Source organism: Artemia sp. Qi Xiang Cuo, chromosome 7 (genome assembly GCF_049724085.1).
Source record: "Artemia sp. Qi Xiang Cuo chromosome 7, ASM4972408v1, whole genome shotgun sequence".
Lineage (NCBI taxonomy): Eukaryota > Metazoa > Arthropoda > Branchiopoda > Anostraca > Artemiidae > Artemia > Artemia sp. Qi Xiang Cuo.
Window position 1 is genome coordinate 80546995 of NC_142800.1, and position 144179 is coordinate 80691173.

Here is a 144179-nt window from a genome sequence, read left to right on the forward strand (position 1 = left end):
ATTTTCCTTTTAGATGTTATAACGTTTAGTGCTTGTGACCGTTAGTCGAAACGGTAGTACCCCGACTGGGGATGGATTTTCTTCCGAACCACAGAGTACACTACTATAGAATAGCTGTTATTCAATACTTACCTAAATGCCTATTTTTAGTAAAAGTATACCATTAAAATTTTCAGATTTATTCAACTATGCTTGGTCGGCGATGTCACAGCTTACCCCTACCACTATAGACGTAATCGGTGATACGTTAAATGGTCTACGTGGAGCAGCAGATTTGGTGAACAGAAACGTGACTAAGTGGCTTCACGACGAATGGCTTGACAGGGCTACCATTGTGGCAATGGATTTCTTTTTGGGTAGTAATGTTGTTGACGTTTGCATTTTTGGAAATAAAATAAGATACGGTTATCTGGTTTGCCAAAGCTGAAACTGTCAAATTGGGTACTTGGGTCTGCCTAAAGGGTCATGGAAAATAGAAATTAAAAGCATAATTTGAAAGCAACCGCTAAATAATACAGAATGGCTGCACCAAACGAGCAAAACTTTTTGAGAACTACCAATGTCACCTTTCTGTCGAAGGTGGTTATACTTAATGCTGCTGCACCATCGGTGCAAGATGAAGATGTTGATCTTAATATAAGTGTAAATCCTTTGATACTCTTTCATAAAGATTACTTATTGGCACGATAAAAAAAAACTTATTGCTTTTTCTAGCTAATGTGTATTCTTGTTCAGGCTAACAAAGGGAGAAATAACTAGGATGTAGGATTCTTGTTTCCTACCTCTGAAGGGGGGGGGGGGTTAAAGCTATTGCCCTATCCTAAGAAATGGTCCATTCTTTTAAAGCTTCGAAGGGCTTTCGTTATGATTTAACGCTAAAAACTAAATTTTTATGCGAGATAAACTTCTCCGTCTACCGGAATATTTTGCTATTGACCTATCCTGAAAATAATCCATTCCTTTCAGGCTTCGAATAATCTTTTTCGTTAGTTTTGAAAGGATTGGAACATAAGTAGTCCTAAAGGACACTGTGTTTTACTCTTCAAGGGTCCTAATAAGGAGAAATATATGAGGGGAATAGGGCATTCTCTTCAGGAAAACAAACTAAAATCTTGTCTTGAAAATGTTTCGAATATGAATTTTTGACTCTATAGACCAATTAGTTCCACCTGCCCCCCCTGTTAGTTTTGAAGGCTTTTCAATATAATAGCGGTAACCTGGTGCCCTGTTAGAGCAATAGTTTGATGGAATATGCCACATCCTAAGAGAGAAATAGATACATAAGACATTCTTTTCAGGAAATAGCCAGAACCTTGTGTAGATTTTTTTTTGGGGGGGGGGGTGAGGTTAATAATGGGTCACCAGGCCCCATTAGTTTTGAAGGCTTTTCAATATAATAACGGATCCCCTGTCGTTAGATTAATATCCCTTTCACTGCTAAAAGTAATAAAAAAGTAAGTAAAAAGTAATTCTATTTTTCAAGTCGACATTATAATTGATGGTTACCTCACTAACCTCCTAGGAGCTTCGTTGGCTGACGACGACACCAATTATGAAGTACTGGCATGGGCCGAGAATTTGCTCAAGATCTGGCCAGACACAATCCCCCCCCCCTCGTTAAGACCTTTTTATAAACATAAGCTTTAAAGTTCTTCCAGCTCTTAACTGCTAGTAGTATGGACCCTCCAAGGTGTAAGCTCTCAATACATCCATAGGAGAGCGTTTTAGAAGTCCATTAGAATTATAGCCAGTAGTATGGGTCCAAATGGGTCTATATATATAAATAAAAAAAAACAAGTTTTTTTAACTGAAAGTAAGGAGCGACATTAAAACTTAAAACCAACAGAAATTATTCCGTATATGGAAGGGGATGTACCCTCCTCAACGCCTCGCTCTTTACGCTAAAGTTTTTTATTGTTTTAAAAAATAAAGTTATGACCCAGAGTCAAACTTTAGCGTAAAGAGCAAGGCGTTGAGGAAGGGACAGCCCCTTTCATATACGGAATAATTTCTGTTCGTTTTAAGTTTTAATGTCGCTCCTTACTTTCAGCTAAAAAAACTTGTTTTTTTATTTAATTTTTGAATAAATACAGGTTTTGATCTTGGCTCACCATACATGAATAATTAAAACAAAATTTGCATATTAATTTACTTTTATTTGGTTAAATGGCTTTCTCGAAACTTGTTTAATTTTATTTACGAACGTTTTTATTAGTAATAAATATACGTAACTTACGAATTAACTTACGTAACGAACTTCTATATTCATATATTTTTAATACGTATATTAGGGGGTTCGCCCCCTAGTCAATACCTTGATCTTTAAGTGAAAGTTCGAATTTTGTTCCAATTCTTTAAAAATGACCGCTTAATCACAAAAGCCGTTAATTAGAATAAATATAGTCTTATGAAAGTACTAAAAAAATCTTGGGCTTAAAGAGCGAGGTATTGACTAGGAGGTGAACCCAATCATATATGTAATAATTTCTGTTCGTTTAAAGTTTTGATGTTGCTGCTATTGCAGTTAAAAAACTTGTTTTTATATTTAATTTCTGATCTTTTTTAAATAATGCTGGGAAGTCCGGCGTCCTCTTCATAGCAATGTCCCTTCCCCCATGAAAACTTCCTTCGTGGAAAGATCCTTCCATATAACCCCCGACCCCCCCCCACCCCACTACCAGGAAAATCTCCCCTGAAATCGTCTGTATACTTCCCAATAACCAATACTATATGTTAATATTGGGTAAAGTTCATAACTTTCAGCCCTCCCCCCGGGAACTTCGGGGGATTAAGGCATCCTAATTTTTGCGTCACTATATTCATTTGCGTCACTAGTATCTCTATCAGTTGGTTTTACAGGGGCATATACTACTATAACTGATACCCTGAACTATTCAGTTATAAAATGAGCAATTAGTATTCTATTTGTTGGAACCCTTGGTCCCAGTTTAATCAGATAAATGTCCCTCCCAGATTCATTTCTTTGGTCCCCTTCATTATTTTCCTTCCTTAAGCAATAAATGTTAATTTTCCTATCATTTTTTGACGCCATTTTTGGGTCCTCTTAACTGCGTACGTGTTTAATTGACCACGAGGGAAAAAGTACGCAGTTAGGGAGATTGGCCAGTATATTAGGAGCCCTGGGATTGGCTGGAAAGAGTTTTTACCACCCCTAGTAACCCCACCACGTGCTGCAGTTAGCGGGCTGAGAAGAAAAGTCTATTTTTTAGTCAGTTCTTTTTATACAGCGTGAGTGTCAATACAGTAAGCCTTTTTTATGTACACTTTTAACTTTTCAGCTTAGGTCGAATCGAAAAGAGTTAATTAGAAATCTTATCGGTAAACTTTGGCTTTAAATGTGGCCATAGACCATCCGATCGCGTTAGTATAAAGGAGCCGTTGGAGTAACCGCGGAAATCCCACTAATTTGGGGCCAAAGAGGGATCTCCCCCACCAGTAATTATTATATTAACTCTTTGCGACTTTTTCGCCTTCAATAGTAGTGACCCATCACGAAAAGCCTCCAAAAAGTGATGGCAGCGAGATCAGGTCATATCAGTAAATCTGATAATTAAAAGAATTCCGCGTGTACTAAGAGACGATTAATTTGGCCTAGACAGTAGCCTATTGTGGTGGCATATAAAAAGACAACAATACGCAATCAATTAATAAGAAGGTCTATAATGGGCTATAGCCTTGTTAGACAAAAATAAAAAAGAATAACGTGAAATTAATGAGTTGAGTCTACAGTGGGGGAATCTCCGTATTTAAAAGAATTAGAGGGTTTAAGGACAGATGAGAGAACGTTGAAAGTTGGGTTATTATTTGAGTGAAGTGGAGGACTTAGATATAATCTTCAGTGACGAAGGTTATAAGAGCATTGAGGACGGCAAATCAGGAGGATTTGTCAGTTTGAGCGCATATTGGACAAGGAAGGTGGGAGGCACCTGTCCTATTGAGTAATCTGCCCAGGAGGAGATTATATTTGGAATACGAGTATCCAGGGAGGATACGTGATTTGTTTTACAGGGTAGTTCCCCTGTTTGAGTTTAGTCCAGCTAATTCACTAGTGAAATATTCGCGCGGTTTTTCTGATTATTTTCTTGTCCAACCCCCTGTTAATTATTTTTTCGGAGATATAATTCACTCGCGTAAAACTGCTTGTTGAGAAAGAAGTCGTTATTCCCTAATTAAGTCTAGACATTCCGGTTATGTGAAAAATTGCTGAATCTCATTACACGGAGCTGATAATTCACAATAGTAATTGCATATCATAATTTTTGCGTGACAGTTTTGAACTTACCAAGATTGCCTAATTGAATAAGAGATATTATAATCGGAAAGAAGTATACGCGATAAAATGAGGGGGCACGAAAAAAACTTAGGAAGGATATATGAAAAAACAAAACAAACTTAGCCCTCAGAGGCTGTGCCAAATGAAGGGGAATTACGAATAAAAGAAAATACGGATAGAGATAGGACAGATACAGAACAAATGAATTCAGAAAAGGAATTGAAAAGAAATAATGACAAATGGAATTTTGAAATAATGTTGGACAGAGATAAGATGAACTCAAGACCGAGAAGGGAGAGTGAAGCCGATAGAATAAAAAGAAAGAGAGATAGAAAAGAAAGGGAGAAAGATATGAGACAACGAATATTAAATTTGGAGCAAGAGAGAGAGAAAAACATGGAGAAAGAGAGGATAGCCAGAGAGGTAGCCGAAAGAAAGCACCTAGAGTATATGAAAAAAATTACAGGATGAGATAGATCAAATTGAAAAAGATAGTCAAGCCTATGAAATACTTCATCAGGCCCGTATGGACAAAATTGAAAAAGATAAACGAGAAAAAGAGAAAGATAGACAAGAAAGAGAGAAAGATAGAAAAGAAAGAGAGAAAGAGAGGGTAGATAGAGAACGAAAGGAAGAGGCTGATAGAATAGCCAGAGAACGAAAGAAAGAGGCTGAAAGAAAAGCCAGAGAGCAAAAAGAGGAAGAAGATAGGAAACAAAGAGAGAAAGAGAAAAGAGAAAAAGAGGAAGAAAGACAGGCCCGTAGGAAGGCCGATAAAAAATATTACCAGGATGTTGCAAAAACAATTGACAGACTAATAAAAACTCGTTGGGGAAATTCGCAAAGTGACGTTTTATCACAAGTTACTTGTAGGCTGTCAGATAGCCATAATAATTTGTCTAAGAATCAATCGCAAGAAAAAGAAAATTACCAGACATTAAACACTTTTACGGGAAAACATAATACGCTCTTGACTGCGGGGGGAGGTGGACCGGCCCATAAAACAAATGGGGAGGCAGTGCCGCCCTATCGGAAAGAAGAAACGATTGATAGTCAAAATGATGATAATCTGGTAAAAATTGATTTATCGGAGCCTTTTTCTAAAAATTGCCATAATAAAGAAAAGAAAGTAACCTATAAAAGATCTAATTGGGCTATAACACATAATCAAGGAAATATTGACGAGTTTGTGAAATCAAATAAAATAGAAGGAAAATTAAACGGAAAATTGACCGAAATGGTGATTGACTCAGGGAGTGAGCAAACTTTTGTGCGAATGGACCTAATTAAAAAGATGCAAATAGACCATAAAAATAATATCACAACATTATGTTATTATAGAGATAAGCACCAATGCCCGTCTGCTTGGTTAAGAATAGAAATTGCAAGGAACGACGGTACGGTCCAGAGAAAAACGTTAAAAGTAGGGTTAGTACCTATGCTAACAGTGGATGTTTTACTAGGAGGAGACTTTGGAGATATCTTTGCAGAAAATAGAAAACTTGAGAACACTTTTAATGAATATGAGACGATACTAAGTACAGGCCAAAATGAAACGCTGATTGTACCAGAGAATAAGGAGACGAAATTTATTGTACGCGCTTTTCCGCGTAAAAATCGAGAAATTTTAGTACAATATGAAAAACCAAATGTCGTAATTCAGTTCCCATTTGATAACGAACTATTTGTTTCTGCGGTAAAAATAAAGAAGACTAGAAGAGAGAAAAGAGATATTAAACGGAGCTACAATGAAGTAATACAGTCAAAGATAGTGGACACTGGAGTCGAAATCAGATTTAACGATGATTTATTATTTTGCGCGAATAACAGAATTGAGGAAAGTAAAGACGAAAAGAGGAAGGCAAAGAAGAGACAAAATTGGGAGATTCAGCCTGCAGTGGCGAAAAATAAAAAATTATCTGGGCCACGCCTAGCTAAATTAAATAATAGGGAGAAAAATTAAAAAATGTTGAATGGGCTTGGCCTTGAAAGCAAAAACATTAAGGGGGAAAAAGAGGTCAAAGACCCATGGGGAATAAAAGAAGATGGTTACAAAAGAGAGATGAATGACCTACAACGGGTTGGGGGAAAGTTGTGAGATATGAAATGTCAAGTCGGATTGAAAAAACTTGGAAAGGAATCTAATATTGGTCTGATCACCTCAAAAGAGGGTTTGTTCCTTTATGAGGGGGAGGAATCCCTTGGTAAAGATCCCCTGCAGTAAGTCGTGAAAGGTAGCCCTTTTCCGCGATGCACAACTTGCGGACATGTTGTGATACCTTTACTGAAGTCTTGTCTTTCCAGTCTTCAATATCATTTTCATCCCTCATCACCGAGCATTATTCATTCGATTATTTTAGGGGATGGAACCCAGAAAAAAGACGATTCATGGATCGCTCAAAATTTTACTTCATTCCGAGTACCCTTATCGTTTTCACAGGCCTGTGTATTTTCGGCCTTAGACTATTTGAAATTATGCCAAGGGGTAATTTACTTTTTTATCGAGATGTTGGGTTGTTTCCACAGATGGAAATTAAGAGGCTAGTGTAGCCAATTTTTCACGATGGCTGGCATCATCGAAAGTGCCAGAAACTGATTCTCTGCTCCTCTCAAATATAAATTCGTGAGAGCGAGAAAATTTTTTGTTTTTGATTTGTGCTGTGCACAATGAATTCCTACGAATCTTAGGGAATTGGATTTTCAAAATCAAATGCGCACATTAGACGATCTAGACCATGCTGGTCCTACAATGGAGACGTGTCGAAGACAACCGATCCAGAGCCAAGCAGAGGAAGCAGAGCCATTGGTAGAAGAGAAGATACAAGTCTAATGATTTTGAGTTCAGTGTTATGATACTGTGTTTGAATTTCAAGCCAATCCAATGGAGATGTGGGCGATTTATCTTAGGGGGGAGGTGTTGAAACCCTTGGTCCCAGTTTTGTCAGATAAATGTCCCTCCCCGCTTTATTTCCTTGGGCCCCATCATTATTTTCCTTTTTTAAGTAATAAATGTTAATTTTCCTATTATTTTTTGACGCCATTTTTGGGTCCTCTTAACTGTGTACGTGTTTAATTGACCACGAGGAGAAAAGTGCACAGTTAGGGAGATTGGCCAGTATATTAGGAGCCCTGGGATTGGCTGGAAAGAGTTTTTACCACCCCTAGTAATCCCACCGCGTGCTGCGGTTAGCGGGCTGAGAAGAAAAGTCCATTTTTTAGTCAGTTCTTTTTATACAGCGTGATTGTTAATACAGTAAGCCTTTTCTATGTACTCTTTTAACTTTTCAGCTTAGGTCGAATCTAAAAGAGTTAATTAGAAATCTTATCGGTAAACTTTGGCTTTAAATGTGGCCATAGACCATCCGATCACGTTAGTATAAAGGAACCGTTGGAGTAATCGCGGAAATCCAACTAATTTGGGGCCAAAGAGGGATTGTCCCCCTCCAGTAATTGGTATATCAACTCTTTGCGCCATTTTCGCCTTTAAAAGTGGTTACCCCTCACAAAAAGCCTCCAATAAGTGGTGGCAGCGAGTTAAGGTCCTATCAGTAAATCTGATAATTAAAAGAATTTCGCGCTGTCGAAGAGACAATTAATTTGGCCTAGACAGTAGCCTATTTTGGTGGCATATAAAAAGACAAAAATACGCAATTAATTAATAAGAAGGTCTATAATGGGCTATAGCCTTGTTAGACAAATATAAAAAAGAATAACGTGAAATTAATGAGTTGAGTCTACAGTGGGGGAATCTCCGTATTTAAAAGTATTACAGGGTTTAAGGACAGATGAGAGAACGTTGAAAGTTGGGTTATGATTTGAGTGAAGTGGCGGACTTAGATATAATCTTCAGTGACGAAGGTTATAAGAGCATTGAGGACGGCAAATCAGGAGGATTTGTCAGTCTGAGCGCATATTGGACAAGGAAGGTGGGAAGCACCTGTCCTATTGAGTAATCTGCCCAGGAGGAGATTATATTTGGAATACGAGTATCCAGGGAGGATACGTGATATATTTTGCAGGGTAGTTCCCCTGTTTGAGTTTAGTCCAGCTAGTTCACTAGTAAATATTCGCGCGGTTTTTCTGATTATTTTCTTGTCCAACCCCCTGTTAATTATTTTTTCGGAGATATAATTCACTCGCGTAAAACTGCTTGTTGAGAAAGAAGTCGTTATTCCCTAATTAAGTCTAGACATTCCGGTTATGTGAAAAATTGTTGAATCTCATTACACGGAGCTGATAATTCACAATAGTAATTGCATATCAGCATTTTTGCGTGACAGTTTTGAACTTACCAAGATTGCCTAATTGAATAAGAGATATTATAATCGGAAAGAAGTATACGCGATAAAATGAGGGGGCACGAAAAAAACTTAGGAAGGATATATGAAAAAACAAAACAAACTAACCCCTCAGAGGCTGTGCCAAATGAAGGGGAATTACAAATAAAAGAAAATACGGATAGAGATAGGACAGATATAGAACAAATGAATTCAGAAAAGGAATTGAAAAGAAATAATGACAAATGGAATTTTGAAGTAATGTCGGACAAAGATAAGATGAACTCAAGACCGAGAAGGGAGAGTGAAGCCGATAGAATAAAAAGAAAGAGAGATAGAAAAGAAACCTCCAATACTATTGTTAATACCTTCCCAGCCTAAACAAGACTTAGCATCTTCCTTATTCATCATGAGCCCTACTCCATGTCTATTTACCCCATCCTTTCTACCTGAGTAAACAAATTCTATATCACCTAATTTCATGCTTCCTACTCCTGGGATATGAGTTTCTGAAACTCCTTATAAGTCTAATTCGAATCGTCTGAATTCGTCAGTCAAAATGCTGATACGATGGTCATTTTTCAGTGTTGTAACATTCCAAATTCCAATTTTCATTTTCTTTAAATCATTGAGATTATTTTGGCTTCAAGAAAAGCAATGGTCCCGGATACCAGCGCAGGCCGGGGATCACATATCTTCTCAAGTCTACTCCGAAGTGCTTAAGCCGGCTTGGAACCGGGCAGCAAGAAGTCCCTGGGACTTCCATGAATGGAGGCTTTGTGCAATCCTTGGCTCATCTTGGACACAACATGGTTTGCAGCACTTGGCGATGCTCTTCTATCAACAAAATTCGAAATCCTGCACAGACAATCTCAAGCCATTTACCTCCGACTCATTGCATATTCATACCTACAAATATTATGCTACTACGGGGAGGCAGGCCCCCGTGGCTTAGAATCCCGTGTGAATGCTGTGTCGTTTACTAGGCTATAATTTCCTGGAGGGGCGCCACTCCTCAAGTGGGAAGAGAGTTGACCGCAAGGTCCCCAGTCTTGCAGGTACCCCAAAAGGGTCGAGGCAGCCTTTTGTAGAGGCCGTTGTCCATAGATTTGGACACGCCCTGCCACAGTTGTCCTCCTATAGAGGATCCTCCCACAATGGTGTTCTGCATCACCATGCAATTTAACCCATTACAAGGAGAAGGTTTGCAACTCATGGGACTTGTGGACACACTGGTGGGCCCTATTGAGTGTACATTTGAGGGGCATTCTTCCTCCTCCGCCTTTATTTATGACCCCGGGTGAGGGTGCCCCAATTTCTATTATGGACCCCCAAGGACAAGGTATTTTCATATATATATATATATATATATATATATATATATATATATATATATATATATATATATATATATATATATATAAAATATATATATATATATATATATATATATATATATATATATATATATATATATATATATATATATATATATATATATATATATATATATATATATATATATATATATATATATATATTACCTGTTACCACCTAAAACTGCATAACTTTCCATGGAGCTCTAGTTTTCTGGGTCCGCGATTCCCGCATTGAATTCCCAATTTCCCTTAAGATACTATGCAGTTGTGCGAGTTCCCATTTAGTATAACCAATTAAAAAAATCGGAATTCAGTTACACTGTCCTTGGTACTTCATTGAAAGTTTGACCCCTTATATTTTCCTTTTATTTTGTTTATAAATGGAAAGCCAGTGTGGTCTAACAAATTATTAAATAAAAAAACAAGTTTTTTTTAACTGAAAGTAAGGAGCGACATTAGAACTTAAACGAACAGAAATTATTCCGTATATGAAAGGGGCTGTCCCCTCCTCAATAGCTCGCTCTTTACGCTTAAGTTTTTTATTGTTTTAAAAAATGAAGTTGCGTGACTTTCAAACTATAGCGTAAAGAGCGAGGTATTGAGGAGGGGACAGTCCCTTTCATGTACGGAATAATTAGTAGAATGGCCCCTATTGACCCCATTGCCCACCCCTGCTGCCATCTAAAATTTAGTTTAATGCTGACGGGACATAATTTATTCAAAGATTATCGATCTAGTCTACTAGGGGTCAAAGTCAATCAACCTGTTGTTGTTTGGCCACGTTTAATGACATGAGGGGTGATTTACATAATCGATGGGGGACTTATTGATTCACGAAGGGGGAATTATGAAACAAACATGGTTTCATTGTTGTTTGGCTAGCCTAACCTGAGAAATTGATTTACATAATCGCTAGGGGAAATTATTGATTCACGAAGAGGGAATTAAGAAACAAACATGGCTTCATTGTTGTTTGACTAGCCTAACCTGAGAAATTGATTTACATAATCGCTAGGGGAAATTATTGATTCACGAATGGGGTAATTAAGAAACAAACATGGCTTCATTTTTGTTTGGCTAGCCTAACCTGAGAAATTGATTTACATAATCGCTAGGGGAAATTATTGATTTACGAAAGGGGGAATTAAGAAAGATTAAGGTTTCTTTAATCTTTAGGCCTGAGGGATTTATTTATTATTGTTGTTCTGGACAAGTGCATGCGAGGGATGAATATCAAGGTGTCCTGGAATAGGAAACAGGAAGTACATGCATCCTTCTCAGCGAATCAGCGAGTCGGATACATCCTCCTTTGCAGCCAATCAGAGAGCTGGTTACGTATGGTTTTCCCCCCGTTACATAACAATTCACCCTTAAAAGAACGTATGTCGTGACAGTACACCTAATATGGTCATAGAGTCCCTAGGGAGAAAGATTGCGTAATCGCTCAATGACCTCTTTTTCCAAGATCGATTTATTTGTTGTTTCTATGTGTAATAACTCTGGGGCGAAGGTAGCACATGCGCATTGAATTCTAACGGGAACAATGTTATTGATCTAGGACTCGAGGGGGAAGTGAATTTCCGAGAACTTGATTGCGGAATAAATCGAGAATTTTATTGATCCGGTAACGGAAAACACTTAGATCACGTGTTTCCTTCTCAGCCAATCAGCGAGTCGGATAAAAATCCCTTCTCAGCCCATCAGAGAGCTTGGTTACATATTAGCGGCGGAGGGAATATAAGGAAAGGATTTTTGCTAGAGTTTTATTAGTCTGTGAATAGAATTCAAAGGAGTGAGAAGAACAGTTTGACTTTACTCATTTGGATATATATTTGTGTGTTGATGATGACGAGTGGAATGTTTACCCTATTAGAACTTGATAGTGGAGTTGATGATAATAGTACAAGAGCACTAAACATTGCGGTGGAAATCACGAAAGGATCACGTCTTTGTCTGGAATGGGATGCAGTATATGCAAGATATGTGATATCCTTGAGCAAATTTAAAATGGAGGATCAATTATGTTTCGCCGCAAAAGTTGATATAGCACATGTGAATAGACTTCAATGTGCTTTAAGTGCATTAGTGAAACATATCGAAGACAATAAACTCTAACGCTAATTGTATATGCATAGTATTATTGATGTTATTGTAATTATTCAATAAAATTGTTTCGAAATCGAAAATGTTCCCTTTCTTTTCTGGTCAGGGCTAACGAATCAGGGTCAGTCTAGAGTGAATCCAAATGATTTACCAGCACTAGTGGTTCCCTTCAGATGCCTATACACAAAAGAAGAAGAAATCTAAAGTGAAGATTTAAAGACGTTATTGTAAATATATGCATTATATTAATAAACAAATTAACAAAAAAAACAATATTCAGTTATTTATTCTACTGTGATATTTACCACTGTTTTTATATATTCAATCTCAGGAGGTTCAATTATTTGAACATCCTCCTCCATAGGTATGATATCTATGAGCGAGGGTGTCTCCTCAGATTGAGACACCTCCGCATATAAATCGGTTCGCACTCTAAGTATAGGGTTCGGTGGTCGATCTGAAGACCCATGTCGCAATAGATCCTCTGTTCTACATGTACATAGGAGGAGCTCTTCCTCCTCCTCCGGTGTAATGACGATATCATCATTCTCATTACAAGCAGCTAGAAGCTCTTCCTCTTCCTCCAATGTAAGCCCCCACACATGCCACTTATCCTAAAAGAGATTGAGAACGCTATGGTGCAAATATAAATAAAAATTTAAACAATTTTGTGGGAGAATGGTTCTTGGAAATTTTCGGTTTGATTTTGAAATAAGAAATTTTTAAAAACATGAAATTTTTTGCAATTAAAAACGAACAAAGATTAATTAAAAAACTTTCCGAAAAATATGTTTTCAAAGAAAAGTAAAGGTCATTTTAAACTTAAGCTCAGCAGATACAAATACATTTTAAAATTTAAACTCGAAACGACCAGAAATTACTATTAAAGAATAAATGAAACCAAAACGAACAGAAATTAAATAAGCAATCATAGCAAAAAACAAACAACAAATAAAAAATAAATGCAAACAAACATACTATGGATATTAATGTAAATTAATAAATAAATCTTAAAACGAGTGAAACTTAAATTGAATATACAAATCAAGCTTGAAATTAACAAAAATCCCCTCAAACAAGTAAACTTGAACATCCCCCTCCCGTGGCCATAGAAGATAGAAAAGTTCAAGTTCTATTCTGAATTTTACCGAAGAACATAATTCAATTCTAATTTCTCCAGAGAAAATAAAAAGCTTCCACTTCAGGTTACAGATATCTATTTACAGATCCGGATATCTCGTAATGTCTAAGGATTGCTAAAAATATTTATTTTACTAGCAAAAAATATAGTTTATTCTAAACAAATGATACCCACAAATGGATGCGGGCTCGGGGGGTATGGGTCCCACATCTCTGATCGACCTAGACTTACGGTGTAATGAGAGAGAGAGAGAGAGACAAGGGAACCACAATTAAGATAGAGCGATGAAGCGGGGGGGGGATGATTTTTGAAATTACATAAATGTAATTTTAATTCTAACATAATTTTACGAGAAATTGTAAATTTTGCTCGAGTGTTACAAGTGTGTTTAAATTTTAGTTCCATAAAGCTAAATCCATTTAACACTTCCTTGGATTTGAAATAGAAAGCTAGAAACGTAAAGTGGGATTTTTGAAAATGCACAAATGTAATTTTTATTTTCTACGCCAAATTAGGAATTCTGATTGAATCTTATGATTATGCTTATACTTTAGTTCCATGAAGATAAAGCAAGTTGACAATTCCTTAGAGACGACATGTAAACCTAGACATAAAGTAGGATTTTCAGAAAATTACAAAATATAATTTTTATTTTTGACTTAATCTTTTAAGAAAAGTCCTAAATTTTCATCGAAAGCTACGACTGTGTTTATATTTTAGTTTCAAGAAGCTAAGGCAGGTGACACTTCCCTGGATTTGACTTATAAAGCTCGAAACGTAAAGTGGGATTTTTGAAAATGCACAAATGTAATTTTTATTTTCTACGACAAATTAGGAATTCTGATTGAATCTTACGATTATGTTTATACTTTAGTTCCATGAAGGTAAAGCAAGTTGACAATTCCTTAGAGACGACATGTAAACCTAGACATAAAGTAGGATCTTCAAAAAAAATACAAAATATAATTTTTATTTTTGACTTAATTTTTTAAGAAAAGTGCTAAATTTTCATCGAAAGCTACGACTGAGTTTATATTTTAGTTTCAAGAAGCTAAAGCAGTTAACACTTGCCTGGAAGCTCGAAAAGTAAAGTGAGATTTTGGAAAATGCAGAAATTTAATTTTTATTTTATATGACAAATTCGGAATTCTGATCGAACCTTACGATTATGCTTATACTTTAGCTCCATGAAGGTAAAGCAAGTTGACATTTCCTTTAGAGTCGTCATGTAAACCTAGACATAAAGCAGGATTTTGAAAAAATCACAAATGTAATTTTAATTTTTGACACAATTTTTGAAGAATATGACAAATTCGGAATTCTGATCGAACCTTACGATTATGCTTATACTTTAGCTCCATGAAGGTAAAGCAAGTTGATATTTCCTTTAGAGTCGTCATGTAAACCTAGACATAAAGCAGGATTTTAAAAAAATCACAAATGTAATTTTAATTTTTGACACAATTTTTGAAGAAAAGTCCTAAATTTTGGTCGAAAGCTATGTCTGAGTTTATATTTTAGTTTCAAGAAGCAAAAGTAGTTAATACTTCCATGGATTTGACTTATAAAGCTGGAAACGTAAAGTGAGATTTTTGAAAATGCACAAATGTAATTTTTATATTCTACGACAAATACGGAATTATGCTCGAATCTTACGATTATTCTTATTCTTTAGTTCCATGAAGAAAAAGCAAGTTGACATTTTCTTAGAATCGACATGTAAACCTAGACATAAAGCAGGATTTTGAAAAAATCACAAATGTAATTTTAATTTTTGACACAATTTTTGAAGAAAAGTCCTTAAGTTACAATTGCGTTTATATTTTAGTTCCAAGAAGCTATAGCCATTTAACACTTGCTTAAAGTGAACAGGTAAACCTAGAAGTTAAGTAAGATGTTTGAAAATGTACAAATATGATTTTTATTTTTGAAGAGACATTCTGAATTCTATTCGAGTCATGCGATTGTGTTCAAAGAGTTCGTGTTAACGAATTGTAAGTAAGGAGCGACCCGGCTCAATGGTAACCGAAATTCTAGAAAACGGGTTTTTGATACCAATAGATACATCAAAAGAATCAGATTTCAATGCTTATTTTAAATATATAGTTTAGTCCTACCCATCAAAAGTTACGCGCCTGAGAAAATTTGGTTGATTTTCGGAAAATGGGAGAAATACCCCCCCCCCCTAAAAGTTATAAAACCCTAATGAAAATCACACCATCATATTCAGCGTAACACAGAACCCTACTATAGAGGTTTCAAGCTCCTATCTACAAAAATGTGGAATTTTGCTTTTTTTTACCAGAAGAAAGATCACGGATGCGTGTTTATTTTTATTTATTTATTTTTTTTTTGTTCCAGGGGTTTTCGTATCGACCCAGTGGTCCTATAATATCGTTGGAGGACTTATTGAAACGGAAATTAAAAGTTCTAGGTCCCTTTTTAAGTGACCAAAAAATGAAGGGCAACTAGGCCCCCTCCCACGCTCATTTTTTTTCCAAAAGTCACCTGATCAAAATTTTGAGAGATCCATTTTGTTCAGCAGGGTTGAAACTATGATAACTATGTCCTTTAGGATGACTTAATTCCCCGAAGTCCCCGGGGGGAGGGCTGAAATTTGTGAACTGAAATTTGTGAACTTTACCCAATGTTAACAAATCGTATCGGTTATTAGGAAGAAAACCGCCGTTTTCCGGGGGGATTACTGCTGGTAGTGCGGGAGGGGGGGGAGCGGGGGTTATGTGGAAGGATCTGTCCATGAAGGAAGATTTCATGGGGGAAGGGACATTGCTATGAAGGGGGGGCCAGATTTCACAGCAATATTTTAAAAACAGATCAGAAATTAAATATAATAAACAATCAAGTTTTCCAACTGAAAATAAGGAGTAACATCCAAACTTAAAACGAACAGAAAATATTTCGTGTATGATTGGGTTCACCCCCTAGTCCATACCTCGTAAAATTAATATGCAAATTTCGTTTGAATTATTCATGTACGGTGAGCCAAAATCAAAACTTGCATTAATTCAAAAACGTTCAGAAATTAAATAAAAAAAACAAGTTTTTTTAACTGAAAGTAAGAAGCGACGTATAGCATGAAACGATAAGAAATTAGTCCATATTTGAAAGGGGTTTTCCCCTTCTCAATACCTCGCTCTTTTACTTAATTTTGACTTTCTCACAACTCTTATTTTTTTGTAACAATAAACAACATTCGTGTAAAGAGCGAGGCACTTAGGAGTGGACAGTCCCATTTGTTAATGCATTACTTTTTATAAACAGCAAGTCTAAAATCATTTAATTATTTAGGTGTTTGAAAACCAAGTTCAAAACTAACTTGAGTGTTTAAAAAAATTATGTCAAACACTTCGACATTGCTTGATAGAATTAAATGCTGGGAGATTTTATCTTAGTTTTTGTTAGTAGTCTCTTGTTTTTGTATAGTTTAATCTAAATAAATGGCATACAAAAATGAATTTATAGACACATAATTTTCAGGGCCGAGTATTTCTAGCAAAAAATATAGTTAATTCTAATTAATGGTACGCAAAATGTGGTTTACAGATACCTAATTTACAGATCTGGATATTCCAAATCGTCACGTTTTTGTAAGAAAAATATAGAAATAAAATATATTTCTATGGTTCAAATATGTAAAATCCATAGGGGAAAATATAAATTAAAATTTAAACGTACATTAACCATCGAAGAACCGGTGACTTCATTTTGACTATTCAGTACTTTATATATATATATATATCTTTATTTCAATATGCACTGAGGTTGATGTCATCAAAACACTAAATAATATGAGGTAATAACGGTATATTTCCTTTCCTTAATCAAATTAATAAATGTTGACCTATAGGATCATGGAAAACAAGTTCATTTTATGTCTTCTTTTCATTTGCATAAGACCCCCAATGACATAAGCCATTCTATGACTTGTTTTTCAGAAATAAAGTTATTTCTATGTGAACAAAGTAACTTCTTATATTTGAAAGTTCTCGTCATAATGGTAATATTTTTCCAAAATCGTTTAATCAATTTTTAGATGGATTTTTTCTTCAACATAATTAAAAGCCACAATAACTCTGTCTTTAGAGATAAAATGGACTCTTCAGCATTGGGGGGATAGGCTTTTAAGTTATGAAATTTATACATAAACCAATAAAAGTTGGGGGTTGAAAAGATTTGTACTCCAACTCGAAACACAACAGTCGAGAGAGGGATCATTCTAATTGAAAAAGATTCTAGTGATCCTTTTAAGTAACAAAAATAATTGGAAGGGCAACTAGCTTCCCCCTCCCGCATCACCTTTTTCCAAAATCGTCTAATGGGAGCCACGGAGCCGAAGGCTGACCACGGACGGGCACCACACCACCCGGGATCACAGACTGAAGGCCCACCGCAGGTGGGATCCCCCCACCCCCCGGACTCATAAGCTAAAGGTCCACCGATGGTGGGACCCCCCCCCCCCACACTCGAAGTCACAGACCACAGGCCAACCATGGAACTGGATCCTCCAGGGGTCACAGGCCGAAGGCCAACTGCAAACGCTCGGAGAACCTGTGGGACACTCCCACCCCACCACTCAAAGACTTCCGGTCCCCCGCGGGTGGGACCCCCCCCCCCACACCCTCGGGGGCCCCGGCCCAAGTTCACCCCTGGAACGAGATCCTCCCGGGGGCACAGGCCGAAGGTGGGCTGCAAAACGATCGGAGCCCACACATCCCCAGGTTAGATTAGGTTAACTAACATTTCTAGGGTTAGCAACTTAGGTTAGGTTACATTAGGTTAAGTGAGGCAGGCCTCACTTATTGTTTTATTGTTTTAATGTTTGGTGCTCTTGTATTATTATCATCAACTCCACTATCAACTTCTAATAGGGTAAACATTCCACTCGTCATCATCAACACACAAATATATATCCAAATGAGTAAAGTCAAACTGTTCTTCTCACTCCTTTGAATTCTATTCACATACTAATAAAACTCTCGCAAAAATCCTTTCCTCATATTCACTCCGCCGCTACTATGTAAACAAAGCCCTCTGATTGGCTGATAAAGGATATGTAACCGACTCGCTGATTGGCTGAGAAGGAAACATGTGATCTAACTGTTTCCCGTTATCGGATCAATAAAATTCCCAATCGATTACGCAATCAAGTTCTCGGAAATTCACTTCCCCCTCGAGTCCTAGATCAATAACATTGTTCCCGTTAGAATTCAATGCGCATGTGCAACCTTCGTCCCGGAGTTATTACACATAGAAACAACAAATAAATCGATCTTGGAAAAAGAGCTCATTGAGCGATTACGCAATCTTTCTCCCTAGGGACTCTATGACCATATTAGGTGTACTGTCACGAGATACGTTCTTTTAAGGGTGAATTGTTATGTAACGGGGGGAAAACCATACGTAACCAGCTCTCTGATTGGCCGAAAAGGAGGATGTATCCGACTCGCTGATTGGCTAAGAAGGATGCATGTACTTCTGGTTTTCTATTCCAGGACACCATGACATTCATCCCTAGAATGCACTTGTCCAAAACAACAATAATAAATAAATCCCTCAGGCCTAAAGATTAAAGAAACCATAATGTTTCTTAATTCCCCCTTTCGTGAATCAATAATTCCCCCTAGCGATTATGTAAATCAATTTCTCAGGTTAAGCTAGCCAAACAACAATGAAGCCATGTTTGTTTCTTAATTCCCCCTTTCGTGAATCAATACATTCTCCCCCACCGATTATGTAAATCAATTTCTCAGGTTAGGCTAGCCAAACAACAATGAAGCCATGTTTGTTTCTTAATTCCCCTTCGTGAATCAATAATTTCCCCTAGCGATTATGAAAATCAATTTCTCAAGTTAGGCTAGCCAAACAACAATGAAGCCTTGTTTGTTTCTTAATTCCCTCCTCGTGAATCAATAATTTCCCCATCGATTATGTAAATAACCCCTCATGTCATTACACGTGGCCAAACAACAACAGATCGATCGACCTTGACCCCCATTAGACTCGATCGATAATCCTTGAATAAATTATGTCCCGTCAGCATTAAACTAAATTGTAGATGGCAGCAGGGGTGAGCAATGGGGTCAATAGGGGCCATTCTACTATAATTTCTGTTCGTGTTAAGTTTTAATGCCGCTCCTTACTTTCAGTTAAAAAAACTTGTTTTTTTTATTTAATTTCTTAACGTCTTTGAGCTAATGCTTTTGGCTCACTGTGCATGAATAATTAAAATAAAATTTCCATATTAATTTTACTTTTTTGGCTAAATGGCTTTCTCGAAATTTTGTTCTGACTTAACTTACAAATTAACTTACGTAACGAACTTCTATATTCGTATGTTTTATTACATATATTAGGGAGTTTGCCCCCTAGTCGATACCTTGCTCTTTACTCTAAAGTTCGAATTTTGTTCCAATCACAAACCCCTGAATCACAAAGGCTGGTTAATTAGAATAGATAGCTTTTTTGAAACAAAAAAAACTTTAGCGAAAAGGGCGAGGTATTGACTAGGGGACGAACCCCCTCTTATACGTAATAATTTCTGTTTGTTTTAAGTTTTAATGTTGCTCCTTACTTTCAGTTGAAAAAACTACTTTGTTTTATTTAATTTCTGATCGTTTTTCAAATTATGCTGGGAAATCCAGCGCCCCCTTCCTATAAATGTCCCTTCCCCCAAGGAAACATCTTCCATGGAAGTGTCCTCCCCCGTTACCCCTCCTCCAACACTCCCCCCCAATCAGAAAGAATCCCTCCTGAAACGTCTTTATACTTCCCATTAACCAATACTATATGTAAACAATGGCCAAAGTTCATAACTTCCAGCCCTTCCCCCGGGAACTGTGGGGGATTAAGTCATCCTCAAAGACATATGTATTAGATTTTCGACTATGCTAAACACAATGGCTATCTAAAAATTTTGATTGGGTGACCTTGGGGAAAAAATGAGCGTGGGAGGGGGTAAAGTTGCCCTCCAGTTTTTTTGGTCACTTAAAAAAGGCACTAGAACTTTTAATTTCCGTTTAAATGAGCCCTCTTACGATATTCTAGGACTACTGGATCGATACGATCACCCCTGGGAAAAAAAAACAAAAAAAAACAAAAAAACAAATAAACACGCATCCATGATCTTTCTTCTGGCAAAAAATACTAAATTCCACATTTTTGACGATAGGAGCTTGAAACTTCCTCAGTAGGGTTCTCTAATACACCGAATACGATAGTTTGGTTTTCATTAAAGTTCTATGACTTTTAGAGGGTGTTTCCCTCTTTTTTCGAAATTAAGGCAATTTTTCTTAGGCGTGTGACTTTTGATAGGTAAAACTAAACTTAATGAAACTTATATATTTTAAATCAGCATAAAAATGTGATTCTATTGTTGTATCTATGGGTATCAAATTTCGGTTTTTAGATTTTCGGTTATTATTGAGCCGGGTCGCTCCTTACTTACAGTTCGTTACCACGAACTGTTTGATTTAATAAGAATAAGCACTTGTGTGTGGCGACTTAAGCAGAGAAATGTCCGACCTAGTGAAAAGTGCAAATGAGGCAGTGGTGATAGTGAACTCTAATTTGGAACAGTCAACCATATCACGACGATGACTCTGCTGCAGAGTCAGAGGTTGAGAATGATACAAATGATGATGATACTTATTCTGCCGTTTTAGATGATGAATTCCCAGCACAGGATGATAAAGAACCTTCATTGGAGGCAGCGTTTGATAATGATATGATAGCCAATGATTCAAATAATGGAAGATCATTTCCAAAGAAAAAAGAAGACTTCAAATCTCTTCAGCTACAAATTTGTTCAACCACGGGGACAGGTGAAGCTTCTTCTACTTCATGAAGAGGCCCAAATCCAAAATTAAAGATATTATAGCACACCAAAGAACAAGAGAATATCTGTCAGTAACCTTTGAGCATGCTAAGTCTCTTGTTAGCAACTCACCCATGTTGTACAACTTACTAGCAGTCATACTTCACAACATTGATAAACCCACAAATGACCTGTGTACACTCTATGGTGTAAGCGAAGAAGAGGATAGAACTATTGTTAACTTGGCCCAAAACCTGTTGTTTCTAATATGTATTTTTTGCTTTCTATTTCAGTTTTATTTTCAACCTTGACTCTCTTATAAGCTTAAAAAAATTGAGGGGGAAATAGTAGTAAACCTAAAAGTAATATTTTTGCTAGTTTTAGCTAGTTTTGCCAAGCATTATCAGTAATTGTGATTCTAAGTGTGCAATAATTTGATCCACTGCCATTTTCACCATTTTTGGTTTTAAATTTGTTCTCAAGGTTAAAATTTAGGACGAGGGTCGCTCTTACCAGGCTGTCGTTGCTGTGACAGTTCAGACAAAAAACTAAAAGTTTTAGCTTGCAGCATGGTTTATATAAAAAGAGTTCCAATAGGGGCGCTCATGCTAGCTCATAACAAAGTATTTTAGTCCCCGAAAAGCAAACCCCAATTAGCATTTGCATCGATATCAGCCTGTTGTAAATTCAAACGGCAGATTCCAACATGTATCTAACTTAGGCTTTGATCGCACCTTCTTACTGTCCCAATTACAGTACGCCCCGTGGCATTAGCAGAGATGAAACCAGCAGAATTCGGTGAGCAGCTCATATGTCAGATCATTGTGAACGTTGAAGATTTACAATAGCTTTGCCTCTGCCAATGCCGCAGGACTTACTAGAGTCAAAAAGGAAGAAGGTCCGAACTCAGCCTAAGCTAGCGGTTTGCTTGTATTGTATTCAATATAATTAATTCAACCTTTTTTGCTTTAATTTTCTGTCCCTCTTCTTCCTATCTATGGCCTCCCATATCCAGATTTTTTTTTAGCACTTGTTGATTGAGTGTTATCTTTCTTTATTCGCAGGGAAAGTTGACACTCCAAAACACATTAGTCTTGGGTTGCATTTTACCACAAAACTAGAAGTAAAACAGTTATATCTATCCTTAACAAGCTTTGGATGACGATAAGTCCAGCCACAGTCCATCGCATACTAACTTCAGAGGTGATGAAAGTGGAACAAATGATTGCTGATAACGGGGTCCACGTTCCAAAAGGGATCACCAAAGACCAATTTGCTCATTTTGTGATGGATAATCTTGATTTTGAGGTGAGAATCCATGAGCACTGACCTGTTGTAGATGATTGATCATCTGCAAGTAAGGCCGTATCCAGAAGGAAGGGTTACCAGATGTGAACCCCTGTCCATCTCCAAAAAAAAATATTTCCTCGACTTTTCAAATTGGTCTGAAAACTCGAGGGCTGAGGCCGTTAGAAAAAGTTCATTGAAGGATTTTTTTGGTTGTCCCCCCCCCCTCGAAAAAAAAATCCTCAATACGACTCTGTCTGTAAGAGCAATTTCAGGTGTGCTTTCAGAAGATATTGTTGCATAGTGGTAGAAATGAGAAGGTGGAGTTTCGGTTGAAAAAATAATTAAAATCAGGCTTTGCCTGAAAATCAAAATGACTTGGATCTGAGAATACCGAGCGATAGATAAAAGCGTTCAGTTGCCAATTCAAGCGTGAAGTCAGTCTGAAGCAAGACAATAAAAAATTATTTCAAATCGGGAGTAACTTAATTACAGGAATGCCTATATTTTACTACTATCGGCAATTCGTTCAAATCTGAATTTCTTATGAGTTTGTTATAGTTCATTCTAGTAACAGTGCTTAATTCTTGCTGCATAGTATACCTTTATCGAGATGTTCGTCTTTTATTCTACTACTTCTGAATAATTCACTATTTTCTTAACATACGAGGATCTATAAAAAAAAATCCTCTTATTTTAAAAAATGCAACTTCAAAAAGAGGTCCAGGTAACCTGTACCTTAAGCTAGCAAGGATAGGAGCCATGAGAGGGTCAAATTGAAAACCTGAAATCAAATTCTTTCTAATGTTACAATATTTTTTTCCATTTAGGGGCTTTCTTTCACTCACTAGCTTACATTTTATTATCCCACCATAGAGCCTTTTTTGGGGTTCTACCATATGCAGATTTTGATTTTATTTGATCTACAAGTCTAGTATATAAGAAAAAAAAATCATAGCCTATCATGGTTATTTATATCTCCAGCAGCAATGGTACTCATTCTAAATGCCCTTTGTTGCTTTCAGTTACTGAACCTAAAGTTACGGTTTTTGTGTAGGAATCTGGTGGAAGTCCTATTGATTATATATTTTTACTTTAGATTTTTAGTTTTACATTATACATTTTTACGAAAGAAAAATGCAATATTTTTCTTTTTTTACAGGAAAACACACAAGACGGAAGGTCATTTCGTGTCACAACAATGATAGTGATCCAGCCGGAATCTGCGACAGCGACTGAAAACAAAAACCAACCGACGGTTAGCCACTCTCGCTTAAGGAGCCGATCGCTCCCATTTTCTGCCTTAACCCCTGAGTCCATAAGGAAAGTCTACTTGGAAAGAAAGAGAATCTTTCCACCTTCCGATTCCCGCTCACTCAAATTCGTGGAACCGGTGAAGTACCGGCAGCAAACCTTTTTCTTAGCTGGGTTTTATGTCAACATGTACCGACGAAACTGATTGATGTGTCCATCTCTAATGACTTAAGAGTATTCGATATGAAAGACTTTTACGATAGGAACAGAAGTCGAGAAATTCCACTGGCATCGTCTGGTCATTATAAGTATGCTGAGTGTTTGATGATATACTTAAAAGAAATGCAAGCCATTCCAAAAGGAACACTTGCAAATCTTTTGTCCAGCTCTTTTAATGCCAAGCGAAGGAAGGTTTGATGAACCTTGTGCCACCTGATCATGCCCTTGAATCCAGCCTAAACCTAGAAGCTAAACAATAAAGTGGCATTAAGGTTTATAACTCTAAGCCCGTTACCGGTTTCAGTATCGTTTTGTGCGGAAGTTTTAAAGGCCCTGTGCCAACTGGCCGGAATTGAAGGGCAAAGTCATTTTGATAGAATTTCTAGTTGAGAAGACTATGACTGTCATTGAAGACAATTTAAATCCATTCAGACATGATGAAGAAACCTTGACTAACATAACGACATATGAAGTGGCTGATGAAGAGGTCGGAAAGGAACTTTTAGCTGCAGAAGACACGAGCCTCAACGCTATCGAAGGATTTTTGAATAGGAAAATGTCTAGTATCTGAAAGATAAAATTTAAAACCACGGACACTGAAAAAACTGGTTCCTGCAGTCAAAAGGGTAGCTGCCACAGCATCACAGGAATGCATCACAGCATCATATGAAATTCTGTCACGATGACAGAATTTCATAAGTAAAAGGAAAAAGGAAAATGACGGGCAGAAGTAGTTGAGTTGAGCTTAGTTAAGTTAAAGCTGTATGACTCTTCTGTTGAGGTCATTCCAAAGCCAATCATTTTACCTAAGCCTGAGAGAGGGGGTTGAACAATCTTAAGAAATTTACTTGCCTGAAAAAAAAAGGCTTACACTTGTAAGCTAATACTCTGCAGTAATTGGAAATACATGCGAAAAATTTGGACCGTAATTGATTCCAAAGGCAAAAATTTTGTAAACTCCATCCATTTTTGGTACTTTGGTAAAAAATAGTCTTAAATCCACTGTACGCAAGTACATTAAAAAAAAATCAACTAATTTCCTGTTTTTCTTTAAAGTCTAAGAATCTACAATATCTGGAAATGAACACGTACAATGGAAACTGTAATTAGTTCTGTGAACAAAATCCGTATGAATATATCATTTTAAAATCTTTTGGTAGGAAAAATGCTTCTCTTTGTTTTGAAGACTAGTAGCACGTATAAATTCATCTAAATATTTAAATGCAAGTAGCAAGCATAAATTCACCTAAAAATAGGCATATACAAAAATGCATATGTATAAAAATTACCTAACAGATATGGACCTATTCGGCATACTAAGATGTTTCACAGTCAATTCACCTTTTTGTGATTTATTCCAAGAGAAAATGGTGATTTTTTTTTACGTTCAGTAGCAACCCTGCCTGCAAGACTGGGGACCTTCCGGTCAACTCTATCCTCACTTGAGGAGTGGCACCCCTCGAGGACATTATAGCCTAGTAAACAAAACAGCATTTGCTCGGGTTCTGACTAATGGATACTTTTTCTGGACTTGGTCTGTTTTGGTGGGCGTTGTCGGGCTGAAAAACCTCTTCCTAGTTAATTTATGGGATGCCTCCCTGTAGCAGCATAATATTCGTAGGTATGAATATAAAATGAGTCGGAGGTAATAGGGTTGAGACTGTCTGTGCAGGATTTCGACTCCTGTTTATAGAAGAGCATCGCCAAGTGCAGAAAACCAAGTTGTGACCAAGATGGGCCTAGGATCGCACGAAGTCTCCATTCATACTGGAGTGCCCAGGGACTTCTTGCTGTCCGGTTCTAAGCCGGCTTAAGCGCATCGGTGTAAAATTGGGAAGATGTGTTAGTCTCTGTCCTGAACTGGTAGTCTCTTTCTCTGTCCTGACCATTGCTTTTCCTGAGGCCAAAATAATGTCAATGATTTAAAGAATATGAAAGTTGGAAGTTGGAATGTTATGACGTTAAAAAATAACGATCGTATCGACAGTTTGACTGACGAATTCAGACGATTCGAACTGGTCTTATTAGGGGTTTCAGAAACCCACATCCTAGAGATAGGAAGTATAACATTACGTGATATAGAATGTATTTACTCAGGCAGGAAGGATGGGGTACATAGACAAGGAGTAGGGCTCATGATGAATAAAGAAGCTGCTATGTTTTTTTGGGAATGTATTAATAATAGAACACTAATCGCTCATTTTATGACTAAAAAGTTCAGGGTTTCAGCTGTAGTAGTATATGCCCCTGTAGTACCGACTGACGAAGATACTAATGACTCAGATGAATTTTACTTACAGTAGCAGGAGCAAATAGACAGGGTCTCAAGTACAAATTGTATGTTTTTATTAGAAGATTTTTAACGCCAAGGTGGGTCGAAATAGGGATAGATGGTATCCTAGCCTAGGTAAATTTGGTGTAGGAAAAGAAATCAGTAATGGCTACAGACTGCTGCAATTTTGTAGTTATAACAATCTAGTTATAATCAATACTGTGTTTGGTCATAAAATGGCCCATAAGTTAACATGGTATTAACGTGATGGAAAGACAACAAACCTTACTGATTATGTTATTGTAAACCAAGACTGGCAGGATCAATACAAGATACTAGGATATATATTAGTGCTGTTATGGGTGTTAAAAGTAAAGATTGCCATCTAGTATTGTCTAGGGTTAATTTAAAGCTAAAATTTCGAAAGGGCAACTAACTGCCGGGAAGTTATGATATTGGTAGACTGCAGGATGAAAATTTGAGAGAAGCTTTCCAGGAGCAGTTGAATGCTAAACTCGAGAGTTTAAAACTTGGCAACGTGGAAAATGGATGGAATAATTTTAGGAAAGCAATTTCTGAAGTTTCTGGTGGTGTATTAGGGAAGAAAGTTAGGAGCACAGCCAGGAATATTAGTGAAAAAGCTTTATGTGTAATAGACAGAAGGGAAGTGACTTGTGCAAGAATTATCTGAGTGATAGATCATATGAAAACAAAAGAAATGTAAAGAAAGTGGAGAAAGCATTAAAATATGAACTAACGAGGTGTGAAGTGCAGGTTATGGATAAAATTACCAAGGATCTGGAAGATGCAGCTAGACGGCTTAATAGTAAAATATTGTACTGGCATGTTAATAAATTGAGGTAGTAGTCAATCCGGACTTGTCCCAGTTAAAGATAGGAACGGGGCCACAATTAGTGACAAGGAAACAGTTAAAGAGAGATGGGCAGAACATTTCAAGTTTTTGCCCAACCAAGATAGAGTTACAGCAAAAGATAGAGAGGAAATTGAAAAAATTTGCGATACCTTGGAAGTGAAGGAAGATTTCTTTTGTGAGGAAGATCTAGCGACAGTACTAAAAGGATTAAAAAATAATAAGGCTCCAGGTGCTGATACTGTGGTAAATAAGTTTCTTAAATATGGTGGCTCCGAGGTTAAAAATAAGCTACTGTAGATTATGAATATGATTTTTGAAAAGGGGGAAGTACCTAGCGATTTAGGGAAAACCTTAATTAAACCATTGTATAAGAAAGATGGTAAGAGTGAGTGTGATAATTATCGAAGCACTAGCCTAATATCTGTAGGTAGAAAATTACTTAGTAATATGATACTTTTCAGACTGAGAGATGCCGTAGACAAAGTTATAAGAGGAGAACAGTGCGGTTTCAGAAAAGCTAGAGGATATGTCGAACAAATTTGTACTCTTAGATTAATAATTGAGAAGTGCCTGAGTTTTCAAACATCTTTGGTCCTCAGTTTTATAGATTATGAGCAAGCGTTCGCTTCTGTTGATAGAAGAGCTTGAGCGAAGATCTTATCCTTATATATTATACCAGACAAATACATTAAAGTGATTAATGCTATGTACAAGAATAACACCGCTGCGGTTAAGGTAGGATATGAGATTTGCAGCTGTTTTCGTATTGAATCAGGAGTTAAGCAGGGTTGTGTTCTATCCCCTTTTTTAAGGACCACTTTGATGGATTTTTTCTTAAGGAGCACGGGAAAGGCACCGGCACCGGGAGACTACGGAATCAAATGGGGAGGAAAAACACTGCTGGACTTAGATTATGCTGATGATTTAAGCATCCTAGATGAAAGTGTGAGCAAAATGAATGGATTTTTAGATGTTTTGCGAGTTCAGGGAGCTAGAATAGGTTTAAAAGTTAATGTTAAGAAGACTAAGTCACTAAAGCTAGGAATAAGTGAAGATGAGAAGGTGACGTTGGATAACGAAAAGATTAACCAGGTTGACAGCTTCACTTACCTTGGTAGTATTATTAGTAAAGATGGTGGGTTGGAGCAGTGAAGATGTTAAAAATAGTATAGCCATGGACCAGGGTGTTTTTTTTCACAGTTAAAAAAAAGTTCAAAAGAATAGGAAGATAAGTCTGCAAACCAAGATTAGAATTTTGGAAGCTACAGTGATGACAGTGTACAAAAATGCCTCTGAAGCATGGACGCTCCGAAAGCGGATGAAGATTTGCTAGACGTTTTCCAGAAAAATTACCTACGGATTATTCTGGGTACCCGGCTGACTGACCGCATTTCAAACAGTAGTCTGTACAAAAAAGTGCGGTTCAATCTTGCTTTCTACGGCTATAATGAGAGAAAGGTTGAGATGGCTAGGGCACGTTTTGCGGATGAAGCAAGACAGATTGCGCTTTTCGGCCAACCGTCTAGGGCTAAACGAAAAGCAGGTCGTCCGTGGCTAGGGTGGGAGGATGTCATAAAGAAAGATTTACAGGAAATGGGAACTTCCTAGGAGGGTGTAGAGGGAAGCTTTGAACAGATTGGGATGAAGGAAGAGCATGCGTAGCTGTGTTAGCCTCAGACGGCTTGGTGCTGCGATGAGTTGTTAGTAGTAGTAGTAGTTTTGCCACGGAATTAATAATGGAGAAAGTAACCTTTATTTTCCTCTTCGCCTTAGAGAGAGGGAAGTTGCAAAAACATGTGAATTTAAGTGAGGGTCTTAAATTACGTCCATTTGCAATTTTGAGCAGGCATGTACGGAAGAATTTTCTCGGGGAAGGGGAGGGAAATAAAAAAAAAAGTATTTGCTTATTTCAATAATACCAGGAATTCATTAAAATTTAGGTTTTAGGGGGGAGGGTAGCCTCCCTTCCCTCTACTGCACGCGTCCCTTATTTGTCGTTAATCATCTTTTATGCTACTGATTTCAGCCTTAATCTTCAGAGCTTGAGGTTCAAGTTATGGCGAATACTACACAATGAGACACTGAAAAGGCAGTAAACACTAAAAATCAGAAAAATTTCGGGTGTACGGAATAATTTTTAGGACATGATTCTGTAGTCTTTCTTTCATTTTCCACTTCCACATTTCCACTTTTTAAGGATTTTAAAAAAGAGCTTACAGACAGAAATACAATAGCTAATTGTATTTTCCTATGCTCTTTGAATTCTCATTGACTTATGACTGCAAGCACTTATAGGCGGATACATTACAATTATTGCGCACTGTGATAGTAGGCTGCAGTGACGAAGTTTCTAGAGATTTTCGACAGTATTCTTCATTTTAAATGATGAAAATGATGGTACGTTGAACGATAGACATCAATTTTTTTACCACTAAACATGATGGAGTAAAATATAAAGTATAAAACTGTATCCATATTTAGTCATTATATTTAAATATGACATATTTGGATACATTCCAAAACCTAGCATTCAATAAAGCTGATTAATTACAATTACAATAACAAAAACCGTATATAATTTAGATGGCGTCAATATCAACATCTTCTCCTTCATCTTGCTTTTCTTCTTGTCTTTTCGCCTCCGCTTTAGCCTCTTCAGCTTTACGACGCATTTCTGCTTCTTGCGTTTGTATATCCCTGGCTCTATCGTTATATTCAATCTAAAAGAAAGAGCATCCATGAGCAATATTATTTTAAAACAGCACAATATTAGTAAAGGTAATCGAGTGGTACAACCCTGGCAATGCCAACATAATCATATACTTGGTGAAAAAAATGTTTGTCAGTACATTTAATTTCACATTTCTAGATAATTTAGATAGTTTTTGTTTAGATAAATCAGTAGCTTTTCGCAAAAGCTGTAAAAAGTTAAGTTCTGACAGAAGACAGAAAGTTTTATCGGATGGAAAACAAAGGCAAGGTTGTCACGTAAAATTCGGCTAATCCATTTGATCAGAAACTAAATTCTCTATAATCTTCCTGTATCAAAAATATTTTAGTACTTAATCAAAAATATTTTATTCATTTCGCGCACGATTTTCCCAGTCATAGAAATAAATTCTACGACCCTGATCTGAAAAGGAAACTAGCAGAATTTCCGCCCATATGACAACATTCTTTCGTCAAGAGGACGTGAAATCTGGCAGCCGAAGCGAACATTCTAAACCTTTAAGATTAAGGCTAAGATTTCCTGCTTATGATAAATATTAAGGAAATATTCGTTAATATTTATTAAACAAAACGAATCAGCGAGAAGCTCTTCAATCCACAATCTAAAGCCTAAAAAACAGTGCAGGAACAATTAAAAAGAAGAAAAATGTGACAACATCAAATACGACAAAAACGATAAACAAATAAAAATCAAGCATACAGGACGCTGAATTGACAAGGAAGCAAATAAATATGGCAGTAAATACGACAAAACCAACTTGACGTCACAAAAGAGCAAAAATAAACGAAACAAGTTAAAAACAAGAAGCAATATAAATTTTTAAGATATAAATACATAACAGAAAAATTCAGGGTCTTTTACTAGCGAATAGCCAATGGGCGTAAATTTTAAAATTAAAAAACATAATTGACACTTTCACTGCAAAAAAATCTTTCTTTTGAAAATTGTCTCCCCTTAAATAAATTTATTGCGAACCATACCCATGTAATGCTTTCAAAGCAGACATTTTTTTTTATTTTAGACTCGAAAAGCTTGGCAGTTCTATAGTTTTTTTTTTTTTATAACAACTGTTTTTCTCAAGAGGTGGAGAAAAATACTGGATTCCCAAAGTTTTCAACCGTTCAGCAAACCCTAAATAAGATTCATCTCTCAGCTTTTAATAAAGTATTCAAAAGTCTGAAGCCTCTTATCAGCATATTCCACTTTGTCACAAAACATGTTAATGTTTTGACACAAGTCTAATGCAAGCTCTAAAACAATCACACAAATATACACATCAGAATGGCAAGTTTGTGACCTTTGAGCAGCTCTTTAAAAGAACAAAAAGTTGACTATTATATCCCTTAAAGGGTCTAATATTCAGGCAGTGGATCGAACAAATAAATATGGCTAATCAATAACGATATATCTCCCAGCATAAAATCTGCAAGTTTCACCATTCTAGGTAATACTGAATATCGAATTTTTACTTGATATGTACTTTTGGCATATCCTTTTAACATATCCTTTTAACATACTGGTGTTGCTTTGCCGGGTCTGTGGAGTCCCGTATAGCCTGAGTTGAGCTGATTACAGGCGATAATTCTCGTCAGGTTGTTCCTTTCTTGTTTTTTATTGATCTGTTTTTTTTCCTTTTCTCCTGTTTTTCAGGCCATGAATCACGATGGGGGAGTGAGGGGGAAGGGGGAGTTAATATCTAATTTCACATTTTATTGATGTGAAAAATAACAGTGAAAAAACAAGCTTTTTCTTGAGTTGCTTTTTCCTCCCCCCAAAATCACATGACATAGGATAAAAATTTAGAAACGGCCATTTTCCCAAACACAGTCCAAAAATGTGCCATCGAGATGACACGATAAGCGCAGCTTCACTGGCGATAATTTTAAATCGTACAACAAGACCATATAAACCGGAGATTTAAATTTTATAAGCCTAATTTAGGGAACCAACGAACAGTCTTCAGAGGAAATTCTGCTTAGAAAAAAATGAAACAAAATGTCTTACTTCCAAGTCAGATTCTTCTTCTGATGATGATTCACTTTCCAGCCAATGAATAAGGGGTTTGGCTTTTTCTAGAATCGCGGCGTTTATTTCTTTTGATAAAAATTTCTTGGAGGGCTTGTTACCCCAATCAAAAAGGACAATTTCTTACACGATGTCTTCGTCATAGAGTGCCTATATCAAATACAAATTAGTCTTGTTATTAAATATGAGAAAAAAAATTATGGACCTATATTACATTACTTATTCTAATAGAAAACATTCAATGCTGTTCAAGCATTGAACAGCATTGAATATTCAATACTATTTAATGTGTTACAAACAAATTCTGGTAGCATATGTATAGTTTTTACATAGCCAAAGGAGTGGCATCCTTGAGCAAATTCAGAGAGGTTAATAATAACCATTCTAGTGAGTAAAATACGCCTGCCTCTTCATATTATATAAAATTATTATTTTCCGCTTCTTCTTCAAGGTTTCATTAACTTCTGTTACATACTACGAGATACTCGACCAAGGTCGTATCCAAAAAAAAAAAATTTTTAAAAACACATCACAAATTTGTTTATATTCATTTTTGTTAGGTTTTTAGTAGTCGGACAAGCATTTTGGGGAGGGGGGACAAACCCCCTAGATACAGCCTTGTACTCGACTAATAGGCGAGGGGTGTCCCTACTTCGCACCAAAAAAAAAAATCATTTTCTTTGCATTCTTTATGTAGCCTTGAGTCTAGGAAAATTGTGAAAAAAAGGGGTCAGCCTCAAACAATTTCCTATACAAATGATTCTTTCACAACCCGACCCAAAAATATATGCTGATTCTGAATCCAAAAGGTTTACCACTCTACCTCTTTCCCAAATTAGAGTTTTTTTAGGTTGAGGCAAAAAATGTTAATTGAGTAAATGCCAGCAAATGTGATTAGATATGGCATTTCTACGCTCTTTTTTGCTGATGAACATTAAACTAAATTTTTAAAGTCAAAAGAATTGTTTGGGGCATAAAGCTTTGAGAGAGAGTAAGGCTGGGGAAGAGGTTCTAGGAAAATTGTGAAAAAAGGGGTCAACCTCAAACAAATTGCTATACAAATTATTCTTTTACTACCCTGTCAAAAACTATGTGGTGACTCTAAATCCGAAGATTTTTTTAGTCTAACTATTTCAAAATTTTGAGTTTTTTAGTTGAATTTGAGGTTGAGCCAAAACTGTTGATTGAGTAAATACCAGCAATGTGATTAGATATGTCATTTCTACGCTCTTTTTTTTGCTGATGAACACGAAACTAAATGTTTGAAGTCAAAAGAATTGTTTGGGGCTTAAAGCTTTCAGACAGTGTGAGGTTAGGGGAGAGGTTCAGCCTGCAGATGTATATTAAACTTGGCCTATCACAAAACATTTGCAGCGTCACGCCTTGGTAACAACCAAGACTGGGTCCAGGTAAAGTCCAGTATGCTTGGAACCTCATTTTTGTCAAAGTGAGTAAGAATGGGGAGGAGGGGAAGTTGAGACACAAACTTGGTAATGACAAAAAAAATTTGTCTAAGAGCTTCCCTTAGCTGAGACAAAACACTAGTTCCAAAAAAGAGATCAATATACTCGGATATAATGCAACACAGAGATCAATTAAATAAGGCAGATAAAAATCACAGTAACACAGAGATTCATTGGATAGTGGCAAAGCTATTCAAAAATTTGAATCGTCTTCTTCTTCGCTACCATCGTCTTCAAGGTTTCCGGCATCGACTGTTTCGCAGTTAGAACAGCTTCTTCCTTTGAAATTACCACACGTCCCTGTACATTTTAAGCCATGCTTTTTGCAAGAACATCGCAGCGTCGAACACTCGCTCTTACAACTACATTGAAACACTTAGAGAAGAGAAGGCGGTACCAGCGATCTATCTAAATGCACAGATCGTAATTCGTCTTGTCGCCCAATCCAGCCAAACTTCAAAGAATTCAGTTGACACTCGACATTTTTCTACGCTTTCACTTGGAAGCAGGCTCGATGCGAATGATACTTAGAAACATTGTTTGTTGATACGGGCGTTTTTGCCTCAGCCTATTTCTAAGAGTCTCCCACGCTTTCTAGAACTTTCTCGTAGCGGACATTATCAAGACTTGTTTCTTTTTCTGCAACCTTAAATAAGATAAGCATGACCTTCTGTCCACCGTTTCTAATGTCGTCTTTTGTAGACTGAACCTAAGAATAGTCCGGCGATATCCTGGAAGTCTTTCGTCTCTTTTGCGTGATTCAAGGGTTAAGATTTTCCTATGCCATAAATTCGCGAAGTCAAATCGTATCCGAGAAACGTATGAAGGAAAAGAATTTGGTCGCAAAGGGTGGCACCAAGTTTCAGTTTAGCTGCCAATATGTCTCACAGACGGCCTCCAGTTTTCTGTGACTTTGACTCGGAATGGAAAAATATCGGTTTGCAGTCTCGCTTCGTGTGGTAAATACATTTACCACACGTGTGGTACAGTAAAAGGACTAGTAAGTCCGTATCTTCTCCTATTAAGACAGTGGGCTGGCTTTCTGACAACTCGACTGCATTCATCACAAGCGGTAGGTGAATATTGGCTGGTGACTGGTACAATTCACATCCTGTTTCATCAAGGTAGCCTGACAGCAGGCTGATGAACCCCTGCTTGTTTTCTGTGCTGCTGAGGAAATCATCTTTTTTTACTAAATAAGGCATCTGCAGCTGAATGCTGTTCTTAGGACAGCCTTATCAGCAACGTGATTACAGAACTTGCCTTGTAACTCCTGTATTTCGATGTTTTGCAGACACTGAAGCATTTCGCTCAAATAAACTGATATCGTAGTAAGATGAATAGAAGCCCTTAGTGATGAGAGTATCAAATAGACTGCAGCTTCCTTCATGATGATGAACCTTCACTGCGAGTCCTACTTGAAGAGGAGGTTTAATGGCCCTAGGTCGAGTGGTTTGCATGATGCTTTAGCAGCCGTTTTCAGTTTAGTATCTTTGCCCACGAATAAGTTCTCCAGGAAGAACTTCAGAGTCTGTGGCAGATATTTTATTCGATATTTTCAGGTCGTACGTCTTAACATACTCAGTCATATCTTGAGCAATACATTTTATGTCGCTCTTCAAAAACTCAGCAGCCGCACTAATAATGTTCGTTTTCTTTTGGTTTATTTATTTTAGCAGTTTACATAATAACCTTAGCGATTCAGTTAAAATTGTCAGGAATTATTCTAGTTTCAATTGACAAATCAGATTTTTTGTTCATTCTTGAACCTCACATCTACTTCTTTATTTACCGCAAACCTTTAACAGCATTACTTAGAAAGTAGAATTTTCAGACTAAGAATTGAAGCCGCGAAGATTCTTCGATACTCGCGAACGATGACGATTTTCGAAAAAGTCAGACTTTCACGTACCTCAGATTTGCCACGGAGATTACCCCACCCTCTCCATCTTCAATCCAAGTTGCTATAATGTTCTGATGTATTAGGGATGTTAAATCAAACCCATAAACCACTTCCTTAATTCGGAATTGTCTTTTCAGGACGGCGTTCTTTAAATTAAAAAATTCAGCCTCAACCTCAACCTAAAAAACTCAAATTTGTGAAAGAGGTAGAGCGGCCAACTTTTTATATTTAGAATCAGCACATTTTTTTTAGTCGGATAGTGAAAGAATCATTTGTATAGCAATTTGTTTGAGGTTGGCCCCTTTTTTACAATTTTCCTAGACAACCCCCCCCCCCCCAACCTCACTCTCCCTCAAAGGTTTAAGCCCCAAACAATTCTTTGGACTTTAAATGTTTAGTTTTATGTTCATCAGCCAAAAAAAAAGAGCTGAAACCTAATTAGCGTCCCGAACAAGACACATGAACATATATGAATAAACATATGATTTAGCCACATTCAGGCGCATACACAGAATTTTATTTTGGGGGGAGGGGCATTTCTAAGAGGAACAAAAATTCAAAGCAAGACTAAAAATGGCAAACTGAGTGTAAAACAAGAAATTATAGGGGAAATTTCAATATTTCCCTGGGTCTGAGGCCATCGAATATTTGCCGGGAGATCACCCTTTGTGGGAAATTAAAATCTGCATAATGACTTTACGTGAAGATGGTCGAAAGACGTGAAGAGAGACTATTCCTCTGAATCCTCCTGTTACCCAAACTAATGAACACAAAAATTACACGAGTTACTGATTATAAACAAGATTCCGGATATGTCCAAGAAAGCATTTCTGTGTAATTAATTGGTTAACTCCAAGAAACAAGATTAAATTAGATTAATATCAGGGGCGTCGTGGTGGCAAGAGGGGGCAGTTGCCCCCCCCCCCCGAAAAATGCGGATAAAAAATATTATACATCCCATGCCCTTGAGTATCCAGATATGTACCCCTCTTGCCACCCCCCCCCCCCCAATAAAAATGCTGGACATTCGCTACTTATTAATATAATGATAGTTTGCCCAAAACGAAACTTCCATATAAACAAGAATTGCTTTAAAAAATAAGCAACTACCAGAACCGCAGATGGAATATCTCTTTCCAGAGACATTCACATTGATAGTAAATTTGCCAAGTCAACAAATGACTTGAACACGTGACATGCACCTGTTTTAGGAAACGCAATTTGAAGGTGAGGTCTTGAAAAAAAAAAAAAACACTGGCATCTTTTCCAAATTTGAGTTCCGTTAGAGTGTCCTCTAAATATGAAAATATACCATAATCATGAAATATATCTTTCCAATACTTCCTCGCTATTAAGGGAACAAGTAACCTAAAATGGCAAATAAATTTTATACATTTTTGGGTCAGATTTCCATGCTAATTGAGCAGACAACTCACTTTAAATGACACTCAAGTTAAACACATTTATGGGGTGATTCTTATACCAGCTTATACACATTTATGTGGGTATGATCTTTATACTGAATGGATTGGTGAAGTCAATTTGTAAATATTTCTTCATTTCTTTAACTGCCAAAAAAAAAAAAAAAAAAAAAAAAAAAACCTTCAACCCTACGTACTTTTTACCCCTGTTTTCTTTTCCAGCATTTTTAAAGGCATAATACAGGCATAAAAAATGAATACTTTCCATCGGCTAAGTTGAAAGATCTGGCATCAAAATTAATACACAAATCGTCCGATGAAAAGGTATCCACCCCCACTCTCCATTATAAGCTCCACTATAGCAATATGGTTAAGCATAATCCAGCATGAATTTTGTCAATATGGCTTCAAATTTTTTGCTCTAATCATGGAATGGAATAATTTTTAATTTGGTATTTTATGTTATTATTTCTAATTTTCAGAAAATATCATTATGAATACGGACTAATATATATGCAAATAATGATTGTATACATACTTGCACTAGGAAAGAGGAGGGAGAAAGGCTCCACTAAAATTTGAGGCAAAAGTGCTTAGAACTGTTTGAGGTAAGAGAGGTGGGTTTAACCACATAAAGCAGAGGCCCTAACAAAGATATGCTGAAAGTTTACAGAGGTAACATGGAAGGGTAATTTTCGAAAAAAGCTATGCAGTGAAGAACCAACAACTTAAGAACAAATAATTCAACTGCAACCAGCATATGAAAAGAAAAAAAAAGGTTACTGTCCTATAATTCTGTATTAAACATGTGCGTTAATTCCATTGGTTTATTTCTGTGATGTATCACATTATTCGTAGAGAAAAATAGTCCTGCCTATTTGAAATCGAATTAACTATTGCTTATAGTTAGCTGTAGCTGAGCGACAAATATAAAAAGATAAGTAAAGATAATTTCTTGAGAGATAACGCCTTTTAAAAACCTAACATGAAAAAAAATTAGGCCAGGAGAAAGGACGAAAAGCTTATGAGTTATGACAAAAAAATCCCTCTTTCTCTGTTCCAATGGGATAAAAATCATATCCTTAGATATGGGCGTACCAGTAGCCCGTAAAATTCAAAAAAAAAAAAACGCTGGACACTCTAAATCAACAAAAAATTACTATGAATTTTGGGTCAATTCTTTGGGGAAAGCGAACGCCAAAGTTTCGCACAAGCTGGGACGGAGAATAGGCGCTGGCAGGGGCGTTCCGAGGCTCATTTTATTGAAGGGGGGATCTTCGTAAATTTTACCGAATCGCTACTTGATTTATGCTGAATTTTCTGCAGAAATCACGAATTTTGCTAATTTTCGGCCGATTTTGCAAAATTACTGCCGAAATTTTCGCCATCGGCGAAAATTTTACCGAATACGAAAAAAGTTGGAGGAGCGGCTCGCTCCACCCCGCCCCCACCTTGGGACGCCCCTGGGCGCTGGTCCATGGTTTGGCAACTTAACAACTTGACAAGCAGTTTGTACTAGCAGTAGTAGAATGGACCAAGTAGACTTTGGGCGATGACAAATGTTGCTAATTTTTCCAAGATTTAATTACAATTTCACGAAAAACCAGAAGGTAACAGCTCCCCCCCCCAAAAAAATATGTCTTCTCTGAAAAAGAAATTCACTACGAAACTTAAATTCTTATTCATCCTCCATCGGAAAATCAACTGTGAGTAATGAGGCATTATTTATTCAAATGCTCGTTTTATTTTTCGTTTATAACCATTTCAGATTTATCTGTAAACATCTAAATAGAGTGAAAACATGATTTTCTTTTGTCATGCCCCCCCCCCCCCAAAAAAAATAAATAAATCATCAAAACTCTCACAAACAAAACCAAACAGCAAAGGTCGGTAAAAATGACCAGTCTGCCAGAAAACATTAGAGCCCTATTAGGCCACGATTCTATAATTCGTCTGGGAGAACGCTTCGGGCCAATCACAAGGAGGAATTTAACACGTATTGGCCCTTTCTTTCCTGTTCATAGCTACCCAACGGCTCCCCACCCTACGCACATGCCAGTCCAACGCTTACGGATCTAATGCTCGTCACTCGCGATCACCTTATAATCCTTACTTTTGCCCGAAACTTTAAAGTTAATTTGACGCTCGTCTACTCCCGAACTTCGTATAGGAGTGTGTCGTTTCGGTACCATCTTTTGATATTTTTGTATTTAATTTTATCTCTTTGATAGAAATGCTGTACCTTTATTATTCTATATATTTAAGATACAACAAAAGTTAAAATAAAATGTCGGTCTTCTTGAGAAGTTGTCTTTTTGAACTGTGTAGTCTTCAAAACACGTATGGTACAAATAAAGCTGATAATTAAATCAGACAGAATCTTTACCAAAAGCGTACTGATCCGTTTTTGTTTTCTTTTTTTTTGGGGGGGGGGGGGAGGGAGGGGGGAGACAGCTTACTCGAGACCTTTAGTCTGCTACACCTCTAGACCCAGATTGATAAGCCTGTTTTTAACAACCTGAAAGAATGGCTTCTATCAAATCCGCCCTTTTACATAACTGGACTAAAGAATAATTTCACCAACATCTGATGACATCTTAAATTTGGTATAGATTTGTACCTTTAATATGTGTGGAACCTTTGGAAGGAGTGCTGAATAATGTACTTCGATCAGATGTTCAATTCCACCAAGCAAGGATCTCTGAGCCTTTTCTGAATCCATGGTAAAGCGCATGAACAGTTTCTTGAAAGTTTTTAGCTAAAAAAATGAAGTTAATTAATATAAAAGCACACTACATAATGAAAAAAAAATTATGGCATTTAATTAAAAGCAAAAAAATAATTATGGACTGATGACCCACATAGAGATTTACACTAATTGATGGCCGCTATGGTCGCCAAGCAGTTGACAAAAAATAATCGGCTAGAGTTTCCCTCAGTTTTCTAGACTACCTTTAAGCATTATTGCTTGATGTTTCAGCTGCATCCTTGGACGCATCTTCTGAAGTAGGAGCTGCAGAATCTACTGCAGTGTTAGGAGTACCGTAAGCAGTAACAAGCTAGTTGTGAAGGAAAAGGAAACGTTCTAATTTTTTCAATAAGTTCTCTGGCTGCATGATTATTTGATGTTGCACAAAAACTCCATAATTGTTCTCAATGAACCTACAAACTGAGGAAGATCTATGTCCTTATTTCTTCTGCAGTCCAAAAGGGGCATTGTTATACAACCCTCCAGTGGAAAGGTTTCAACCATCGAGGAAAAATTCTGTTTTTTTAGAAGGAGGAATTCAAAAGTATTATCAACCAATAAACTTCCCAGACTCCGACCTAGGAATCACACTACAATCACTTTGTGATCTATAGGCAATAACACTGTAAAAAAAACTTGTAGCGTGCATCAAAGGTCGCAAGCAGTATAATATGAAAACAATTCTTAATGTTCAAGAGCTGAGAACCAGATTTATATGGGCACTAAAGCCTCACGTGCTTACCAGCAGTAGTAACTACAGTGTTTGACATTTCTTACCGAGTAAAAATGTGCACGACTGTTACTACTAATGACAACTTACTGTAGCAGCAAGCTGCCTGAAGCCAGCATACCTACGCACCTTCATTCTACATCCCAATTTATTCATATCCTCCCTCGAATTTTTTTTTTTTTTTTTTTTAAGGGGGAAGAAAAGAATTTTTATGGACGCTACTTTCTCAAGGGAAAGTAGATTGGTCTGCGTTAAATTTTAAAGTAGTAAATTTCTACTTTTTGGTCTGAAAGTCCCTTAACACTTGTTTAATTGTTACCGCTACCGTTTTATCACGACTACCGTTCATAGTTTTCAGTCCAGCGAAATCATGGTTGACCATTAAAGAATATTGGCACAAGTGTTGTGATAATAATATTAACACAGCCGACTTGAGCGCCTCTTATGCCTAATTAGATTATTGGATATGTAAAAAATATGACAGTTGGTTCTTTATTTAACCGTGGAGATTTTTGGATCGCGCTAAATCAATAAGAACAATTACGGTTGCTGTTAACACTATTTTTTGCTACAACTAAATCATGCCACACATAAAGGAAAGATTGGAAATATACGTCATATAATACGACAACACCTGACATGAGCACCTTAATTAATCTAATTGCGGCTTATTGGATTAAAGAACAAAAAAAAAATATGAGAAATCGCCCTTGTTTAACCCAAGAGATTTAACATTTTACTAAATCCAAAGAGACATTTTTGATCATCGAAACTACAACTGTACCCCTGAGACCATAAGCCTTTTGACTGGTAAATTACTTAAACAATTTTTGACCAAATCAAAAGTCCATACAGTATTGATTCAATCATAGACAAACAGAAAGCTTAGATATAAAAATGCTGTGACACAAAACTTTACTGGCTAAAAAAAAAACACAAAAAAGAACCAATCAGATGCTAAGATTTTTTTTTATCGGCTTAAAATACCATTAGACTTGATAATCAGCCAATTTGATATGGAGAGGCATGTCTTTAAAAAGACGGCAGTATTAATCGCTCCAAAGAGAAAAAGAATGATGTGATTGATAAAAACGCGTCACAGAAACAAGCAAATTAGAGAACACTTGCAACACCAATGTAAAGTATAACCATTTCTCTTGGGTTGCAGTGATCAAGAGCACCCCGAGTAGCACCCCTTAACCAATACAAACGTCTTTTCTGTATCTAATCCATGTGAATATATATGAGAATGAAAAGCAGAAAGGACCTACCTCGGTCAATATGTTTGTAGAAAGGAGTACTTCAACAAGGACAAGGGGGGCTTTTTCTTTTAGCTCAAGTCTTTCAGCTTCAAGCAAAATGTCCTTACAGACATTAGCCTGATTCAAAACACCAGCTGCTTTTCTTTGCTTGACATAACTGTAGAAAATGTCCGCTCTTTCCTAATTAAACAAAGATAATCAGACTTAGTTTGTATCCCAATTTACAAATTTTGTTATATACTCTACATTTGTAAGTAGTAATAATAACTTACATATCTGACTTATTATACTATTTTATTACCAAACAAAATAATATATATACAGAGCACAAAACACGGATGTAAGTAAGCAAGTACAAAAAAAAGGTGCAAAAGACTATGGACCAGTATTTTTCCTGGGTCGATAAAGACCCCTGCCATTTGTTTTTTTCAAAATAAAGAGTATATCATAAGAAATGAGGGGGGGGGGAGACGCAATTAATATACACTCTTCTAAAACTGAGCATAAGACCAGTTCCAGGTTATTCCGATCCCATCCCTGCTGAAAATGTCTGCATACAAAAAAAAAAAAAAACTAGTTTACAATTTACCATTATAAGCCCCTATTCCAAACTGCTAGCAAATTGTTATGAACGATACGTAATATAAAATACATCGAGCCTGGGTGTCAAAATTAAATAAAAGAACTTAGACCAATATCTTAAATTTATCTTGCAACTAAATTTTTGCTCACAATGCTCCTAATTACGAGTTTATACTTTCTGATCACAGCAATATTAGTGATTTAGAGAATGTTTGTAACTTTGTAAATAATCATTTGTAGTATACTTATAAGATTTTCTTTTCAATTAAATGCGTTTAAATACGTCGTTACCCACACAATGTTCAGAACAGATTTTATAAATTCTTATGATTGACAAAAAATCCTAGTGAGGATTTGTCAATTTCAGTTAACAATAACAACTAATATGCAACTAGCATTTTACATATTCTGTTATAACTAATTGCATTTTACCAATTCATTAATATTTACCAATTAGTATTCATTCACAGTACAAGACAGCGTTCTTAGTATATTGAACTAGACAATATATACATCCTCTCATACACTAACTAACTTGGACTTAGTTCCTTCTACGCTGGATGGCACATCAGGAGACGCCGTTGCCACTACACAACGATCTCTGAAGAGCTTGTGGCCATGGGTCTTCCAATGATTTTTCCGCCAGTACTCGGTCAAGCGTAACTTTCTGCCGTCCAGGGCCTTCTAATACCAGTTAGGACCCAGCATCAGAAATCGTGGGGGAGCCTGCCATCATCGATACGGACCGTATGGTTCCAACACCGCCATCTACTACTCTGTATTTTTTGAAGAATCAATAGTTGCTTAAATCTTTCACCTACGGAGATATTCTTAACTCTCTCAGACTAAAGTATTCCCAGGATGCGTCGGGGGCAGATATTTCAAAAACCTTGTATTCGCTTTTCAACCTGTTTGTACCATTCCAGGTAGTTAATTTTCAATTTTAAGCAGTCTTTGTTTGACCAAAAGGTGAATATTTAAAAATAACAAACTGGTACTTTATAGCGGACGCAGAAGGGTTGGCCCTGGACAGGTAGGCAAAAGGGCTTGAGAATAATAGGCGCTACAAGTTGCCAGCTCAAGATCCATTTGAAGTGTACCACCTTTGATAATAGTAAGTATTAGACAATTCTCTGAAGAAATGTTTCCTCTTGAAAACTCTCACAATTGCACAGGCTAACCACACATACAACTCACCATTACACAATCGACGAGACAAGCGACATATTAATACGAGATTGATGAGACAACACATCTTGTAAAAAGAACATTTTCCACTTATTTTGTCCCTCCATACATTACATTATTAAGTTATCTATTTATTGAGTCCTTCATCATTAGATATTTTTTGATTATCAATAAAAAATGACATATTCTCGAGACACAAATTTGCATCACTCAAAGCACTATACGTTAAATAAGGAAGACGGGTAATTTAGCCATTTCACATGGAAGCAAATCTAGCAACTACACAAGATTGCAATACCCCTTGCTATTCCTCTGCTAGTAATTAGCAGCTCTACTGTAAAAGCATGGAATTCTAAAATTTAATAATTTGAAAACAGTATTTCTCAATTGAAAAGAATTGTTTCAGGTTCAGGTTCATACATTTTTATTAAAAAAAAAAAAACTCATTGTTAAAAAAAGGCGAACAAAACCAAGAATATGCTTGAAAAAGCGACCGGTTGGATATCATGCATGCCAAATCATCAAAACAATTAAAATGAAAAAAGGGGAAAACAATAATAATAACAGAAAATAATGATAAATATATAATGGCACAAAATATAAAAAAAAATAAAAATAAAATATCTACAAAACAAAAAAAAAAAAAAAAGCCTTCTCTCGAACCATTAACACTACCAAATTCCTGAAAAGAAAAGATTTTTAATACGTGTTTTAAGTTGCGGCACACTTTCAGCTTGACGAACTGAATCTGGGACCGAATTCTAAACTGACGGGCCCATGTGTCTGGTCACTTGGCTTGCTCTCGTTGAGTTCCGTGGCTCAGATGCAAGACTATCTTCACTCCTAGTCGAATAATCTTGATAAAACGAATTAGGCTTAAAAATATTCATAAAAAAATCCGGTGCAAAACCATTCAGACACTGAAATACAAAAACTCCAATTTGATAATCCCTTATTTCACCAACCTTTAAAATTTTAAACTTTCTAAAAAGTGATTCAGTGCTATAAACACCACGATCATACCTTCCAATCAACCTTATAGCCTTATTCTGCAGAACTTGAACTCTTCTAAAATTGCAACTAAAATTACTCGCCCAAATCAAACAACCATAATTTATATAATGCGCTATTATGGAAAAATACAATAAAAGCAGAATTATCAAAGGTAAAAAATTTTGAAAACGGTTCAGAACTCCAAGGCCTCGCGCCAGCTTGCATGCTATGATGTAGCAGTGTTTTCTCCAACTCAAGTTTCGATCCAGGATGAATCCCAGATATCGGATCTCTTCAACTTGTGATAGCGGTAGGCCATTGTAAATAATGACACCAGGGAGAGTGGGAGCAGAACCAGTCCTTGTAAACATCATAAAATTAGTTTTTGATGCATTGACGCTAAGTAGGCTAGCACAAACAAATTCATGTAGGCCATCCAGCGCCTTATTAGCCTTGAACAAGAGCTCTTGCAGCGACTTTGCTGCAATCACTAATGCCGTGTCGTCAGCAAAAGAAGTAACTGAAGCTCCGGGAATGTAGAATCTCATTGTGTCTACAAATATAAGGTACAGGAGAGGACCAAGAACTGAGCCCTGTGGAACACCACACTTTATGGGAAACGGCTGAGAAGATTTGTTACTCAAAGTCACTCGTAGCTTCCGTTCAATTAAATACGATTCAAACCAATTTAAAACACTACCCTTTATGCCTAAATAACACCGCCTTTCCAATAAAATCTTAAAAACAACCGTGTCGAAAGCCTTTCTAAAATCAATAAACACGCCCATGCACTGCTCGCCATTCTCAAGTGCTGAGTTAATATTTTCCAGAAGAAGCTGGACTGCCTGCGTCGTCTAATGTCCTTTCCGGAAGCCAAATTGACCATCATGTAAAGCACCAATTTTCATCAGATACTCGTAAAGCCGGTGATGAACAATCTTTTCATAAACTTTTGAATAAATCGGGAGAATCGATATTGGTCTCCAATTAGATATATCAGTTTTGACTCCACCTTTGTGCAACGGTACAACTTTAGCTATTTTAAGCGCACTCGGAAACATCCCCTTTTCCATAGAAATATTGATAAGGTATACGAGGTTTCTTTGCTTAGTTAGTAATGACAAATGCCTTAAAAAAAATTTAACTACTGACAATCATATTTCCACTTGAAAATGTAATAATTTACCAAATAAATTTACAGTGGCGAATAGGTGGTCAATTACCATGCTAAAATGGTAATTTCTTCAAAACGAATGTGTACTTTTAATATCAAATTTAATTTAAATATAATTTTTTAGTTTCAGATGAAAAGACATTTGTCATAGAAGCTAAATCCAACTTCTTAACTCCAGTAACTAGAGCCTCTTTTTCTGAAAAAATGTTAGAATAATTTTTTTTTCTAGTCTACCATATTAGATTCTCAGAGTTTTAGCGAATGATACTTCGAATCACTTTGATCTTCTGGCGAGCTGTTTAATATGTATAATGAAGAGAAAGTTTTTATTTTTACGACTATTTTTGAAGACATTGCTTTAGTGAAATACAAATCAGAGCTAGAACCAACTGTCTGGAGTAATTTGCAACCTAATAGCCGCAAAAAGGCGAAACTGCATAATAGTCGAAATCATAGCCGAAACTGCAATAATAGCCGAATTGCAGTTAGCACCGTGCTTATTTAACGCAATTAAAGTTTTGTGATAAAACACCTAAAATGAATCATTGCAGTTTCGGCTATTATGCAGTTTCGCAAATAGCCGAAATTCCCAATAGCCGAAACTGCAATGATTCATTTTAGGTGTTTTATCGTAAAATTTGAATTGCGTTAAATAAGCATGGCGCTACTTGTAGAGGCGATCGCAAGGCGTCTCCGATTAGACCTTGGATAAGGATTAACCCTCGAAGATCGATTAATAAATGAATTATTTATAGAAGTTTCTTTTTGGTCGGCCGTAGTTTTCGGGCTAACACTTTTTAGTCCTCGGGCCATCACAACCAGATCAAATTTTTCTTTTATTTACAAGGAGAGAGGGAGAGGGAAGGGGGATAAACCTTAGAATAATCAAACGATTAAACAAAAAATTATATAAGTTTGGCTAATTTTAAGAAAAAGGTTAGATACGTACTATATTCAAATCATGAGTTTTAGTTTTTATCAAGTTTCTTGGAGATTTAGTAGTTCGTTGTTTTTTGTGTATTTAAGATTAGGTTTACGCATGGAATGAAGTAAGGAGCTATCTCTCTTTCTCAATTTTTTTTCTTTCTTTTTTCAGCTATGTTAATTATCAGTTCTTGTCCCATGGACAAGCTCCGCTTCTTGGGTGGGTTATTTGTTATGTTGTATGATTACTTTAAATAAAGGATTTCTCTACAAAAACATCATCTTTTTTCTACTATAATTGCACGGCAAAACAGTATATCTGCCAACAGTTCTAAAGCATGATGCTTAAGAAAAAAAAGTTAAAAACGTACCTTTTCAGATTTTTCCGCATCTTCACAAACTGCAAGTGCTTTAACTCCAGCTGCCAGCTCCTCTTGCCGCTTTTTGACTGCATCTGCAGAAACATCCTCTGACCATTCAACATCTTCATCATCACCAAAATCATTTTCCTAAGGAAACATTATAGGATAAACTAAAAATAGGCATACATCTGAACATGCAAACATCTTATTACTGCTGAATATACAGATACAGTTTTGAGCATAGCTGAATTCTGCACCAATTTTGGCAAAACTTGAAAGATCTATGGATGTAAGCTAGCAAGGAGGGCTAGAGAAAGAGGAGATGAGAGAGGGGAATGAGGAAAAGAGCGAAAGAGGGGAGAAAATGATTTATCTAGTAGATTTTTATGAACTCGTTGCATTTCGCAGACGCATATTTATTTCACAGGCCCGCGGAATAAAAGAATTAAAAAAAAAGATTATCAATTATCCACTAATTTTTCGCATCCGGCAAATGCTTCAAATGCTAAAACACTTTTTACAAATGCGTACGTAACTATCTTAGTGACTGAATGGCTTCAAAATCGCATAAAAATAATGAGAAAAATAATCTCTATGCGGGTAAGAAGTTCCTTACCTTTGCTGTGGCATCTCCATTTTTGGCCCCACTATCTTCCTCTTTCTTTCCTTTTCTTCCGCCTTTCCTTTGAGATTCTGTGAGCGAAGCGCCTTGAACAGTCGGATCAACCTATCAAAAAATTATTGCGTGAAGAAAACTGAAGTTTAAAATGAGAAGGATCATAAAACTGGGAAACAGGCCAAACACCTTTTTATTGATCATTTTTTCTTTTCAGTCTCTAGATGAGATTTCCAAGAATGGACTACTTCAGTGCCAATATTTAAGGTAATGAAAGAAAAAACTCCATTAGAAAACATGGAAAAAGACAAATCTCATTAGAAGACAAATGGACTGCAACATTACCACACCGGAGATTGTGCATAGTGCCAACATTTTCAAAATACCAATCAAGAATCAATTTTTCTTTTCTAGAACTTCTCAAAGTAGTATATTTTTTAGGATCCGAATTTAGAGTTTAATAGTTTTTTGTATGCTTCCTATAATATTATAATCTAAATCCTGCATTTGGAGAAGGTCTTAATAATATTTTTTTAAACTAAATCCTGTCTTTTATAATGTTTTCCAGAGAGACATTGGACCTGTTTATATCAAAAGACATATCAAAGTCAAGTACATCCACTTGGAGAAACTTACTAAAAAACGATGCTGCCTCTATGCATTTTCTTCTTTTTTCTTCTTCAACCATTTCGTATAAAAGGAATGGCCGTAGGAATTTAGGGGAGGGCTCATTCGACTGAAAAGTGAAACTTTTAAATAAAGATAGGAGCAATAGGACCAAGGTGGCGCTATTGCCAATTATATCTAGTATTTTAAGGTTTTTCTATGAAACTATCTCTTCATAAGCTGCGTTTTCTCACACAAAAAAAAACTCTTTTAGAGCCAGTAGCAGTAAAAAAGCTTACCACGTTTCAGATATCAAGTCTGAAACACCAGTATTTGATGGCGTATTATGGATGATGGAAAATAATTATGACATTTTTTTCACGTCAGCAAGATATTCAGTTTGAACATTAAAATACCAGATGTCTTCGGCGGTGACGAAAAAACAAAGGATCAAAGATGACTTTTTTTCGGGGGGGGGGGGTGCATCAATACATTCAGATTACATAAATCAGGATCACAGGAAGGGAGAGGAATAATTAACTGAGAGCGAGAGAGAGAGCGAGCGAGAGAGAGAGAGAGAGAGAGAGAGAGAGAGAGAGAGAGAGAGAGAGAGAGAGAGAGAGAGAGAGAGAGAAAGAGACAGAGAGGGGGAGGAAGAGCAATAGAAAATACAAAAAGATAAATGTGTGGTGACTTTTCTAGCGTTGTCCTAGGTGAAATATCAAATAGAAACATAGGACAACAAGAAAAAAAAGGTTGCAACTCAACATGCAGAAATGACAAACCTCTGGCGGATTTTTAAGAATATATGTTGTCAGCTTGTGTCTAATTTCCAATAGGCCTTGATGACCACAGGCTTTGCAACTTTGACTAATTGTCTGCTTCTTAGCATTGCAAGAGAGGACTGTTTCAGGATTCTCACACTGTGGACACAATACAAAACGACTAATGAAACCATTCAACAGATCCTGAAGTTTAGAAGCATCGTGGGCACCATTCACAATGTATCTATCATTCTTTGGATCGAATTGAGTTTGAGCTCCGAGCTCGCAGCCAAAATATTTAGTTGGATCTGCAAAAAGTGGACTTTAGCTTTGAGTGCTCACTTAATGGCTTTTCACTCTCTATCCGTTTCCCTTTTCGTTTTCCGAAATAGAATTGAATTTTTACTCATTATTTGAAACCTTTATATTATGGTGATTTAACAAAGTCTCCAACAGTCCATTAACTGATACTGTTGTATTGTATGCTGGATTTATTGAAAGTAAAAGCGTACAGAGAACTGAATTACAATTTAATTTAATAAATTTTTAGTACTGTATTAATATCCTGAAATTGTTCATGGTTTCGAATCACGCACATTTTAGCTTTATTGATGAAATCATTTTATGATTACTAGTACAGATTCTTCTGTACTCTTAGAAGTACAGAAACTTCTAAAATGGCACCGCCCATGGAGAGAAAATTTTCACCAAAAAAGTTACAAAATCCCAAACGCCATCAGTGATCCTTTCAATTCGCCGACGTGCGCGGCTCAGGCACTCCACCGGATGGGAATAATTTTCTAGGGGGTAGAAATGATCGTATACGGTAATTCAAATGGCATTACGGAAAAGTTTTGTGAAGCTTACTTTTACATTTCAACTCGAAACTAAGTTAGCTCTATGATTGGTTCAATACATTTTCCCCTGCTTTCTTCGGTCCTTAAGATAAGTAGAAGTGCATGTTCTTTCCAAAATGTGTTACATTTACACACAGAAAATAGTTTTCAAAGGTATTATGTTGCCTAGAAAAACTTCCTTTTCAAAGCTTCTTATAAAAACATGGAGTTAATTAAAGTAAATAAACCAGGGTCGGATTTTTCAGTTCTGTCCGTCTTCTGTAAGATTTATATTTTACAACTGAAGGCTTTTTGAGTTTGCCGCATCCGCGTGAATATATTATGATGTTATATGATGTTCATCATGCATTATGATGGACCCGATGTTCAGACGTTCATGCACTTTAAGTATATTTTCAAGCTTATCCTCGATGTATGGAGGTTGTCTCAATAAGTCATATATTTAATTCACTATCTGGAAAAAAAAAACCGTAAAAATGAGAAGGGAAATTATGGCTTGGTTACTATAAAAATGACTGTAAAATATGAAAAAGACAAACTTGAGAAATTTCGCCATTTAAGCACAAAAAAGTCTGAAATAAACAACAAAATAAATCAGTATACATTTAAGCCTGGATTAACAGCAAGAATTACAGTAGCTTTGACTTTAACAAGCTTATTTTCAGGTGTCTCGAAAATGAAACAGTTATAAGAAAGAAGTAATGAAATATGAAAACAAAAACCAAATAAGAATATTGAAGGATTGTTCAGAAACATTATCAGCTTTATAATCAAAAAAAAAAGAATTCAAGCACAGAACACGTTTTTATACAAAAGCTGCGATATTTTTAAACAAAAGCTGCGATCTTTTGCTACAGTCCAGCATAGTCCTAAACAAAATGACTGTAAACATGACCGTAGTGCATCAGCTTAATGGCACCCTCTTCATGAAGTTGCGCTCCCAGAGGCTCAACCACATTGTTTGAAGTGAAAATGGTAGGAGTAGGAATAGACCCTCTTTTTCTGCCGGGGTGTTATCCCATTCAATATTCGCCTGGTTCTGGCACTAAGATGGTTCCTTTTTTTTTAGATATAAAGAAACATTCCACAGCAGTTCACAGCCTATTTTAAACCTAGATTTATAAATTGGATCATCCAGGCATCTCCAGCCCATGCCACCTGTTGCTTGGATACGAATAATTGTCAATACAATGGAGGCGAAAGATCAACAGCTCTAAGAATCCAACCGGCATACCACTGCTATCGCGATTTCCGAAGATTTTCGCAGGCTACACAATTGAAAGCAGCAACAAAATCTATAAACATGGTAAGTATAGGGTGGCTATAGTGCTTGCAGAGTTGGTGAATATGCGAAGATCACAAAGATCTTCATACAAAGAGTGAAGATCTTGTGAGTGCACCTTCTCCCTCTTCGAAATCTGCACTGGATTTCGTGTGTTCCTTCATCCCTTACTGCCTCAAGTCTTTTTAGCAGAATCATTGCGAACACTTTGATAGAAATACCCATGAGTGATATCCCTAGGTAATTGCAAGAATCAAAATTGTCTCCTTCTTGAATACTGGGATAATCACTGACACCTTCCAATTAGACGGGAAGGTCTCATTTCTGACATTAGTCCGAAGAGGAGTTCTGTTTGTTATGCTACAATATTTGGTATGACTTTCGTCACAGACATTATACGAGGTCATCATAACAGAAAAAATATTGTCAAATGTGAATACTTACTTAAGACGAGGCACAGGCTATTCAGCCCAATTCGGAACCAGGAAGCTATTGGACCGGATTCTGTCAAAGTGATGTGTCCTCTTTCTGCGGTCGAATGCGTTGAAGCCACGACTTGTCCCACTTGTAGCCATATTTTCAAAAACCGCTTAGTGGTTCGACGTCCTTCTTCACGACGTTATGCCATGACTTGATTTTGCCTCCCAGTTTTTCCTTCCAGGAGGAGGGAGGCACTGCAGTAAGGACCTACTGTTTTAGGGTCTCCACTGGGCCTCACATTACATGGCTAATCCACTTCAGTCGTCTTTTCTTGATTATGCATGACGTTGTAAGTTTTTGTCCGCACACTATGAACCCGCAGTTGCTGATTTGTTGCGACCGTCTCAAGATGCAAATAGCTCTTAGGCATAGAACGTCTAGTTGCCCCTTCTTCCTCTGCCTTTAGAGCCGAGGTCACAACTGTGTTGGGAGTATGGAGCGTACGCATACCGAGTACATTCTGAGTTTTGTTTTGAGCTCAATTTCTCGTTTCAACCACAGTGGTTTGCGCAGTTGCCCGAAAGTACACCAGGCTTCTGAAGGTACTGGAGTCATTATTTTGTTTCATAAACTATCGGGTAAACAGTCCAAAGAAAAAGCTTTTTTTGTTTTTTTGTGGCCTTATCATAATCTTATCAGACTCACCTCATAGCCATGGTCTTTGTTGTTATGCTTTTCTTGTTTCGTGTTGTTTTCTTTTTGCCACAATTTTGTCAATTTTCCCTACAGCTCCACCACAGCAGCGTCAAAAAAACAAAACAAAAAAAAACAGAAACTCGTATTTATTAGGGCTAATTTGAGGTCCTATTGAGCCGCAAGAGATAGCAATACGATTAACGCAAGCTGAAAGGCCAGGCTTGTTCTACTAATAACTAAAAGACCTTCCGTCAAAATTATATACGATACATCAGTAAGCCCTATAAACACAGCAAACAAAAAAACAAAAAAATATTTAAAATACACACACGCTATAACTATAAGGAGAAATGATTTACCAGAGACCACGTAATGAAAAAATTGGATGTGCAAAAAGTGCACTTTAGCTTTGAGTGCTTCGCTTTTTCGCTCTCTATTCGTTTCCTATTCATCGTTTTCCGAAATAGAACTGAAATTTTTACTCATTGATTATTTGAAACCTTTATATTATGGTGATTTAACAAAGTCGCCAACAGTCCATTAACTGATACTGTTGTATTGTATACTGGAATTATTGAAAGTAAAAGCGTATAGAGAACTGAATTACAATTTAATTTAATAAATTTTTAGTATTGTATCAATATCAATTGTGTCAAAATCATGCACATTTTAGCTTTATTGATGAAATCATTTTATGATTACTACTACAGATTCTTCTGTACTCTTAGTACAGTAACTTCTAAAATGGCACCGCCCATGGAGAGAAAATTTTCACCGAAAAACTTATAAAATCCCAAACGCCATCAGTGATCCTTTCAATTCGCCGACGTGCGCGGCTCAGGCACTCCACCGGATGGGAATAATTTTCTAGAGGGTAGAAATGATCGTATACGGTAATTCAAATGGCATTACGGAAAAGTTTTGTGAAGCCTACTGTTACATTTCAACTCGAAACTAAGTTAGCACTATCGATTGGTTCAGTACATTTTCCCCTATTTTCTTTGGTCCTTTCTTTTTTAGGTTTTCCCCTGCTTCCTTTGGTCCTTAAGATAAGTAGAAGTGCATGTTTTTTTCCAAAATGTGCTACATTTACACAGAAAATAGTTTTCAAAGCTATCATGTTTCCTAGAAAAGTTTCCTTTTCAAAGCTTCTTATAAAAAATGGAGTTAATTAAAGTAAATAAACCCAGGACGGACTTTTCAGTTCTGTCCGTTTTCTGTAAGATTTATATTTTGCAACTTAAGTCCTTTTGAGTTATACCGCATTCGCGTGAATATATTATGATGTTATATGATGTTCATCATGTATTATGATGGACCCGATGTTCAGACGTTCATGCACTTTAAGTGTATTTTTCAAGCTTATCCTCGATGTATGGAGGTTGTCTGAATAAATCATATATTTAATTCAGTATCTGAAAAAAAAACGTAAAAATGAGAAGGGAAATTATGGTTTGGTTACTATAAAAATGACTGTAAAATATGAAAACAACAAACTTGAGAAATTTCGCCATTTAAGCACATAAGTCTGAAATCAATAACAAAATAAATCAGTATACATTCAAGCCTGGATTAACAGCAAGAATTACAGTAGCTTTGACTTTAACAAGCTTATTTTCAGGTGTCTCGAAAATGAAACAGTTATGAGAAAGAAGTAATGAAATATGAAAACAAAAACCAAATAAGAATATTAAAGGATTGTTCAGAAACATTATCAGCTTTAGAATCAAAAAAAGAATTCAAGCACAGAACACGTTTTTATACAAAACATTAAAAAGCTGCGATCTTTTGCTACAGTCCAGTATAGTCCCAAAAAAAAGACTGTAAACATGACAGCAGTGCAACAGCTGAATGACACCCTTTTCATAAAGTTGCGCTCCCAGAGGCCCAACCCCATTGCATGGAAGTGGAAATGGTAGGAGTAGAAATAGAGCCTCTTTTTCTGCTGGGGTGTTATCCCATTCAATATTCGCCTAGTTCAGGGACCAAGATGGTTCCAATTTTTTTCGCTAGGATAAAAGAAACATTCCAAAGCAGTTCAAAGCCTATTTTAAACGTTGATTTATAAATTGGATCATCCAGGCATCTCCAGCCCATGCAGCCTATTGCTTGGATACAAAAAATTGTCAATAGAATGGAAGCGAAAGATCAACAGCACTACGAATCCAACCGGTATACCACTGCTATCGTGATTTCCGAAGATTTTCGCGGGCTACACAATTGAAAGCAGCAACAAAATCTATAAACATGGTAACTATGGGGAGGCTATAGTCCTTGCAGAGTTGGTGAATACGTGAAGATCACAAAGATCTTCCCACAAAGAGTGACGATCTTGTGAGTGCACCTTCTCCCTCTTCGAAATCAGTAGAAAGGGGGGTGTAACTCCCACGATGACCACGTGGTTTATGGTTTTCTCAGTGAGAATGAAAAAAACAGGAATTTTCTCACTTGAAAAAACATGAATTTTCTCACTTTGATGGATGTTTTCTTGGACGGTTATGTGTGTTGGTCAATTTATTTGATGTTTTTCATGGATGTCAACAGCAATTCATGTCTGTTTTATGGTTTTTGTCAGTGACAATGAAAAAACAGGAACTTTCTCACATTTATGGATTTCAACAGCAATTTATGTTCCTGTTTTATGGTTTTTGTCAGTGAGAATGAAAAAACAGGAATTTTCTCACTTTTATGGATGGTTATGGGTGTTGGTCAATTTATTTGATGTTTTTCATGGATGTCAACAACAATTTATGTCTGTTTTATGGTTCGTTGTCAGTGAGAATGAATAAACAGGAATTTTCTCACATTTATGGATGTCAACAGCAATTCATGTCTGTTTTATGGTTCGTTGTCAGTGAGATTGGAAAAACAGGAACTTTCTCACATTTATGGATGTCAACAGCAATTTATGGATGTCAACAGCAATTTATGTCTGTTTTATGGGTCGTTGTCAGTGAGAATGAAAAAACAGGAACTTTATCACTTTGATGGATGTCAACATCAATTTATGTCAGTGAGAATGGAAAAACAGGAATTTTCTCACTTTGATGGATGTTTCAAGGTCGATTTATTTGCTGTTGTTTGTCCAGGTGTAATGACATTGGGGTGATTAACATAATCGGTGGGGGAATTATTGGTTCACGAATGGGGAATTAAGAAACAAACATGGCTTCATTGTTGTTTGGCTAACCTAACCTGAGAAATTGATTTACATAATTGGCGGGGGAGAATGTATTGATTTACGAAAGGGGAATTACGAAACAAACATGGCTTCTTTGATCTTTAGGCTAACCTAACCTGAGAAATTGATTTACATAATCGCTAGGGGAATGTATTGATTCACGAAGGGGGAATTAAGAAACATTATGGTTTCTTTAATCTTAGGTCTGAGGGATAAACGTTCGTTAGGTCAGAGAGAAAAATTAATATTCTATTTTTAAATAGGGCTTCATTGATCTTTACTGTCAAGAATTAGAAATGACATCACTTGTTATCTTGGAATTATGCGGGAGTCTAAAGAGATAAAAATTCTATTTTTAAATACGGCTTCACTGAGCTTTAAGTCGGAGAGATAAATTGATATTCTAACGAAACCTTAATAGTCTAGCTAGGAACATTTATGAGATGAAGAGATTAACGTAGGAAAGGGTATCCTAGAAATTTGAAATGTGACAGCGCAGAGATGCCAAAAACAAAAGGAATACGCTGAAGTTACGATTAGGGATTATTTGGGCGAAAGCGTTTTAGGGAATTATTTCGGCGAAAAAGTTAGAGACATTTTAAAAGATGATTTAAAAGATGATTTTAGAAGAGGATTTGAGGGTGAAACTCTGTGGTCGTCATAATACACAAGTTCCATTTGCACAGTGTTGTGAGGTCCCCTACCACAACCCCAAAGAGTCCTCATACCCCACCCCAACCCCGAAGGGTCCTCATACCCCACCCCAACCCCGAAGGAAGCCCCCGGTCCTCAAAGGTCCACCGGGCTCCCAAAGGGCCACCCGGCCCTTAAGGGTCCCCCAGACCCCCAAAGGACCCCCCAGGCCCCAAAGGCCCCCAAAGGGCCCCCTCCCTCTCCCTCCCCCTCCTCACCTCACCTTCCCCTCCCCCATTTTGAATTGAAGTTATCAAGTATTTTACAATAGGTTGTATAGGTTGTGTCAAGACTGGGCTGGGTAACTGTAGGACAGAGAAAAGTCAAGACAGATAGTCCAAAGTAATTGAGAGGCAAATGTGTTGTGTATGTGTTGTCTGAAACCTATGATTTGGGATGGATGGTTTGCTATTTTTGACTTTTCTGAGCTGGATTTCTTAGCCTTTCATAGGTGTGTGTTGTCAGAAAATTATGATTTGGGATGTGTAGTTTGCTATTTGGACTTTTCAGAGCTAGGATTCTTAGTCTCTCATAGGTGTTTGTTGTCTGAAACTTCTGGTGTAAGTTTTTGTGTGTGTGTGTAAGTTTTTGTGTGTGTGAGTGTTTTTGTGTGTGCCCATATCAATTCTATTTTTCTAAAATAATATAAAATTTTCGTGTGCGTGTGTAATAAGTTTTTGTGTGTAAGTTTTTTTTGTGCGTGTGTAAGTTTTTGTGTGTGTGTAAGTTTTTTGTGTGTATGTAAGTTTTTTGTGTGTGTAAGGTTTTTGTGTGTATTTAAGTTTTTGTTTTTGTGTAAGTTTTTGTGTGTGTGTGTAAGTTTTTGTGTATGTGTATGTTTTTTTTGTTTGTCTTTATTTTTTTTTGTTTTTGTTAGTTTTTTTGTGTTTTTTTAATTTTTTGTAATCGTTTTATTTTTTTTGTTTGTGTTAGTTATTGTTTGTGTGTTAGTATTTATGTGTGTGTAAGTTTTCGTGTGTGTGTAAGTTTTTATGTGTGTGTAAGTTTTTGTGTGTGTGTAAGTGTGTGTGTAATAAGTTTTTGTGTGTGTGTAAGTTTTTGTGTGTGTTTAAGTTTTTGTGTGTGAGTTTTTTTGTGTGTGCCCATATCAATTCTATTTTCCTAAAATAATATATAATTGTCGTGTGTGTATGTGTGTGTAATAATTTTTTGTGAGTGTGTAAGTTTTTGTGTGTGTGTAAGTTTTTTGTGTGTGTGTAAGTTTTTTTTTTGTGTGTCTGTAATTTTGTGTGTGTATGTAAGTTTTTTGTTTGTATGTAAATTTTTTTTGTGTGTAAGGTTTTTGTGTGTATGTAAGTTTTTGTGTGTGTGTAAGTTTTTGTGTGTGTGTGTAAGTTTTTGTGTGTGTGTGTAAGTTTTTGTGTGTGTGTGTAAGTTTTTGTGTGTGTGCTAGTTTTTGTGTGTGTGTAAGTTTTTATGTGTGTGTAAGTTTTTATGTGTGTGTAATAAGTTTTTGTGTGTGTGTAAGTTTTTTTGTGTGTGTTTAATTTTTTTTGTGTGTGTAAGTATTTATGTGTGTGTAAGTTTTCGTGTGTGTGTAAGTTTTTATGTGTGTGTAAGTTTTTGTGTGTGTGTAAGTGTGTGTGTAATAAGTTTTTGTGTGTGTGTAAGTTTTTGTGTGTGTTTAAGTTTTTGTGTGTGTAAGTTTTTGTGTGTGTGTAAGTTTTTTTGTGCGTGTGTAAGTTTTTGTGTGTGTGTAAGTTTATTGTGTGTATGTAAGTTTTTTGTGTGTTTGTAAGTTTTTTGTGTGTATGTAAGTTTCTGTGTGTATGTAGTGTGTGTTTAAGTTTTTGTGTGTGTAAGTTTTTGTGTGTGTGTAAGTTTTTTTGTGCGTGTGTAAGTTTTGTGTGTGTGTAAGTTTTTTGTGTGTATGTAAGTTTTTGTGTGTGTGTAAGTTTTTTTGTGTCTGTAAGTTTTTGTGTGTGTAAGTTTTTTTTGTGTGTGTGTAAGTTTTTGTGTTTGTGTAAGTTTTTGTGTGTGTGTGTGTGTAATTTTTTGTGTGTGTGTTTAAGTTTGTTTGTGTGTTTTTGTTTTTTTGTGTGTGTAAGTTTTTTTGTGTTTGTAACTTTTTATGTTTGTTTAAGTTTTCGTGTTTGTGTAAGTTTGTGTTTGTGTGTAATTTTTTGTGTGTGTGTAAGTTTTTGTGTGTGTGTGTAAGTTTTTGTGTGTGTGTGTAAGTTTTTCTGTGTGTGTATAAGTTTTTGTGTGTGTGTAAGATTTTGTGTGTGTGTGTAAGTTTATGTGTGTGTGTGTGTGTGTGAAGTCATTGTGTGTGTGTAAGTTTATGTGTGTGTAAGTTTTTTTGTCTGTGTTAGTTTTTTTGTGTGTGTAAGTTTTTTTGTATGTGTGTAAGTTTTTGTGTGTGTGTGTAATTTTTTGTTTGTGTGTAAGTTTTTTTGTGTGTGAAAGATTTTGTGTGTGTGTAAGTTTGTGTGTGTGTAAATTTTTTTCTGTGTGTTTAAGTTTTTGTGTGTGTGTTAGTTTTTGTGTGTGTGTAATTTTATTGTTTTTTTGTAATTTTTTTTGTTTTTGTAAGTTTTTTTGTGTGGTTTATTTATTTTTTGTGGGTGTAAGTTTTTTTGTGTTTGTATAAGTTTTTGTGTGTGTGTAAGTTTTTGTGTGTGTGTGTAAGTTTATGTGTGTGTAAGTTTTTGTGTGTGTGTAAGTTTTTGTGTGTGTGTGTGTGTTAGATTTTGTGTGTTTAAGTTTTTTTTGTGTGTGTGTAAGTTTTTGTGTGTGTGTAAGTTTTTTTGTGTGGGTGTAAGTTTTTGTGTGTGTGTGTGTTTTAGTTTTTGTGTGTGTGTAATTTTTTGTTTGTGTGTATGTTTTTTTGTGTGTGTTATTTTTTGTGTGTGTGTAAGTTTTTGTGTGTGTGTATGTTTTTGTGTGTGTGTGTGTAAATTTATGTGTGTTAGTTATTTTGTGTGTTCTGGTTTGTTTGTGTGTGCGTGTAAGTTTTTGTTTTTTTTTAATATTTTGTGTGTGTGTAAGTTTTTTTGTGTGTGTAATTTTTTGTGTGTGTTTGTAAGCTTTTGTGTGTGTATGAGTTTTTGTGTGTACCCATATCAATTCTATTTTCCTAAAATAATATAAAAATTTCCACTTCAATTCAGATTTTTCTCAAACAGATGAAAGAATTTAAAATACTGTTCTAGATTTTTCATAGAAGATAGAAAAGTTCAAGTTCTCTTCTGAATTTTACCAAAGAACATAATTCAATTCTAATTTCTCCAGAGAAAATAAAAAGCTTCCACTTCAGTTTTAAGTTCACCAAGACATGAAAAATTTAAAGTTCAGTTCTAAATTTTTCCGTAGAAGATAAGAAAAGTAATACTATGAATGTGATTATTTTCTATGAAGATAAAAAGTTTCACTTTAATTCTAAATTTTCTTAAATTCAATTCCGACTTTTCTCAATGAGATGAAAAAATTTAAAGTTCTGTTCCAAATATTTTCCCGGAAGAAGAAAAGTTCAACTTCGATTCTGAATTTTCTCAATGAAAATGAAATAAGTTATTGATCAATTCTATTTTCCCAAAATAATATAAAAAGTTTCCACTTCAGTTCAGATTTTTCTCAAAGAGATGAAAAAATTTTAAATACTGTTCCAAATTTTTCATATAATATAGAAAAGTTCAAGTTCTCTTCTGAATTTTACCAAAGAACACAATTCAATTCTAATTTCTCCAGAGAAAATAAAAAGCTTCCACAGATTATTTTCCATGAAGATAAAAAAAATTTCCTTAGAAGATAGGAAAAGTTATACTATGATTGTGATTATTTTCTATGAAGAAATAAAAGTTTCACTTAAATTTTAAATTTTCTCAAAGAAGTGAAGAAAAGTTCAACTTCGATTCTGAATTTTTGCAATGAAAATGAAATAAGTTATTCATCAATTCTATTTCCCGAAAATAATATAAAAATTTTCCACTTCAGTTCAGATTTTTCTCAAACAGATGAAAAAATTTTAAATACAGTTCCAAATTTTTCATAGAAGATAGAAAAGTTCAAGTTCTCTTCTGAATTTTACCAAATAACATAATTCAATTCTAATTTCTCCAGAAAAAATAAAAAGCTTCCACGTCAGTTTTAAGTTCACCAAGACATAAAAAATCTAATGTTTAGTTCTAAATTTTTCCATAGAAGATAAGAAAAGTTATACTATGATTTTGATTATTTTCATGAAGATAAAAAGTTTCACTTTAATTCTAAATTTTCTTAAATTCAATTCCGACCTTTCTCAAAGAGATGAAAAAATGTAAAGTTCTGTTCCAAATATTTTTCCGGAAGACGAAAAGTTCAATTTCGATTCTGAATTTTCTCAATGAAAATGAAATAAGTTATTGATCAATTCTATTTTCCTATTAATATAAAATTTTCCACTTCAATTCAGATTTTTCTCAAAGAGATGAAAAAATTTAAAATATTGTTCCAAATTTTTCATAGAAAATAGGAAAAGTTATACTTTGATTGTGAATATTCTTCATGAAGATATGGAGCTCCACTTTAATTATGAGTTTTCTCGAAGAAGTGCAAAATGTACAAGTTCTCTTCTGAATTTTCTTAGAGAAGAGAAAAAAAAAGTTAGCTCAATTCTGAACTTTACCATTGAAAATGAAAAACCTGCCATTTCAGTTCCTAATTTCTCAAAGACATAAAAAATACAAAGTTCAATTCTAAATTTTTCCATAGAAGATAGGGATGGCTATACTATGATTGTGATTATTTACCATGAAGATAATAAATTTCACTTTATTTCTAATTTTTCTTAAATTCGGTTCATTCATCTAACCACCAAAAACAATAGGTTAGGTTAGGTATAAATAAATATTAATAAATAATCAGAAACATTTCTCCATGTTTAAGTTAGGTTAGGTTCGGTAAACTTATCACGAGCGCTCATGATAAGCTAACCTAACCTAACTTAAACATGGTAAAAAGATTAAATTAGGTTAGGTTAGGCTAGATTAAGTTAGGTTAGCCTACGTACGCGCGCGTACGTAGGCTAACCTAACCTAACTTAACCTAACCTAACTTAATCTAGCCTAACCTAATTTAATCTTTTTACCATGTTTAAGTTAGGTTAGGTTAGCTTATCATGAGTGCTCGTGATAAGTTTACCTAACCTAACCTAACTTAAACATGGAGAAATGTTTCTAATTATTTATTAATATTTATTTATACCTAACCTAACCTATTGTTTGTGGTGGTTAGATGAATGAACTGAATCTAAGAAAAATTAGAAATAAAGTGAAACTTTCTATCTTCATGGTAAATAATCACAATCATGGTATAGCCATTTCTATCTTCTAAGGAAAAATTTAGAATTGAACTTTAAATGTTTTATGTCTTTGAGAAATTAGGAACTGAAATGGAAGCTTTTTCATTTTAAATTGTAAATTTCAGAATTGATCTAACTTTTTTTTCTTTTCTCTAAGAAAATTCAGAAGAGAACTTGTACATTTTGCACTTCTTCAAGAAAACTCAGAATTAAATTGGAGCTCCATATCTTCATGACGTATATTCACAATCAAGGTACAACTTTTCATATCTTCTATGAAAAATTTTGAACAATATTTATAATTTTTTCATCTCTTTGAGAAAAATCTGAATTGAAGTGGAAAATTTTATATTATTTTAGGAAAATAGAATTGATCAATAACTTATTTAATTTTCATTGAGAAAATTCAGAACCGAAATTGAACTTTTCTTCTTCCGGAAAAATATTTGGAACGGAACTTTAAATTTTTTCATCTCTTTGAGAAAGGTCGGAATTGAATTTAAGAAAATTTAGAATTAAAGTGAAACTTTTTATCTTCATGAAAATAATCAAAATCATAGTATAACTTTTCCTATCTTCTATGGAAAAATTTAGAACTGAACTTTAAATTTTTCATGTCTTGGTGAACTTAAAACTGACGTGGAAGCTTTTTATTTTCTCTGGAGAAATTAGAATTGGAATATGTTCTTTGGTAAAATTCAGAAGAGAACTTGAACTTTTTATCTTCTATGAAAAAATTTGGAACAGCATTTAAAATTTTTTCATCTGTTTGAGAAAAATCTGAACTGAAGTGGAAAATTTTTATATTATTTTGGGGAAATGGAATTGATCAATAACTTATTTCATTTTCATTGAGAAAATTCAGAATCGAAGTTGAACTTTTCTTCACTTCTTTGAGAAAATTTAAAATTGAAGTGAAACTTTTTATCTTCATAGAAAATAATCACAATCATAGTATAACTTTTCCTATCTTCTAGGGAAAATTTTTTTTATCTTCATGGAAAATAATCTGTGGAAGCTTTTTATTTTCTCTGGAGAAATTAGAATTGAATTGTGTTCTTTGGTAAAATTCAGAAGAGAACTTGAACTTTTCTATCTTCTGTGAAAAATTTGGAACAGTATTTAAAATGTTTTCATCTCATTGAGAAAAATCTGAACTGAAGTGGAAACTTTTTATATTATTTTGGGAAAATAGAATTGATCAATAACTTATTTCATTTTCAGTGAGAAAATTCAGAATCGAAGTTGAACTTTTCTTCTTCCGGGAAAATATTTGGAACAGAACTTTAAATTTTTTCATCTCATTGAGAAAAGTCGGAATTGAATTTAAGGAACTTTAAAATTAAAGTGAAACTTTTTATCTTCATAGAAAATAATCACAATCATAGTATAACTTTTCCTATCTTCTACGGAAAAATTTAGAAGTGAACTTTAAATTTTTCATATCTTGGTGAAGTTAAAACTGAAGTGGAAGCTTTTCATTTTCTCTGGAGAAATTAGAATTGAATTATGTTCTTTGGTAAAATTCAGAAGAGAACTTGAATATTCAGGATCAAAGTATAACTTTTCCTATCTTCAATGAAAAATTTGGAACAGAACTTTAAATTTTTTCATCTCTATGTGAAAAGTCGGAACTGAATTTAAGAAAATTTAGAATTAAAGTGAAACTTTTCATCTTCACGGAAAATAATCAAAATAATAGTATAACTTTTCCTTTATTCTACGGAAAAATTTAGAACTGAACTTTAAATTTTTTATTTCTTGGTCAACTTAAAACTGAAGTAGAAGCTTTTTATTTTCTCTGGAGAAATTAGAATTGAATTATGTTCTTTGGTAAAATTCAAATGAGAACTTGAACTTTTCTATCTTGTAAGAAAAATTTGGAACAGTATTTAAAATTTTTTCATCTCTTTGAGAAAAATCTGAATTGAAGTGGAAAATTTTATATTATTTTAGGAAAATAGAATTGATTAATAACTTATTTCATTTTCATTGAAAAAATTCAGAATCGAAGTTGAACTTTTCTTCTTCCGGGAAAATATTTGGAACAGAACTTTAAATTTTTTCATCTCTTTGAGAAAGGTCGGAATTGAATTTAAGAAAAATTAGAATTAAAGTGAAACTTTTTATCTTCCTGGAAATAAATCACAATCATAGTATAACTTTTCCTATCTTCTACGGAAAAATTTAGAAGTGAACTTTAAATTTTTCATGTCTTGGTGAACTTAAAACTGAAGAGGAAGCTTTTTATTTTCTCTGGAGAAATTAGAATTGAATTTTGTTCTTTGGTAAAATTCAGAAGAGAACTTGAACTTTTCTATCTTATATGAAAAATTTAGAAAAGTATTTTAAATTTTTTCATCTGTTTGAGAAAAATCTGAATTGAAGTTGAAATTTTTATATTATTTTAGGAAAATAGAAATGATATCGGTGTACACACAAAATCTCACACACACACAAAAAAACTTACACACACACAAAAAAACTTACAAACACAAAAAAACTTACACACACACAAAAACTTACACACACAAAAACTTACACGCACACACAAACTTAAACACAAAAAAAATAATACACAAACAAATAAAATTACACACACACACAAAAACTAACAAACAAAAAAAAACTTACACAAACACAAAAAATTACACACACAAAAAAAATTAAACACAAACAAAAAATTTACACACACAAAACCTTACACACACAAAAAAACTTAACAAACAAACAACACTTAAAAAACAAAAAAATCTAATACACACACACAAAAACTTAAAAAAACAAAAAAAAAACTTACTCACACAAAACAGATTACACACACACAAAAACTTACACACACACAAAAAAATACACACACACACAAAATATTACACACACACACACACAAAAACTAAAACACAAAAATTATATTAAACACACACATAAACTTACACACACACACAAACAAATAAATACACAAACACACATACGCACAAAAACAAACTAACACACACACAAACTTAAACACACAACATACACACAAAAACTTACATACACACAAAAACCTTACACACACAAAAAACTTAAATACACAAAAAAAACTTAAACATACACAAAAAATAAAAAACGCAAAAAAAAAATTAAACAAAAAAATAATCATACACAAACAAATAATTAAAAACACAAAAAAACTTACACACACAAAAAAACTTATTAAACAAACACTTACACACAAACATAAACTTACACACACAAAAAAACTTACACACAAACGACAACTTACACAAACACAAAAACTTACACACACACAAAAACTTACACACTCACAAAAACTTACACACACACACAAACAAACTTACACACACACAAAAACTTACACACACACACAAAAAAAACTTACACACACAAAAACTTACACATACACAAAAACTTACATACACACAAAAACTTACATACACACAAAAACCTTACACACACAAAAAACTTAAATACACACAAAAAAATTACACACACACAAAAACTAACACACTCACAAAAAAAACTTACACACACACACAAACTTACACACACAAAAACTTACACACACACAAAAACTTATTACACACACACGCACACGAAAATTTTATATTATTTTAGGAAAATAGAATTGATATGGGCACACACAAAAAAACACACACACACAAAAAATTAAACAAACATAAAAACTTACACACACAAAAAAACTTACACACACATAAAAACTTAAAAGCACACAAAAACTGAAAAAAATAACAAAAATGACAAACAAACACAAAAACTTACACACACACACACACAAACTTACACAAACACAAAAAATTACAGACACACAAAAAAAAAACTTACACAAACAAAAACTTACACACACAAAAACTTACAGACACACAAAAACTTACATACACACAAAAAACTTACACACACAAAAAACTTACACACACACAAAAAACTTACACACACACAAAAACTTACACACACAAAAAAAAAACTTACACACACACAAAAACTTACACACACAAAAACTTACACACACACAAAAACTTATTACACACACACACGCACACGAAAATTTTATATTATTTTAGGAAAATAGAATTGATATGGGCACACACAAAAAAACTCACACACACACAAAACTTACACACACACACATAAAATTACACTAGAAGTTTCAGACAACAAACATCTATGAGAGACTAAGAATCCTAGCTCTGAAAAGTCCAAATAGCAAACTACACATCCCAAATCATAATTTTCTGACAACAAATACCTATGAAAGGGTAAGAAATCCAGCTCAGAAAAGTCAAAAATATCAAACCACCAATCCCAAATCATAGGTTTTTGACAATACACACCTATGAAAGACTAAGAAATCCAGCTCAGAAAAGTCAAAAATAGCAACCCATACACCCCAAATCATAGGTTTCAGACAACATACATCAACGAAAGACGGGGCCCAGGGAGGGCCTTCGAGGGTCTGGGGGGGGCCCATGAGGGCCGGGTGGTCCTTTGGGAGCTTGGGGGACCTTTGAGGACCTGGGGTTTCCTTCGGGTTGGGGGTAGGGGGATTGGAACCGTTTGGGGTTGGGGATAGAGGACCTCACGACACTGTTCAAATGGAACTTGTGTATTATAACGACCACAGAGTTTCACCCTCAAATCCTCTTCCAAAATCTCTTCAAAAATCATCTTTTAAAATGTCTCTAACTGTTTCGCCGAAATAATTCCCTAAAATAATAATATGTTCTGAAAAGATATAATAAAGCCTTAAAAACGTATTAAAATGGTGGCTCAGGAGCCTTTGGGGCGCCGGGGGCCCTTTAGGGGGGAGGGCGGGGGAGGGGGTCCTTCTGTGTCTCAATGCACAAAAAAAATATTAAAAAATGGGGGAGGGAAGGGGAGGGGAGGGGGAGGAAGGGAGGGGAGGAGGGGAGAAGGAGGAGGGGGTGGGGGAGGGGAAGGTGAGGAGGGAGGAGGAGAGGGAGGGAGGGGGAGGGGGCCCTTTGGGGGCATAGGGGGGGGCCTTTGGGGCCTGGGGGGTCCTTTGGGGGTCTGGGGGACCCTTGAGGGCCGGGTGGCCCTTTGGGAGCCCGGTGGACCTTTGAGGACCGGGGGCTTCCTTCGGGGTTGGGGTGGGGTATGAGGACCCTTCGGGGCTGGGGTGGGGTATGAGGACTCTTTGGGGTTGTGGTAGGGGACCTCACAACACTGTGCAAATGGAACTTGTGTATTATGACGACCACAGAGTTTCACCCTCAAATCCTCTTCTAAAATCATCTTTTAAATCATCTTTTAAAATGTCTCTAACTGTTTCGCCGAAATAATTACCTTAAACGGTTTCGCCCAAATAATCCCTAATCGTAACTTCAGCGTATTCCTTTTGTTTTTGGCATCTCTGCGCTGTCACATTTCAAATTTCTAGGAAACCCTTTCCTACGTTAATCTCTTCATCTCATAAATGTTCCTAGCTACACTATTAAGGTTTTGTTAGAATATCAATTTATCTCTCCGACTTAAAGCTCAGTGAAGCTGTATTTAAAAATAGAATTTCTATCTCTTTAGACTCCCGCATAATTCCAAGATAACAAGTGATGTCATTTCTAATTCCTGACAGTAAAGATCAATGAAGCCCTATTTAAAAATAGAATATTAATTTTTCTCTCTGACCTAAAGAACGTTTATCCCTCAGACCTAAAATTAAAGAAACCATAATGTTTCTTAATTCCCCCTTCGTGAATCAATACAGTCCCATAGCTACTATGTAAATCAAGTTCTCAGGTTAGGTTAGCCTAAAGATCAGAGAAGCCATATTTGTTTCTTAATTCCCCTTTCGTAAATCAATACATTCTCCCCGACCGATTATGTAAATCAATTTCTCAGGTTAGGTTAGCCAAACAACAATGAAGGGATGTCTGTTTCTTAATTCCCCATTTGTGAACCAATAATTCCCCCACCGATTATGTAAATCGCCCCAATGTCATTACACCTGGACAAACAACAGCAAATAAATCGACCTTGAAACATCCATCAAAGTGAGAAAATTCCTGTTTTTCCATTCTCACTGACAATGAACCATAAAACATCCATCAAAGTGAGAAAGTTCCTGTTTTTTCATTCTCACTGACAACGAACCATAAAACAGACATAAATTGCTGTTGACATCCATAAATGTGAGAAAGTTCCTGTTTTTTCATTCTCACTGACAAAAACCATCAAACAGACATGAATTGCTGTTGACATCCGTGAAAAACATCAAATAAATTGACCAACACACATAACCGTCAAAGAAAACATCCATAAAAGGGATAAAATTCCTGTTTTTTCATTCTCACTGAGAAAACCATAAACCACGTGGTCATCGTGGGAGTAGCACCCACCTTTCTACTGAAATCTGCACTGGTTTTCGTGTGTTCCTTCATCCCTTGCTGCCTCAAGTCTTTTGAGCAGAATCATTGCGAACATTTTGATAGCCATACCAATGAGTGATATCCCTAGGTAATTGCAAGAATCAAAATTGTCTCCTTCTTGAATACTGGGATTATCACTGACACCTACCGATTAGACGGGAAGGGTTTTTTTCCGACATTAGTCCGGAGAGGAGTTCTGTTTGTTATGCTACAATATGCGGTAAGACTTTCGTAACAGACATTATAGGAGGTCATCATAACAGGAAAATGATTGCCAAATGTCGATACTTACTTATTTAAGACAAGGCACAGGCTATTCAGTCCGATTCGGCACCAGGAAGCTATTGGACCGGGTTCTGTCAAAGTGATGTGTCCTCTTTCCGCGGTCGCATGAGTTGAAGCCACGAATTGTCCCACTTGTAGCCATATTTTCAGAACCCGCCTAGTGGTTCGACGTCCTTCTTTACGACGTTATGCCATGAATTGATCTGGCCTCCCAATTTTTTCCTTCCAGGAGGAGGGAGGCACTGCAGTAAGGACCTACTGTTTTAGGGTCTCCACTGGGCCTCACATTACATGGCTAATTCACTTCAATCGTCTTTTCTTGATTGTGCTTGACGTTGTACGTTTATGTCCGCACATCATGAAATCGCAGTTACTGATTTGTTGCGACCGTCTCATGATGCAAGTAGCTCTTAGGCATTTTAGCCGTTCTAGTTGCCGTTCTTTCTCTGCCTTTAAAGACGAGGTCACACAGCATGTGTTGGGAGTATGGAGCCTGCGTATACCAAGTATATTCTGAGTTTTGTTTTGAACAAAACTCAGAATATACTTGAACAAAACTATACAAAACTGGCTGGGAATTGAAGAATTTTTATAAAGTTACAAAAAAAATATGAAAGTTGCATTGTTAGGTTAATCTTTTTCAATTTGTGATCTTGGTAGGGATTCAGCGCATCGATATTACGGGGAATGCGCAAAGCCAAGAATATTTCCTGGGTGCTGTCTAAACTGGGCAGAATCAATATGGCAAGATATCTTACCTTGCCCATAGTGTACTCTAAGAAGCGCTGTCTAAATATCTAAACAGTTTATACACTCGGTTTGGCACATTTTATTTAATATTATCTAATCTATGCTGCATTAACGGAAACGATTGTTGTATTTCTTAATTTTCTGCAAAGGACCTAGCAAAGTAGTAACGATATCACTTGGTCATCATATGTAGGCTACTTGATCATCAAACATCGAATTTCTTACATTCTGACCACATCCGTTTCAACCACAGTGGTTTGCGCAGCTGCCCGAAAGTACACCAGGCTTCTGAAGATACTGGAGTCATTATTTTGTTTCATAAACTATCGGATAAACTGCCAAAGGAAAAGCTTTTTTGTTTTTTTAGGGCCTTATCATAATCTTATCAGACTCATCTCATAGCCGTGGTCTTTGTTGTTATGCTTTTCTTGTTTCAGGTTGTTTTTTCTTTTTGCCAAAAATTTTTTCCGTTTTCCCTACGGCTTCACTACAGCAGCGTCAAAAAAAACAGAAACTCGTATTTATTAGGGCTAATTTGAGGTCCTACAGAGCCGCAAGAGATAGCAATACGATTAACACAAGCTGAAAGGCCAGACTTAGCTCTATTAATAACTAAAATATCTTCCGTCAAAATTATATACGATACATCAGTAAGTCCTATAAAAAAAAGCAAACAAAAAAGCAAAAATATTTAAAATACACCACGCTAAAACTATAAGGTGAAATGATTTACCAGAGACCATGTAAGGAAAAAAAACTACTTACACATAGGAGGCCTTCCAAGCGCTTTTGCCACTTCGGGCATATTAACGAGAACCGTCTTGATTCCGTTGCCCTTGCCTTCAACCTTGGCCAGAATTTTGGGCATTTTGTACCGATAAAACGCATCAGTAACCCGACTATTTACGTTGACTGACATATTGGCTTATAAGAACTGGCGACTGATACTCTTAAAAGTATAAAAAACCGTGTTTCAGGATTGACTAAAACAACTAGCAATCTTCAATCTCCAATGTCGATTGCTTGAAAATTTTTCTGACCTAAGGATTAAAAAACCCATTAGAATAATATATGCTCACTGTTTTGTTTTCTCCCGCAAAAAAAAAAAAATCAAAGTAAGAGAGGAAGAAAACAAGACTGAAAAAGAAAATTCAGAACAGGCACGTATTTAAGGGGTTATTGGGGGTAGGGATGGAGAGTTGGAGTGCTCTGAGAAACAACAATGTGATAAACCCAAAATTAAGTGTGCCAAAGGGCAGAACATATCTCAAAGAAAGGACATTAAAGGAACGATCTTGATGTCGGGGGAGAGTCATACTTTCCATTGTTTATTTGCTCAAAACCACAGTATAAAGATATAGCAGTCAGTTTTTCTGGCTCTTCATTATCGGTGCAAACAAACAACTCCCCCCACTTATTCTTGCATTAGCGCGTACAAACAGCTCCTCTCATTTGATCTGCCATCAGCGGTCCAATTACCCTGGAACAGATATTTTGGCAGAAACTTTCTCAAAATACCTTTGAAACCAACTTGAGACTTCGAAGCCTACTTTTAATTCCTAAAAACATCTAATAATAACATTGCACTACTAATTACCGATTTTGATATATGTATTGGAATAAATTAATTTCAAATTAGTTTCTTCAAAATTTAGTGTTCCAACGTTGAAGCCAAGTTTCGCGTTCAAGAAAAATCTGACTTGTCTACCCGTGAAAAGATCTAATGTCGCTTATGTTTCTACGTTCTCTGGAGCACTCGCACCTCGGTCCGGGTTTTTATAATGGGTGAGATAGGGAAAGATCATACTTCCTATAATTCATATGCTGTGCTCGAAACAAACCACAGCATTGTAATGGCAATCACCCAAAGTATTAAACATGCATATTTTCATGAATTATAATAAAATTAATATAAACTGATATTAGCCCTTTCTGCAGCGATTGGTGACACTTGGAAAACTCCTGGCAGTCTCCTTTTGCCAAACTCGGATGCTAAAAAACAACACATTTGCTATTTTGATAGTTTTACTTACAAGGGATAAACCAAAAAGTTTCCATAGATACCATTATAAAAAAAGGCTTGCAATTATTATTTATTTTTAACATTACATCACAATATTACGTAATAAAAAAAATCTCCAAATCGATTGTGAAAGCCGTTTTGTCAGTATTCAAAATATAGTACGTACCAAAAATCGCTTTGCAAATCTAAGCTACCAACTTAAAACTTATAAAAAGTTTTATTAAACTATATTTATAATTGAAAGATGCACCAATAAATTTCTTTCATTGGAAATGAGCAGCATAAGACCAAGGATTTGGTTCCTATCATAAACATCCTCACTACTACTACTACTACTGACACTTCATCACAGCACCAAGCCTCATGAGGCCAGTACAGCTTTACACGTTCCTATTGCTCCACAACACTCACTTCGCACATTCAGCTTTATAGAGGCATATGTCCGTATGACTGATACCTTGAATTTGTAAGTCAAAAAGTGCACAAGACTCAAATTAATATTAACACGTTCCCAACAAACATCAGGACTTGACTCTTCCTTTTTCATCATGAGCCCTAATCTCTGCCTAAACACCCTAGCCTTCCTCTTTGAATAAATAAACTCTAGGTCAACTCAATTCCTGTTTCCTAACACAGAAGAGTGGGTTTCCACGGATCCTAAGAGGACCAGTTCGAAAGATCCAAATTCATCAGTCAAATTGTGAACACGGTAATTGTCTTTTAGCTTTGGAACATTCCAAGTCGCGATTTTGGCATGCTTCAAATAGACTTTGCAACCAGTTTGAAATATTTTTTTAGTAACTTCTGGCGAAACAATATTGCAGTTTAGCATGAAGTTATTGCTGCTAATATATTTGGTTTTCCTGGAGCCCGTGATAGATACGATTTAATTAAAACAGGTCATAGAGTCCCATCTCTTTTGATGGTTAAGAATTAATATGCGACACAAAACATAATCAAACTTAATATAGTACAAAAATAAAAACAAAAATGAGACAAGGCTTGAAGGAACAGACTAAGCAAATATTACAACTGCTGACAACTCGATGCAGCACCAAACCGCTTAGGGCCAGCATAACCCGGCAAGCTCCTCCTCTGTCCGCAATAGTTCAAATCTTCACTCTTCCTTCCCTCCCGTGAAGCTGGCTATTCTCTTTCCATCTTTTATTATAAACTCGACCAAACCCATTTGAGAAAGTCCTGTTTTACATTCAACCTTAGCTGGATTTCCAAAAATCAACGGACAAACAAGTATGTGTCCAATAAGAGTCATGCATACTCCTGCCATTTACCCGTGCCCCAGCCGTTTAAACATTTGCCTCTCAATTACTTGGACTATCTGTCTTGGCTTTTCTCTGTCTACAATTAGCCACGTCTTGATGCAACCTATGCAACCTAATGCAAAATACTTGATAAATTCAATTCAAAATCAACTTTGAATTGAATTGAATTTGATTTTGAATTGAAGTTATCAAGTATTTTGCAGTAGGTTGCATCAAGACATGGCTAATTGTAGACAGAGAAAAGCCAAGACAGATAGTCCAAGTAATTGAGAGGCAAATGTTTAAATGGCTGGGGCACGGGTAAATGGCAGGAGTACACATGACTCTTATTGGACACATACTTGTTTGTTAGTTTTTGGAAAGGCATGCCTGCCTGCCTAGAGTCTCAGGAACGCTGACCAAGAATTTTAAATTGACATAAGACCGTTAGATTGCCTGTAATGAGAGGTAAACACGGCACGCCCGCCTATGGTCTTAAGAAGGTTGACCACGAATTTAGAATTGACATAGGACCATAAATTTGCTTGAAATAACAGGCAAACAATCAAGGTTCTTAAGATAAGAGAAAACAATAGTGGGCACTGACATTACCAAGGAAGGCTCTTCTACAAAGAGAGAAAAAGAGATGAGGGTTGCCACCGTCAGTAGGATTTTACTAGATCTAGTAAAAAAAAATCTGGTAAATTTAGAAGATCTAGTAAATTTCCCGAAATCTAGTAAAAAGTCATGATATATAGTAAACAAAACTTTTTTTTTATTTTCCTTGAATTCAGGGGAAAAAATTATCGTAAACATATGACAATTTACAATTTTTGCTTGTCTGTTTTACAATTTACAATTTTGCCTGTCTGTCTCAGAGACAGACAAACAGTCACCTATTTTCATAAACAGACGCTTCCCTTCCGGCGTCTAAAGGTCGACAAAATCAGCTTTCTGTGTATCAAATCTTACCAACCAAAAATGAAGCTATGCTATAATGACACTTGGATTTGTGATGATTGGGAATCTATTGGAATCAAAACAAAAGCCAACCACCCAAGGGGATTTGGTGAATCTCCTCAGTTTGAAAATTTTTATTGAGGAAAAAGGAGCCTGTTGAGAGAAATTAAAAGTAATATATATATATATATATATATATATATATATATATATATATATATATATATATATATATATATATATATATATATATATATATATATATATATATATATAACAAAGGAAATTTGAACTTGTAGGTTTGCGAGATTTTCAATCATAATATGAAAACGAAAGAAAAGAGGAACAGACAGAGAAAAGAAGAAAAGAGGAAAAAAGAAGAAGAAAGGAAATAAGACTCTGAAAATCCTTTTGATTATTCTCCTATAGTAAAAGTCGATGCGTGATGGTGATGAAATTTTTTTTAGCATTTAGTAAAAACAGATGCGATCTAGAAAATGTTTCCTCTCCGATTTAGTAAATTCTTCCAGGTCAGGGTGGCAACCCTGAAAGAGATAGGCAAGTCCAATCTCAAAATATCAAGTCTAAAAGGAGCACCAACAGCGCAGCGGCTATTAGTGCTTAATTTTTTCTTTTTTGGGTATGGAGGCAATAGGCTTTTGTGACCTGAGGCTCGACTCAGTTATTTGAGTCTGTTCATAATGAAGCCCAAATCAATTGCGGCTATGGCCAAAGGAGTAAGGAACAATACTCCTACGTTAAAAAAAACACACTATTATTTTTACCAGTATTAAGAGAACACAATTATTCGACAAATCAAATTAAACTTAGATTATTTTCAAGTCAATTAAAAAAAAAACCATTCAAGTTGTAAGGTAAAACCTTGCATGTGTACAAGAAAGAATAATTAGAAGAAAAAAAAATCTAAGAAAATCTGCAATGGAAAAAATAAATGTTAATTGTAAGCAGACCGTTAAGTTACATACCTGTTATAGGGTGATCTAAAATTTGGCCAAAACGCTGACATACAACTGCCCAGATCAGGGGCTATAGGAAATATAGGTAGGGGGCAATTCGTGCTCCCAACAGTTTCCGTATTTCCTCCTGAAAAACAGTTTTATTAAAAGCAACTGAATCAAAATTTAGCTTTTTAAAACATATTACAGTTTAAAATGATATATGGAAGATTTAACGATTCAGTACTGATATTGTGTCAGTGATAAGACGCTTTAAATTCAGAAGCTTTAAAGGGGCTTTAAATTCTCCGTCATTTTTGACATTTCTTTCAATTTACAGTAAGTTAAAATAATTGTACAGGTTTCATATCTTGCTGAGACACAACAGAAATAGATGAACGAAATTATCAAACCTTTAAAGGTTTGATGCGAGCTACCTATGTGTAATAAAAAATGGAACTTTAAAGAACAAGAGTTTGATGACAACATAGACATCAAACGAATCTACTTTTTATGTCGATTCCAAATATGTAAAATTCATTATGTTTAATATTATCCATCAGAAGTTATGAGTACTATAAAATAAGTACAATTTTAGGAAAAGAATAGCGATAACCCTTAAATATCAAGTTTAACATCATAACCACATCATGAAATTCAAAAAAGTTCAGAGCCCTGTATCCGAGGTTCCAAGTCCATAAGTGCCTTACACGAAATTTTATGTTTTTCCCAACAAGGTTGGTCACGGATACGCATGTCTATTTTATTTATTCCCCCAGGGGTTGCCATATTAAGCCAGGATCCAGCTATTTGCAAAGCCTCACGTTTTTGGAAGATATCAATGCTATGTGGAGGAGGAGGGGTGTTCTCCCTCCCAAAAAAGGACCAAAATTAACAATTTCCGTCGAAAGAGCATCCTCCAGTGACCAAACACTTAAAAGTGTTTGGTAGACGGCAATTAGCCCCCTTCCCACGCCCCCTTTTTCCGATTGAAATTTCGTTTTAGGTATTTGGTTCAGCATAACTGAAAGGTCGGCTTCATTAAGTTGCCTCTGGGGATGATCAGACCCCTCCTCCCACAGCCCTTTGGGAAGGGCTATAAGTTTGGCAATTTTCCATTGTTTACACGTAGCATTTGTTGTTGGGAAACATGCGGACATTTTTCACGGGTAAGCTTTCTGGTGGGGAAAGGGGGGGGGGATATTTCCGAAGGGAGAAATTTGTCTGGGTTCATATACTGAATTTTTTATTGGTCTTTCTTTCTCTTTGGATGAACAATTTTACACATAATTTTTTTTTGAACGGAGGGATTGTCCGGGAGAATTTTTTAGCAGGAAGGGAATTTTCCGCGGGGGAGAGGAGCACCTAGCACCGCTATGTGGTAGCACATTTTTCCTAAACCAAACATTCAATCCATACAAAATGAACCATCATTTTACACAATGGGTTTCCATGAACACTAACAGTTACACAGTATTGCACGTATTATTATAATAAGTTAGTGGACCTTTTTGTAGGAGAGGGGGGATTTGAAGGCTCAAAAAGTGCATTCTTAGGTCTAATTTTGCAGAACATTCGTAAGAGGTATCCCAGATCAATACTTACCAACTAAACTCCCTTCATTTAAAAGAGTATGTTTGTACTTAAAGTACAATATGGGATCTGATAGGCTCCTCTCTTATTGCAAAAAAAAATTCTGAGTGAAATAAAAACCACATACTAACGTGTACAAAGGTGTAAGAAATGGAGGGCACGTCTTAAGAACAACGATTGTCAGATGCAAATACCCTAGTATAGTGCCATTTTGTGTTAAAAACATCACTTTTTATCCTAAGAGGGCCAGAATACACGGGAATTCAAATTCTAGGATACCAAATCCGATTTTCATGATCTAAATCCACAAAACAGTTTTTTAGTTTCCCATCTTGGAAACACGGAAAATCACTTTTGCATGGCTAGCAGTAATGTGTCTCCCTTTTTTTCTTTTTTTTTCACCAGAACTAGCAGGCTACCTCAAGATCGTAGAAAGATGTTTAATGGGTCACTTGAAAACTGCTCACATCTACGTGTTTTTACGGGCTTGTCTTGACAAATCCATTGTAAAATGCCATATGACACCAAAATGGCAATTTTTAGTGTCATTTATGGTATGTAAAGGATGGGTAGCGTGAAAAGGGTATCATTAGAAGCTCCATAGCCGAAAGTTTTAAACCGGAAGTTTAGAATCCCCTCTCTTGTGACGATATACCCCTCAGATTCTTTTTTCAAGTGACAAAGCTGAACATGTCTCGTTGGAAAACAGGAGATAAACTTATGTTCAATGCCCAACTTCAACTAAAACTCGCGTTGACTCCTAAATTGTATCGCCGAAGTTAAACAAAGACATAAATGTAAGGTCTATTGTGTAAATTTAAGAAAACCAAAAAATGAAAAAAATAAATTTTAAGAGACAAAATTATATATATATATATATATATATATATATATATATATATATATATATATATATATATATATCATGTGTGTGTATACATATACAAAAATAGAGCAATAAATAGCATTTCACAGACTCACTGTGAAAAGATCTAAAATACCTTCGGTAAGCCTTCAACATTTGTGAGCTTAAAAATGGCCTTCGAAAACTTTTTATTTTTTTCAAATGAACTTAGCCTTATCGTTTTGCATTTAGTTCCACTTAAACAAAATAGTTTTGCCAAGCTATAATTAAAATAAAATATTTGCGTGTTCTGTAGAACCTTTTCAAGCAGGGGCTCCATTTGGGGGGGGGGGCCATTGCCCACCGTAATTTTTCTGGGGGGCCCAAGCTTCCTCCCAAAAAGGCCTTTTTTTTCTTTTACAAAATATACAGGAACAAAATTACAATTAGCAATTAGTCAAAATTTTGAAACTGCTACATTTATATGTAGATTAACTTAGATAATAGTGAGATTAATAGTGCAACTGGGTCGTGCACAGGGTTGCCAACTGGACATATTTTATGTCCAAAGGACATATTTCTATGTGCCTGGACATAATGGGGCAAAAAATGGACACATTTGGGACATAAAGTGGACAATTTTCCAAAATTATTACGTAAAACAAATTACTTTCATAAAAAAAAAATGTCATTCATCACCAAATGAGTGTTAAGACTTATATCTACTTATTTTTTAAGCTCTGTATTTATTTTCCGGGGTTGCTTGCTCTTCCCTGAAGCAAACTTCCTGAAAGTGCCTTCAAAATTCTTTCACCTATACATGGTATTATTGCCCTGATTTTTACTCGGCACGGTCAAGATAAAGGACAAGCTGTCGCCTTTTTCATATAAACTTACTTCCGGCTTCCAAACGTCACACAAAAATCTCAATGAAAAGTTAACAAAATGAAACCTTTCGATTGTTGATGGTCTGAAATAAAAACTAAAGCCAAGTTGTCAAACACCCAGGTTAAACTCCTTCAGTTTGAAAATTTTTATCACGGGACAGGAGCTGAGAGAAACTTAAGTAAATACAAATTTAATGTTGGTGATATAGCTCAATTATATATATATATATATATCTATATACATAGTCTTGATCTAGAGCTTGTGGTGTAAAGAACTCTTTTTTGGATAAAACCCTGTTTTACATTGTGAGTAATTTCCCAGTGGACACTTATTTGAAGACTTTTTATAATCGGCTTATCTATGGCTTGGTTAGTTTTACCGCTGTGATTTCCCCTGGGAACAATTATTTCAGCTCAGTGTTGCCGATTGGAAGTTGCCAATAGAAGATTTTATTACGCAAATCTTATAAGCAATATTCAACCTTTTCTTAAGGTGCGTCGACAGTACCACGTTGTTTTCGTGACGTCGATGGAAATAGAGGTCAAATTATTCTTGAATGCTGTGTTGAATTTTGTAAGCTATAGCCTAGAAAGAAGAGAAAAACTAGAATGAAGAATTTCTACTGGTGTTAAATTTTTCACGGCTAAAGAATTCCTGAAAACCAAATAATTGTTATAAGCTACTGTAGTTTACTGCACGCTGTAAAATTAGATTAAAAGATGAAGGGACTCTTACAGAACCTGGCAGATGGATATACAAGGTTCCTGCCAAGAAAATCAAATTACCGATCTCTGTTATTGATTCTCCCGGCTCAGTCCCAGCTACTAGTGAAGCTACTGCAGCAACCGTAGCTATTAAGTTGAATGAATTGTCTCGAGTTATTAAAAACCATTTTGCTATTAATGCCAACAAACCCATCGAATGGCCAAGCGCTTCAAACCAGCCTGAAAAACCCCTCTATTCAATCGTTCTGAAAAATATGCCCGATTTTCTTGATACCCCACGTGCTAGAAAGAGATTCATAGATTCAGCATGTGTAGAAACTAGTGATATATATGGATTACGGAGAGTCAAATTAGACTAAAAACTAGTGTTTCAATCGAAAAACACAGCTTAAACCGTTGTTCAGTCAATCAAGCCCAAGCAGACGCAGATATCTTCTTCGTTAAAGAGCCCTAATTATATTGGTGTAGTGAAACGAGTCCCCTCTGACGCATCGGCGGATGAGCTAACTGTGCTGATCCCCAGAACTACGCAGTCTGAACTGCTTCACAGTTCCTGTATGTTCAATGTATTTTTCAGCTGTCGATCGGATTTGGATAAATTTCTTAAGGAATCTGTGAAGATCTATTACGAAAAACTACCCACTGAAGAATTCCTTTTCTTACCCCGTCATTGCTACTCATGCCACATCCAAGGTCACCTAGCTGCCGAGTGCTACAATAGCTGTCTGCTCCAGATGTGGCGCGTCTGACAACGTCTCCAAAAAGAACGATGCAGAAAAGTGTACTCGTGCTATGTTTTGCGTTTCCTGCAAGAAAGCGGGTCGTACCTGCTATATCGTAAAGTGTCCGAAAAACCAGCTAAAGGCAACTCATTAACATGATGAATAACGAAATCTAACATTTCACTAATTTCTTGGAATATAAACGGAAATTTTTCCGAGCAGTCACTTGTGGTTGACCAGTTTGTGAATAAATATAATACAATATGCCTGCAAGAATATTTCACCACAGAAGCAGGCATAAACCTGCTATATCTCTGGCCGTCTTACTTTGTGTTCTCCGTGCCTGCAAAACGTTCATCTCCGCGGGACCGTTCGTTTGGGGGTGCTGCCATCTTGTCTAGCAATCGTCTTACGTGACAAGTATACGACAACAGTGACAATTTTCTTGCAATTAGACTAGATAACCTGCTAGTTATAAATGTGTACCTTCCAACTGATTACCGTGACAACAAATCTGAGCGCTTTTGCTATAAGTGCTGCCAAACTAGCCCGCTGCCTTAAAAAAGCCAAACGCGAGTCCCTTGAGTGCATAATAGTGGGTGACTTTAACTGTAATTTAGAAGTTGATATAAGTGCCCAAAATAGTCGTTGTTGCATTCTAATAGGTATACTAGAGAACCGTTTTACTATTCACCGAAGAACCAGAACTTCTCGCATATCCACCAATCTGGCTCTACGTCCAATATAGACCATATAGTTAGCTTTAGTTCTTTTACAGTACGTGAGGTGCTTGTCCTTCAGAATAGTTTCACTTCGGATCATTTCCCAGTTCAGTGTATTATCAGTAGGCCTGCCTCGTTTTCCGCTGTGAATAATTCGTCAATATTCACTCAGAGGTGGCATGACGTTCCGGTTTGGCGTAAAATTGATAAAGAAAAGTTTCAAGGTTCTTGTGATCTTGTTCTGTATAAAATTCACGTACTGTTTGACATACTTATGAAATTCTCTCATCGTGATGAAAGAGATGCGCGGCTACGTCTTAATATTTATTACGCTGAACTGACCCATGCTCTTCTGTTTGCCGAATCTCAGGGAGTACCCAAGTCTCGTGACAGACAAAAAACTCAAGAAAAGGGATGGTCTTCTAACCCTTTGCTACAATTAGCATACAACCGAGCTACCTTCTGGTGCGGGATATGGAAAGAATGTGGTAGACCACACTCAGGAGTAGTTAAAGAGATTAGAGTTGCATCTAAGCGTAGGTTTGGGAAGGAAGTTGCTCGTCACTGTGTGCAGTTAAAATAAGAGCTTTCTGGGAAAGTCATTAAAAATCCTAATCTGCTTTGGAAAAATTTTGATAAGAAAGAGTCAGCGGATCTCGAGTTGGATATCCCATCTTTAAACATTGATAAACTATTTCTTCGGTGAGTTTTCAGCCCAAAAATATAATCTTAAAATTTCTGTTCAAGAAAAGGTTTCATCCCTCCTCTCATCAATTCCAGATACAGATTTCATAGTTACCCAATCACAGGTTGCGTCCACGGTCCGACGGTTGAAAAAGAAGAAGTCGGCTGGCATTGACCGTGTATCCGCCCTTCACCTTAGCCATTGCAGCCCAACTTTCATGGGGCACCTAACTCTTCTCTTTCAGATGATCTTCACTACTGGACTCGTACCATCGGCATTTAGTACTGGGTCGCTTAGGCCACTCCTGAAGAAAGGAAAAAGTACTTCGGAATGTGCTTCGTTCAGACCGATCACAGTAGCACCAACGCTTTGCAAAATCTTCGAACTTTTGGTCATTGATGAAATCCAGGGAAAATTCTGGACTCCCCCTTCCCAGTTTGGGTTCCAGAGGGGTCTTGGTTGCGGCCACGCCATTTCTGCTTTTGGCCTCAGTCTTGATTGACGCTGATGAATCAAAAGAGTTCATTGCTATAGGTCTGCATGACGTCTGCCGTGCCTACGACTCACTTCACCGTGACCAACTCATTCTGGATATGGGAAAGAGAGGTGTACAGAAGGACATCCTACTACCCATTAAAGATATGTACGACCACCTACAGGCTGAACTCCTACTTCCTGGCCATGGTCGATCCCTCACTGAATATACACCAGACGTGATGCTGTCCTACCGAGGGAATCCTGTGGTCCCAGTAAAAAAGGGTGCTCGACAAGGATCAGTCACATCTCCTTGTGCCTTTAATAATTGTATTATTGAACCACAGTCTACTATCGAGACAACATGCATAGCTCGTGGCATAGACGTTACAATGAAAGCTTACGCCGATGACATTCTGAACCCAACCCGCAGAGTTGCAGGTACAGAGACCACCTTCTTCACACTACAATCAAATTACAGTCGCATTGGTCTTGAATTCAACCCGCAGAAGTCGGATATTCTTCTGTTCAACTGGCGCCAAGAAGAGGTCTCGTCTCTGAGGCTGGGAGAACTGTCTGTAGCCCATGTCTCGAAAATTATTTACCTTGGTTTACCAATTGGAAAGGATCTAAAAACTACCCACTCCCTTCTTATTGATCATCTCCGTAAACGCCTGGCTTTTGTTTACAGTAGAGTAGTCTCATCTAAAATCCGTTTCAACCGTTTAATTCTGGCTCGACTTTATAACGCAGTGCCCCTTTCCCATTTCCTATATATAAGCCCGTTTTGGAGATTTTTTCCCGAGCCAGAGAAAAGAAAGCTCAGATCCACGTTTTTTAAGTATGCGAAGTTCTTGTTGCGGCTCCCGCCGTGGACAAGAAATTCCCGCCTTGTTATATATATATATATATATATATATATATATATATATATATATATATATATATATATATATATATATATATATATATATATATATATATATATATATATATATATATATATATATATATATATATATATATATATATATATATATATATATATATATATATATATATATATATATATATATATATATATATATATATATATATATATTTATGTATAGGTAAATTTTTCGCAAATCATATTATTGACTTACGAATAAAGTAAACATACCACTCGATGCCTTTTTCCAAAAGGCTACTCAACTGTCAGTCCTGGAATTAGAAAGGAGTGCTGCGACAAGGTGGTCATACTGGTATCGATCAATATCGAAGATAAGACTCCGATATTAATGTGTTCTGGTTGTACTGTCTGCAGTCAGCGAGGGAGCTGATAGTGAAGCTCGGGCAGAAGCAGCTGGGCTCCAGAGAAAAATGGAATCTTTCACAGTTATATTCCAGTTGCTCTATATGGAAGCAATTGTGAGGATGATAAACTTCTCTCCCGAGCAGCTTTAGATAATTGAGTTGATGATATCTAGGTCCCGTCCCTTAACTAAAGTAACAAGGAAGGAAATAGCTGAAATGCAGCACGCTGCTTCATTTACATCATTGTTAGAGAAAACACTATAGTTTGCTGAATGTTTTGAACTTGAAGTACTTAACGTGAATGAACCCGCGTCCGGATCTTCCTCTGTGGGTCAGAAGGGACGAACTAGAAGAACCCAAAAAATTATCAAACACCTGAAAGAATTCATGACCACTTCGACGTTAGGAAAAAACTTTGTTGAATCCGACAATAGAGCTCCAACTCTAGCGAAGAACTGAAAAGAAAATACCTGGAGACTGTAGATCGTCTGACTGAGGAATCAGACAGACGGCTTAGAGATGAACTCCAAGTGCTCAGTACACTCAAAGCTTGGGACCCCAGCTCTAACATGTTCTTGGATGCACGGCTCCTCAAGCAATTCTATGAACTCTATTTTGAAATTAACATGGACCAGATCCTTCTTGAGGCCCAAGCTGATATTGCCAAGCGGTTTTTGCTCGAGGAGGAGGCAAAGCCGAAGAACTTCATGGACGTCATTGATAATATTGAGACACTTCCAGTGGCCTATTCAGAAATTATCAAAGTTCTTCATATTTCTCCCAAACTTCCTGTCACGACAGCCATCAATCTACGCTTGTTTTCTGGACTTGAAATCGTGAAGAAATATCTGTGCCTGACCGCAGGAAACGATCGTTTTAGTCACCTGCTTCTGATCTTTGCAGAGAAGGATTTAGTTAAAAACTTGGATTTCGACCAGCTTGTTGACGACTTTGTGAAGATGAAACTACGACGGTTCCCCTTGTTGCCTTGAGTGTTCACTGATCTGTTTCAAAATTTTGTTGTATTTTTTGATTTTGTAAAATTACTTGATCGAGCAAAGTTTTGCATAGTTGTAGCATGACTCTAATTTTAAATAAAGCATTTACTGGAAACAGCGAACTGAAGAATCTGGCTAAGAAATATAGTAATGTCAAGGCATTATTTTCTACAGAGAATTGGCATCTGTCAAGTTACAGATTTGGACAAGCGAAAGACTCTCATATGGATGTTTTTTTAACATTGCACATACCGTTTCCGCTTTCTTCAGATATCTGGCCTTTTCCGAACCTATGGCATAAGAGCGAAAGAAGGAAAGGCAAAGCAATTGAGACAATCTTCTTAATTTTTACGGTAACTCTCACGGAAGACAGTTTTTTTTCGGATAAAGCTAGAGGTAATTTTTTTTTTATATACAAGCCTGCTTCGGGGCCCATGTCGATTGCTTGCCCACCCTAAGGTTTGGCTGAAATGGCACCTCTGTTTTCAAGGTATTCTTGGGGACGAGAGGAGGGGGGGGGGTTGTTTTTCAGCAGCTGTCCCCTCACTCTTCTCTGGGTAAATAATACAAATCGACATAATCAAGGGTCAATTTTTGTTTCGATTCTCATAAATAACTCACTTTAGAAGCGGTTTATTATTATCGAATGCGGTTACGGATATAGGAATTAACAAATTTGAATGTGTTGTTGTTATCGGCCGATTTCCGCCGTGCTAATAAAAACTTACTACAATCTTTACAAACGATTGAGGATTTTTAGCGTGATATTAAAACAAAAGTCAAACAATAGAAATGTCACTCGTAGATTTATTTATTTAGGAATGAACTATGGGAGACTTTCGTGGTTTAAGCTTAGTATTGTACTTTTACATTTATTTTCACCCTTGTTTACATGAGGGTTTCGTTTTCAAACTTCCAGTCCTATTAACACGTTCCACAAGCCAAGAGAACATCGTTGGTACGGTACCAAAATAACTATTGGGCCAGCAGAAGCAGGCCTAATATGATGAACAAGAAGATGGGGCTCAAACCTTAAAAATTCAGAAAATCGAAGACAAGTCAAACCACAAGCATGTGACTATATTGAAAATATGAGGATTCATAGCAGAAAATCATAAAAGTTATGTCATATCAGGGGGGTAGATCACGGGCACGAAAGCATCCCCCACGTACCTGCATGGAGCTGGTGATATTTCTTCCCTCCTTATTTTAGCTGTATCTCTCCTTCCCCCACAGTTATACCTTTACATACACTTGAGAGGCCAGGCCAGAATGGGTCGGTCGTTCCACCACCCGCTAACTTTTTTTTATCCCAATCTATCTAGGTTTATTTTCAATTAAGAAAAGGAACATTTCTCTTTTCAAATGGAAGTAACGAGTGGTATAAAAACTTAAAACGAACAGAAAGTAGTTTGTATATTATCCCCCCCCCCTCATTGAACCTACCGTTCTTTATACTAAACTTTGATTTCTGATTCCCCAAGACTTTATAAACGACAGCTCGAACACAAGGGAGCTGGAACAGCAAAAAAGAATTTTCAGTTTTTCAAGAAGGGAAGACCTTATTGTTGCGTATTTCCTCTCAAAAATAAATTTTCTGTTTAAGTTCTTTTAAAGGCAATTAGCAAATAAAGCCCTTACGACTACCAAAATAATTACATTTGTTACACTAATAAATGTTTTCAGTAAAACGCTATAAAATTTTGGCACAAAGAGTGGGGGGGGGGATTAATCAGGGGACAATCTCCTTCATACACAGAATAATTTTTGCTTGTTTTAAACTTATAAAAGCTCATTAAGAGCATACTTTTTGAAATAAAGCCTAATTTTCCTAATATATATATATATATATATATATATATATATATATATATATATATATATATATATATATATATAAATGGGCTTAAAACATGGGCTTAAAACACTTTTTGAGTTTTTACACCATACAATACGCCATTACCGTTAGTTTTATTAGATAAATAGTCTAGATTAACAGCTCATTTTTAAATGGTTACGAGGTACATTTAGGAACGAATGATATACAACATGACTATGCCTCTATAGTATGGCCTCTGAGACTAGGTATATGAACAGGCTTTCAATAATACTTGGAATTTTTTATCCATAACATTTATATTCGATTGCAGCACTTTCTCCCTTGGCGTGATCTCTTGTTACTTAGGACATTAGATCTAAAAACACTTTTTTATATAATTTATAATGATAGTTTGACATGATCACACCAGAAAAAAACCAAACGCGCTTGTATAATCATCCTTCTCCGGAAAAATGGAAAAAATTACGTTTTGCAGATAGTGGTTTAGGGTTCTCATACACTTTGGGTTTCATGACATAATTCCCATTTAGACTACGACAATTTTTAGGGCAGTTTAACCCCTATTTCTGAAATTATTACCCCCTATTTCTTATTTGTCTCATCAAGCCTCATTTGTCTTATAGATGTTTTTTTGTGGACTAGCTCCTTGTGGCAAGTTTTGGAAGAGTTCAGATTTTACAAAACAAAAGTTGTTCGTGTTTTATGATATTACGTGAGATTTGAAAATAGCACTTTCAGTTACTTTACTAAACTAAAATTTTTAATCGTTTATAAGTTAAGAAATTATCAAAAAGCTATTTTTGCTGGTCAATGTTTGAATCGTTTTCGCAAACAGTCTTAAATGAAAATACAGTTTGTTTTAAAACCCTACCACAAAATTCAAAAAAGGAGGACCTCCAACCTAAAGAGTCCAAAGGGTCTAATCCCCCCCCGTGACGTCAGGATGGCAGGAGGGAGTATTTACACCTAGACTTTGAAAATACCTTTTCTAGTATTTTCATTGAGAAATGTCTTTTTTGTTATTTTTATTGTAAAATGAAAAAATATTTTTTTAAATATATTTTGCCATCCCCAACCTATATCTCCGTGAATTGACAGCGCTGATCCACGCCCCCCCCCCTAAAAAAAAAATTCATATGTGTGTATCTATTTCCCGCCCTCATAAGACATTGACGACAAAAAGTGGGTAATGCATACCAACATCTATTTAAAGCAATTCAGTTGCAAGGCAAGTTTCTATTTTTTTTTTTTTTTTTCATTTGAAATTAAAGGCACTAGTTAACTAAAGTTTATAAGTTTCATAAGGTGAATATAAATATGTCCTGCCACAAGACAGGCCTTTCGTAATAAATTATGAAAGATACAGAATGTTATGAAATTTTTTTTTAAATAGAAACAAATTTGGCAAAAGCCATCCAAATTTGTTGTCCATAAAAATTGTGTTTCCAATGGCGATAAAATAGTCGGTCTTTTATCCTAGAATAATAGGGAAGAGTAACATCTATCTAAATAATTAGTTCCAATTTCAAGACACTGACAAGCAAGGGTCGAAGGCTTTACCGGCTAAATTAGGGAGGGTCTTGTGATAAACAGCACTAAACAAACTGAAAATCCCACGGGTTTGAACTAGTCTTGTAAAAATTACTGTAAAATAAAAACTCAGTAAGTAAAATTGGCAAAATAAGGTAAAATAAGGTAAAATTGGTAAAATAGAGTAAAATATGGTACTCCCTAGGAAATATAGGGCATAGACTTGTCCTGTAGCCACACGACCAGTAAAGCATTTCTTCTTAAGTATCACTTTCAGCTTTTAATGGAATTTTTTGATGATTCTGATTTTCCTGGGCTTAAAAAAAGGTAATGCCTCTTCATCTAGAGTTTATCAATTTAATTAACAGTCTAGTTTATTCCTTTGGTACTCTCGTACCCAGGGTATATCCTTGGCACTTGGACAGTATCTGATTCTGGACATCCATTTTGTGAAAAAAAATTTATTTGGGAGTAAAATCATATTAGCAATTTTTCTTTCTACATTTAAACCAAAGAAATGTTGTCCTAACAGCGTTGTATATTTATATATAGCCACATTCAACAACATTTCCCATATCATATACATGTTATTTTGTGTCTATTTATAAAAGCACCAAATACAAGTAAAACAGTGGTTTGTAACACTTTGATGACTTTGATTAACTAAGACTGGATCATAATAGCAGAATATTCAGTCATTAAGACCATCTTCAACAGGATCTACTGGCAAATGTAGTTCCTCTCCTTCAAATTCTGATTCAGGTGGCTGTGCCTGTCCTGAAGCCCCCCTCCCCCAAAATAGAAGTCCTGGATACAGCCCTGATGATTATATATCAATTTCTACCTCCAAACCCCCCGCGTCGGTCCCTTAGAACTAATTCTGTATTTATCTGACACTCGGGCCATTAAACCATAATAAGAATTTCTTAAAGACACTGTAGTCAGTAACATCTCATTTACTATCAAGATTTCTCTGGGATATGAAATTTAAAATAAAAATGAGGGCATTGATTCTGCTTTGGCCCTCCACATTGTTGAAAATCCAGATCATTTAGTTCTTTTTGATGAGGCAACTTTAATGTTTAAAGTAAATTGCTTCCCACATTCTTTTAGGAGGGCAATTGAAATTAAAAAATCCATCGAGACTTTGCTTTAAAAAGAGATACTGGAGATATTCCAATATACCCAATTTACAATTACTTAAAATTAAAGGTTTCTAATAATATTCATTCTTCAGTTTAAATTAAGATCTTCTGACCGCACTTTTAATGAAAATTAAGTGCGTAGACAAGCTAAGTCAATCACAAAGCAGAGAATTCTTGCCAAATCTAAGGAGTGAATAGTCTTTCATTTATTCTGGCTTGGTCTGTTGGATTCAGTCTTTCTTTTGCTCTGTTAAGACTTATTTAAAAAAGTTATTTTTGCTTTTTTCGAGCACTGAAGACTGCTCGGCAGAATTCCCAGACAAAATATCATTATGCTACCGAACTAATGAAACATACATACATTTTTTTTTTTATTTTTACTTGGAAGAGCAGCAGCTTAGTATCTGTTTTCTTTAAACCAGTAATACAAACAGCTAGTAAAACATGACATAAAAAAAATATATAAATAGAAAAAACTCACCAAAATAATTGAAAAAAGTCATAAAATTTTAATTTGCCCTCCTTATGGGCTAATACAATCTTCTTTCTATTGATGAAACTAGGCAATCTCTTATGATTAGACAAATGAAGAAATTCCAATTTACGTCAGATGAAAATTATGGCCAGAAATACTAATCTTTGGAAGCCTATAAATAAAACAAGATAGTTAAAACAATCGCCTAGATACGTATATTAATTTTAAGAATAAAAGATTAATCATAAGTAGCACAATAAAAATAAACTGACAGTTAGAAACAGGAATAGCATTTTATATTACTCTTGCAAAAATACAAAAAAAAGTAAATACATACACACCATTAGCTGATACTACATTTTGAGCAATCTCAGAGAAAATTCTGTTTGCTAGTTAAAATAAACTGTTCATATTATGATAAATATAATTGTCAATCTTGAGGGTTTTTTTTTGTCATGATAAATGTTGAAAAAATCACCAGCTTGCTGCTTTACACTGATGAATCTTTGAGCAATTTCTGCAACTTTAAACAATATGTTTTCTTTGCTTTTTTTGACAGATAGTGTAAATCAGTAAGCTCCCCTTCTCAAGAAATAGTGCAATTCAAGATTTCGTTTCTAATATATGTCAGATACTAACAATACTTGACTAAATTATTAGGTGCAACTTTCCAAGATATACAAAAGCCCCTCATCTAGAAATTATCCCCTCAGAGACAGGCAATGAAGACCATTCTCTTTCACCACAATTTAGCCAAAGGTGACCCAGCACAGACACCAAAACACACAAGAAAAGTCCAATAATAAGTAATATGGACAAGTGCATGTTCTGCAGTTTTGATCTAGATGAAGACTCAAGTGTGCTGAATTGTGACAAATGCAATAAATGGATTTGTTGTGGTTGCCTAATGTATCTGAAAATGATTAAGTTCTTCTAAACAAAATTGAATATAAAAGTGGTTTCAATTGGACATGTCTACATTGCAAAGTGGCTGTTCCTATAGTTATAACTTCTATCTATTCTACAGCTACTACTGAAGATATCCCACAGGTGATCTCACAAGCTATGACAAACCTTCAGGCAAGTCTTTCAATCTCATTTATCCAGTCCGAGACCGCACTTAGAGCAGAGCTTAGTACAGTCTAGGTAAAGGTGAACAGGTCAAAGACAGCTTTACCATCCAAGTGTAGCAGGCATTACTGATGCAAAAAAAAAATATTCAAGCAGAGGTCCAGGCTCTAAGTGTGAGCATACAGGAGTCCTTTAAGACAGAAGTGCATCAAATTTTCCATACTGAAAAGGCTCATGATGCATAAAAGAACAACCTAGTTGCCAATAATTCATAATATCTACTACATGTGATTATACCAATTGTGTCTGAAACTTCCTATTGAGCAAGTATGGGATTACATACAGTCCCTAAGGTAATGTTTGATGTTGAAGTGCACAGAGTGGCACAATCACTACAACTAGTACTCTTCTATCATTGGTGTGCACTGTTTCCCCTCTCCAAATCAAAAAGAAAAAAAATCTGAAAGAATCTTTTCTTAGTAAGTGAAATACTGAGTTATTCCATCACTGCTTCAAGTGCAACCATGAAAAGCATAAACAGCTTGTTTAAAAACTGAAAGAATGCATTGCTACAGGCAAGAAAAACCTTCTCACACTTAACTTGAAAATTGAGCCAAAAACCAGCCTCCTACTTGGTGCTTCCCAGTGCAGACATAAAATCACAAAAATTGGATAGTGTATATAGTTCAAATATAAGTTTTGCATCCATTGAAAGACAAATGACTGAATATAGTGATGGTTCATTGAACTATAAAAGAAATTTTGGAAGTTTTTGTGCTGTGAACTCTAGATCTACTGCAGACATTGCCTCACTTACATCAACATAGATGACCCCAACTGGCAGAACAAAAAAGACCAACAATGAGTAAGTCTAACTTTTCATACTGTCATCAATGATGCTGTTCAGTTTACTAAGAAACTGAAGGAGCCTAAAACCGTTTTATGCTCTAATAATTGGTATGGTTCCATTTGCTGAAGTTGAGTAGTAATAGGCTAGCTGAACTGAATATTAATTTCCCTATATATTTTGTTATCTAGAACTTATAGCCATTCAAATGCAAACATGGTATATTGGTGCACGTCAAAACACCCTACAGTGCCTATCAAGTTAGTTTATCAGTTGATTCAGTTTATGTTGGAGCTATATTGTTCTGACCTCCTTAATTATGATATCATGATACAAGTAGGCAGCATTTATAGAAGTCCCTCAGACCCAGACAAGCTTGAAACTCAATTACCAACTATTAGTATGTTTTACAAGGTACCTTTAAATTTCAACACCAATCAGTTGTTCACTGAAAATACAGAGCAACTACAAAGCATAAGTTACCCCCCCCCCCAGGGCAAAATTGACCATCTTGTCATTGAAGTCAATTTAGCTTTCCACAAGGTCACCAACAATTATACTAAGAAGACCTACACTGGGCAGGCAGCAATTAGAACAGTACTGAGCAGCTTGGACTAGGGATTGCTGCTTCTAGGGGATCCATTTTTCTGAAAAAGCTTGCAACACTTATAAAAAAGAAAATATCTATCAAATTTGTACTGAAGTCCAATACACTCCCCTACATCACCCCACAGGTATGTAGAAAGTACATAACATTTTTCTTTAAAAGTTTTTGATCAAGTCCTTTTGTTGTTGAAGAATTATCTGGCTGAAAAATATTTGGAATAAGCTTTTCATAGGTTGAGCAGATTGAATTTCATAATCATACCCTGCCCATTTACTGTTAGATACCCCAGATACCAGCCCTGTACATAGTGTACATAATGATCTAGAAGTGTTTATGTCACCAATTAGTGCCCATGAATTCACAGACTCATCATCCAACAAGTCCCTTACAAATGAAAGTTTTAATGCAGCTGATGATAGTAGATCTTCAAGTACTTTTCTATCCATTGTAGACAAGTCCATCCTCAACATGAACCACTGCCATAAGGAAGTACTCGACCAAAGAAAGCAGCAAGTAAATCAAGATTTCTTCACTCTTATAGCAAACGTTGACCAACTACCAAACAAAATTAATGAGCTGAAATCTTTGATATATGCAAATGATTATGGTGTAATACTTCTTACTGAGGTGTGCCCCAAGAATTCAAGAAACCAGCTTCTAGATTCACATGTCTACCATACAGTTGCAAGGCTATCATGAAGTATCCAACTTGTCATCCAATCATTGCCATTAGGGAACACTTGCACTGGTCAAAACCTCTTTTACCACCACCCCAATTAGCTACTCTACTGGATGCCCTAATACTGAAACCATTTTCTTCGATATTTCAGTTACTGAAAATAATAGCCATCCACCTGTCAGATTTGGCTGTGTATACAGAAGTCCATTTCCGCCATCACCAGAGGAAACTGGCAGAGCTCATCCACAAGATTACAGACAACCATGATGGGGACCTAATAATTGCAGGTGACTTGAACCTGCCTAACATAACCTGGAAAGACCAGTTTACCTGCATTCATTCTGGTCCTACAAGCACAATCATTAACATTGTTCATGATGTTCTTCTCCAACAAATTGTCATCCTGCCAACACGTTTTAGGTAGGGTCAGCAGCTAAGCCTTCTTGATTGGATATTTCTCCAAAGACCAGAGGCTCTGCTCTCCACCTCATACATGCCCCCAATTGGGAAGTGACCACAGGGCCATACATATTAAAAAAAACTTTCCTCAGAACAACAAATCACTACATCAAGAAGACCTTAATTAATTATGAGAAGATTTGAATGGATCTTGGCAGGATTGCATGGGATGACATCTTATCTGGCTCTCTAGAACAGCAATGGCAGAGCTTCAAAGAATTAATAATAAGTAAAGCAAACCTGTACACCTCAAGTAAACTTATCCCCAAACCAAAAACACTCCCATTAATGACAAAAGAGATGAAGAGGGAAATCAACTCTAAAAGCAGATATTTGAAGAAATATAAACAGTACTAATCACCTGATTACAGAGAGAAGTATTGCAATAGCCAGAACAAACTTAAAAACTTGATGTGGGCCTTGCATATGAATTTTGAATCTAAACTTGCTTATGAAACCAAGACTAACCCAAAAAAGTTTTGGCATTACATCTCTAGCCAAGACCACAAAAGACAATGCATTAAAAAACTGATAACTGAGCAAGATGGAGAAGTTACGGAGACTAATAAACTTGCTAATTTACTGAAACAACAATTTGTCTCAGTTTTCACCACTGAGCCTGGTGGCCCTTTACCTTCCCCAACAAACTATAATATATGAATCCCAATAGAGAGCACCACAGTATCATTTACAGAGATCCTTAAACATTTAAAAAAAATTGAATCCTAACAAGTCACCAGGACCTGATAATATACATCCTAGGCTACTAAAAGAAATTGCAGAAGTGATAGCAGATCCCCTGAAAAGAATCTTTTAGACATCACTTACCACTAGAGAGCTCCCAGCAGACTGGAAAGTAGCCAATATAACTCCAGCCTTCAAAATATGACCGCACCAAGCCTGAGAACTCTCGACCTATCAGCCTAACCTTAGTTGTAGTTAAGATGCTTTAACGCATAGTCAATGACTAATTGCTCGAATATTTAACCAAAAACAAGATCTTGTCACCCAACCTGCATGGATTCCAGTCAGCAAAATCAAACAAAACAAACTTGTTGGAATCAACTGAGATAATCACAAACCTGATTGACCAAGGGCATCCAGTCGACCTACTCCCACTAGACTTTGCTAAGGCCTTTGACAAAGTGCCCCATAGTCAAATGTTCTTGAAATTATTGGCTGCTGGTATCAATACATCCCTGATAGCCTGGCTGATGAATTTTCTCACTAACCACAAGCAGAAAGTCCATTTATTTGAGACAGGTAGCCAGCCAATCTACTCCGACAAGGCCATAGTAATAAGTGGGGTACTTCAGGGAACTATATTGGGTCCAACACTTCTCCTCATTTATATCAATGATATTTCCAATCATGTGGATAACAATATACATTTGTTTAATGATGATCCAAACTTTTTGGCATTGCTAATCCATACAAACTTCAACAAGATCTAGACATGCTACAGAATTGGACTCTAGACTGGTTTCTCAAATTCAATACAAGCAAATGCTGTATTTTGCACCTTGGACCTAATAACCAAATGGCTACATATTCAATTTTAAATCCAATCACTAATACAAAGGACCATCGAGTGAAAAGAGAAGAAGAAAAAGACCTTAGTGTGATTGCTGATCAAGGGTTGAGGTTCCACATGTCCAGCATGTTGTCTCCTGAGCAAATTCTATCCTTGGTTTTAGTTTTTATTTTTAGTGTACTCATTAATATTGTTGACTCCAAAGTCCAAATTCAGCCCTTTGTGGGCTTGTGATAGCGATTTTTTTTTAAAATAAATATCTTATCTTTTATCTCTCCTACCATCAGTAGCTGAGAGGCAACAATATTCATGAAACTTTTTAAGGCTCTTGTTGCAAATCAACTGTTAATACTTGTTGCAACTGCAAATCAACTTTAATATCAACTGTTAATGGCGTACCACAAACTTTTAAGGAGGTAATTGAGATAAAAAAATATATGAACCAAAATTTAGCAATAAATAGAGATACTGGAGATATTTCATTAAGCCCAATTTACGACAGTTTAATCTTGAAGGACTCAATCAATATTTTCACCCGAAAAAACTTAAAAGAACCTATTTGCATGTAGACCAGCCAAAATTAATGCAAGACGAAAGATCCTTACACAATCATCTTGTTAAATTTAATTTTAATTTTTTCCGACCTGTTTTTTTATTCATTGTCTTTTATTTATTTTTAAAGTAAAATTCGAAATTTTATAGTAAATTTTTTTGTTTTTTTTCGTCTCGTGTTTTTTTTTTTTTTTAAATTTGGAACAATTTGCGGATGTCCTTGTCGCACAATTTTATTATATTTTTTCTTCTTAATTGTTAGCTTGCTGACAAAATACTCGTTTTTTCACCCTTTTTGATTTTATTTTTCATTTTGTTACTTTCTCTATTCTCTGAGTTTCGTTTGTAAGGCTCTTGTTAGACCCCATCTTGATTTTGGCATGTGCTTGGCTGGTCCTTCTTACTGGCAAGATGTTAGGCTCATTGAAAATGTCCAGAGGTGAGCAACAAAGTGCATGAAAAGCCTAAAGCTGGCTTCATATGAGGAACGTCTCAAGCAGCTCAAGCTACCTACTGTTGTCTACAGACCCATGCGTAGTGATATGATGCTGACTTATAAACTCCAAAAGGAAAATTCTACCATCTTCAAAGGCAACCACAGTACCAGCCATCATCTCACAAGAGGACATTCAAAGAAGCTACCAAAATTAAGCTCCAGATTAAGAACCTGTCAAGTTTATTTTCCAAGAACAGTAATTAACCAGTCGAATGAATTAAAGGACTCTACTATCAGCACTCCTTCCATCCAGTCTTTCAAACATCAAGGAAGACTGAAGAAGCTTTCTTCAGTCTGTGGGAGAAGAAGCAGTGGAGGTTCAATTGGGAGCCATCAAATCAAGAGCACTACAGGTCCAGAGGACCTTAAAGCTCTCAAATGGATTAAGGTGATATCCTCTCTTTTGGCAATAAGCCTGTGTGGATGAATTCAATTTTCCAAGCCAAGAAGGGTAGGGGATATCACAGAGGCCTCTGATGCAATTAGTTGTGTTTCTCTGAACTGATTCTAGAATTCCTTGATGTTTTGTTAATTAGGATGGCAATGCACATACCAAACTCTAGCTTAGACCAAATTAAACCTTTAAAAAGCTTGAAAGCAGCTGAGGGGGAACAACTACTGAAAGTTCTCTTCATTAAATCAACAGTAGGCTAGCCTTTGCAGCACCAGTTTGAGCCTCGTTGTAAAATTACTGTAAAATAAAACCTCAGTAAGTAAAATTGGTAAAATAAGGTAAAATTGATAAAACATGGTATAATATGGTACTCCCTAGGAAATATAGTGCAAAATTAGCATTTTAGAGTTGCCCTGTAGCTACTAGACCAGTTGAGTATTTTTTTTAAGCATCACTTTCAGCTTTTACTTAAATATTTTAATGACTCTGACTTTCCTGGGCTTAAAAAAGGTAATGCCCCTTCATCTACATTCTCATCAATTTAATTAACAGTCTGTTTTATCCCTTTGGTAATCTGTTGCCTTGGGTAATACCTCAGCACTTGCACATTGCCTGATTTTGGACTTCTATTGTAATAAAAAAAAGATAAAAAACATTAACTTGGGAGTAAAATCATATTGGCAATTTTTTCTATATTTAAACCTAAGAAATGTTATCCTAACAGAATTGCATATTTAAATAGCTGCATTTCTCATATCATATTCACAGGGCCAAATACAGGATTTTTTTTGGGGGGTGGGGGGAATACAAAAAAAACTTTATAAAATGGATCAAAAATTTGTTTATATTCATTTTTGTTATGCTTTTAAAAGTCAGACTAACACTTTTTTTTGGGGGGGGGGGGGGTTATAAACCCCCTAACCACCTGGATATAGCCTTGCATATACATGTTGTTTTTCATTTATTTATAAAAGCAACAAATACAAGTAAAAAACACTTTCATGACTTTCATTAACTAAGCACTAAATCAAAATAGCAGAATATTCAGTCACTTTCAGTCATCAAGACTGTCTTCAATAGGATCTGCGGGCAAATTTAGCTCCTCTCCTTCTGGCTCAGATGACTGCCTTTTCTGAAGTCCCTCCCCCCCCCCAAAAGTCCTGGATACAACCCTGGGGATTATACTTCAATTTCTACCTCCACTCTCCCTTTATCTCTCCCTTAGAACTAATTCTGTGTCTATCTGAAGATTCTTTCAAAACAACTGCTGAAACAAAAGGGCTGTTAAACTAGAATAAGAATTTCTTAAAGACACTATAGTCAATAACAACACATTTGACAGTAATTGGTTGAAAAGCAGGCTAAATATTAAAAAAGAGCACCGGAACTTTTGATTTCCAGTTGACTGAGCCCACTCCAAAATTTATTCACCCACCCCTTCCATATGGTGACTCTGGGGAAAAATGAACTAATGTTAATACTTTGAACCCTTATGGGTCCTTACTATAGAAAATGCTATACAATTTAGTTAGGTACATAAGCGCTAGTTTCCAGAAGGCTTGTGCATTTTATAGTAAAAGCACAAAAATTGTCACAAATATGTAGAAAAATACAGAAAATCTGACAGGGGGCAGAACCACATTTTCTGAACTCGTTTTTCTGCACAGAAAATTGTAGAAAAATATGTAGAAACTTGGTCATCACTAATTCTAAAAATTTGCATTTTTTTTTTTTCTTCAAGTGGAAAAACACAAAGTAGTGCAGAACCATGGAGATAGATCTGAATTTGCAACTTAGTCAATTCTTCATATTTTCTGTAACATATTCACCAGTTTCTATGTGATTATAATGAAAAATACAAAGTCAGAAAGCAGAAATTACTCACTAGTGCATAGAGCATAGTGATGAAAATGATGATAACTCAGTAACCAGGAGTTGGACAAAAAAGTAAGCACATTTTTTGGATCAAGAGAGACAAATTAGTCAGAAAAGACCCTCTGATTAGAAAAATACCCCACTCTGAAAGTCAGCTATTTTTTTCAGTGTTGAAAAATGCAAACAAATGCAATAATTGCATTGGAAAATGTGGTTCTGGCCCCAGTCATTCTCCATATTTTTCTGCACATGTCTGCCAAATTTCATGCTTTTACCATAAAATGCACAAACCTGATGCTTATGTACCTAACTAATTGCCTCTGACTGAAACAGGAGAGTAGAAATTTCAATTCCCCTTCTAGCGAAGGTCTGGAAATTATCCCAAGAAAAAAATGGGGGAATTCTCCAGTGGGAAGGTAAATGTCAAATCCTGGGAGAATGACAGAATGCACATAGGATTTATCTGGGATGTGAAATTTAAAAATAAAAATGAGGATATTGATTCTGCTTTGGCTCTCCAAATTGTTGAAAATCCAGATCTTTTGATGAGGCAACTGTAATATCTGAAGCAAATGACTTCCCATACTTTTTTAGGAAGGCAACTGAAGTTTAAAAAAATCTGTGAGTTTTGATTTGTGAATCTGTCTTGATTGTGAGTTTGGAGGAGACACTTCTCCTGTGAATTATTTATAATCTGGATACCTGCAATTTTGCAACCTAACCTGTGAACAAAAATGGTATTAATTCACGTTTTTGATAAGACTTCTCTTGTGAATTACTTATAATCTGAATACCTGCAATTTTGCAACCTAACTTGTGAATAAAACGTGAATAATTTATGTCTTTGATAAGACTTGTGAATACTTTGACTTAAGGTGACCCACTAACCTATTCAACTTTGCTAAAATAGTGAATCTTTAAATTTCTTGGCAACTGAATAGTAGACATTAAACCAGATTACTGGTACTTTTCTTCGTTATTGTTGATTATTTTGAACTTATTGAGAAACAAATTCAAATTAGTGTTTGATTTTGTGATTTTGAATAGCTCAAATGTTTGGAAAAAGGAGCCTCCAAAACAACCTCCTGATAGGGATATGAGTAAGTCACCATTTCAACCATCTTCAAAAGCCCTTGCTAGAACCCCCCCCCTTACAATTGCGTCTGTACCATCGACGTCTCTGAAGAGTAGTCATACCCTAATCATGGATACCACCCAATGTCTATCACCCTTAACAAGTGATACTGAAAAAGATGAAGAAGGCTTTAAGATAGTTAACTCAGCTAAGTGTAGAAGACAGTGAATAAAAAGTCCACCAGATTCAGTAATAATACATCAAACCAATACCATGAACAACTCTTCAAGAAATCCAGCCAATTTCCCGGTAATTATTCAACTAGTTCCCCAATCTGATAATTGCATGTTTAACAACCATGATCTACCTAAGTTGTGAATTTTCCTCTTCAAGACCATTTGTTGCAACTTTAGTATGAATATAAACAGATCAGGATCCCTAGATATCCTTTTGAACAACCCCACATCAGTGAAAAAGGTAATGGAGCTGAAAAGTGTTGAAAATGTTGTTGTCACAGCCCATCTGTGATCCCCAAGCCCAATACAAACAAAGATAGTGCTCTACAATGTCCCTAAATTGAAGGAAGCATTGATGAACAAAAAAGGTGAATGCATTCTGGACTCTAGTTTCCATAACTTTGGTCATGAAACCACTGAAACCACAAACTTTAAAACTGTGTTGTTTGAGCTTCAAGGACAATTTTATATTGACAAAGTGTTCCTCTTTGGCCAACAAAAATCTTTCAAGCCTTACAAAGAAAAGCCATTACAGTGTACTAACTGTCTAAAGCTTGGGCACTCAGATAAATACTGCAGAGAGGATTCCAACATTTGTAAGATTTGCCTAGGCAAGGACCATAATGAGTCAAACTGTCACTTTGACCCAATATGTACTAATTGTAAGGGTAAACACCAGTCCCTAGATAAAGGAAACTGTCCCAAATATAAACAAAGGGCAAGAATAGCAAAAGAGCAACAACTTCCAATCCCTTTTGTAGCAATACAAGTCCCAAGGACACCAATAGTCCCCCGTCCCCCAACAGGTTCCAGGCCGCCAACGGCCCCTGACCCACCAACAGGCCCCAGGCCACAAGTAGCCCCCAGACCATCAGTAGCCCCCAGGACACCAAAAGTTCCCAATGCTTCCCCTAGTGTTGAAAATTTTCAGAATAATTTCATCCGAGATAAAACTAATCCATGGTTCCCCTTGATACCCCCAAAAAACCCCCTTTCAGAAAATCCTGCACAAGGAAAGACATCAAGACCAACAAAGCTACCTGGAATTACTCCCCACACATTTCACAGAGTTTCTCCAAATGCTTTGGAAGATGAATCAACCATATACTTTAAATTAGCCAGCTTTACAGTTACCTCTATGCTCATTTCCCAATTAGAGTTACCCAATCAGTTGAAATACATTATTCTGAAGAATTTGGCAAAAACCCACTTCAGCAAGACCATAGTTTCCAAAGCATATATTCAAATTGAGAGTGTTTTAAGCCAACATAGGCTGATTGAGTCACAATCAGGATGCCTGACAACTATTTAATGTGTGACTTTTCGTTTTTAACTAATTTATCCCTCTTTAATAACACTGCTTTTAATTATCCCGATATAGAAAGTAATCAGCATGCCAACCCTATAAGCAGCCCCCCTGGTACCTTTGCACAAGCTAGTTGTAAATACCTTTATACTCTAGATTTTTCTACCAATGCGAAGCCAAAACTTGTAAATAATAATTCCCTAAATGTTCTTTATTTCAACATCAGAAGCATCCGCGATAAGTGGCTAAAGTTTAAAGATTTAATTTCATTCAATGGTGTCTGCCCTTTCAATAGGATTAACAGAGACATGGCTTTCTGATAATGATGACACTACTGATTTTTTACTCCTTGGTTACTAAATAATCTATATGCCCAGGATATTGACAAAGTGTTCTGGGGGTATCTCACTTTACATCTGTTCTAATGTAAATTTTACCAGGCTATCAGAGTGCAAAACTATTTTCTCTACACAAATAAATCTCAGATGTATTTATTCAATAATTGTTAACATAGTTATCAGCCAAAATTCCTATATACTCCTTATTTTATAAACCTCCTCCAATTCCGACCTCATGTTTTTGTAATCTGTTTGATGATTTTTCTAATTTTATTAACCTACCCCATAAAAAGGCAATAGTTCTTGGGGACTTTAATTGCAATCTACTGAATGTTGGTAAAATTATTGAATCTGACACTTTTTTTGAATTGGTAACCATGTGTGGTCTACCCACAATTTTTTTCCCCAGTAGAGTTGATCCTGTGAGATCAACTTCAACATTAATTGATAACATTTTTGTATCCACTTCCCTGGGAAATGACCTGTCCTCAAATATAATATTTTCAGATCTGTCAGACCATTTTCCTATTTACTTGTCACTACCTTCGCAACCACTACCTCTACGCTCTAGAATTAATATTCCAGCACGTACTAGAAACTACAGATCTGCAAATATATCCTATTTTATTGATTGCCTAAGAACCACTGACTGGTCCGATGTCTTAAATTTTCAAGAGGTAAAATCTGTCACAAATTGTTTTGCGCAAAGGCTAAGTGAGATTATCCATTCAACTTTTCCTATTTCTAAACCTAACTGGAAAAATATCCCTATATGCCCCTGGGTGTCAAATAGCCTCATTGTCTCCTCATATTGTAAAAACAAATTATATAAATTAGTCTATAAGAACAGTAGTAATATTGACCAATCAAATTATAAAAATTATAAAACCTTATAGACTACACTCAGCTGTGAGGGAAAGAAAATTATTATTATACAAAAATTCTCAATTGCAAAGGGAACCTGAAAAAAATGGTTCACTATTAATGATATACTCTCAAAAAATAGAAAATTAAAGCCTATATCTATTCGCCTTAAAGAAAGAAATGGCAGATTAATTGACCCTTTACGTGCACCTGGCGCATTTAATAATTATTTTTCTAATGTTGCTCATACTGAATCCCGCTCCTCCTTACAGGCTGTATTCCCTTGCTTCAATCCTAGATCCATGTTTTTCTTCCCAACTGATAGCAATGAGGTACTTCAAATCATTGGTTCTCTCCCTAATAATTTTACTCCTGACTGTCTTGGATTAAGTAATAAGCTCCTGAAGACCATATCTCCTTTTGTTTATGAGCCCATCAAGCATATTGCCAACCTATCTTTAACCCACAGAGTTTTCCCTCATTTACTAAAGTCAGCCATTGTCATTCCAGTTCTTAAAAAGGGCAATCCAACTGAGATAGGTAATTATCATCCAATCTAAATTCTTCCGGTTATATCCTAAGTGCTCAAGAGAATTATCTTCAGACATCTGTCTCCCTTTCTGTTCGCCAGTCAGCACTCCATTTCCTTGATTTCTTCTCATCAATATGGCTTTTGGCTGAAATTTTCAACTTCTCATGCTCTAATTGACGCCACACAGTTCATATACTCACAAGTCAACCTTAAAAAAACTGTATTGGGGTTATTTTTGGATTTTTCTAAGGCCTTTGACATGGTCAATCATAGTATTTTAATAAGTAAATTAAATAGTTAAAGTATTTGTGGTGTTCCCCTCTCTTGGTTTGATTCTTATCTATCTGGAAGGGTAGAGAGTGTGAGCCTAGGTGGAGTATCCTCTCAGGCCTTACCTGTTTGGAGGAGTGTCCTGCAAGGCTCCGTTCTAGGCCCGATTTTATTTCTCCTATATATCAATGATCTTGTTATGGACCTGGGCCCTTCAGTGTATCCTGTACTATTTGCTGATGACAGCAACTTCTTAATCACTGGCACCAATTTACCATCAGCAATAACCTCTGCCCAAGTCCTTCTGAACAGAGTCTAGGCATGGTGCCTTTCAAATAACATGACCATTAATAGCAAAAAAAGTCAAATAGTATTATTCAGAACCCCCTACAACAAAGATGTAATTCAACCTGCTCTTGGTCTCAGGCACTCCTCCAACATCCTCCCACAAGTGGAGGTTGCCAAGTTTCTTGGTGTATTTACTGACTCATGCTTATCATTCTCATATCATATTTCTTACATCACAACAATAATTTTGAGACAAGTAGCTATGATTAACCATGCAAATTATTTTCTTCCTCCTGACATCCTAGTTACCCTCTATTATTCTTTTATTTTTCCTTACCTTTCTTATTGCAGATCAGTTTGGGGAAATACAAAACAGTCCTTCACTAAAAAACTCAAATTTGCCCAAAACCGTGCCATTAAAGCAGTTTTCCGGCTTCCCCATCTATATCCAACCTGTGATTTGTATTCAGATTTTGGCATAGCTCTACTTGATCAAATCATACAAAAACTAAACTTATTGCTTGCTTACTCTGCTTTCCACAATAATCTTCCACCTCAACTACTAACCTATTATAATATTAATAATTTGGAAGCCCGCTGTCTCTGTTCATCCAATAGAGCCTTTAAAATTCCTAAATGCGTTTCTAGTGCTGCCCAGCAATCTCCCATTTACAAATCTATTATCTAATGGAACAAAATACCCTCCAGTGAGGATCTAGCCACAAGTTTCTGAAAGTTGTATAAAAATGTAACAAAACTTGATAATATAATTTGATCATCCTACTATTAACCAATTGTCTTCAATTACCCATGTTTTATTCTTCTATTTTTTTTTCAGTGTTACTTTAATTATTTCTTTTTTTGGTCTTTAACAAGTTATGTTCTAGGATCTTTATTATTATTGATGTCTGTGTTATGTTTTTTCTTGAATAAAATTGAATTGAATTTAAAAAAATCATGTTGATTTAAATAGAAATACTGGAGATATTCTTACAAACCCAATTTACAATAACTTAAGATCAGCTCACCACACTTTTAATGAAAATTGGGTCAGTAGACAAGCTAAGTCAATCACTAAGCAGAGATTTCTATCCCACATTAATTGGTAAATAGTCTTTCATGTATTCTGGCTTGTTTTTTATCCAGTCTTTCTTCCACTGTTAAAAGTTACTTCAAAAGTAACTTTTAAGTCACCCTTACTTCAAAAAGTAACTTTTAAGTCACCCTTTCAAGTAAAGGGTGGCATCTATTAGATGCCACCACCCCCTTTAACCCCCAAATATGCCCAGCCACCAATACATATAGCAAACCCAACAACAAAACCAAACTGTCCTGTAAATATGAAAATTATGTTAATTGTCCTGTCATTATGAATTGTGTTATGAAATGTTGTCCTGTATATATGTAAATAGTGATAATCCAACTGTGACATGATGATTATCAAGTCAACATTACCTGGCTATATCTACAGGTTCTTCAACCTTAATTGCTAGAAGATGTGATTTAAGGTAATTTAAGGTAAAAGGTTAGTTTTCCTTCTTTTTTTTAGTACTGGAGATGACTGGGTTCCTGACAAAATATCTGCTTCTTTTCTGTCTAGTGGCAGACATTACCCTTGTTTTTCTTGGCTACTTATTTTTTTTTCTTATTTGTCAATCAAGAAAAAGTCAATCCTGCTTGAAGCCTTTTCTGTCTTTAACAGCTCACAAAACTAATATAATTTTATTCCAACTGTTATTTCACAATTTTGAAATTATAATTACTAGTACTATAATACACTTTATTGTTCTGATAACAAGAGACTGAAGTGAGACAGACTGCCGTTTAAAGCGGGATTTACAGTTATACATAAAACAAAATCATATCCAGGACTACTTCTGCCAGCCTCTTTGCTCTTTTGTTCTGTGAAAATTGCCTTTTAGAATATGTCAGTAAAATATGCAAGATACTGGTAAAATATGTAAATTACATAAAATAGACAAATTGCACAAAATAGGTAAAATAGGCTACTCATTTTATTGGGGTCCTTAAAATTACCAATTTTGCCATAACCCATTATATCAGTTACAAAACTAAGTTTGAGTATGAAAATTAAACTTTAACTGGTATTCCTGTACTAAATAGACTCTTTTATATACTGCAATGGAAACAAGTCACAAAAAACCTGTTTTTGACAGGTTAATTCAGGACACCACTATAGAGCAATGCAATATATAGCATGGTTTTCATTGCATACACAATATTTGAACTTTTTTTTTTTTGGGGGGGGGGAGGGGTTAGGGATGGAAGTTACCTAGGTTAGGTTATGTAATAATATATGCTAAGCTTTATCCCTCACTCCGAATGTGCAAATATATAGCCCAAATGTGTTTCTAAACTATTACATATTCATCAGCATTAACCAAACTAACAGTATATAAAAGAGCCCATTTAGTACAGGAGTACCCTTTAACTCTTTATCAACTGATAGAATATGGTCTTGTTTTACATGAATATTGACAATGGGTTGCCTGACTCCATTAAATTGGTGTCTTTGTTTTTTTTTAACCAAAGTTGATTTCATTGCATTTCCAGACATTGAACTCCAGCTTCCAAGTCTCTGCCCATCAAGTAAATAAGTCAAAGTCTGCTTGAATGGTTTCTATTTTATCTAGACTTTCAACTGAACCAATTGCTTTCATATCATTCCAAAACTGTACACACAGAGTAAATGGTTTTACAACAGACCAATCAAATGATAGAACAACTGACAAACATATGATTAGCACTGTATACATGTCCATAGGGAGGGGTGGGGGCTGTATTGTCAGGGGAAGAACTAGGCTAGCCTATTTGTATGAAAGAGTGCAAAATAAGGAATAGCCTCTAATTGTATAATTTTTATTTTATGTCATCTATAACCTAGGACTATAGGCCTATAGGAGGAGGGATTATGTAAACAAAACCATAAAATGAGCAAATAAAATTATCAATCTAAAAAAGTATCTCTTTTTGTTTTAATATGCCTCATTCTGGAGTAGTGCTATTCTTAACCTTTACCCAATGGCTAAATATACATATTAATGCTTAATCTAGAAGTCATTTGGTTCAAAATCTAACTGCTGTTTATATCTAGCATAGTTTTTTGAGAAACCATTAGGCTAATCTTGTTATGTAATATTGCTAACCTCTTTTATCTGGCATACTAGGCTACTTTGTATAACAATAAGAAAGTATTTTTTAAAATTTAGCCAAAAAAACAGCACAGACCAGCTTTAGCCTAGGCTACTCTTGGGCAATATCCTGTTAAATTTGTCTAAGGCCAAAACAATTTCAAGATACAATGAGGGTACATATTTTATATTAGAAAATTTACTTCTCTAGGCCCATTTTTTAGCACTAAGATCTTACATCTAAGATCTTTTATCTTTCGGCAAAGATTATTGTTTTTTAAACTCATCTTTGTTCTAAGATCTTACAGCTCACAGATGTTAGCAAAAAGTGTGAAGACCGCCACTGTTTTACCATATAGAACAATGATGAGAGAACTTTGATGATCTACTCATCATTGTTCTCAGACCGCTGATCAGAGCAGAATGATGAAAGAAGTTTGCATAAAAACGGCCAAAGATGTAAGATCTTTGTTCAAAGATTTCACTTTTAAGCGTTTTCTGACAAGATGTAAGATCTCAGCACATTGATGAGTGAAAAAACAGGCCTTCTGGCTTAAATTACGAGAACTACTTACTTTGAAAACAGAAACAAACAAATTAAATTTTTCACTAAAATTTTGTGAAACTTTTAATCAATCTTTTCTTCTTAAGCGATTTTCTTCTAATCTCAAAAGAGAAATCCCTACCTGTAAAATGAGAATCACAAATAGGATTTAGCTTATATTTTTACAACAAATTTTTTAAATTTCTGAAGTGATGTTTGTATAGAATAGCTAGAAAGGTAGAGAAGAGCTTTGAAAAAGAAAATAATAAGATAAAACGTGTCTTTGCCTGATTCAATTTTTTTAGATCGCCTAAATTGATTGATAAAGTTGTTTGATCAAGATACTGAATGTTGCTTTTCTGATGTAGGCTAGCCTATAGGCCTAGGCCAGTTTGAGATTTTGTTTCTGAACTGCTAGGCAGGTTAGTTAAAGCTTGAGGAGCTTAACATATAAAGTTATGAACTTTTCTAGTTGCCTTCTAAAGAGTTCTTCAATTGCTGGAATTAAAGATAGCCTAGCCTAAGGTTCTGGGCTAAAATAAGAAATTAGGCCCAGGTTAAATGCAGTTTTGACTAGGCTAGATAGGGGTGAAAGAGAAAAAAACAAAAGTTTGTTTTTACCTCTGAATTTTGCATGTTGATTTAAGAGGTTTATAAAGCCCAGACTATTACTTATACAGCCCGAAACACTTTTTTTCAATTTATTTCCTATTAGGGAACATTAGAGTATCATTTCTCCTTCTTCTTCTTCTAATTCACAGCAGGCGGGCTATTCAGTTAATACTATTTAGCCCTTTTCTTTTTGCTTCACTCTGTGGGCTACAGAGCTACTGGCTTGGTTGTCTCTTATTTATTAGATATTGTCAGATGTCTTTCAGTACATCTTTTGACTCAAGGAGTTCAAATATAAGATGATAGATATCGATTTCTGTGCTCTGTGTGCATGTATAGTTGGCTAGGCTGATAGGCTCTTGGCTGATAGTGAGATTGTGTGGTGTTTGAAGCATTTTAACAGTTTACAAAGCAAGGTATGTTGTGCAGACGTCAGCATATTACATTCAAATAGGATAAGACACCCAGTAGTTGGCCACCTGCCTATTCTTGGACATAATCTTTTATACTATTTTAATCACTATTTACAATGAGCCGTTTGTATGTCTGAGTTTAGGCAGAATTGTCACTTGTTAGTAAATTAAAAAATAGGAGGCGCTGTACAAGTGAAACTATTTGAATTAGTAACCTACTTGTTCAGGAAATCTTCAGAAATTTTTTGATAAAAAAATTAAGTTTCTAGGTGGTATAATAAAGTAATTAGAGTAGTTTAAATGTCAAAAAGTTTTCCAAGTGATTAAAGTGTCCGACTACTGGGTGTCTTACCCTAGGCAATGGTCAATTGTTTCATTATTCATATTACAATGCCTGCAAAGAGGGGACAGGGGAATTGAACCACTTGAATTAGAACACTTATATGAGAATGCAAGGAAATTTAGTCCATTTGTTCCAGAACGAATTCTATGATAAATTTTAGAAAGATTCTTATTGGGAAAGGGGGAAAGGATAGAATTAATCTTATTAAAATTAATATCTGATAGCCTCCATCAGTAAATATCTCTAATTGGGATTGGTCTCCCACTTGGCTGGTCAATATTTATAGCATTTTTTGCTATTTCATCAACCTGATGATTACCATTTATGCCAGAGTGGCTAGGAATGTACTGAAAATAAGTTTTTATGCCACTTGAAGCAAGATTATCTATAATAATGAGACAATGATAAGTGTCAATGTCCAACTTATATTGAGGAGCTGAGGCCAGCAACTCAAGGCTTGATAGAGCGTCGGAATATATGATAATATTATTTGAATTTGCAATCAAAGGTTGGTTTTCCTTAAGGTGTTCTAATGCCATGATTGTGGTATTTAACTCAGCAGACATTACGGATAAATTATTATATAATCTCTTGCCCATTGCAGTTTTCTGGCGAGGAAGGAAAACACCACTTGCAACCTTCTCATTCATTTTTGACCCATCAACAAATATTCGGAAGTAATTTTTATAGGTAATAGTATTAAGTTCTGCAAATTTTTTCTGGACAAAAGCAATGGGGGTTAAATCTTTATTCCACTTTGAGAAGTCATTATTTATTATGGGACTTGACCAATTCCATGGGGGGATCGGGGAAAGTAGGTGCAATAGACTTTGCTGGTATGGGGAACTTCTTCTGAATATTGGCATACTCATCTGCAATGCCTCTATACATAGCTGGATTTCTTAACCAATTATGTAGTGTGTGTGAGCTATTTGATTCAATTTTTGTTAGATGTTTCGTCAAGAGAAAGCTACGTCTCTTCCTTATTGTTGTTAATCCACTCTCTATAGGCAGGAACTTGGTGCTTGTGGGTTTCCTAAGACCAAATATCAGACTTATTATATCATTTTGTGTTGTTCCAATTTTTTGCATCTGGGTCTTTGCACAAGCACCAAAGACAATGAGCCCAAAGTCAATATGGGGTCTTATATGTGATTTATAAAACTGGAGTAAGGTTTTCTCCTTACAGCCCCAGGGTTTGGAAAGAAGTCTTTTTAGTATACTTTTTTTCTATAGCATTTTTTTATTGTGTTTGAAATGTGGAGGTGGAAATTAAGTTTTTGGTCGAGCATGAGACCTAGGTAATTAATATGATTATCTTCTGGAATAGCTGTTTTACTTAGAGTTAGTTTTGCATTAGTATGGCTTTGCTTCCGGTGAAATTGGATTATTTTTGGCTTGGTGGGTGCAATGGGTAAATCTGAATGTTGAGAGAATTTTTCAAACTGGAAAAGTGATTTTTGCAGATTTGACTGTGCTATCTGAAAGGTGTTGACAGATGACCATAGCACAAGATCATCAGCATATTGTAGATTCGTTTGGGGTAGGTTCATGTCCCAGAGATATAGGGCAAATAGGAGGCAACTGAGGACTGCTCCCTGAGGTAGGCCTTTGGTTATTGTCTTTTGGGGTGAAGAGGCTGAACCAACACAAACAATGAAACTTTGCACTTCTATGAAGGATTTAATAAAAGATACTAGCTTAGGGGGTACTCCAAGGTTTGCAAGTTTATTTAAAAAGATTTGGTGGTTCACATAGTCATATGCCCCTTCAAAATCTAGGAAAGCTGCAACTACCTTAAATTACCTTAAATCGCACTTGCTAGCGATATGGACAAGTCCAGTGTACGCCAGTTAGTGATGATAGGGCCGCAGGACATCAGCTTCATCCCATTGCGTGAGCCATAGTTTGATTTCCCATTCCTTATCGAGATTGGCTTTGAAACTGTCAACGGATGGTGAACTCACTGTCGTTTCGCTCAGATTGTTCCAGAGGCTTATGATGCGGTTGGAGAAGAAATGGTTCCTCTTCCTTGTATTAGCACGCTTCCAAAAAAGCTTCGCTGAATGACCCCGGGTTCTTGACAACTGGGCAGGCTGAAAGAGGTCCTTGTCGTCAGACTTGAGCAGTTTGTAGGTCATTATCATATCACCTCTTCGCCGACAGTATGTCAGAGTTGGTAGCTTGAGGCTCTGCAGTTGGCATTCATACTCTGTGTCTCTGAGCCCCTTTATGCATTCTGACGCCCGTCTTTGGACAGACTCGAGAGCCATCTGGTCTGTTTTATTAATTGGCGTGGTGACACACATTCCAAATTCTAATCTTGGTCTCACCAGGCTCTTGTAAAGTTTTGTGATTATTACAGGGGATCTACTTGTCATTGTACGTTTGATGAGACCGAGAGTTTGGTTCACCTTTGCTACTGCAGCTCGGGTGTGGCAGTTGAAATTAAGGTCTTTGTCTACAATAACCCCCAGATCTCTTTCAGAGGGGCTCTCAGAGAGTGGCTGTCTCACACCAGCATTTGCTGACATCGAGTATTGCCATCATGGGTTATTTCTTCCAAAATGGAGAACCTTGCACTTTTCGACATTAAACTCGAGCCTCCATGTCTTGGCCCAGTTGCCAGAGCTGTCAAGATCTGACTGTATTGACGTCACACCTTGCTGAGTTCCAACAGGACCAATGAGCTTTAAGTCGTTGGCGTACAGGCTAAGCTTGCTTGTAACGGTTCTTGGAGCGTCATTAATATATACATTGAAGAGTGTAGGTCCCAAAACTGTTCCTTGAGGAACCCCGCTTAAGACCTCAGCTATTTTAGAGTAGTAAGCTCTGCCACCTTCACCAAAAACTCTGACCTGCTGCTTTCTTCTCTTTAGGAAAGACATGATCCAGTCCACCACTCCCTCTTGAATTCCAATTGTCTTCAGTTTCAAATGAAGCCTTTGATGGCAGACTTTATCAAAGGCTTTAGCAAAGTCTAGGAAGACCATATCCACTGGGAGACCTTGGTCGAGGAGCTCAGTTATGTAATTATACGAGTCAATCAGATTGGTTTCGACTGATCTGCCTGGTCGGAAACCATGTAGTTGTTTCGATAGAAGGTTATTTGTGATCAAATGTCTAAGAACGGCAGTGTTGACAATACCTTCTAGGATTTTCCCAACAGCAGACGTAATACTGATTGGCCGATAACTGCAAGCTTTGCTCTTGTCTCCTCCTTTATGTATTGGCGAGATATGGGCTAGTTTCCAGTCCAATGGTATGACTTTAGTGTCAATAGATTTCTGGAAGAGTCTTGAGAGGGGTATTGCTAGTTGGGAATGAGCTTCCTTTAAGAGTCGTGGATGTATGCCATCAGGCCCAACAGACTTATTTGGATTAAGCTTTTTAAGCCGAGATTCGAGCTCAGCCTGATCCACTCTTAGTGGTGACATTTGAGTGGTGATTTCGTAGCATGGTGGGGTTGGCAGGGGGGCTTTGTCTGCAGGTTTGAAGACTGATGTAAACTGGTGGTTCATGGCATCAGCAATTTCTTGGGGGTTGTTTGACTGGGCTCCATTACAAACCAGCTCAGAAACCGTGTGTATACCAGGCTTATGTGCTGAGGCATATTTCCAGAACTTCTTGGGATTGGTTTTTGAGGTTGCTGCAATGGCCTCCTCGTATTTATCTATCAGTTCTCTGGACAGGGCTCGAACTTTGTTCCTTGCGGCTTTGAACTTTACCAGGTAGTCCGTTCTGTGGGGGTCCTGATTTATGAGCTTCGACAGTTTCTTCTTCTTGTTCCTTGCACACTTCATGTTTCTGGTCATGAAGGGAAGAGTTTCCGATGTTTATCTCCATGTGGGAGTTGTATTTCTTCTGATGGTGTCTAACAACATATTTGTCCTTTTTTCCCACGTGCCCTCGACCTCCATCGCTTTGACACATCACAAAATTTACTGACTGAGTTCATGCCTGATTTGACTGTAGTTTGTATACAAATGTCTGGTTAGATTCGATGTCTGTGGGTACAATCGAAATCGGCATTTTATAGCTATGTGATCACTATTTCCAAATGGGGGTTGCGATTCTATATCAATGAGTGACTCAGGATCATTTACCAAAACGAGATCAAGGAGTGAAGGATTCTGTCCCTCTTGATATCTGGTTGGGAATGTCACTGCCTGGAACAGCGAGTGTGCTTCTAAGCAGTCAAGAAAAGACTGCGTAACCGCGTTACTCGTGTGGACGTACCCCTCAGTCCACTCAATCATAGGTAAGTTAAAGTCACCGACTATGACTAGATTCTTACACTTTCGAGCAGCACCATCAATAGACCGGCATATAGCCGAGAGTGAGTTCTCCAGACTCGTCGAGGTGAGACTTCTGTAAAAACAACCAAGTATAATGGGACCCCCAGATAGGTTAATAGATATCAAAATTTGTTCTACACATGGCTCATATTCTGACTTAATATCAATAGTGCCTACCTGAATCGTTTCTTGTACATATATGGCTATTCCTCTGCCACCATCCGTCAATAAGTTTGTCATCAGTCTGTATCCCGAAATCTGTATCTGGGATTCTATCAGGGGAGGCTCGCTTTGGTTTAATCTCACAGAACGCATAAATATCAGCCTCATTTGCGGAGAGGACACATCTGACTTCCTGAAATTTCGAGGTTAGGCAATCAACATTGCTAAACCCCACACTAAGTCCAGTAATTTTCTTGCAATGACTGTTGCCTGCATCTGTACTAAGTCCATAAGAAGACATAGAAGTCTCTGGGTTTGCATCACTATAATTATCACTTGTATGCACTGTACTTCAAAAATCACTACCACCTAACTGACTATTTACATAAGTTACTTCACTTGGTATATCTTCTAGAGTTCCTGTGCAGCCGGCAGGACTGCACGAGTCGGCACGTTTTTTGGCACTATAGCGTTGCCTCAGATAACCAACTTGGTTTCGCCTTGTGCTCGTTTAGCCTGCAACTCCTTGTATAATTTTGCTCTTTTCTCGCGGTCAGTCTTTGAGACGTCATTACGGAACTGGATCGTATCTGACCCTTTTCTTTCATAAGACTTTTGAAGGATTTGTTTCTTAGTCTTAAAATCAGGGACCGAGAACATTATAGGAACAGGCTTGTTTCCGGTGCTGGTGGTTGCAGCTTGTCCTTGGGTTTGCAGATTACTCAGACGACGGACTTTTGAGATGCTCACATTTGGCAGCCCATAATCACTCGCAAGGTATCTCTTGATGTACAGTTCATCACTTGTCTGAGGGGGGACACCGAAGACGACAATATTAAGCTTTTGGCGCTGCCGGTCCCTGTCGTCTGCAATTATATGTCGAACTATAGTTTCAAGCTGCACCTCAAGATCATTTTTCAATGTCCGAATCTCCGACTCGACCAATCTCTGAACTGCTGCCTGGTCGAATGAGGTGTACTTTTCGATAGTAGCCAACCGACTTTCAACACCACTAAAGCGGTTATCGACATCAGTGGTTAGCTGGTCTCTTAGTTTGGCAAACGCTTCTTTCACTGCATCCTTAACTTTAGTGTCCAGTTCCTTTACAGCATTAAGAGCAGACCGGAATGGTTTGAGATTCTTATCCATAATCTTCTGAATATCGTTCAAAGATGCCCCACTTGTCACTTGAGGGTTACTTTTGCAAAGTGGGCATTTCCACTCACAGCCAACTCATCGCGTCATTTTAGTCAGTAGAGAGTACTCTGCCTCCGACATTTCTAGACAGTCAATGCATATCCAGAGGCCACAGCCATCACAGTTCATAGCACATGAATCCTCATGCAAGTTCTCATCACATGTTGCGCACTTATTGGTCCCATTTTTTGGGCTCTCGCAAAGTCTCTTTGGCCGCATTGTGCTGGCAATGCTGTTCTAACTTGTTATGAGTCGGCAACACTGCTTCACGCAAGCTAGATATTTATGATGGTTAAAATGTCCAGAAATACTTTGATGGTGAGTTTAAATTTTAAATTAACCTTAATCTATCCGTGAATGTCACTTTTTGATGGAGTAGGCTCACTTCATCCGTGTTAATTTTTCACTTGACAATATTCGAGGTAGACAGAATGTGGGAAGTGCAATACTCAAATCGCCTATTCCCAGCAGTTTAAGGATTAAAATCCCGCTGGTACCAATTCGGCCTCTTGTTTGTTTGCTATTGCGCCCTTCTGCACAAATTATCCACCAAAAATACGCAAAAACGGACGAGCCAACGCAATCAATGGTATTTTAGTATTTAGCGTTTGGCAACTGCGCTTTATTACTGGCTACAAATTCAGAAGAAGAAGAAGGACACTGAATTCAGCCTGGCTTTATTTACAAACAGATAATCAGCTGTTTATCAGCAGACAAAGGACAAGTCCCTTGGGAATAGAAAATAAAAATTTTCTGGACTTTGAATTTCTTCTTCTATTTAACAGCAGGTGGGCTTTTCAGTAGTACTATTTAGCCCTTTTTCTTTGCGAAAGTAAAACTAGGACATTATTTTTTGAGAAAGATTCATTTATTGCATTTGTTAGCAAAATGAAAGCATCTGTTGAGGAGTGGTGTTTCCTGAATCCAGTTTGAGTGTGAGGGGTCATATTATTTTTCCCAACAAACCAGAGGAGTCTGTGATAGATAATTTTCTCCATTATTTTCCCCAGCACAGGAGTAATCATTATGGGCCTATAAGACACAGGGTTATTTTTGGGTTTATTTTTCTTTAGGATTGGTAGGAGGGACGAACATTTCCATATATTGGGGAACATAGAAGATGTCCAAGCGTGATTATAACAATTTAGCAGTTCTTGTGTGTATGAAGGGGTGAGATTCTTTATCCATGTAGTGTGTATATTGTCATGGATGACGCTAGTTTTGGTCCTAACTTGATGTATTGCTTTATTCAATTCCTGGATTGAGAATGGATTAGTTATGTACTCGGATCCTGGGCGTGGTTGGTAACTTGGGTTCATAGGAATTGGGGACAGTTTGCTTTGATTATTTGATGTTAGCTTATTAACAAAAAGAGTTGCAAATAGGTTAGCTTTTTCATTATCATTGTCATAATGGGTATTATTATGTATAAGCTCATACAGGAGTGGGTCGGGGGAAGTCTTTTTCCCACAGATGTGGCTTATAACTTTGTGTATAATTGGCTCATGTATTTCTCTGGAGAGATTATTTGCAAAATTATTCCAGTATTTATATTTAGCATCTATTATAGTCCTTTTAAGATTAGATTCTGCTTGTAATTTTTTTAAATATGTAGTAGGTGATGGTTTTTTTATGAATTCTGTCCTAGCTGCCTTTCTTATTCTCCATTTATTTAGGCACTCATTTGTCCACCATGCTTTAGGAATTTGTTTAGGGAAAGTTTTCTTAGGTGTTGTCCTGGGGATAGCATGATTAGCTGTATTTATTAGTAAAGATGTCAAGGCTTCAGCATGTGAGTCAACTGTTGTGTTAGAAATGCATGAAATTTGGGCGAAACTTGTAATTTCATCATTTAGCTTATTTTGGAACATAGACCAATTTGCTTTAGTGTTGATATATTTGGAGGTATGAGATAGAGTTTCAGCAGGTTCATTTAGGGAGCAAACTATAGCAAAGTGGTCAGTACATAGACTATAAATTTTAATTATGTAAATTTTATTTTAAAAAATTAATGAAACAATTTGTAGGTCAATTGTGGAGAATCTGCCACTTTTGGGGTTGAAATATGTATTCAGGTTTGGAGGGGTAGCAACAGCTAATTCATTATTATTTGAAGTCATATACTCAATAAATTTACCAGCTTTATTTGCTGGCTTATCCCCCCACAAAAGGTTGTGGGCATTAAAATCTCCACAAATAATGATATTTTTTTAACATATTAGAATTACTTATATAACTGAAGAAATCCATGGCATCTGTAGTTTGGCCATTAGGGTTATAAAAGCTTATTATGTAGGTTTTTTAATTATTCAGCCAAACACTGATACCAATTGCGTCCACATCATTTGTAAAATCTGGAAAATTGATGCCACAAAATTTTATATTATTTTTCACTAATAAAGCTATCCCACCTCCTTTTCTTTCTGAAGATCTATCCTTTCTGAGGATAGTATATTCCAGAGACTTAAGTTGTTGATTTTTGGTTAAATAAGTGTCCTGGAGACAAGCAATATTAATGGAGTTATTATTCATAAAAGATGTTAGTTCATTTAGCTTATTTTCTGTGAGTGATCTTACATCCATTGGAGTATTGATATATAAATAATAAATAATAATAAATATATTGGAAAAACCCGTCACAATTGAACAAAAGACGGATAAAAAACAAAAGAGAAGAAAACGCACATACAAAACACAACGAAACTTCTTGAAATGAAAATAATCACAAGGAACTATAATACAACTATGTAAGAATGGCGGTCCACTGGTGGTTACTCGCTTCTACTCTATCACGGTACTTTTCAAGACACGCTTCCACCGCAGTAAATGGGTCAGGTACTGAATACCGCCTCGTTAGGTATGAATTACTTGTTCTTAATGGCATCTCCAGTAGGAACTTGAGGTACCTGAAGAATATTCTTCTTATAGTTACTTTATTCGAATTTGTAAGTAACTTCCAGAACGGCGAAACGTAAAGAACATGGGGTAAGGCAACAGCAACAAATATTTGTGCACGCAGCGACCTATTTAGATTACGCTTGGAGGAAACCGAAGCTCCATAAGCTGACCTGATCTTCTTCTCGATGTGCTTTACAAGCAGTGCTCGTGTATGCTGAAGAGTTTCACCGATCGGCAGACCCAGGTATACAATTGACTTAGAGGGCATGACCACCTGTGACCCCAGTTGGATTTCGGGTTGAGAGGCATTCCAGTTAAATAACAGTACTTCACATTTTGTCACATTAAAACTCAACCCAATTTCATCATACTCCATCTCCAAAATATTAAAGTTAGATTCCAAAGAAGACAAAATTCTTGAAAAGTTTAGAAGGTCATCTGCAAACCCAACTAGGGACACGTCAATGCCTTTAAAAATACAGCAAGGGGTCACTTTTGACTGAGCCGTCGATATGCTGTTGTTGAACAGATCAGGTGATGATACGGCTCCCTGTTGTATACCTTTCTTCACCACAGCAAACCTACGACTTGATTTACCTGACAGTTTAATACGGACCTTGAGCCTACTATACATGTCGTTCAAGGGTTTGACAATAGCACGGTCAACTCCGGACTTTCTCAGCTCAACCATATTCTGAGAATGGATACCCGAATCAAAAGCCCGCCGTACATCATATTCACCTATAGCTAGGCTTTCTTTCGAAATGTGGGCATCCAGTAGAACATTTGCAACTACATGCAAGGCATGGGCACATCCTAAGCCAGCTTGGAAACCAAACTGGTGGGGAGGCACTTTGCAACTAGCTTTAATGTCCGAAATTATGAGCTTTTCAAATAGCTTACAAAATACAGATGATACAGTAATGGGTCTGTATGACGATGGTTCATGAGCAGGTTTACCCTTTTTCAAAACTGGAGTGATCACACCTAAACAGAAAATATCCGGTACAATACCATGTGTTAGTATAATTTGGTAAGCTATTGCTAAATGCTCCGATAGAACTGGACCACCATTCAGTAGATGTAGAGCACAGATTTGGTCGGCACCGGCGGAGAATTTCTTCTTTAATTTTTGACAAAGGTGGGTTATTTTCACACTAGAAATCACGAGGTAATTATGCTCTTTCGTCATAAGCTGATCGAGCTCTTCGCTAAACTTTTTATTTTTCACTTCATCTGGTGGGGAGAATTCAGCAGCAAAATAATCTACCCATATTTCCTCATCAATATCACTAGCATTTTGTCCCGTACTTTCTACAGGCCTGGCATGGAGCTTCCAGACCAAATTAGGGTTTTCAATAATTTTTGAAACAGTTTCTCGTTTAAGGCTACTACGATGTTTTCGTAGCTCTTTCGCGAACCGCCGTTTTGTATAAACCCGCAATTCATTGACTACCCCGCTTCTTGGCCGGTCGCACTCGTGCCAAACCCCCAGCCAGAACTTGGCAGCTGCTCTTGCCTTCACAAGCTCACTGTTAGAGGCCCATCCTTTCACTCGCGACCCACGTCGGACGCTACGTAATGGGACAGCAACCCTTTCAGCTACTCTTAAGGAGTGGCAAATTTCGTAGAAATACATGTTCAGTTGCAGGCGTATCTCGCTTTCCGTTAGGCCACAATCCCACTGTAGGAGGTGGAAAGGCACTTTAATTTTCTTCAAAATTTGTTCACAATTGAGCTGGAATTGCTCACGGACTACTTTTTTCCAATCACGTGCTGGCTCAGGCTTGGTTTTTGGAGCACACTGGGGACTGACGGCTGGTATTGCAAAAGAGAGAGGTAAATGATCCGAATAGGCACCGTCAGATCCAACCGAGACTGACTCTAGGTCCAGTTTGTAAGTTACTATATGATCAAGATTTGAGACGGTTTTTGCGGTACTGATATAGGAATAGCACTTATCCTTCTTAGCAACTTTAAATCCGCTTGGTAAGGCGTTCAGCAATAGTACAGCCCGAGGGCAGGAATGATCGTCGAGATTGCAGTTAAAGTCACCAAGAATTATAACAGGGCATGATTTCTGGACTACACTGAGGAGGCACTTTCCGAGCTTCTGGCATGCTTTTGCAAATTTCTTTTCTGAAGCGATGTCATTGTAATTGGTTGGTAAATAAACATTTACGAAAAACACGCCATGCATTTTGGCAGCTTGGAACCATTCATTCTGCTCGACACACACGGGGGGCCCCGAGTTAGAGCGCGTGATTATGGCTAGGCCACCAGAGGGACGACCCCGAGTCCCAGATCTTCGCGCAGGTTGAACGAGGTAATGCATATCCGAGGAAAACTTTAGAAGGTTTACACTATCATCGGTCAGAAAGTGTTCCTGTATGCAAATACAGTTATATTCTTTAGAAAGGTCGGTTAGAAGGGGGATTCTGTCCAACACTTTACCGTTCATATTCCAGCAGAATATTCGATTTTCCATTTACGTGCTAGTGTTAGGCTGGGCTTTGTTAAAGGGGCAAGCAGCATGGTAGCAAGAGTGTCTACTAGAGCCGCAGTTTAGGCATTTTTGCGGATTACTACATGGGTTGTACTTACTAGAGCTGTGACCATCGCCACCGCAGCGCGAACACCTTTCTGGTTGCGAACAGTCAGCTGCTAAATGACCAACAGCATGGCACTTGAAACACCTCCTCGGTAGAAAGCGGAACTCTTCAATCCTGAACAGTTCTAAACAAATCTTCAGCGGGTTCGCGATAGCGTTTTCAAGTGTTTGTCGACTTGCATAGAATAACTTGAACGCTCTCGTAGATCTGCATTGCGCCACTTTATCGCAACCAGCAATTTGACAGAGTTCACTCTCGCTAACTGATGAGGGTACTCTTTTCATGATACCGACAAACTGGGGAACTTTGACTTTAGTGGTTATGTTCTTCCTTTTCATTGCTTCTGCAAGTTGGGTAGCGGCATCTCGAGACTGTACAAGAATCTTCCATTCATCGTTGCTACGTTTCAGAGTAAGAGAATCGGAGCTTACGTCGCTAGGGCAAACCTTTGCAATGAAGTCTTTCCGGGATTGTGGGGAGGTTAACTCAGGCGGCATATCGTTTGCTTTCACAACCACCGAGTAAAGTGGCTTTGATGGCGGATTCGCTGCTGAGCGGGGAGTGGGTGAGCCCTGGGAAATAGCATCGCTTATGGTAGTACATTGCTGCGATACCCCGGCGAGCTGCTGAGCACATTGTTCAGATGCAATTTTGATCTTATCCGCGATAGCCCCTAATCCGGCATCAAACTTTCGACACATCTCGTTTACTTTTATTCTCACGCAGGCACTGACCTCATCAGGGCAGGTGGGCACTTCCTGCGGATCAAAAATTACGAAAGTAGGCAAGGGCTTTTTCTCTTTAGCGCAAAGGGCGAGGATTTTCGCCATTTCCATCACGTTATCAGAATCGTGTGCCGGTTTACGATAGACGTAATCATAACCAATATCATTGGCAAGCGTTATAAGTTTCTCCTTCGCACTAAGAATTTCAGCATGATCAAAGAATTCCACAGCTCGCTTAACAATGCTTTCCATTTTGTTCCCCGCTTGCATGGATCGCGTGAGAAAATTCAGTACAGCATTGCGTACGAGAGTCCCCATTGTCACAGCATTCAACGCAATTTTCGGATAGCGTACACAAGTATAAGGGAAGCGTCGGGACCTGCTCACCTATTCCCCGCAATTTAAGGGTAACTAAATACCAGCAGGTACGTACGGCTCTTGCGGCAGGCACCCGCCCCTCTTCTGCTTACAACCTGTGTACGTTTACCTATCGGGAATATTATTTCGCGGCTCTCTTTGCATGGAAAATTCTTCAAAAGAATTTGATTTTAGACGACCAATAATTCTTCAATAATTCTTCAGACAACCAATCCTCACTCGCCAGCCGATGAAATTCAGCAAAGTAACCTTGACTAAACTGAAGCCTATGCTGAAGTCAATTACTATCTAAATCTCTTGACAGAGGTCTTGTAAGATTAGCCTAATTAGACAGACACATTTAAATTACACAATCTTCAATTCTCTGGTCTGTTGGTGGCTTTTTGACCAAATTTCACTGGAGTTTGGATATGATAACCAAACCTTCAAAACGTTTTCGGCTGCCGACTTTTTGGCTGATTTTTCAAATTCGCCCAAAAGAAATTATATTGGCAACTTCGGAGCGGCAATAGCGACAAAGAAAAGTCGAAATCAGGACACGTTGAAATCTCTAGGGAATTACACTTATATATCACCAACTAGAAACAAATCAAACACAATAAAAATCCAAGGTAAATAAGTATAGTATAACCCTTTAGGGTCTAATTAATAAGGAAGATAACACACTAGGTAATGAAAAGTGTCTTTGACTCTCTATTTGAGGCAATAATCCACAATTAGAAATTCATAATAACACATGGGTTTGTTGATGTTATGAAATGTTGTGTTGTTGATTTATTCTTCATATGGCTCTGTATCAATGTTCAGCTCTGTTAAAAGTAAAGCAAGATCTTTTTTTGCTTGAATGAGCATATCATATGGGATGTCGATTTTTGCCAATTCTGCAATGATTTTTGTTTTCTGTAGTTGATGTATGTTCATGGTCGGAACTGCATTACAGTTCAGAATCAATAAGCATATATTTGGGGATTGCATTTTTGGTTGTGCATCCTGTTTGTCGGTTAAGGGGTGAATTCCTGGAAGTGTTTCTGGTTTGTTTCTTCTTGGGAGGGGGGGCCAGGCTGACCTCATCTCACTGGACAAGGAGGCTTTTTGGCTTGGTGATTCCTTGAGCTAGGGGGCTTAGAAGATGGTGTTTTATATGGGGTGCTTGATGCATTGGAGGCGTTTGACTTGGGGGTTTTGGTTGGTTTCATTACAGGCTTTATTTGGTATTGTTGGGCAGCATTTGCTTCCATTGCTGCAAAGAGGTATGGTATGGCCTTCTCTGTTTATATTTGGAGTGTTAGAGCTCTTTTCTTGTATGCAGGGCATAATAATTTCTTTGTAGATTCATGTGGACCTTTGCAATTGATGCATGTAGGCTGAGTTTTGTTGCAAATTGTCAACTCTTTAGGATGGAAAGCTTTACAATTACTACACTCTCGGAAAATTTCATTGCATTTGTTTGTTGTGTGTCCCAGTTTGAGATACTTCTGACACTGGATAGGCTTAGGTATGTATTCCTTGTGTGGTTTGATTTGCCCAAATACGAATAATTTTTCCTGGATATTAATGTTATCCTTCAGTGTGAAGAAAAAGCATTTACTAGTATGCGAACCATTAAGATCAAGCTTAGCAAGCTGGGTGACATCCTCTGTTTGTATTTTGTTACAAGTCCCATCTGAGAGCCCTTCTTTTAATTCCTAATTAGATATATTTAGGGGAACATAATGAACTACTATTTTTTGTTGGTGATTGATTTGGGTTCCAATTAGATACAATAATTTGGGTATTCAGAAATGATTTTAGGTTAATTATTTTATCTGCTGATTTCTGATCTTCTACAGCTATTAGCAGAGATCCATCACGGTTAATATTAAGAGAGAACATTTATTTTAGCAATTTAAAAATTGCAACTCTTATTGCAGTGATCATTTTTATTTCAAAGGGGGTAGTAGGAGTAATTTTAAGGTAAATTCCTAAGTTTTTGGAGGGAGGATCTTGGGCAGGGAGAGGGGAAATAGGGTGAACTTGGGTAAGTCCGGCCCTTTATCGAGTTTTTTTCAGCTTAATCTGGTCCCAAGATTGTTTTGGAGTTTCTGCCACAATTAAAACTATTTGATGTTGCTGTTGATTATTCTAGTAATATTCCGCACAATCCACAAAGTCCCCAAGTTTTGTTGTTTCCATGAGTTGCTACACCAAAGTAACCCATCTCAGGGAGGCCAAACTTACCCCGGGCCTGGGGGTAAATCCGGCACCTCCCAGGTAAATCTTATGTATGTAGAGATAAAAATTATTTCACACTAAGACATGATAGAGGGTCCCTCTATGTACGGAAAAAGCATAAAAACCAAAAACTCTCGTTAATGATTTATATGTGCCACAGCGGAACATCAGCTTTCTGCTTATTATGGGGTAACTCCGACAGTGCTGGTTTTACCCCGTACATAGGAGAAGTCTCTGAGAAAGGTATTTTTTCAAATTTTTTATTGTAAATATGAAAAAGGTATCGACATACTTAAAATAATAGGATAAAAAAAAGCAGTTTTAATTAGTATCAGAGAGATTTGAGAAAGCAAACTTTTTATCACTTGCAGGCACTAGTGTGCTTCTTGTGCAGGCTGATGATGTGCTGAATTTGGAATGATGGTAGAGTGAAGTGACCAGCTCCAGAGAGTCTCAATGGTCCGGCAAAGATGTAGTTTTCTTCGACTTTGTCAATGTCATCTTTTTTTGGCCAATCATATGAATAGTCGGCTAGGCTCAGGCAGTGAAGATATTTTATACGAACAAGATTTTCATCAGGAAAATCAAGCACCCTTCCGATATACCAGCCCTGTTGATCTCGTTTGGTATCGTATGCTACAGCATAGTACTCATTTAGCTGTATGTTTAGCTTCTTTTGCTCCTCCTCTTCATGCTCACTGCCAACAGCATCAGGGATATCCATTTCGTCAGTTGAGGAACCCGATCAGACATCAACGTCAGAGTCTTCACTGGAAAGATCATCTTTCTTTTTCTTTTTCAGTTTTGGCTTGAGCGTGTTCTTTTTTACTTTCCCTTTTTTGTTCTCTAGCTGTTCTTTTTTCTCTTTCTATCTTTGTTCAAGCACTCTCAAAGCCTCTGCAGATGTGATTACTTCAGCTTCCCGGGCAACTCTCTGCCTACCGGATGTCCCAGATGCTGAGGCATCAAGAGAAGGGCAACGTACTGAGTCCAAGAGAAGTTCTTCAAAGGATTTGTCATGCGTGTGATTCTTCTTCGGACTCCCAGTTGCAGTATTCACCCTGGTAGTCACTCTTGCTAAATTTTGAGTCTCCAATTTCTTACTCTCAACATATTGTTTGAACTTGGCTGGATCAAACTTCGCGTTGTCGACCACGTCGCTGTTGATACGCGCTGGAATAGCGGAATCGTAAATTCCTGTGGCTTGAAATGATTTTTGAATCAGTGAAGGGGTTAAGTAAGTCTCCCAGATCTGACATAAAATTTTCACGAGGCCTGGTCGTGACAAGACGTCACCTGGGTGTGCTTGTTGCCAGTTCACGAGCTTCTGCTCATAGGAGGATTTCAGCTCTTTGGAAATAACCCTGTCAAGAGGCTCCTAAACATGGGATGCATTGGCTGGCAACTTGAGGATAGTAACATTTTTTTCTGAAGCGAGCTTTGCAAGAGCCAAGGATAAATGGGAGCCATGGCCATCAAGAATAAGAAGTGCTTTTTCTTCCACCTGAGGCAGGAAAACATCTGTAAACCAGTTATAGAAAAGGTCCGCAGTCATCCATCCTTTCTTAGTAGCTGAATAACATGCATCTGGATCGTCCTGAACGGGTAGCCATGAACTCCAACTGTTTTTTTCCCGAGAAGACTACCAGTGGTGGCAGCTTCTCACCTGATGCATTAACACATGCAAGCACAGTTGTGTTATCATGCCTATTGCCACCTGGTCGCCACGTTGCTGGGAATCCTTTCCCGCCAGCGATTTTAACGCTACCAGGATCGCGACAAAACAAAGTTTCGTCCAAGTTGAACCAACATTCTGGTTTGTCTAAGATGTCAAGCTCTTCTGCTGTTTTTTGTAGCAGTTCATAAAATCCTAGAATGATAAAAGGATCTGCTTGTTGCACAGCCCTCAGGTTTTCAAGACGCTCAGGTTTCTTAAGCGAGATGTTGTTTCTTTTCTTAAACCCAAACCACCAGTCCTCACCTGGCCGGTTGTTCGTGAAACGAGTACTGATTTTGTTCATGCTGACATGTTTTTGCACTTCGTCTAGGAACTGTTGTTTGGTAAGCCCCATGCCCCACTTTTCCATGTCCTTCAGCGAATTTGCCATACTCTGCTCAACATCAGGAGGTAGGTCCGGAGCTCTCCCGAGAGTAACAGCGGGCGATTCGCGGAAAGTCCTTTGCTTCTTCGTCTGATCCATTAGTGTTGTCCTCGGTATGTTGTAAAATTTCGCAGCTTTTTTTTAAAGACATTCGACATGATAGAACTTCATCTTTGGCTTGTTTAATCTGTTTAGCAGTATATCGTCCACCTGCCCCCGTGTTGGTTTTTCGGTTGTATTTGCGTGGCATCAGGAAAAAATGCAGGTTTATAGTAACAATAGTAAAGCGTAGCTATTGTATAAGAAACGACAAGCCATATTGACAAATTCAAGCTTATAGCCTGTCCAGACTATCCGTTTTCTGGAAAAATGGGACGGAAAATTGGAAGCAGGAAAAGCTGTCCAGACTTAACGTTTTTTTTTAAATATCTCCATAAGTTTATCAGATATCCTCATCAAGGTTTTGTATTAACCAAAACCTACAGAAAACAATTTTAGAGCCTCAGTTAGACAATTTACCTTTTTTTTTTTGTTCTAAACCACATTAAAAAAACCAATTTTTATTTTCCACTTATCACCTGGCCTCGTTGGGGAGGGGAAATCTCTTGAAGATGGGGAGCAACAAATTTTCTCTAATGGGAAAATTGTTGGCGTTTGCATCCTGAGAAAAACATCAGAAATTGTGTTTATTCCCTATGGGTACTCGGGAATTCAGCTATATTGTTACTGATTGACAAAGTTTCTAAAAAATTCATATCAATCACTGTCATTATTTTGGTTTTTTTAACCCCAAATCTCGTTACACTCAAATATAGTCTACTAAAATTGTCTACCATGCATGTGCTTTTATGTTACAAAAAAAAAACATATGTTATCTAGTGTTTGATTGGAAAGTAATCCGATAATACTAGGTTTAATATTCACTTGACACAATGCGATTCTCCAATGTCTAATTACTTTCAGCTTTGACAGATTTAGCTGTTAATGATAGTATTGATTTTCATGGGTGTAGGGAGGGGGGCAGCTGCCCTCCCCCCTCTAGACCTTCAAATTTACATTAGATATGGCTGAAAAAGCAGATGGTTTGGAAAAAGCAGTTGATAAAACTTCATCACACTATCGACTTGGGTCAAGACAGTGAATAAACTAAACTAAAAAAGACTCGTATATATCATTTTCATGTCTGGAAACCTTTATTATTGGAAAAAAACATAATAAACAACTGGAAGATGCAAGAAAATTACATAAAAAGTGAAAAATATGAAATCAAAATCTTAATCAAAAAATTAAGACAGTCAACTCTTAAAAAAGTATCTTCGATCAAATTAAAATAAAAACAGGAATTTATTCAAGGTTTTCTCATAACTTTAAGTATATTTTTGGCGTAATCATTCTTTTCCAGTTTCATTTTTCAGTTGATATCGCTCTTTTTCGTCAAGATCTTGGGATCAAGGAATAGTTGACAAATTCAATTCACTGAGATCTAGGCTAGAACTGCAAAAGACTAGCCAATCGTATACACGGGGTAAGTCCGGCCCCCCGTGTTGGAATTTACCCTGTACGGGGCAAGTCCGACATGCCGGAGTTACCCCGAACGGGGGTTTTTCTGGGGTAAGTCCGACACCCCTTGTATCTCCTGACTGGCTTGAGGATAAAATACTAATAAATTACAGTAAATACTTCAACTATCCTATTAACTCATCAGCTATTTACAATCATTCCATCCTCTCTTTAGTTTTCCGCACTATCAGTTAAAAATTACTACCCACCTTGTGGCCAGCAAAGATGCCCTCCTCGAAATTTCAAAATTTTGTCACCACAAGAGGGGTTAAAAAATGGCGGCAATACTGAACACTGTTGTCAAGTACCAAGCCAAAGGAAGAAAATGAAGTACAGAACCACAGATTTCTGTCTTCACTGAATCAGATAAGACAGGGGTGACAGAGTTACCCCGGTTTCGGACTTACCCAAGATCACCCTACTTTTGATTGGGGAGATTTTTTTCCTTTTTTTAGAGCTTCTAGAGAGGACTTCTTGAAACCCATTATCATCATTTATGGTTACATTAGCCCCTACACTTATCATTGTCCTATTCTCCGAATTGGAGCTATCATTTGAACTTTGAGAAAGTGTGCTTGACCAGCCAAGATGGGTATCTTTCACTATGGCACATTCACTGGAATTTGATTTGGGATCTGGGGGGACATTTATTTTTGGAGGACTTCCAAACATTGCCTATTGGAAAAAGCTTTAAACAGAAAAAAACAAAACTAAAGCAAGAAGGGAAAATAGAATGATATCAAACCGTCTGCACTATACTATGGGGAGGAGAACACCACAGTATAGCCCTGAGGATGAGTTGAGCAGGATTGGTTTGGTATAACTGCTGATTAGAAGCGATAATAATTCACAAGAAAATTTATTTTTAATTTTCTTATAGAGTTTTCCTACTTATTGAGTTGCTGCTGTTGTATTCGATAAGATGTCTCTCATTTTATCTGATAAGCTGATAGCCTAATTACTTGAAATAAATTATAGCCTACCAATTCTTCATGTTGTAGAGGGTGACTTAAACCACTATAAAGTGTGTGCTTAGCCTATAACTGACTGACAGTGTATTAAATGGCTACCAGTTGCCCCATGCATTAGAAGTGCCCAGAAGTAAAGGACTGTGAATGGTCTCACAAGTCAAAAATTAAAAAAAAAACCTTGAATCCCCAAGTTTTATAAATGCCCAAGGTACTTGACCACTTTCCTTAGGCATTCTGGGAAAATAGAGATTGGTTTTTACACCACTTCTTTTTTACTACAGCATGATGGAATTTGATTCTTAACAAGATCCCTGCCTTTTATCTGCCTTCTTGGTGAAATTTTCACCAATTATTTGTCATCATAAATTCAAACCGTAATCTCTATTTTAACAAGCTAATTGCTTTGGTTGTTTATGTAGTTTATGTTCGTTTTGGGTTCCATTTATGCTACAGTAGTAAGATATTTTTGTTCATTTTAAGCTTGATTTACATATTCAATTTTAGCTGAACTCATTTTAAGATTTATTTATTCATTTATATTAGCACAAACAAAAGAATATAAACTAAAGCAATACAAAACAGAAGAATGGAACAACAAGATCTATGCAAGAAGTGATAAGAAAACTAGAAACAATATTCTTTTTTAAGAAAACCATAAACAATATCACCCCATGTAGCTGGTTGGTCTCCAGTTCCTTTGGACTTGAGAAAAAGGACTAGAACTCTCTATTTCCAAATCTAATGAACATACTCCAAAGTTTCTGCAACCTTGAGTTGGAGGTGTGGATAAGGAAGGGGCAATCCTTCTCCTGTATAGAATAATTTCAGCTCATTTTATGGGTGGCAGGAAAAGATATAAAGGAAAATGAAAAAAGTTTGTGATACCTTGTATGTGAAGGAAGATTTGTTTTGTGAGGAAGAATTAGCGACATTATTAAAAGGATTAAAAAATAATAAGGCTTTAGGTGCTGATAGTTTGGTAAATGAGTTTCTTAAATATGGTGGCTCTGAGGTTAGAAATAAATTACTGAAGATAATGAATATGATTTTTGAAAAAGGGGAAGTACCTAACAATTTTAGAAAAACCTTAATAAGGCCACTTTATAAGAAACATAATAATAATAAGTTTAGTAATTATTGAGGCATTAGTCTGGTCTCTGTAAGTAGCAAATTACTTAGTAATATGATACTCTTTAGACTGAGAGATGCTATAGACAAAGTTTTAAGAGAAGAATAGAGTGGTTTTAAAAAAGGTAGAGGATGTGATGACCAAATTTTCACTCTTAGGTTAATAATTGAGAAGTGCCTGAGTTATCAAACATCTTTGGTCCTCAGTTTTATAGATTATGAGCATGCATTTGATTCTGTTGATGAAAGAGCTTTGGCAAAGGTTTTATCCTTGTATGGTATACCAGACAAATAAATTAAAGGGATTAATGCTATGTATGAGAATAAATGTTGTGGATAAGGTAGGAAATGAGGTTAGCAGCTCATTTGTATTAAATCAGGAGTTAAGCAGGGTTGTGTTCTATCCCTCTTTATATGGATTATTTTGATGAACTGTGTCTTAAGAAGCACAGGAAAGGCAGTGGGAGACCACAGAGTCAAATGGGGAGGAAAAATCTCCTGAACTTAGGTTGCTGATGATTTAAGCGTCCTAGATGAAAGTATGAGCAAAATGAATGAACTTTTATAGAGCTTCTGTGAGTTCAGGGTGCTAGAATAGGCTAAAAAATTAATGTTAAGAAGACTTGTTTGGGAGTTCATACTGTAAACACCTCTGTTGGATATAGTCTGAATATAATCTCATTATACAGTAAGACTCAGTTGTGATTCCCTACAGACTTATCATAATCAAGTCTGGATATAATCTCATTATACAGTAAGACTCAATTGTGATTCCCTACAGACTTATCATAATCAACATTTTTGAACTTTTGAACTTGCATTATTTATTATTCAGTTATTTGATTACCCTACAGACTTTTTATTGAAAATGTTTTCAGAATCAGAACTTGAATTATTTGACAGCCAATTACTTTGGAAGTAAATTGACTTTGGACTCATGAACTAGTTGAATTACCAGTAAAATTCAATATAAATATGACACAAACCAGAGCTACTTATATTTGCGCTGAATGTGAGAGGCTGTGTGGGAAAGGTGTGACAATTCAGTGCTCAAAATGGCTTCTATGGTTCCATCCCCCCTGTGCTGGAACCACACCAGTATTACAGCAAGAAAACCCCAACTGGAAATGCAGCTCATGTTTTATGGCTTTTGTAAATGAGCACCCTGAGGCTGATACTCATGCATACACTCTCATTAATCCCAAGAATATGTTTTCCCTGCCTTTGGAGAACCCATCCCCTCAAAATTGTCCCAAAAGTTGGGAGAGTTGCCTTTCAAAAGACAATTTAATACTGCAACTTGAAAAAAAGATTTGCAGCATGGAAGAAAAAATTAATCTCAAGCCCAATCCTTATCGATGAAACAGACCAAAGTTGATACTCTGAATTTACAGCTATTTGAAAAAAGTTGTGACATTGTCGTGAAAATTGCTGAAAGACTAGGAATCACCAAAAGATGAGAAACTAAGGCCAATGCTGATAAAATGGCCACTACTTTTCAAGAAAAACTTCTTGGCAAGTACCATTTCTATTTTCCTGAAAAAGTTATTAACGTTTTTCATCAGATCATCCATATGTTACAAAAGAAATCAAAGCACTAAGCAGGAAAATGAGACAACTTTTCAGGAACAAAAACATAAAGAAGCTACTAACCTGAAGAATAAGATCAGAGGAATGACTCACCAGGCAGCAGCATTGTACTACCAAAAGGAAGTATCTCATTTATTGGATTCTAAGCCTGGACAGTGGTACAAAAAGATAAAACAAATGACAGGTAAAATGCAGACTGGATTGGATTTTGGCTATGATGATCCAGACAAAGAAACTGCAGATTGCCTAAACACTCACTTAGCAGTGATTGTTCAGTCACTTCCACCACTAAGCTTGGAAGATTTTCTGCATGCTTCTCCAGATCTTATGGATTTCCCAATCATCACAGAATCTCAAGTTTGCATCACATTGATAAAACTGAAGAGGACCAGTATTACACCACTTGATATTCCTGGTTACCTCATTAATGCTTTTCCTGAATTTTTAAGTGCTCTGTTAACTTTAATATTTAACAAGATTACAATGTCAGGGCAGTATCTGCAAATTTGGAAAAGCGGAATCATAACCCCTATCCCCAAAAAAAGCCCCTTGTGTTTTTACTGGTGTGCAGCCTTTTACAATGACATCAATTTTTAGCAAGATTTATGAAAGTTTCATTGCTGGGTGGCTGAAGACTTTTATTCTACATAAAATTACCCTCAGCAATTTGGTAATATTCCCAAGAGTTCAACAAGCCATTACTTAGTTAGTTGGCTTGATAAGATTTTAAAGCATCTAGATGAACTGGAATGCTGGGTCAACCTCATTGCAATTGACCTAAAGAAAGCATTTGACCTGATCTGCCACAGAACCCTTATCCTCAAGCTATTGACAAATTTTAATGTTGATGTATATTTGATAAGAATAGTTGCAAATTTTCTTTCAGGTAGAAGCCAAAAAACTAAGTATAAATCAACCTATTCTGATCCCCAGCCAATTTACTGTGGAGTTCCCCAGGGAACAATTTTAGAACCTCTACTTTTTTTGATTATGGTAAATGAGTTAGCAAATGATGAGTCGGGTCGCTTTAAGTTCATTGATGATTTATTCGTACTGGAGCTGGGCGAAAAGAGTGTTCCAAGCGAGGCAGACAGAATAATGGCGAGTTTATCACGTCAAGCTGAGGAGGGCAAAATGATCGTCAATTGTGAAAAATCTCTCATATTAAATTTATGTTTTCTAAGGGACAGTTTATCCCTTGCTTTACAGAATGTTGCAGGCATCATGGATATCAAACTCTTGGGAATATATCTCACACATGACCTGAAGTGGGAAAAACAGACACAGTAGATGATCAAATGGGGAAACCTGGGTATTCTTTCTTTAAAACTCCTTGCTTGTCATGGTGTTCCAACCCCCTACCTATTGCATATTGTTCTTACATTTGTCAGACCGCTGGTGGAATATGCTTGTCCCGTTTGGCATTACGGCCTGACTTCGGACCAGAAGGACCGCCTGGAAAGGATCCAGTACTGGGCTCTTCTGGTAGTGTCAAAATCTCCCAAAGTCCCTTATTGCTCCCTTTTGAAACAATTTTTGCTTAAAATTCTAGCAACACGCCGTGATGAATTGTGCTTTAAATTTGGTGTCAGTATTTTGGAAAATCCGCAGCTTTGTGGAATCCTCCCCCCTGAGCATATCCCTTCACGCCAAAGGCTCCTGCAAAATGTAGCTCAACCAGTACCAAAAATTCAGCCGGTACCAGTGCAGCATATGCAGTATGCAAGTAGTTTTGTTCCCTTGTTCATCAAGATTTTTAATTCTGCACCCACTCGTCAATAATTGTATATTTTTATTTTCTTTAGTTCATTATTCTTTTTAAACTTGACTCTGTTTAGTTTGAATCTTTGATATTTCGAATCAATGTATATTTTTGCATGACAATGGCTGTGGTTGTGATTTTTATATGTTTAGTGTCTTATTATGACAAAAACTGCTGCTGATTGGCATGACTGTTTTTATGGTGTTTGTAAATAAAATTGTTATCTTATGTATCACTAAGTCACTAGGGCTAGGAATAAGTGAAGATAAAAAGGTGACATTGGGTAATGATCAGATGGGCAGCTTCACTTACCTTGGTAGCATCATTAGTAAAGACAGTGGGAGCAGTGAAGATGTTAAAAGTAGAATAGCCAAGGCTCAGGGTATTTTTCACAGTTAAAAAAAAGTTTTGGAAGAATAGGAAGATAAGTCTGCAAACCAAGATTAGAATATTAGAAGCTACAGTGATGACAGTTGTCAAATATGGCACTTAAGCCTTGGTGCTCTGAAACGCAGATGAAGATTTGCTAGATGTTTTCCCGAGGTATTGCGTACAGATTGTTTTGAGTACCCAACTGACTGACGGTATCTCAAACAGTGGGCTATACGAAAAGTAGGTTCAATCCCACTTTCTAGGGCTATAATGAAAGAAAGGTTGAGGTGGCTAGGGAACATTGTGCAGATGAAGGATGACAAATTGCTGAAGATTGTCCTTTTTGGCCAACCATCTCAGGCTGAACAGAAAGCAGGTCATCCTTGTCTGGGGTGGGAGGACATCATAAAGAATGATTTAAGGAAATGGGAACTTCCTGGGAGAGTGTAAAAAGGGAGGCTTTGATTAGATTGGGATGGAGGAGGAGCATGTGTAGCTGTGTTGGACTCAGGCAGCTTGGTGCTGCAGTGAGTTGTTAGTAGTAGTAGTATAATAACAGTGTAGACCAGAAATATACCCAGGAATTATAAGGGAGTAGATATCAATTTCACATTTTTGATGCGTTTTTAAAAGTTTTTTTGTACCCCCCCCCCCCCCCCAAAAAAAAAAAAAAACTTTGCTGGAAAATACCCTTTTTCTGGCTTTTTGTTGGGAAACTTTTCATAGAGGGGATTACCAGTATGATTTTAAAAACAATTATAAATGAAATTCTTTTTCAAATGAAAGTGCGTAAGAAAAATTTTTCACCTGAAATCATCTGCAAGAAATTTTCTAGGTGGAATTTTCAGCTAGAATAGAATTGTCTGTGAAGTTAACCTTAGTTCTCACTGCAGTTCTGTTAAAGGGGTAAATAGGCCCAAGCACTAAACATTAATGCATGAATGTAAGTTTAACAAGATGTTGCCTTCTTACTTTAAAATCAGTAATTGTTATTAATCATCCATTTACATACTAATTTATTTATACTTTATCTATATTTATGTTCTAATAGTATTTATATTACATTATTATTTATTCTAACAATATTATTGCATTATCATTACATATGCTATTATTATATTTATCCTATTGTGTATACATTAATTATTTACTGTTGCAACAAGCATAGCTAACAAATGCTGATAAGCAGGCTCATGTGTTTAATTCAAAAAACCCAGGACACAACTTGCAAATAAGCACACATAAGCAAAAGCAAAGCAAGCAACTAAATAACAAACACAAGCAAGACAAACCACTAATTTCAAGCTAGAATGGGTAAGGGGGGTAGCACTAATTTCAAGCTAGAATGTTACATCTCCCCTTTTCTCAATGAAAGTTCATTTATTGTGCACTTCACTCTAGGGGGTAACTTCATCAAAGATTTATTCTTGTTGGTGGTTTGATTTGTCTTTCACTCCTGGTTCTAGGGAGATCAGAGTCACCAGCTTCCCTAGACTCTGGGATCTCTGGCTGAGTGGAGTCAAAGGTGGTTGGTTGACTGTCCACAGTGCTTTCTATCTGGTCAGTTGGTGGCAGACTATGAGGTGATCCAAGGTCAATCAGTTTGGTAGCTCGGATTTCAAAATCCGCTTGAACATCGGATTCTGGTTTGTCAGGATTTCCTGGCGTAGCCTTAATATGTTTTTGATTATGCCAATACTGTCTGTTATTTGGCGTTTCTACAATGTATGAGTGGGGATGAAAGTCTTTCTTCACAACAACTGCTGGCTGCCATATCCCATTCTCCATTCTTACTCTGACCACCTGACCAGTTCTCAATGGATTTTGAGTCTTGGCATGAGTATTATAATAGTGCTCCTGCCTTTCTCTCTCTTCTAACCTTGAGGTTAGGAATTCAGATCTGGAGATGACTTTGGGAGTGAGGTGGTCTACTGTACAAGGAATGGTAGATCTGGTGTTTTTGCTCATTAGCAGTTGTGCTGGAGATGCAAACCTGTCGACAGGTGTGTTATGTTATTCAAGCAACGCCATGTGTAGATCAGTCTTTGCAAGCTGCAATTTCTTGATCATACCTTTTGCAATTTATACAGCTTTTTCAGCCAACCCGTTAGACTGGGGATGGTTTGGAGTAGACAGGTTATGATGAATACCCCGTTCTGTCTGAAAGGTCTTGAAACTGCCTGAGGTAAACTGGGGTCCATTATCTGAGCTAAGGACATGTGGGATACCAAAGTGTGAGAAGTGTTGTTTGAGTTGTTCAATGATATGGTCCGTATAGGCATTGGTGCCTAATTTGTCAATCTTAAAGTGGCAACTGTAGTAGTCAATCATAATGAGAAACTGCTTACCAGACAGGTTGAACAGATCAATACCCAAGTGTTCCCATGGGTATTGGGGTATCTGATGCTGAAGGAGTTGCTCCTTAGCACTCATTTTCTGATAGGTGCAACAAGCATTGCATTCCTGGATGTATAGCTTGATGGGTTGACTCAACCCAGGCCAGCAGATAACAGATCAGGCTCTCTGTTTAGTTTTCACTATGCCCAGGTGTGATGCATGGATGCTCTTCTGGATTTTATTCTGCATGCTTCTTGGAACAACCAGACGATTGTTCTTAAAAACTATTCCATCAATGACTCTCAGATTCTTGTTTCTGGCCAACCCTCTTGTATGATTCTCTGAAGAGCTTTAAGTTGTTTGTCTTTGGCTGTTTCATCCTTCAGTTCACTGAGCCTCTCACAACTGATTGGAGGGAGCTTCATGACTGAATGAACATAACAATCAATCTCTTTCTAGAGGGAGTCCTCTTGTAAGGGAATATGAAGCCGTGAGAAGACGTCAGGGACAGGAATATCCTTGTTGGGTCTGTAGGCTATGGAATGATCATAGGGCTGTATCTGCAGCAGCATTCTCTTGAGCCTGGCTGAGGACTTAATGATTGGGTGGTTCAACACTATTTCAAGTGGTTTTGGTTGGTTACTATGTTGAAGTGTTGGCCATACAAATACTGGTGGTAGTGATGACATCCAAAAACGATTGTGTATTGTGTGAGAGTTGAGAATAGGCCCCAACACTGCACAGGTTTATCAAAGGCATGCTGGTGTGGAGTGCAATTTTGGTAGAGTGCTGCCAGTATTATTGGTGTACTGCAAGTTTGTCTGTATTTAACCTTATGTTTTTGCTATGATTTGTTGATTTTGGTATACTAATTAAGCTGATGTGCAAAGTAACTTTGTGAAAGTCTATCAAGGAGGCACACTTGTGCCTCTTTAAAGAGGTGACCCACCACAATGTTAAGCGATTTCCGGTCCTAGTGGTCGCAGAGAGACGGTGGTGATCGCATTTTGTAGCCTAAGCTCAAACTAAGAAACCTGCAAAATTTCACCCCCCTCCGACTTTATCTTCATGGGGGAAAGTGGGCCGGAAGTTTCGACCCTCCCACCACAGTCCCCCTTTAACGTTTGCCGATCGTGCTGAAATTTAGAGGATAAGCTTTCCTAGGGCCTGGGAGCTTATCCTCAAAATTTTAGCTCAATCCAATCACTCCTTCCCTGTTTTCCAAAAACCAAATATAGCCACTTAATGTTCACCAAAATTGTTTTTTTTATCTGACACGCCTACAGGCCACAGTTGGCAACGGATCCGGGTGAATGAGGACTCATTCGAAGCGGAAGTCAACCTGTTAGGGCCTTTTGATATTTTCAGACTGAAAAAATTATCCCCCAAATTTACATTTACGAAAAACCTTGTTTTCCTATAAGAGCCCATGTTAATTTTTGATATTCCCTAGAGCTTAGTATTTCATTATTAAATCAGATCAAAATAGTCCTCTTAACCTGAAAAGACCAACTGCAAGCTTCCAAAAATTCCAGCTCTTTCCCAGAAGTTTTTTTTGTTGAAAAACGAAAATCTTACTTTGTATTTGCTTGTGTTGGAAACAGATTGCAGAGACTAAAAATAATTTAAAAAGAGTCTCTGATAGTACAGTGGTCACTATTCCTGTCTGTCATGCGGAAGACCCGGATTCGATTCCCCGTCAGAGTGAATTTTTTATATATTGAATTTAAAGTAGTATCTCTTAAATTTAAAGTTTAAAAAAGAAACTCAGTTTCTTTTTTAAATCCAATCTATTAAATCCTTCAGGTCACAGGTAAGTCTCCACTGCTTCGATAACATGCCGTAAACCCGCATGCTGGGAGAAAAGTTAAAATAATAAAATCTGACTGTGCATTTGATTTGAGTATTAAGGAATTAAAAGCCTTAACACAAGTCTTCAAAAGCGAGGAGTTTTGGGGGGGGCCGCCCCCCAACTTTAAATCCTAACACGATCAGCTAACAGTTAGTCAAGCAATAATAAGTAATAAACTCTACAAAAACGTGCAGAAATTATTTTTTTTTAAAAACTACGTTTTCTAAGGAGTTAAAGAGGCTGAGTCACAAGTTCGAACCTTAAAACGTACAAGGATTAGGAGGTACAGTTGGGGGCTGCCGCCCCCCAAACCCCCGCTTTTGCAGTCTCTTTTTTTAAGATTTTTTAATTGCTGTAGGCTGCAAATCAGTTGGTCTTACCAACACAAGTGAAGCTGTTTGAATGGAATTTTTTTTAATTCTTCAGAGAATTTGGCAATGGTAACTTAATCTGTTACAGTTATAACTACAAACTTGTCTCTGTGTCAGGTATAGTTATGTATTCAGTGTGATTATGTATGATGGAAAAATAGATGAACCTGAACATACCATGAACTTAAACTGCTTGTTTATGCTGAGCCCTTCTTCTGTTCCCTGTTTTTTCTGTTCAAAATTGTTAAGTTCATCACATTATAGGTTGTTATCGGTTAGGGAAAAATCTCCTGTAAAAATCCAGCAAACAGGTTCAGTACTGTTTCTAATCAAAGAGATGCAATAGGATGTTCTTATGGTAAAAAATTCAAGCAAACTTTGTTCGTGTTGCAAAGCATTTCTTTGCAAGGGAAAAAGCAGGGGGTTGAGGGGTGGCGGTAGACCCCCAAAATAAAAATTTTAACAAAAGAGGCTTCAAAAGCGGGGGGTTTGGTGGGCTGCAGCCCCCCAACTGTACCCCCTAATCCCTGTACGTTTTAAGGTTCAAACTTGTGACTCAGCCTCTTTAACTCTTTAGAAAACGTAGTTTTTTTCAAATAATCAATATTGAGTTCCAACCAGAAAATGGGAAAAAGAGCTTATTTACAGAGTAGCCATTGGTGTATCTAAGGGGAGAATAGGGGGGCCGGGCCCCCCAGAAATTTCTCAGGATTTTTTTTAAAAAGCTCATTCGCTCACGGACAGCAGTCCTTTGATTTCTTGCACTGTAGTTTAATAATTTGCTTGAAGAGACTCACAGCAATAAAATGTACCCCTTGTTGTTGTTTGGTTTACATTTGAGTAAATCAAATGCTCATATATGTGCAAACTTCTTTTAAATATTGGGCTTTAGTAAAGCCACATCACTTAGAAATTCACACAAATGAAATTTTGGTGCAGGCCATATCAACACTTAAAAATATCTTGGGGTAATACAAAAATGTTGTACAGATTGTCCTTACTTAAATCACTGACATTGGTCTGTATATCACATCAGTATCCTGCTGTGGTCACACAACACATCTAGAAAACATAAACTCAAATTTAAATACATAAAAAAATTATAGATATAAATAAAATAAAATAGGTTGTATAAAGATGCTATAGAAGACACAAAAATGATAGAAGATCATGCAGATTACAATATCTGCAACGCCCTTGCAGCCATTGCTAATGTTCTGCTCAATGCTTCTTGTACACATAGTTCACTCGACTTGGTGAGTTATGATGTTCGCCACGCCTTTGACTCCCTGATTTATCCCCTTATACTTTTAAGGGCTGCTAAAAGAGGAGTAAATCCGGCTATCGTCAGATCTCAAAGGGATATGCATGCTAAGCTACGAGTCCGTCATCAGCCGAACTTCGGACAAAATTTCTGAAACTTTCCAAAAACTGCAAGCAGAATACTTAAAATCTAGCCTTGAATTTAACGCTGCCAAGTCCGACGTAGTGCTTTCTAACTGGAAAGGCCCACTTTCTCATGAAATTGTTCTTAGGAATTCAAAGATCTTCCTTTCTGACGAAATGGTTTACCTTGGTATTCTCATTGGAAGTACCATTTCTCACACTTGTCATCTCTTAACAGAAGGCATCAAACGCTGCATATCAGCTTCATATGCTTCTATAGTCTCTGCTGAGCTTCTTTTCCGTTATCTTGCAACGCTATACAACACTGTTGCTCTCCCCCACATCCTCTACATTGAACCCTTCTTAAAGATTCTGAATAATACTGATAAATTGAAAATCCACTCCACTTTCTTTTGTTTTGTAAAATACCTACCGAGATATCCATTTTGGACACGCAATTCAAAGCTTATCAATAGTCTGTGCATAGCAAATACTACTATAGCCGTTGCTAAACTTATGATAAAAAAAAAACACAACCAAAAGATTTCAAGACATGCTTGGAGCCGACTTTTTCAACTCTAGTTAAGTTATCACAGTTGTGTAGTCATATTTTTTTTTCTCTCTCTCTTTGTAGTGCTCTGTCATTATCGTTTTGTATGAAGATGGGTTTTCAATAAATAATAATAATAATATACTTAGTCAATAAGGACATAGCCTTTCTTTGGGTCCACTTGGGGGACTTTGCCTGACCTATGATTTCTCTCATTGTAAATGCACCAAAATACTTTAAAATTAAGTTTCTAAACACATATCTTTGTACATCATTTTTCCCAGACTTTATTACCTGTATGACTATACTTTCCTACGCATATGTCTAACATAATCATACTCATTGCAAATATCACAATAAGGGGAGCTAATTCTCCCCCATTTATGCAAAACTGAATGAGTTTTGGCTTCACCTGTCCTCTTTTTCCCCTTTACATATCTTATTTTGCTTTTATACGTCCATTAAGATAATCAAACGATTTCTGGTAATGAACTGTAAGTAAGGAGCAACAGGGTCAATCAGTAACCCAAACTATATAAAACAGAATTTTGATAGCAATAGATACACCAAGATAATTTGCTTTTTATCTGGAACCCAAATATCTAAAATTCATCATGTTTAATGTTACCCATCAAAAGGTACAAGCATGAGAAAATTTCTGTGATTTTCAAAAAAGGGGAAACCCCCAAAAAAGTCAAGGTATTTCAATGAAAATCGCACCATTGGTTTCAGCATATCAGAGAACCTAGTATAGAAGTTTCAAGCTCTTATCTGCAAAAATCTGTTTTTTTTTTGGTTTCTTTTTTTTTGTCAAAAGAATGATCATGGTTGCATGTTTATTTGTTGTTGTTGTTTTTTTTTTCTTTTTTTTTCAAGGGATGATTGTATCAAACCAATCGTTCTAGAACACTGGGAGAGGCCTCATTTGAACATATATAAAAGTTTTAGTGCCTTTTTTAAGTGATCAAAAAGAAATTCGGCAAATAGCCCCTCTCACATATCCCTTTTTTTCTCAAAGACATCTGACCAAAATTTTGAGATAGCTAATTGCATAGTTGAAAGATTCAATAACTATACCTCCGGGGATGATATGAGGGAAAATTTTCATTGCAGTTGGAATTGTCTAAGTTTTTTCTGCAGGGGAAGGAATTTTTCGTCAGAGAAATTCTCCCTGGGGAATTCTCTGCATCTGAAATGCTCTATTGGGAATCTTCTGCAGGAGAACCTTTCTATTGGAGAATGGGAGGAGGTGCCTTATAAGAAAAATTTCTACAGTGGGGGGTTTTCTGTCATGATTTCAAAATGATCAGAAATTAGATAAAAAAAAGGTCTTTTTTCAGATAAAATTATACTAGGGAAAATTTTCGAGGCGGAATTGTCTGAAGAAATTTCCTGGGGGTTAATTTTCAGTGGGGATATTATGCAGAGGAATTTCCCAGGGGGTTGGGAATTTTACACGTGAGGAGCTATCCATGGAGAAAATTTTCTCGGGAGGGGGGAGAGACTACCCAGCATTATTTGAAAAACAATCAGATATTAATTTAAAAAAATAAAAAATTCAACTGAAAGTAAGGAGCAACATTAAAACTTGAAGCAAACAGAAATTATTGTGTATAAGAGGGGGACTGCCTTCTCAGTACCTTGCTCTTTATGCTAAAGTTCGAACTTTTGTCCCAATTCTTTTGAGAACGACTCGTGAAACCTATGGGCTGTTTAATTGGAATGAGAACATTTTCTAAAGTACTGGTACTAAAAAAAATAGCATGAAGAGCAAGGGATTGAGGAGGGAGCAGCCACCTCATATATAGAATACTTTCTGTTTGTTTTAAATTGTAACATTGGTCCTTACTTTCAGCTCTAGTTTCCATCATTGCCAAATTTAGTCTTTTAAATCTTAATCTTGGTTTAAGGCTTATCAGTTTCTATCTTTCAAGTGGTTCAGTATGTTGCAAAACGGCAGAATACTTGGAATTTAGAGGATTACAGTGTTCTTTTCCATAAAATTTTTCTTTGTCCATAAAATAAATTCACAATGTAATTTGTTTTTTATTTTGCATGCTAAAACTCGGGTAAAAGTAAATTCAATTTTTTTTTTTTTTTTTTTTGTTTTTTTTATTGCAGATGAAAATTTTAGGTGAAAATGAAAAATAAAATAGGTCAAGCCAATGCAAAAACAGTAAATTCGGTAAGCAAAAAACTTATTTTAGTTCAAAAACCGATTTTACTTTTTTAGTTTAAATTTGGCCGATTTGGCAAAACTACGAAAATGCAAAGTTAACGAATTTCTCGTTTTATCATTTTCATACCAGGAAATTCACTTGGATTTTGGGAACTAGAGAAGAATAAGAATGCAATTTTCTGCAAAATTCAATCAAATCCTCAATTTTTTTCAAATTTGCTGTGCGATTTTATATTTTGATTCGGCTTTAACTATATTTAATAACTAGACATATCACTACAAGATTTATTTTGCAGAATTTGTAAATTGTACTACTGAATTTTGGACCTTAACTTCTGGATCTTGGAATGAATATCGAAATTTTTGACCCTCGGAGATTCCGTTGTATCTACTCCGTTTTTTCAAGGATTCATTGTAATTTTGAACTTTTGGTCCAAATTCCACCGAATCTCAAAAACTTTGGGATCTCAACTTCTTCTATGTTATAAAAATTAAGCAAGAAAAAACGGGTTTTAATTTTAATAAAGCAGTGAAACAAAAATAAATAAAAACAAATCAACGCTCTGATTATACAATATTCGAAATATTTAGGCCCCACGTCTAGCAATCTTTCTCAACAGGAAAAAAAAAACGAAAAATAACAAAAAAAAATGTTTTTTTAAAAATAATACACTTATAAAATACGACAACTGAACACACAAAGAAGAAAAAGAAAAAACAATGTAAATAAATAAGTAAGAAACTTTAGTATCAGCATTTAAAGAGGAAATAGGATGAGGAAATAGGAATAGTCTTCCGCAACATTTTAAGAAATTTAAAATAAATTTCTTGTGAATTATTATCTCAATTAATCAGTAGTTGTACCGAACCAATCGTGCTCAAATCCTCCTCAGGGCCATACTGTGGTGTTTCTTGTGATCCTGAAAATTTCCCCACAGTAGAGTGCAGACGTTTTGTTATCATTGTAATATCCTTTCTTGTTTTAGTTTAAAGCTTATTCCAATAGGCAATGCTTAGAAGTCCCCCCCCCCCAAAAAAAAGTCCCCACCAGATCCCATCCCAAATACCATTGAAACTGATAACCATCCTGACTGGACAAGGTCCCAATCACAAACTTCACATGATAGCTCCAACTCTGAGAATAGGACAATGATCAGTGTAGGGGCCCATGTCACTATAAATGATGAAAATCGGTTTCAAAAGGTCCTTTCTAGTAGCTCTAAAAAAAAGGGGAAAAATCTCCCCGATCAAAAACATTCCCCTCTCCCTGCCGAAGATTTTCCGTCCCAAAACTTAGGAATTTGCCTTAAAATGTCTACTATTACCCTCTTTGAAGTAAAAAAAATTACTGCAATAAGAGTTGTAATTTTAAAATTGATAGAATCATTGTTTTCTCTTAATATTCACCGTGATGGATCTCTGCTAATAGCTGTCCAAGATCAGAAATCAGCAGACACAAGAATTAATCTAAAATCCCTTCTGAATACCCCAATCAATGCATCTAAATGGAACCCAAAAAAATCCCCAGCAAAAATAGTAGTTTATAATATTCTCCCAGAAATGCCCATTCAGGAGTTAAACAAAGGGCTTCTCAGATAGGGCTGGCAACACAATCCCAGTTGAAGATGTTCCCAAACTTGGTAAATCTTACTCTAAGACCTTAAAACAAGTAGATCCGTCTTATTTACACTGAAGGAAAAAATTAATATCCCAGAAAAGTTATTCCTATTAGGGCAAATCAAACCGCACAAGGAATACAAACCAAAGACTATCCAGTGTCATAAATGTCTCAAACTTGGACAAACAACAAACAAATGCAATGAAATTTTCCTTGAGTGTAGCAATTGTAAAGCATTCTATACTAAAGAGTTGATAACTTGCAACAACACTCAGCTTACATGTATGAATTGCAAAAGCCTACTTGAATCTACCAATAAATCACTATGCCCTGCATATAAGAAAAAAGCACTAACACTCCAAATAGCAACAGAGAAGGCCATTCCATGCCCCTTTGCAGCAATGGAAGAAAATTCTGCCCAACAATACCAAATAAAGCCCGTAATGAAACCAACCAAAACCTCCAAGTCAAACGCCCCCAATGCATCAAGTACCCCGTATAAAACACAATCCTCTAAGCCCCCTATGGCAATGATAATGAAAAAGCTAAGCTATTTGCAACTCTCTTTGTTAATAAGCTAACCTCAAATAATCGAAGCAAAATATCCCCAATTCCTTTGAACCCAAGTTACCAACCACGCCCAGGATCCAAGTATATAACTAGTCCATTTTCAATCCAGGAAATGAATAATGCAATACATCGTATTAGGACCAAAACTAGCGGCAGCTATTACAATATACACCCTACATGGATAAAGAATCTCACCCCTTCATACAAACAGGAACTGTTAAACTTATAATCACGCTTGGGCATCTTCTATGTTCCCCAATATATGGAAATGTTCGTCCCTCCTACCTATCCTAAAGAAAAATAAACCCAAAGATAACCCTGAGTCCTATAGGCCCATAATGATTACTCCTGTGAGTGGGAAAATAACGGAGAAAATGATGTATTACAGACTCCTCTGGTTTGTTGAAAAAAATAATATGATCCCTCACACTCAAACTGGATTCAGGAAACACCACTCCTCAACAGATGCTTTCATTTTGCTAACAAATACAATAAATGAATCATTCTCAAAAAATAATGTCCTAGTTGCAGCTTTCCTAGATTTTGAAGGGGCATATGTGAACCACCAAATCCTTTTAAACAAACTTGCAAACCTTGGACTACCCCCCAAGCTAGTATCTTTTATAAAATATCTCATAGAGGTGCGAGGTTTCATTGTTTGTGTTGGTTCAGCCTCTTTACCCCAAAAGACAATAACCAAAGGCCTACCTCAGGGAGCAGTCCTCAGTTGCCTCCTTTTTGCCCTATATCTCTGGGACATGAACCTCCCCCACACGAATCTACAATTTGCTGACGATCTGGTGCTATGGTCATCTGGCAAAACCTTTGAGATAGCACAGTCAAATATGCAAAAGTTACTTTTCCAATTTGAAAAATTCTCTCAACATTCAGATTTACCCATTGCACCCACCAAGTCAAAAATAATCCAATTTCACCGAAAGCGGAGCCATGTTAATGCAAAACTAACTCTAAATGGAACAACTATTCTAGAAGATAATCATATCAATTGCCTAGGTCTCATTCTTGACCAAAAACTTAATTTCCACCTCCACATCACAAACACAGTAAAAAAAATTCTATAGAAAAACAAATGTACTAAAAAGACTTCTTTCCACACCCTGGGGCTGTAAGGAGAAAACCTTACTCCAGTTTTACAAATCACACATAAAATCCCATATTGACTATGGGCTCATCGTCTATGGTGCATGTGCAAAGACCCAGATGCAAAAAAATTGAAACAACACAAAATGTTATAATACGTCTCATATTTGGTCTTAGGAAACCCACAAGCACCAAGTTTCTGCTTAAGGAGAGTGGATTAACAACAATAAGGGAGAGACATAGCTTTCTCTTGACAAAACATCTTACAAAAATTGAATCAAATAGCTCACACACCCTACATAATTGTTTAAGAAATCCAGCCAGGTATAGAGGCATTGCAGATGAGTATGCCAATATTCAGAAGAAGTTCCCCGTACCAGCAAAGTCTATTGCACCTACTTTCCCCCAATCCCCTCCATGGAATTGGTCAATTCCCATAATAAATACTGATTTCTCAAAGTGGAATAAAGATTTAACCCCCATTGCTTTTGTCCAGAAAAAATTTGCTGAACTTAATACAATTACTTATAAAAAACACTTCCAAATATTTGTTGATGGTTCAAAAATGAATGAGAAGGTAGCAAGTGGTGCTTTTCTTCCCCACCTTGAAATTGCAATGGGTGAGAGGTTATAATAAAGTATTTATAATGTCTGTTGAGTTAAATGCCATAATCATGGCATTAGAACACGTTAAGGAAAACCAACCCTTGATTGCAAATTCAAATAATATTATAGTATATTCCGACTCGTTATCAAGCCTTGAGTTGCTGGCCTCAGCTCCTCAGTATAAGTTGGACATTGACACTTATCATTGTCTCAGTATTATAGATAAAATTGCTTCAAGTGGCATAAGAACTTATTTTCAGTATATTCCTAGCCACTCTGGCATAAGTGGTAATCATCAGTTGGATGAAATAGCAAAAAATGCTATAAATATTGACAAGTCAAGTGGTAGACCAATCCCGATTAGAGATATTTACCGATGGAGACTATCAGATATTAATTTTAATAAGAATAATCCTATCCTTTCCATTTTTCCCAATAAGTATTTTTCTAAAATTTACCATATAATTCGGTTTGGAACAAATGGACTAAATTTTCTTGCATTCTCGTATAAGTTTTCTAATTCAAGTGGTTCAATTCCCCTGTCCTCTCTTTGCAGGCATTGTAATATGAATAATGAAACAATTGACCATTGCCTATTTGAATGTAATATGCTGACGTCTGCACAACATACATTGCTTTGTAAACTGTTAAAATGCTTCAAACATCACAAAATCTCACTATCAGCCAAGAGCCTAGCCAACTATGCCTGCACACAGAGCATTGAAATCGACATCTATTATCTCATAATTGAACTCCTAGAGTCGAAAGATCTACTGAAAGATATCTGAAAATATCTAATAAATATGAGGCAATCAACCCAGTAGCTCTGTAGCCCACAGAGTGAAGCAAAAGAAAAAGGGCTAAATATTATTACTGAAAAGCCCGCCTACTGTTAAATAGAAGAAGAAGAAGAAACAAGCTCACATATTAACCTACATACAACAGCAACCTTATAAGAAAATCGAAATATATTTTCTTGTGATTATTATCGCTTCTAATCAGCAGTTGTACCAAACCTATCCTGCTCAAGTCATCCTCAGGGCTATACTGTGGTGTTTATCCTCCCCATAGTATAGTGCAGACGGTTTGATATTATCTATTTTCCCTTCTTGTTGTAGTGTTATAATTGTGTTTAAAGCTTTTTCCAATAGGCAATGTTTAGAAGTCCTCCAAAACAAACATCCCCCCAGATCCCAAATCAAATTCCATAGTGAAAGATACCCATCCTGGCTGGTCAAGCACATTATCTGAAAGTTCTAATGATAGCTCCAATTCGGAGAATAAGACATTGATAACTGTAGGTCCTAATGCAACCATAAATGATGATAATGGGTTTCAAGAGGTCCTCTCTAGAAGCTCTAAAAAAAGGAAAAATATCTCCCCAATTAAAAGCATTTCCCCTCTCCCTGCCCAAGATCCTCCCTCCAAAAACTTAGGAATTTACCTTAAAATTACTCCCACTACCCCCTTTGAAATAAAAATGATCACTGCAATAAGAGTTGCAATTTTTAAATTTCTTAAATCAATGTTCTCTCTTAACATTAACCGTGATGGATCTTTGCTAATAGCTGTAGAAGATCAGAAATCAGCAGAAACAATAATTAACCTAAAATCCCTTCTGAATACCCCAATTATTGCATCTAATTGGAACCCAAAACAATCACCAACAAAAATTGTAGTTTATAATGTTCCCCCAGGGATATCTACTCAGGAGTTAATAG

At 36.5% G+C, this 144179-nt stretch overlaps 3 protein-coding genes across 3 annotated transcripts in view; 1 reads left to right on the forward strand and 2 right to left on the reverse strand.

Moving 5' to 3' along the window:
• LOC148950746 (PI-PLC X domain-containing protein 1-like) overlaps window positions 1–427 on the forward strand; it is a 101887-nt gene extending 101460 nt beyond the window's left edge. The window contains exon 5 of the mRNA XM_089091936.1: window positions 177–427. Coding sequence (XP_088948062.1) covers window positions 177–427 — 251 coding nt within the window. The remainder of the gene's footprint in view (window positions 1–176) is intronic.
• Window positions 428–29404: 28977 nt separating this feature from the next.
• On the reverse strand, window positions 29405–105265 carry eIF5 (eukaryotic translation initiation factor 5). The gene is given in 11 exon segments (XM_089092615.1): window positions 29405–29654; window positions 31670–31840; window positions 39098–39235; window positions 41228–41398; window positions 46451–46588; window positions 47058–47168; window positions 48449–48735; window positions 69063–69337; window positions 73529–73646; window positions 87442–87607; window positions 105176–105265. Coding segments are annotated over 8 exon segments (1311 nt in total). The 5' UTR covers window positions 69217–69337; window positions 73529–73646; window positions 87442–87607; window positions 105176–105265; the 3' UTR covers window positions 29405–29513.
• On the reverse strand, window positions 104643–108195 carry LOC148950748 (uncharacterized). The gene is made up of 2 exons (XM_089091937.1): window positions 107890–108195; window positions 104643–104696 (listed from the first exon to the last, which is right to left on the reverse strand). The coding sequence occupies exons 1-2, from the start codon at window positions 108193–108195 to the stop codon at window positions 104643–104645; spliced, it is 360 nt and encodes a 119-aa protein (XP_088948063.1).
• Between the last annotated feature and the right edge of the window lie 35984 nt (window positions 108196–144179).

Excerpts from the sequence above, each read along its gene's own strand:
- LOC148950748 (XM_089091937.1), bottom strand. The coding sequence starts at position 108,195 with ATGGCTCTCGAGTCTGTCCAAAGACGGGCGTCAGAATGCATAAAGGGG. Across the intron at positions 104,697-107,889 it reads ACAATCTGAGCGAAACGACA|GTAGGGATTTCTCTTTTGAG; the intron begins GTGAGTTCACCA and ends CTCATTTTACAG.